The sequence below is a fragment of the Triturus cristatus genome, chromosome 6, assembly GCF_964204655.1.
Source record: "Triturus cristatus chromosome 6, aTriCri1.1, whole genome shotgun sequence".
NCBI lineage: Eukaryota > Metazoa > Chordata > Amphibia > Caudata > Salamandridae > Triturus > Triturus cristatus.
In genome coordinates, this window is record NC_140589.1 from 1,703,467,107 (window position 1) to 1,703,611,285 (window position 144,179).

The following is a 144,179-nucleotide window of genomic DNA, read 5'->3' on the forward strand; positions in this document are numbered from 1 at the left end:
TGAGTAATGGCAAAAAGAGGGTCTGAGGAAATTCAAATTCGACCCCATCCCGTTTTTGTAACATCGTTGCGCTGTTGCCCTCACTCAGGCACCTTAAACCTCTATAGCGTTTCTTTCGTATTTTATGCTGTTGTTCATATTACACGACCTCTCCTCTTCCTCGAGCTAAACCCATCCTGAACCTCGTGAACCTCCGTTCGAAACAACCAATTCTCGAGATAAGCATCTATTGACCCTTGGTGACCGTTCTCCGGCCCCTACAGCTGTTTTACACATCACCATTATTTGTCTCCAGAATATTTGTAAATTTCAAAAAAATGAAAATAATGAAATGAGATATGATTATATATATTTTTTGATATAACGAAAAAATCTGTTTTTTGTTAAATAAAAAACAAAAGAAAAAAAGTAACATTTGTGTGTAGACATTGTATTTATGGGGAACACTGATGTGGTGCTAACTTAATTTTTTTTTGAGAGTATTCACCCGGAAAAAAGTAAGTAAGGTCGTTTAAGAGGCAGAAACTCTACATATTTACACATCACCATCTCCAGCATGCACACGCGCCCTGTCGTAAAGTAATTTAACTAAGGAATGGCTAAGCCACCTGACCTGGCGGGTCGGGTAGAGAACACGACCTTAGGGAAAGAATGTGTATTGCCCATTATCCAGCATCTTGTACGAAGAATGTGTCCTTGTGGATGATTTGTATTTTTATTGCACATGCAGGGGGGTTGTTGCTTTAGGGGATTCCAGCGCTACAAAAGATTGTGAGCCACAGATTGAAGTGGCAGTCTCCTAAGAACCTACTTACGATGTACTTCTGGGACAACTGTACCTAGCTGCAGCTAAATAAATTGAAGTTCCTATGCTAACAGAGTGTTCCGTGTCTCTGTAACTTGGAAGGCGAACTCAGAAGATTTCAGGCGTACCCTGCGCCGCTGGGCTTTAAAAGCCCGGTTCTTCAACGGGATCGCGAATCCACAAAAAAAAAAGAGTATGTATGTTTAAAAAAAAAAAGAAAAATACTGTTGGGTTATAGGGTGGCTCTAAAAAGAGCCCTTGTTTTCATTCTGACTTTGTTGAAGCTACATGTAAGTGCGGGCGCACAGCTTAAGGTTGTTGAGAAACACTCTTTTTCCTTTATCCGTGAAGTGAACTCCACTCTGTAGATGTCATCCATATCGAAAAGTAAATTGTTGTTATAGATAGAGCCCATCCTATTGTCTCAGAGGTAAGCAGAAACAGCTTTATTGACATTCTTCCTAGCTTTCTCAATCTGTGGACAGAATTGATTTAACCACTTCCTTTTTTGACTTTGGCATATATTATAGTATACAAAGACAGTTTGAGGCAAAAGCAACATCAATTGTGCAAAGGTATCCTTCATTAGCATTGCCAGCCCAATCCCAGTTAATGTGCCTAGGCCACAGTGCACAATCATGAGGTCAGGGAGTTGGAGATGCAAAAAGGATTTAACCAAAGGCATCAATTTGTGCCACTTTTATCCTCTCTGTGCAATCCATTTGATATTCACATTTTGCAAACCTAGGTCTTTGTCAATACCTCTGTGTTAAGCATACCTTTTGCACCAGAAAACATATCTGTGCCCTACAATACACACTGTAAGCGAAAGTTTTGTTTTTTTAGAAAGGCAATAAGTGAGTGGCTGTTCATCAACATTGTGCACTCAAAAATATGATGCATGTTACTTTGCTGAGGAATCATGTTTCTGATTGGTTATTAAAACATGTTTGCAAGGTACTGTTGATAGGATAAGGAAAGATTTTGCAAAAGTCAACCACACATGCTGTTTGCATTTGTAAGCTTGTGTGCTGAACTTGAATATATGGTGAACCTGTGACCTGCCAGTACAGTTGAATGTTGCAGAAAGTGTAACTATGGAAACTGGGATTCAGCAGAATGGGGGAACGGTTGAACCTTTACAGTGGATTTAAAATGTGAAATTGAAACTTTTTATATAAGTGATATGTTTCTCAATTAAGGTTTTCTAAGTTATTTGTATATGTAGAAGTATTTTGTTGTTAAAAAAGTATACTAGTATTATTAGGAATAGCGTTTTGAACACTCTTAAGGGTTCGCAGCACCATCGCGATGCTAAACTGCAGTACCAAGGTGGAGTCGCGACTCCAGAAAATTTCAGAACCAGTTTGAGCACAATTTGAAGACAGTTAGAAAGGGTTATTATACCTAACCAATTGAAATGTGTTTCACAATTTGAAGTAATGTAGGAAGCAATCTGATTTGTTACTTACATTTATTTGTGTGCAGAAAGAGAGGGAAAGTTTGCCATTACTGGTTTCACCTTGCTGAGAGTGCTGCATGACATTTATTGTGTGGAAAAGACAGTATTTAATGAGTTTCTGATATTTGATATTCTGCAAAACGATTTCAAAGGTGAGTAAGTAATTTATAAGGTGTGTTATGTATTATGGAGCAGTGGTTTACTGTTTGCATTGTAATGTTTGAAATATGTTATCAAAAGTACAGATGTCTATTGTAGTTTGTTTTATTGTAATGAAATGATATTTGAAATAGTTTGTGCAAAGTAACGTGTACATTGGCAGATAGATTAGTGATTATGGTATTTTGCATGAGTGTGTGGAAAGGTGCAGATGTAGTATGCAGCATCATTCAAAGTCCATTATGGTGTAATGACTGAGATATATTTCTACTTGCACTTGTATTCTGACATGTGTTATGCCCATGAAGATGGTAGAGTTATAACAAACAAGTATAGTTCTATTTGTGGGTTTCTTTTACATATAATACCCCTAGTAAAAGGTACAGATAGTGAGACTTTTAACAGACACTTGCTGCTTTGCATTTGGCTAGGTCCAACACTAGGTCCAACACTCTCAGTAGCTGCTGAATAGTGAAGCTGTAGCACAAAAATGATGTTTAAGACTTGTTGGTTGAAGGATTAGTGATTAGGTTAGCTCGTATTAGTCTATGGAAATGTACACTTCAAATATGCCGTATAACTTTAGGTGTCACTTTGGAATGGAAAGTGCAGTCTGTCATGTTTAAGGGTCTTTGTAGTTTTATGACTCAAGTATGTGTCTGCTTGCACATGTATTCTCACATGTGTTATACCTTTAATGATGGTAGAGGTATAAAACACTGGTATACGTGAATTTGTATGTTTCTTTTACATATGATGGCACTAGTAAAAGGTACAGACACATGCATGCATGGTTTTAGGAGTATAGTGGAACTTTTAACAGACACTTTGAAAACGTTGCTGCTTTGCATTTGGCTAGGCCCAACACTCTCAGTAGTTGCTGAATAGTGAAGCTGCAGCACAAAAGTGAGGTTTAAGAATTGTTGGTTGAAGTATTAGTGATTAGGTTAGCTCGTATTAGTCTATGGAAATGTACACTTCAAATACACCGCATAATTTTAGGCGTCTCTTTGAAACAGAAAATGCAGTCTGTCAAGTTTAAGGGACTTTGTAGTCTTATTACTCAAATATGTGCCTGCTTGCACAATTATTCTCACATGTGTTATACGTATAAAGATGGTAGAGGTGTAAAACACTAGTATACATGTATTTGTATGTTTCTTTTACATATGATGCCACTAGTAAATGGTACAGACACATGCATGCATGGATTAGGAGTATAGTGAGACGTTTAACAGACACTTTGAAAATGTTGCTGCTTTATATTTCGCTAGGCCCAACCCTCTCAGTAGTTGCTGAATAGTGAAGCTGCAGCACAAAATTGAGGTTTAAGACTTGTTGGTTGAAGGATTAGTGATTGGGTTAGCTCACACTGGTCTATGGAAATGTACACTTCAAATACGATGCATAATTGTAGGTGTTCCTTTGAAATGGAAAGTGCAGTCTGTCAAGTTTAAGGGACTTTGAAGTCTTATGACTTAAGTATGAGTCTGCTTGCACATTTATTCTCACATGTGTTATACCGATAAAAATGGTAGAGGTGAATATATCTCTTTCCATCGTGGATTTTACTCCGCGATTCAAACACAACGCGGTCGCTACAACGACCGCGTTTTCACAATGCACTACCTTTACAACACAAGTTGTTATGACTTGCGCTAGATGGTATGCTGGACTTAGGAATAGTATGATTTACTATTCCAACTCCAGTGTGTGCCACACTAGGGAAAGTGTTGGAATAGTAAATCATACTATATCTTTTCTTAGAACGCCATCTAGCGCAAGTTGTTGTGACGACTTGCGCTGTAAAGGTAGTGCATTGTGACAACGCGGTCGTTGTAACTACCGCGTTGTGTTTGAATCGCGGAGTAAAATCCGCAATGTTAATGTTGTTTCCCGGTAAGGGTATAAAACACTGGTATACATGTATTTGTATGTTTTTTTTACTTATGATGCCACTAGGCAAAGCTACAGACACATGCATGCTTGCTTTCAGGAATATAGTGACAATTACATATCTATACTCAAGCACTAGGTATGCACTGATGTAAAGAGGCACATATCACTCTTGGACTCATGTATTTACTAAGGCAGTTATGCATCAAGGAAGAATTACCTATACACACTTCTAATCACTCAGACATTAACCATACATTCATATAATCACCCAGACACTACTATTCCACACAAACATTCACTCTGACAGTACCTATGCACTCATGTATTCGCTCAGACACTATTGATGCACTCATGCAATGGCCGAAGCATTTCCTAACATTCATACTTTCTCTCAGGTATTTCCCATACACTCATACAATCATCCAGTTACTACCTCTGCAGTGATAGAATCACTCAGACAGTATCCATGCACTCATCCATTATCTCAAGCTCTACCCATATACTCATGCAATAAACCATGTATTAGCCTTGCACTCATAGTTTCTCTCAGGTATTTTCCATGCACTGATCCAATCACCCAGTCAGTACCCTTATACTCATTCAATCATGCAGGCACTACTCTAGCACTGTACTATTGACTTAGGCAGTACCCATCCAGTTATCCATTCTCTCAGGCACCACATATGCACTCATCCAATGACCTTACCATTACTCTTAAAGTCATCCTTTTACTCGGGCACTACCCATGCAGTCATACAGTTAAGGAGGAACTACCTATACACACATTCAATAAATCAGGAATTACCTATGCAATTTTGCAATCACCCAGGCACTACTTTTGCACTCAAAGATTTACTCAGACAATATCCATGCACTCGTTCATTTTCCCAGGTACTACTGTTGCACTCATACAATGAACTAAAGATTACTTTTCTTAGTCATCTTTGTACTAACTATGGAATGATCTAAGGAGGCAGATATTACTCTTGCACTCATGAATTCGCACATGCACTACCAATACACCTACGCACTCATCCAGTTAGTACCCGTGCATTCATTCTACTCCTATATTCATGAAATCACCGACATACTACCCATATACTTATACAATAACTCAAGCACTACTGTTGTAGTAAACCATTCTCTCAGGCAGTACCTACGCAGTCATCCAATTACCCAAGCATTATTCTTATAGTGATGGTTTTACTCAGGTACTATCCATGCACTTATGTAATCAACCAGACATTATTCTTCATGTCATAAACTCAGCCAGACTGTACTCATGCACTCATCTTATCACCTAAATAGTACTACTCCACTGATACATTCACTGTGGCACTACCCATTTATTCATGTAATCACTCAGACAGTATTCTTAAACTCAACCATTCACTCAGACACTCGCTATGCACTCTTTAAATGACCCAGGCATTTGCCTTGCGCACATGCAATCTTTAAAACACAGTCTTGCATCTTTCTGCAGTTCTCTTATGTCTTTCTGCACCTCTGTTACTCTTTACTGTACTTCTGTTGCCTCTTTCTACATTTCTTTTGCTTCTTTCTGTAAATCTGTTGCTTCTTTCTGCACCTCTCTTCCTTCTTTCTATACCCTCATTTATTTTTCCACTCCTCTTGCTACACCCCTTTTATCCTATTTTGTACCTTACTTTCTACACGTTTCTTCCTCTTTCTGCACTTCTTTTGCCTCTATCTGCTCCTCTCTTGCCTTTTTCTGCACTCCTGTTCTCTGTTTTTTCACCACTCTTGGATGATTCTGCACCTCTCTTGCCTCTTTCTGCGCATCTGCTACTTCTTTCTGCATTTTTTTAATTTTTCATTAGCTATGTCATTTGAGTTTTTTATTATGCTGTTCGAAACCTTTCTTTTTTTCCTGTCTCTTTCTTTTTGTGCGACCACCGTTTCTTCTGTTTTTGTAGTTATTTTGGTTGTTTTTACACTTTTCTCTTTTTATTTGTTATGCAGGCAATAGGAGTTTAATTGTAATGGTGTACTTATTTTTTTTCAATATTGAGATGTTATTAAATTTACATTTATAATTGATGTAACAAACTAATCAAACTATTATTTGTTTTTTAGAAAGAGATTTTGATTGGATTATAAATAGAAGATGGCAAGAAAACATGAGAAGATAACAGAGGAAGCAGAAGTACTTAATGAAAACTAAAAAAAAGTGGACTAGAAAAACACCAAAAGGTTGCTGAGGATAAAGTCTCTTCTGGTAAGAGAACTAAACAATTTATTAAAAAAGTTGTAGAGAGATTAATTGAACAAAATACTAATCAATTGAGAAAATACATTTTTGCAACAAAGCACAAACAAATAAAGAGATACAATGGAAACGAAACATGTGTCACAATAAGACAGAAACAATTTAAAGACATACATGTGCGTATGTTTCGGATTGGAGTTATTCAAAATGTATTAAAAGATTGTAAAAATATTTAAAAAATCAACAGCATATAAGAAGAAGCAACAGATTGAAAATGTAGTAGATGCTGCTTTTTTTAATTGAAACGAAAATTATTTATACTGGTATTGAAGAGAATGAAAACATTGAATAAAACAATGCAGTTTATCAAGGAGAAAAGCAAAAGAAAAAGACTGGTTAATAGAAGCAACTTTTGCTAATTTTTTTCTGGTGAATGGAAGCAAACTTCCAGTACTGAGCCTTTCTTTAATGAAGAAAGCTATTTTCAACAAAATAATTTAGTTCATGCAGTTGATACCAGTGGCCGATGTTAGGAAATGAATGATGGTTGTAAAATTGAAAAAGAAAAGATGGTTCCTAAAAATGTGGAAGAAGTAATAGCTGAAGAAGTTCAAGGGAGACGTACACAAGCTCCAGTGTATAAGTGGGATTGTAGTACTATTTGTAGTATTCAACAGGAATCTATTGATATATTATGAGTTTTCCTATGAGAATATGCCAAAAAAGTGTTACACAGAAGATTAAGATGTTGCAAGGACTAGATTCATGCAAAGTAAGAAAGTATACTACGTTGCAGGGTGGAAGATATTAGTACTGAAGAGTTTGTAGAAGAAATTACAAAGTTTAAGATGATAATTGGCAGCAATCTGGTGCTTATTTGTTGGTGGAAGGTCGTTTTGAGTTGGGTACTGATCAATGTATTTGTAAATATTGTTACAACAAGTTAGAAGAGAACCAAATGCCAGCTAGAGCTCTACATACCAACTTTGAGTTGCTAGCTCTACCTCTGGAACTGTCAGATTTAAATGCTTATGAGTCCATTCTTATTCAATCTGTCCACCCATTTCAGACCATAGTTCCTATGGAGCCTGAAACAGGTGCGTTTCCTACAACAGATTTCCAAAGAGGTCTGCAAGCAGGAGTTGTGTACTTACCTTTATATTTTAAGAAAAATATTGAAACTGTTGGTATAGACAGTGAGTAAAGTGAGCCTGTAGTTATTCTAGTTAATGGTGTACCAACAAAGAGTAAAAAAACATGGCAAGAGTTAGTAGATGTTACCAAACTTCAAAGGCTACATTATATCTTGCACAGAACAATATTTATTATGAATCTGTAAATGTGGAAGAACAGGAAATATATTTAGAGAATGAAATAGAAATTCAAAGTGGACAAATAGAAAAGGTAGAGAGGTCTAGGACTGAAGAGATTTAGGAACATTACAGTATACATCCTCGACATTCAAAAGAAGTGATTGGAAACAGTGTTGAATTATTTCAAATGAAGAAAGCAAAGGGAACTCCCATGAGTGCATGGGAAAATAGTTTAGAAGCTTGTTGAAGGTGGACGATATGATGAACGAACCGTACAGATACCGCTCGACTACACTATACTTAGAAGATCCAAGATTTCGACAGTGCATTCCATGTATATTTTATCTTCTGTTTAAAAGTGACTTGTCTGCACTTCCATATGCAGTGAACTACATATTAAAAATAGGAGTTCATCTTTCAAATGTTTCTGCAAAGGAATTCATGGACAAAGTTCAACAAAGAGATGATAATTTAAAAACTCAGTTAATTAACTTGATGGTGTGTCAACATGGTACCAATGAGTATTGGTATCGTCGTCACGGAGAACTTAAATGTATGGAAAGAAACTTGGGTACCACTACGGGGTTTGTAACACTTAGCTGTGTTGAATATTCATGGGACAATTTACTTGAATTTCTATGAGAAGTACATTCAAATGTAAAACATATTGAATTGAAGACAGCTGGAGAACTCTGATCCTTGGATCCTGTAAATGTGTGCAGATATTTTAATAATGATTTTCAAGCTATGATGTCTTTTATCTGCAATAAAAATAATCCACCTCTTGGAGAAGTTACTGATTTCTTTTGGAGAATGGAGTACCAAGCCAGAAGTGCTCCTCATATACACATGCTGTTATGGATCAAGAATGCACCACAATTTGGAACTGATAGTGATAAAAGAGTTGTGTCTTTCATTGAAGAGTATGTTACCTGTACCATTCCGAAAGAAGAAGGAGAAAACAACTTGAGACAACAAGTTTTACGGTTTCAAAGTCATCAATGTGGAACATATGTCGACGAAAATACAAGTCAAAGGGAAAATTTTATACAAAATGTAGTTTTAGATTCCCACGTCCAATAATTTCTAAAGGAAGAGTAAACAGTTTTATGTCAGCAGTAAGGCATACAATAACTCGGAAATCTCCAAAGAATACATACAGCTTAAAAATAACTACAACTTAAAAAGAAGTGAAGAATCAAAATACATAAATGACTACAATCCAGTGATTTTGACAATGTGGAATGCAAACATTGATATTCAATATGTTGCAGATAATTCAATTGCTGTTACTTGCTATGTTACATCATATATAACCAAATCTGAAAAGACAGAGTTCAAAGAAATGTGGGAAGAAATTTCAGCAGAGAAGAGTCTTAGCAAGAAATTGCATAGCTTTAGCTTAAAAATACTTTCCCACCGAGAGGTTGGATCCTTTCTGTTCAAAGTCAAGAGGAATCATTTAGGTAAGTTTAGGTCTTGCTGACATACGAAATAGAGTATTGAAATCTCTACAAGAAATTGAATACTTAGCATTGAATGAACCAGAAAATACAGATATTGTTAAAACTAATATGTTGGATACGTACTATGCCAAAAGGATTCCACATCTGGAAAACCTATGTCTCTATGAAATTATTCAAGATTACAGCTGTAAAAGAAATGTTACAGAAAATATAAATGAAGAAAAATATGCAGTAATAGGATGTGACAGATGTTTGGTAAAACAAGCCAAAGAAAATCTTATGATCAACAGAAAACTCAGTTGTGAAAGTCCTGATAAGAGGGAATTTTTCTATTTAGCACTTCTGCAACCGGTCAAGCCTTGGTGTGGTTAAACAGACTTACTTGGAGATTATGACTGCTATGAAAATTTTCAATGCCTGTAAAGATATCATTGAATGCACAATTTCCCTAACTTATCTACAAATGTTAAATGATGAGATTGAACAAGAAACTGCTATTGCAGGTGAAATAGCCAGAGACAGTTCTCAAGATAGTTAAGCTTCAGATACACTAAGCCAAGATCCACTAGGACAACAAATTATCGAAAATGAAGCAGCAATTGCCATGAATGAAGTAGAAACTGCAATGCAACAAGCACAACCTGATATTATTCAGTTAGAAAATTTAGAACAACAGCTAAACATCGAACAAAAAGAAATATATCAACAAGTGACACAACAGATACAACGTGGTTTGAGGCATGAAAAAAAAGAATGCCAATGTTCATCATTTAAACCTATCTAAATGTATATCAGTGGCCAAGCTGGGAAAGGAAAAAGTTTCTTAATTAAAAGTTTGACCAGTTATCTCCACAAAAACTACAGAATCACATTTATCTTGTGTTGTAACAGCTCCAACTGGACTAGCAGCACACAGCATTGAAGGGATTACTTTACATTGATTACTTATGCTACCAGTTGAACATGATAACAAATTCTGGAGAAGCTTCTTATGAAGTTTCAAGAGTACTGAAGAAAATGAAACTTCTAATCATTGATGAGTTGAGCATGGTTTCAAACTTAATGCTTGCGTTTGTACACTTGAGGATGCAACAGATTTTAAAAACAAATTACGATGGTCTCTTTGGAGGTATACATGTAATTGTATTCTATTACAACTTACTCATGTAAAAGGACAACCTGTTTTTAAAACACATGTTCATGAAGACACTAGGACATCTTTGGGAAGTATTGAAAATGTTAACATTTGGTCAAATCTTTTATATAAAGAACTTATGAAGAATATGCGACAAGCAAATGATGAACATTATGGAAGTATTCTTCAAGCTATAAGAATTGGTGTCTTGACGAAACATGGTAAAGAAGCTTTGGAAAGTTGGCTACTAAGGAACTTGTTTACAACTGGAAACACAGTGTCTGAAATAATGTACAATAAGCTTGAAGAAAAGTGTATAGTTTGCCTAATGCCTACACTACAAGAGTGTTCTACATTTAATCAAGAGCTTTTGAAACTGGAAAAACAGGAAATAGTTTAATTGAAAGCTATTGATAACATTGAACACCAGGGAGTGACTATTCTTCTGACAAACTACAGTCTAAATGTCATTCAATCAATGATGTCTGTTGAATATGAAATGCCCATTGATGTTGAGAGTATCATAAATGAATTGGAAATCATGGAGGATGTGTCTGTGGACAGCGGCCTGAAACCTAAGTCGAAATTCATCCCTTTTGGTACACATCCCAACATTGACATATTTAGAGACAGGGTCACACAAGGTTTCCATCAGATGTTAGAACACCCTATGCCACCCAACCTGAGAAACCTTACGGCAGCTGAGAACACAGCCTTGAAAAACCTCAAGTCTGATCCCTCAATTGTTATACGCGAGGCGGACAAGGGGGCAATGTGGTCATAATGGAAAAGAAGAGTTATATGAGGGAAATAGACCACCAAGTAGCGGATAGTTCCTGTTACACAAAACTTCCAGGGAATCCCATCAAGACCCTAAGCACCCATATAATATGAGACTTGTAGAATGGCAAGAGGTTGGTCTTATAAGTGAGGAGGAGTGTAGATACCTAACAGTCCTGGAACCAGTTTTCCCTTGTATCTACATTTTGCCCAAGATCCACAAGGGTTGCCCCTTTCCACCGGGCCGCCCCATCATTTCTGGTGTTAATTCACCTACGGAGAAACTCTCCGAATGTGTGGATCATTATATACAGCCCCTAGTGCAAAACCTACCAGCTTACATTAAGGACACAAAAGATATCTTGGGAAAATTTGAATACTGTAATTGGTCTGAAACCTTGATTTTTGTGACTCTGGACGTAACCAGTTTGTACATGTGTATCAAAAAAGAATTTGGGGTGAAAGCCCCACAATTCTTTTTGGGACAAAGGACGGCAGACCAGTATACACATAATGAGGTCTTGCTGGAAATGACAGACATTATTCTGTCAAAGAATTTTTTTCTTCATGATTCTGAATGGTTTCACCAAATTCAGGGCACAGCAATGAGCTCCAGATTTGCTCCCGCTTACGCCGGGCTCTTTATGGGCTGGTTTGAGCGGGAGCATGCCTGGGGCCGTCATGCAGCAAGGTGGATGGAACATGTGATATTCTGGGGCAGGTACATCAATGATGTTTACAAAACAAAAGCAACAAGAATGACCGACCTAGGTCCAGCTCAACCAATACACAAGTATTGAAGACAATCTGTCAAATAGGTGCAAAAACACTTCCTACGTCATCCAGAGATGTGAAATGAATCAAAACATAAGACCAAAAGTGGAAGGTGCACTCATTGTGTCTGGACACATTAAATCAAATAGTCCAAACGGTATAATATTTCTCTTCTTTTTATTCTTGAGATTCTTTTCATTACGATCATTCAGACACGAGCAATGTACAGCCAACGCGTTTCGTTCCGTACAGGAACTTCATCAGGGCTGCAATAATTACAAACATAAAAAGCAACACTTAGAAAAACATCTATATATAACAAATATAAAAACAAACATGTAATGGATGACTACTCAAATTTTAGAGAAAATGGCACAAAAGAAGAGGAAGGGACATACATATAAAAAACCCCTAGACATATGGATGTATACAAGTACATAATATACACAAAAAAAACAGAGCATTCATTGCAACAACACATAATAAAAAACATATAATTCAGACAACTGGACAATATTCAATATTGAAGAACAAAATAGGTACAAATGATACAGGTATCGTATATGACTAGCAAAGAATATATAACGAAGAAAAAAAAAAAGCAGAAAGAGTGGGAGAAAAGTAAAGAAAAGAAAAAGTTTATATGAATTAGAGTATACATATAAAACTATATAGGTGAAAAATAGAATCTAAATAATCAAAAGTCACAGTGTGCAAAACTATATTAGAAGGAATATATCTAAATGAATAAGAACTGTACCCAAGTCTTAAATATCATTTGGTATTGTGACCCTCATTCACAAGCTATGAGTAATGCAATATCTCGGGTACCAAAACAGTGATTAGTATAAGGCCCAATCTACAGCAAATCGACTAGCATCTCACCTCTTTCAAAGAGAGTAGAATATAGATAAGGTACTCCTAGGGCAGTATGTGCTCCTTTATGGCTCGTTGCGTCACAAACAGAATTAATAGACCATAGGAAAGTTATTTCATTCCTATATAAGAGTAAAACACATTATCAAAAATGAATAAAAGATATCAAGGCGAAAATTATCCCTAGATAAAAACATATTTTCAGACGCACAGATGAACCAGTAAGCTCACCTTGCGTATTATCATCCCATATGTGAATTGATACAGATTGGACCCTCATACGATCCAAATGATGAGAAGCATTCAGAGTGGTAAAATTCCTATAGGACGTGCAGTATAAACCTGTGTCAACACAATAAATGATATCAATATGAAAAAATATTCATGATCACAGCATTAAAAGTACAGGTCATTCGTTACCCCCAGCAAAGCTCATCAAATCACAAATAATCACAGTCCCCATCGAGTGGTGATTTTACAGACAAAATGCCCAAAAGTTAATATGCGAGTCATGTCTATAATACCTAAGACATGGCAAGTAGCACAGAGGGGTGGGGACGCTACGTTAACCTCATCCGTAACGTAAATCTCAATGACATTGACCCCATAACCAAAGAACTCCAAGGACCCACACGCAGCAACAGTAGTATTTAAAAAACGGCATGTCAAGAAAAAAGGTGTCAAGAGGCCCTCAAATGAATGGGGCAAATTGTGGGCCATGTCCGTAACATTATTCTTGGTTACATAGAACCCATATATAAAAAATCAAGGGCCTACATTCAATGTGGCACAGGCAAGTAAAACGAGATAACCGACTTTAAAAACGCACTCCAAGGACACACGCCCGTATATGTATAGCTTCACGCACAATCAATCCCCATATAAATAACCACAATAGTGCGTAAGCGTGAATAAAAAGAGAGACCTTCTACCTTGTATCCGGCATTCGATCCAAGCAGGGTAGCTGTCGAGTATCAACTGGCCAGGCAGAAAGACTCCCTATTTAAAGTCTTCATCTGGCATCCCGCGTCCCGACATTGAATATAGTCACGTGGGATTCATGTCACGTGAATCAGCGCTATGCGCTCAAAATCAAAAACGGACATGCAATACATGGATGGCGTCCATATTATAGTGGCTAGTCATAGATTGAAAGAAACAGGGCATTCATTTTAGTACTAAGACCGTGCAACCAACCGTACCACAATGCGCGAGTGGGAAGGATTTCTTTAAAAAAACATTTTTAATAATTAAATTAGTACTACGATGGATGGTTTCACAGACTGCCACATGTCGCAGATGATTTCAATCTGAGAATTGGAGAAGGGGCATATGACTTATCGGTGGCGGCCATATTCTAGTATTCATGCGTGAATTGGAAAGGCAAGGTAGTGATGTCATAATCTCCACAGGTAGTAGTAGCCATTATAACCAGTATTAATTTCAGTTTTAAAATTAGCGCACCAGATCTTACCGAAAAGCGCATGTTTGAGGAAATTAAATAAGTAGTTGAACGGAGGCTATCGCAAATCATAAGGCACCACCATATAGTAGATGGTTTCCATATGGGAATTTCAGGACAACAACACTCGCCTGGAATTATGCCATGTTGAGATCTTTAGATCAGTTTCAGTACAGGGCAATGATATGAAGCCAAATATTAATAGTCACAGTAAGCTTAAAAATGAAACAAAACTACAAAGTACCCTCGTATCACTACGTTATGTAAAGCCCATTGGTGACCCTTAAACAAAGTACACCACATACATCCTAATGGTGAAGTCTAGTATGCACTCAGGGCAATCATGTGATGTATACACGTGTATTTCAGTATAGAAATCACATGTACATGAGTCGTATAATATTTTGTTTCATAATTTTATATAAAATATCGGAAAAAAGAGGGCGGAAACAGACAACAGGATAAAGAGGAAACAAGAAGAGAAAAGAAGGTGTGATGATGTCAGGGAATATGTATGAAAGCACAAATATGTTAACAAATAACATTTATAGCATTTCCTTATTCAGGAACAGCATAATATATTAAAACGGCAAGCAACTTAATAGGATAGGGAAACCTCTCATGGATGGTTACAGAAAATAGTGTAGTTCCCTATCCGTATTGTGTCCCCCTCAGAGTAGCCTGGAGGCGACAGATACATTTAGCCTCACGTTGTCTTACCATAAGCTCCCGATTCCCACCCCTGTCTCCACAGGGAACATGGTCAATCCCATGAAACCAAAAATCGTTGTTCTTGGGATGTGTTTCCCTATAGTGATCAGTAAGGGGGTATCGACTGTCATTGTTAATGATGGCTCTCCTATGTTCCTGCAACCGAACCTTTAAAGGACGGACAGTACTGCCCACATAGATTAAACCACAATCACATCCCAAGACGTATATCACATGGGTTGTGTTGCAGTTTATAAAGTGGTCAATCTTGAAAGATTTAGGGTTATTGTAAGAGAAAGTACGTGTTTTGTTGCGTCCAAAAGGGCACATGTTACATGAGCCACATGTATCGAAGCCCATAGGTCTTGATGGCAGCCAGGTTGTGGTTCCCTGTTTGTTCTTTACATAACTGGGACATAGTGTTTCCCGTAATGTTCTTCCTTTGCGATATGTAAGCATGGGAATGTCAGTAATGCTTTTTCTTAAACCGGGTACCTCCAAGAGTAGATCCCAATTCTTTTTTAGGATGTTTCTAACTTTACCACTATTCATGTTATACTTAGTGATAAGACTTACTGGCCTTTCCCGGATATTCTCCTTCCTTTTTTCAAGTCTCTCTTTTAGGGTCTCTTCCCTCGTAAGGCGATTAGCCTTACTGAGGGCTTTGGAGAGAATTCCCTGTGTATATCCCCTTTTAAGGAACCTTTGTTCGCATTCATCAAGGTTCCTGTGATATGTGTCATCTTGACTACAATTTCTACGGATTCTAGTCATTTCCCCAAAGGGGATGTTATTAATGACAGATCGAGAATGGGCACTCGTGGCATGAAGAACCCCATTGCAGGCCGTCTCTTTCCTGTATAGGGTACTTTCTACCACTTGGTCATGAACATAAAAATGAATGTCCAAAAAATGTATCTTCTCCTTGTTACATTCCATGGTGAATCTAACATTGAAGCTATTGGAATTTAGATAGAGAAGGTATTGCTGCAACTGTTCCCTGGTTCCAGACCAAAGGCATATGATGTCATCTATGTACCTCCCCCAATACACGATGTAGTTTGTCCAGGGGGAGGCACATTTGCCCCAGACGAACTCCCTCTCGAACCAGCCCATAAAAAGGCAGGCATAAGAGGGAGCGAACCTGGAGCCCATCGCGGTACCAAGTATTTGTTGGTACCAGCATCTGTCATGCAAGAAGAAATTGTTGTTAAGGATCATGTTAATCATCTCAATGATCATTTCATTGAACTGATAAAGGCTGGCACTCTCCTTGTCGAGAAAGGTCCTCACAGCACGTACTCCAAATTCATTGGCAATACAAGTGTATAAACCTACAACATCCAGGGTCACAAACATCAGGTCTTCAGACCATTGGAAATCCTTAAGTTTAACAAGTATGTCCTTACTGTCCCTAATAAAGGACGGAAGGTTCCTAACAAATCTTTGGAGCCTGATGTCTACAAATTCCGCAATCTTTTCGGTAGGGGACCCCACCCCTACAGGCCCCCCTTGTGTACTTTAGGCAATACATAGATACATGGATATGTGGGACAAAATACATGGAGATATTTAAGTTCTTCCTCTGTTAAGAGTCCCATTTCCTTCCACTCACTCAGTTTGAAATTTATTAGTTGCTGTAGTCCTGGAATAGGGTTTGACAGTAGCTTACGATAACATGATGTATCATTCAATTGACGATCTATTTCCAACATGTAATCCCAAGCATTCATCACCACAACATTTCCGCCCTTATCCGCCTCCCTTATTACGATGTCATTATCCTCCCTCAGCCTGGTTAGGGCTCTTCTCTCTTTGGCAGTAATGTTGTGGTTAGCAGGGTTCAAATATCTCCTAGTGGATTCCATCTTATGAAGATCTTTGGTGACACTTTCATAGAATATGTCAATGTTCCTATGATAGTTGGTAGTTGGAACAAATTTAGACTTAACCATTAAGCCACTGTCAACTGTCGAAATTTGATCTATGTTCAGTTCATTCAGAAGTACAGGCATTTCAAAGTTAACATCTTCCTCAATACTTAACAACATTTGGACATTACGTATCTCCCCAATCGTTTGTGGTGTGTCGCATTCTATCTTTTGGCGTTCACATGTCACACTCAAACGTTGAGAAAAAAAGTCACGTAATTTAAGTAATCTTACAAATTTGTACAGATCGATGTGTACATCTGTCGGGTCCCCACTCTGCGATGGACAAAAATTCAACCCTTTACTCAAGACTGATATTTCCTCTTTGTCAAGTATTTTATTAGATAGGTTTACAATTTTTAAATCACTTTCCACAATTTTGTTGTCAATTGTTAACATATAGTTCGTAGGGTCAGAGATCATCACTTGTTCATCTTGCTCCCTAGTCCTCTTCCTTTGCTTGTACCTGCCCTTGCTCCTCCTACCTCCCCAGCGAGTTTTGGCTGTTCTCTTTTCTGTTGGAGTCTGCTGCTTATCCTCAGTTTTGCGAGCTCCTTCTGAAAAGAAGAAGCTCCCTCTACTAAAGGGGTATCTGATGTAACATTAGATGCAATACTGCTAAGGGAGGAGGTGGAAACACTATCTGTAGATCCGGTTTCATCATGACTTTCTCTTTCTTCTCTTGGTCTCTTTTTTAAATCACTATTCTGAATATTATCGAATTTCTTCGCGAATGTATATACTCGCCCATCCCGATAGTCTTGGTCATCCCTTCTCACTTTCTTAAGTTTTTTGTCTTTAAGGTATATCTGATATTCATCCATAACCTTCTTTAGAATTGCAAAGTTTTTAATTATTAAATCCTTGCAATCCATTGAATTGATCTCCTTTTCAAGATTTTCTATCTCTTCCTGCAGTTTTTCTCCCTTATCTCTAGCATGACGAATTAGAATTTGCATCATTATTTGAGAGGCATTTTCAAGATTATATTCCCATTCATTGAGGAGATAGTCCTGTAAATCCTCAAAAGTGGGAAAGATTAAAATACTCAGTCCGCGCGGGACTTTCTTATTGCTAAGATATTGCTGTAGTGTTATCCCGTCCCACCAACGGGATAATTCTTGCTTCTTAAGCCTCTCTAGTCTCAGAAATAACGTTGTTAGGCTAGTAACGGTGGGTGGTGTTTCAGTAGTTGTAATATGACTTGAATCAATGTTGAAAAGATTTAGGGCCATTTCCTCTCTACCATCCTGAAATTTGGACATCTTTCTTATTGGCATAACAAGTAACAATTTGTGATGGGTGCTGGACAGTCAAAAGTGAAAATTTACAAAACAAAAGCAACAAGAATGACCGACCTAGGTCCAGCTCAACCAATACACAAGTATTGAAGACAATCTGTCAAATAGGTGCAAAAACACTTCCTACATCCGTCATCCAGAGATGTGAAATGAATCAAAACATAAGACCAAAAGTGGAAGGTGCACTCATTGTGTCTGGACACATTAAATCAAATAGTCCAAACGGTATAATATTTCTCTTCTTTTTATTCTTGAGATTCTTTTAATTACAATCATTCAGACACGAGCAATGTACAGCCAACGCGTTTCGTTCCATACAGGAACTTCATCAGGGCTGCAATAATTACAAACATAAAAAGCAACACTTAGAAAAACATCTATATATGACAAATATAAAAACAAACATGTAATGTATGACTACTCAAATTTTAGAGAAAATGGCACAAAAGAAGAGGAAGGGACATACATATAAAAAAACCCTAGACATATGGATGTATACAAGTACATAATATACACAAAAAAAACAGAGCATTCATTGCAACAACACATAATAAAAAACATATAATTCAGACAACTGGACAATATTCAATATTGAAGAACAAAATAGGTACAAATGATACAGGTATCGTATATGACTAGCAAAGAGTATATAACGAAGAAAAAAAAAAAGAAGCAGAAAGAGTGGGAGAAAAGTAAAGAAAAGAAAAAGTTTATATGAATTAGAGTATACATATAAAACCCCACATTTGCCCCAGTCGAACTCCCTCTCGAACCAGCCCATAAAAAGGCAGGCATAAGATGGAGCGAACCTGGAGCCCATCGCGGTACCAAGTATTTGTTGGTACCAGCATCTGTCATGCAAGAAGAAATTGTTGTTTAGGATCATGTTAATCATCTCAATGATCATTTCATTGAACTGATAAAGGCTGGCACTCTCCTTGTCGAGAAAGGTCATCACAGCACGTACTCCAAATTCATTGGCAATACAAGTGTATAAACTCTTATATAGGAATGAAATAACTTTCCTATGGTCTATTAATTCTGTTTGTGACGCAACGAGCCATAAAGGAGCACATACTGCCCTAGGAGTACCTTATCTATATTCTACTCTCTTTGAAAGAGGTGAGATGCTAGTTGATTTGCTGTAGATTGGGCCTTATACTAATCACTGTTTTGGTACCCGAGATATTGCATTACTCACAGCTTGTGAATGAGGGTCACAATACTTGGGTACAGTTCTTATTCATTTAGATATATTCCTTCTAATATAGTTTTGCACACTGTGACTTTTGATTATTTAGATTCTATTTTTCACCTATATAGTTTTATATGTATACTCTAGTTCATATAAACTTTTTCTTTTCTTTACTTTTCTCCCACTCTATCTGCTTTTTTTTTTTTTTCTTCGTTATATACTCTTTGCTAGTCATATACGATACCTGTATCATTTGTACCTATTTTGTTCTTCAATATTGAATATTGTCCAGTTGTCTGAATTATATGTTTTTTATTATGTGTTGTTGCAATGAATACTCTGTTTTTTTTGTGTATATTATGTACTTGTATACATCCATATGTCTAGGGGTTTTTTATATGTATGTCCCTTCCTCTTCTTTTGTGCCATTTTCTCTAAAATTTGAGTAGTCATACATTACATGTTTGTTTTTATATTTGTCATATATAGATGTTTTTCTAAGTGTTGCTTTTTATGTTTGTAATTATTGCAGCCCTGATGAAGTTCCTGTACGGAACGAAACGCGTTGGCTGTACATTGCTCGTGTCTGAATGATCGTAATGAAAAGAATCTCAAGAATAAAAAGAAGAGAAATATTATACCGTTTGGACTATTTGATTTAATGTGTCCAGACACAATGAGTGCACCTTCCACTTTTGGTCTGATGTTATCATGCTTTGGGATGGACCTGCCCCAGAACTCATGGATTACCATGCCTATGTAAATGACAATCCTTTTAACGTCAGATTTACTATCAATCACAGCAAGGAGGAAATTGACTTTGTGGATGTCACTTTCTTCATACAGGATAATCAGATTCACAGCTGCACACATAGACAAGGCACTGCCTGCAATAGCACATTACATTTTCAGAGCTCACATCCCCAACATGTGATTAACAACTTCCCCTATGGGGAGATGATTCACATGAGACAAAACTGTAGCACTGAGGAGACCTTCCTACTGAATTTAGGGGAGACAGAGAGGCGCTTCCTAGCTAGAGGGTATCCGGAGGACACTTTAAATAAAGCACACAGTAAAGTGATGAAAGTGCCTAGGGCAGTCACCCTGAAAGTCAACCAGAGGGACAGGGCCAAGAAAGCTCCAATCGCTTTCAATACACAATACAATGATCGCAGTAGCAGGGTATATAATGTACTTAGAAAACACTGGCACCTATTAGTGGATATACCCAGCTTATGCGACATTCTGACCATTAAACCAAAGGGGACATACAGGAAGGGACAAAATGTATGAAATATGCTGTGTCCCAGTTATAATATATATACTGGCGGAGCTGGACATCATTAAAGTGGGACGTGCTTTTATAGCTATTAATTGATTGTTACCTCTATATAGACGGCGCTACTCCTTGACACAATGTAAGTGAAGGATACATGGGATCTGCTATGTCAATTAAACTCTAGCTGATGCCACCATTGCCAAATTTGTAACTACCTCTGACTTTTGTTCTTCATATTGTAGATTCTACTGGATGGGGAACAGCTCTCCTTAGGGAATCCTAGAACCAATACATTTTATTGAGAGGGTTTCACTCCACCTAATTCTAGTGGTGGGTACTCTCTTGTCTGGTGTTTGTATCAGCCTTTCCTTTGATTTTTTTTTTTGTTGCCTCCTTTGCCGCCCCCTTAATATGGGGGGATGACTTTTGTGATTAAGCTGTGGAATTTATATCCCCCCTTTAGGCTTTCAATTTTGGTGTTCTCTATTTTTACTATGACATTTTCTCTTCTCCAAATCCTTGGTTGCTTTGCCCCTTCTTTTCCTATTCTTTTTTCTTTTAAGCCCCTATGGGTAATTTTACTTCGTCCCTCTCTTCTTTCCCGCACCCATTGACAATGGATTATAATGTATCGACATAACGAAGTATATTAATATAATGATAATGTAGACATGTAAAAATGAGGGTGTTTTGGTTAAATTTGGTCCTTGCTGGGACATGTTTGACCTACATTCTTTGGTACTCATTAAGTATTAATGTATCGTTTGTCCGATGTAAATAGGAATTTTTATAGTTGTCCAATACTCTGTTGGTCTGTCTTTTGTCATGTATATGGGCAGGAAGTTAGCCCACATGTTTCTATGTACAAATTGTTTTATATTTGTTGAAAGTCATGTTTTAATATTTGTATATTTATTTGTTTGTATCTAACAGCCCTGAAGATGTCCTGCATTGGTGCGAAACGCGTCGGCTGTTCTGTGTGTTGAACGCTGTGTTTTATCTACATGAAATGAAAAAGAAACAATAAAAGAGAAATAAAAAATAAAAAATTCAAGAACTCTCTTTACTGGATATGGATGTTAAAATTTTCCTTTTGATAAAGTTTCTTTTGAGTGGTGCACCTGTGCTTTTGACTTGTACAGTCTAAATTGCATTCTTTGGAGAAGGCTTAGAAAATACTTTACATGTATGTATTAACTGTCGGGTAATTTCACGGATGTAGAAAAAGGTTCACCAAATGCAGCAATGGGGAAAGTTGTTGAGTTTGTAAAATTTCAGAACAGAGATGGAATAGAATTTTTGAAAGATGAAATTTGATCAGATTAAAGAGTAACACAGATTGAGCGTTGTGTTGTACGTTTTTTGCTTGGAAACGGCTTGTACGTTCGCAGAAAACTGTTTCCTCTGTCTTTAGCATATGCAGTAAATATTCATAAATCTCAAGGATTAAGTATAGACAGTGCTTTTGTAAATATCGGAAGTACAGTGTTCAAAGAGGGAATGGCATATGTTGCATTATCTCGAGTAAGAACATTGTCTAGTTTGTATTTGATAGATTTTGATGAGAAAAAGAATAGTACTGATGCAAATTGTGTAAGAGAGTATAATCATTTAAGAAGACTTTATGCTCCTGATTTAGGTGAATATCCCACATATGAGAAATATGTAGTGTTGAAGTCTGGGCCAGATCTCCACTCTGCCAGTGGAGTGTGTGGAGATTTGCCAACTCCGCGTAGAACACGGAGTATAGGGCAAAATTCCTACTCCGCAGCAGAGCGGAGTTGGCCAGCCCCCCACCTCCACCCCGCCTATTATAAATGAATACTAGTTTATTAAAAATGAAAGAATAAACACTTACCTGTACTGCCAGCGTCCATGGGCTGCCCTCCTCCTCTTCCTTGCCGTCTCTCTCCTACTTGGGTCAATCATCTTGCGAAAACTGCCCATGCGCAGTTTTTGCAAGATGATCGACCCAAGTAGGAGAGAGACGACGAGGAAGAGGAGGAGGGCAGTCCGGGGATGCCGGCAGTACAGGTAAGTGTTTATTTTTAAACTATTATTCATTTTTAATAGGCGGCGTTGAGACGGGTGGCAGAGTGGAGGTCCACAGAGCTTGTTCCCTACTCCGTGGACCTCCGCGTAATCCCGCTACGCCAGCTCCACCCGGGGTTAGTAGTGTGTCCAAACGGAAATATGCCAAAGATGGAATTGATGATGTAAAAAGAAAAGAAATTAACAGAAACTTGAAGGTGTAAAGAAAAAGAAAAGGGAAAACGTTGATGACATTGTAGGATATCAGTTGGAAAATAGTTCAGGTATCAACTGCTATTCTAATGTGATTCTGAATGTTGTGTTTTATCTAGAAGAGCTTCATTGTGAAATCATGGGAAATCATGTTGTTCCTTATTACATCATGTATTTCAATGGTTGGTAACTGACAGTAGTAAAATCCATACTGCTTCTGGAGTTCGTCATCTTTTGGATATATGTAGTGGTTCACTGACATTTACTCTTAATATACAACTAGATGCACAATAATTTTTAATGGTTATGCTTGGAGTGTTAGAACATGAATGAATTCAGATTGAAAACTTATTTGTGCTAAGTTACAGATGGGATAAATGTGAAGAGTGTTCTTTTACTACCATCACTGAAATACAAACAGAAACAATTCATATACTTGGCAATACCAGACTGTTAATCAGTACCTTTTAACAAATTGATTAAAACAGCCAATCAGGAGATGAAATGTTCACATTGTTGATCAGAGATGTCGTCTACATTGCATATAGAAAGATATGGAAAATATCTAATTTTAATGCTACAATGTTGTAGAGCAAATTAAAGAACATTGGAAACAAAAATTAAAAACTTAAAAAGTCAAATATCTATTTCAGGAAGAACTTTTGTAGCAGTGTCTATTATTTTCCATGCTGGATCTACTACCACATCTGGACACTACACGGAGTATTTAAATTGTAATAAAGGATGGACATATTGCAATGATGCCCACTTGGAATTCAAATCTAAGTTGCCTTCTGAATTAACAAATTCATATTTAACCCCTCCAGTGCCCATGACGAGCTGGACTCGTCATGGAGCACAGTTGCGCTGTGCCCATGACGAGTCCAGCTCGTCATGAGGCATTCCCTGGGGAATCCCTCTGGTGCGGGTCTAGGGAGCTGGGGAAGAGCTTCCCCAGCTCCCGAGGCCCTCCCCCCTTTCACTGTAATGACGATCGGCGCGCACGTCGTGCCGACGTCATTACAGTGAAAGTGAAACTGAAATGAGCCAAGAGGCTCATTTCAGTTTCACTTTCTACGTGCTCAGGGGGCATGTAGAAAGACGGGAGAGGTATCGTTGGGAGAGGTATCGTTGGAAAGGGGAGAATCTTCCCTTTCCAATGGTATCCCTCCCCAGTGGATCCCTGCTTGGGGATCGCCACAGGAGGGCGATCCCCAAGCAGGGATCCACCTACTAGACACCAGGGAGGGGGGAGCGGCCCCTTGGGCAAGGGCCTTTGCTCCCCCCTGGTTATTTTGGCACAATTTAGTCTTTTTGCCCCCCCTGGGTAAGGAAACGTTGGGGGATCCATGCAAGCCATACCTCCCTGGAATCCCCAGGGTGTCTAGTTTTCAGAAATGTGTGGATTTAGTAGGTTTCCCTAGGTGCCGGCAGAGCTAGGGTTCAAAAACTACAGCTAGGCACTTTGCCAAAAAAAGTTCATTTTTCACTGCGAAATTGAGGTGTGTCCACGATGCGTTTTGCACCGTTACCTGTCGCGTGCACTAGGCCGACCCACACAAGTGAGGTAACATTTTTCTCGGAAGACTTTGGGGAACACGGGGCGGGTGGAAATTTGGGGATCCACGCAGATTCCATAACTTTCCACCACAGAAATGTGGGGAAAATGTGTATTTTTTGGCAATTTTTTAGGTTTCCTAGGGATTCTGGGTAACAGAACCTGGTGGGAGGCAGTCAAGTCACCCCATATTAGATTCCCCTGGGTGTCTAGTTTTCAAAAATGTATAGGCTTGCTAGGTTTCCCTAGGTGCCAGCAGAGCTATCGTTCAACAACTACAGCTAGGCACTTTGCCAAAAAAGGGTCATTTTTCACAGCGAAATTGAGGTGTGTCCATGTTGCGTTTTGCGCCGTTTCCTGTCGCGGGCACTAGGCCGACCCACACAAGTGAGGTACCATTTTTCTCGGAAGACTTTGGGGAACGCGGGGTGGGTGGAAATTTGTGGATCCACGCAGATTACAGAACTTTCCACCAGAGAAATGTGGGGAAAATGTGTTTTTTTTGGCAATTTTTTAGGTTTGCAAGGGATTCTGGGTAACAGAACCTGGTGGGAGGCAGTCAAGTCACCCCATCCTGGATTCCCCTGGGTGTCTAGTTTTCAAAAATGTATAGGTTTTCTAGGTTTCCCTAGGTGCCGGCAGAGCTATGGTTCAAAAACTACAGCTAGGCACTTTGCCAAAAAAGGGTCATATTTTGCTATGAAATTGAGGTGTGTCCATGTTAGGTTTTGCGCCGTTTCCTGTTGCGGGCACTAGGCTGACCCACACAAGTGAGGTACCATTTTTCACGGAAGACTTTAGGGAACGCGGGGTGGGTGGAAATTTGTGGATCCACGCAGATTCCAGAACCTTCCACCAGATAAATGTAGGGAAAAAGTGTTTTTTTGGCAATTGTTTAGGTTTGCAAGGGATTCTGGGTAACAAAACCTGGTGGGAGGCAGTCAAGTCACCCCATCCTGGATTCCCCTTGGTGTCTAGTTTTCAAAAATGTATAGGTTTGTTAGGTTTCGCTAGGTGCCGGGAGAGCTAGGGTTAAAAAACTACAGCTAGGCACTTTGCTAAAAAAGGGTAATTTTGCATTGTGAAAATGTGGTGTGTTCACGTTGGGTTTTGAGCCATTTTCTGTTGTGGGCACTATGCCTACCCCTACAATTGAGGTACCGGGAGACTTAGGGTAATTCAGATTTGTAAAGGAACTGTTATTACCTATTGACTTTCGATGCATTTCTGCCTTCCAAATGAAAGATTTTGTGTAAAAAAGAAGTCATTCTAAAAATTGACTGATAATTCTCATGCTAGTATGAGTATTCCCAATTTCGGAAATGTGCAAATATCTACTGTTTCTAAACTACATATTTTGTTCCCATTTCAGAAATACATAGGTGTCTTTCATACCGATTTTTCCATGTACATAATAAAAAAAGATTGCAAGTTGCTGCTCAGTTTTTGGCTCTGGGTTTGTCGGGTTCTTGGTGAACCTACAAGTCCTATATATCCCCACAACCAGTAATGTCCAGCAGATGTAACGGTATATTGCTTTCAAAGAGCTGTCATAATTAGAAGAAGTTACAGGTGAAAAAGTTGACACAAAAGGCTTTTTTATTCAACAAATTTTCAATTTATCCTATATTTAACTGTTAGTTTCTATAAAAAAACCTTGATGGATCTACACAAATGACCCCTTGCTGAATTCAGAATTTTGTCTACTTCTCTAAAATGTATAGCTTTCCAGGACCCATTATTGCTTTTGTACCCATTTCTACCATTAACTGGAAGGAGGTCGAAAGCACAAAAAATAGCAAAAATAGGCTATGTCCCAGAAAAATGCCAAAACTGTGTAAAAAATGTTGGGTTTCTGACAAAAGTCTGGTATCCCCTAAAAGCTGGGAAAATGGTGATTTCAGCCCCACAAACCCTTTTTTGATAACACTTGCAGAGAAAAACCCAGAAGCTTTCATTTGCAGCCCGTTTTTCCCATTTTCCCCCCCAAAAACTAAATGTTGCTGTATTTTGGCTCATTTCTGTGACCCCTCCAGGGGAATCCACAAACCATGAGTACCTTCAGAATCCCCATGATGTTGGAAGAAAAGGACGCAAATTTGGTGTGGATACCTTATGTGGTCAAAAGGTTACAGGGGCCTCAGCGCGCACTACCCCAAATAGCCAAAAAAGGGCGTGGCACCGGAGGGGGAAAAGGCCTGGCAGCAAAGGGGTTAAGATTTTTGTAGCCAAAGGTTTGAATACATTTTTTGGCCTATTGGGAAGATGTGAACACAAAATAACTAATTGGTATTAGATTTTTTTAAGCAAAAGTTTTAAATACATAATTCGGCCTATTGGGGAGATGTGAACAGAAAATGGACAACATTGAAACAATTACTATTTATAATTAGACTTTGGATTATTATTTGTGCTAATTGATATTGCATTTGGAAAACTGTGTTTAAAAGTAAACAGTTTATATATTTATTGTCTATATTGTATCAGATATAAATGAGAGTGTACATTTCAGCAAATATACTTGAGAGAAATAATAGAGTAAATGTACAAGAAGGACCTATTAAACAAAGTATAGAGTATAGATAGATAAACACATAGCTAGACATATTGCCAATAACTCTCTGCACTGATTTGTTTTTTTTTGTTACAATCCCGTTGAATGTTTTTTTCCCTGCTGTTCATTGATGATACTACATTGAAATCACTGAGTATGGTGATATTCAGTAGAATCTGAGAACAGCAAAAAGGGGAAATTGAAAATGTTATATAATTCTAAAATTATTTTCTGTTCTTAAAAAAATAATATTATATTTTGTATAATATGTTACATTACATAACAGTTTTTCTTCTTCTTGTTTACAGTATGTAATGGTGAAGTTTGAAAAGAGTGTTAATGCTGTTCATCACAATACTACTCTTAAACAGTTCGATAGAGTTACGTATCTAAATTACTAAAAAAGGTAAGAACACATAACATAATATGCATGATAACATGAAACAATGTTTAAAGTTCATTTTAAAGTTATTTATTTCTAATAAAAATAATGTTGATCCTATACACTGTATAAAAACTTTCATATAACATCAGCCACTTAGTGATCCTTTCGCACAAACAATGTTCATGCTGTAATGTAATCTCTGTAGCTAAATTTTTGCACTAATAGGATATCTCAAGCATTATCTTTGCATTTTTACTTTCACAGAGTCAAAACCCATGCATTCATACAATAACCCAGACACAATCCCTGCAGTCATCCAATCACCAAAGCAGTACCCATGTAGTCATACATTCACCCAGGCAGTAAAGATATTTACTCAGGCACTACCCATGCACTTCTCCATCACCCAGGCAGTACCCATGTAGTCATAGAATCAGCCAAGCACTTGAGGAAAATAAAATATCATGAAGCCTATGTGTCCCCGTGCGTTCCCCCACACTCATGTGCACATACATGTCACCTACGTATTTCCCCTCCATGGCCTGTCTATCATGATGCTCATGCTATAACGTGGCCTGCCATAATCCAGTCTCCCATGAGAGAAACGACAAATCTGCTCTGAGGCCTACACGTTTTGCATCATGTTTTCCTGCATTTCCATTATTGTGGCCCAGCCAGAGCCGAAAAAAGGCTTCAGGCCTCAGAACGCTCTGAAAGCTGTAGCTGTGTATCCTTGGCCTTGCACACTTGGGCCTCAGCCAAAGGGGCCCTGTCCGAGACAGTATTGAGCACGGTTATTATCTGCTTACTCCTACCGAAACCACATTCCTGCCTGGAGAAGGAGGGATAAACATGACATCTGCAAAGGAGAAGCCTAGCCTTTCTGTCTCTTTTTGTGTGATTACAAAGCTCACGTCAGTGAAAAGCCCATAGCCCCCGTGCAAGACTTCAGCAGTAAACGAAGAAATAAATGCCACATTGGCCCTTGGTGATGGGCAACCTATGTCAAGAATCAGTCCCTGCTCCAAACTTTAGATATCAGACAATACGAGATGTGCTGGTCACCCTGACACTGAAGGTCTCACTTCTAGACTACAGACTCCCCGGTTGCATAGCAACCCTTTACACGTCATGCTCGAGTTGAGCACAAGTAAGGCAAAGTTCCAGTAAAGTTCCAGCTGATCACGCAACCCCCTCTAGGCATCCACCCACCTATGACACTTACCTGTTATCATCAAGTGGACGCCCACCTTCACGCCTACTTACACGCCCACATGCTCTTATCTCATTCTCTCTTGCTCCGCCTGAAGCGCTCTTGCTTACGTATATTATTACAAACATATATATACTGTACTCTGTGAATAAAGTTTGAGAATACCTTTTTGAGAACCCTGGTCCTGATCCCTTGTGGTGATGGAACTATTCTCCCTATAACTCGAGTTATTTGAATAAAGCCCTTTTGAACCTGATACCACGGACTCAGCCTTTTGCTTCATGTATAATTGTATTGATATCTTGAAATTCTGAAACTCGTAATAATTTATTTACGACATAATGGAGCCCGAACAGGGACTGATCTCCTTCCCCATGCGCCGGAGATGAAGGTCCAGTTTTGCCCCCTTCCACAGCCGTGACGGACTTCGAGTGTACACGACGCGGGTTTTCCCGCCAACTCCCTCAGGCCAACGAAGGAGACGGACTGCGACCAGGCATCCATACGAGGCGGTGAGGATTGCGGATCATCCCGACCCAGAGCCCACCTAGGCGACTAACACCAGAACGTATTCAATTGATTCAATTGAACGTATTCAATTGATTTCTGGTCTTTCACAGCCCAAGACACAAAAGGAGGTACGTGCATTCATTGGCCTCACTTCATATTGCAGGCAGTGGATTCCCCAGTATGCTCACATAGCCAAGCCCCTAATACAATTGACGACACAGGAGGTAGCTTCTACTAAAGTCCTCCCTTGGACACAAGAACACACTGTGGCATTTGAAGAATTAAAAAGAGCTTTATGTCAAGCACCAGTTTTAGCAATCCCTGATTACAACAAATCTTTTATGCTTTTTGTGACAGAGCGGGATGGAACAGCACTATCTGTCCTCACACAAGATCATGCAGGAAAACACAAGCCCTGCGCTTATTTTTCTAGTACATTGGACCCAGTAGCACAGGCTTTGCCTGCGTGCCTAAAATCTGTTGCAGCAACAGCCCTAGCCATAAGACAAAGTGACTCGATAGTGCTGGGCCACCCCCTGACAGTACAAGTACCACACGCAGTAGAGGTTCTCTTGAACCGAACACAAACACAACACCTGACTGTAGCGAGACTGACGGGTTATGAGCTGACGTTATTTCAACCACACATAGAGATCAGACGATGCAACATACTGAATCCTGCTACTCTTTTGCCCTCCAGTACAGAAAACGTTTCCCCACATGACTTTGTTGAAGTAATACATACCGTGACGAAACCAAGACAAGACTTGACAGATGTTGCACTCCCAGACCCTGACCTAACACTCTATGTTGACGGCTCATGCATGAGGACGGGGGCGGGAGAATTAGTGGCAGCATATGCAGTGACCACTGCTACTGAAATCATAGAGACTAAAAGAATAGACATACTGTCAGCACAAGCAGCAGAGCTCATCGCTCTGACTCAAGCGTGCATAAGAGCTAAGCACCTGAGAGTAAATATTTACACTGATTCACAATACGCATATGGGGTAGTTCATGACTTCGGCGTCCTATGGAGGGAAAGAGGGTTCTTGACTTCTCACGGGGCCAAGATACAGCATGGCCCCCTTATTCATGCCCTTCTGGAAGCGATACATTTACCAACAGCCATAGCTATCCTGAAATGCAAAGCACATACTAAAGCCACAGATACCATTTCTCAAGGCAATGATCTGGCAGACCGAACAGCTAAACAGACAGCTCAGACCCCACTAGACATGACGAAATCACAGGTACCATTAAGGTCCAAAGCCATGACAGTTAGGGATCCTTCCAAGGATGTACAAGACATACAGACACATGCTACTCTAGACGAATTAAAGAAATGGTCGGAACAAGGAGGGGTACTGACTGATCAGGGTTGGATGACTAAGGGCAAAGAAACATGGTTTCTTCCTGATTCAATGGTACAAGTGATTATAAATACCGCACATAGCCCTGCACACTTAGGAGAGAGAGCAATGCTAGACAGCTTACAGAACATATGGTTCAACAAGCACCTGCGTGCAGCAGCGAAACAAAAAGTCAGAACATGTATGATCTGTTGCCAGTTCAATCCAGGTAAAGGCATTCCGATGGAACAAGGTGGTTTCCATCCACCTGACCATCCTTTCGAAGTCCTTCAAATGGATTATATCCAAATGGACAGATGTAGAGGTTACAAATATGTCCTAGTAGTAGTATGTTCCCTATCAAGATGGACAGAGGCCTATCCAGTCCCTGATTATACAGCTGTGACTACCGCCAGACAACTGGTGCGAGAGTTTTTCCCACGTTATGGATTACCGCGTGTCGTATATTCCGACAACGGTCAGCCTTTCTCTTCTGAACTCATGAAACAAGTGTCCCTTCTGTTAGGGTATACCTGGAAGTTCCATTGTGTACGACATCCTGAGGCAGCAGGCCTTGTAGAAAGACATAATCAGACCTTAAAAATAAAACTAGCAAAAATTTGCGCAGACAAAGGTGTGGATTGGATGGTAGCCCTGCCGGTTGCCCTCTTTTACATGCGAATGGTAGCCCATTCTAGAACAGGCTTATCTCCCTATGAAGTGGTCTTTGGTAGACCACCGAATATGTGGGGCACTCCAATGCCTAAAAAGATCACTGATGTTGATAGTAACATGCTGACAGATTACCTGGCTTCCTTGATGTCTGCACTACTCTCTTGTCGTTCGCAGGTTGCTGCCGCCTTCCCTGACAACACCCAGGTCAAGGAACATTCCCTCGCTCCTGGGGACTTTGTTCTTATAAGGAACTTTGACAGAACGAGCCCTCTTGAGCCAAGGTGGAAGACGCCTAAACTAATACTATTGACTACGAGGACCGCTGTTAAAGTCGAAGGACGAAAAGGATGGGTTCATCTACATCATTGCAAACGCTACTTTGGGAATAACGATTCGTTTAAAAAAGACATAAAGACTTCAGACTTTGAGCCCCCTTTATTAGAGGAGACTCCTCAGCAGACTTACAAAACCAAACTTAGATCTAACAAGTCAGAACCCGTTTGATCAATTAAGTCCACTAGGTGGTGAAGCGGTTGAACATGTATTCTGGCTCGCATAAGATCTTGGATACCGGAGATGAGAAAAAGAGCAAGATGAAAACAAAATACTGTAAAATATTACGTGGTAGATGTATAGTGACTCTGATATTTTTATTTCTTCTGTGCATCACGATGATATGTATCAGCCTAATACTACATGCTATTTTTCCTCCTATTGCCTCACTCTTACACTCTACCAATGATACCATAAAACACACATTCAGTGATCTGCCATCCCATGAGCTATCATATCGACTTGCCTTACGCAACAATACTTTTATCCAGATGCTGCACCATTCACATCAGACTAGCAATGCTACAGACTGCTGTGTCTGTGGCCGACTTCCCCCGTATCAGAAGGTGAAGGGAGTGTTGCCTCTTTTCCCTTTTCCATTCTCCCATAATGGTTCTTGCGGAGCATGGTTTGCCTTAATGACATCCATCAATGCTGATGCCAAAGAATGTCAAGACAAGGAATGTAGGGGCGACTGGGTATGGGGTAACTTGAACAAAGTCATGAATAAAGCATGTTTCCCAGATGAAGAAGGTCTTCTCCAAAGGAAAGGTACCGATCTAGAAAATGAAGAGTATCTGCAAGGAAATGTGACCCTTGACTTTATAGTGTTGAATGTCAAGCCCATACACAATTTAGGTCCATCCTCAATCACAGTCCTGCCAGTAAAAGGGAACTTGTGTGTCAGAAAAGAAGGCTCTGTACAATTGGGGCACAGCGAGTGTAACACTATACTAGTGTTCAAAGACAAAGGAAAGTCTTACTTCAGAGCATCACGACACACCTACTTTATTTGTGGCCAGACAGCCTATGTACAACTGCCCTTAGACTGGGGTGGGACGTGCTATGTCATTTCTCCTACCACCCGTTTTCTTGGCCCCATCGAACTATCATCAAAATCTTCAACTAGCACTTATCAGGCACAGACGAGGGCTCGATGCCTCTGGCATTGACCAGACTGAAACAGCTTGGGAACAATATACAGATTTCAACAAAGGATTCTTTTTCTTCATAGGTCCCGTCCAGAATAGTAAACTTATCCGCAGACTAACAAGGATTCTAGAAACAGTTGCTAATGAGACTGCATCAGCCCTGGGGAACTTGACCCAGGAACAGTCTGCTATGAGAATGGTCGTTCTTCAGAATCGTCTTGTTCTTGACGTCATCCTAGCAGATAGGGGCGGGGCCTGTAGGGTCATCGGTTCCAGCTGCTGTGTTTTCATACCTAATAACGCACCGTCTGTATACAAAGCAGTAACAAGACTCCACAAGATTGCCCAAAGCATACACCAAGACCCAGGCACGTGGACTTGGTCCAGTTGGCTCTGGGAAATAATATCAGCATGCAGATGGAAAGTGTTGACGGTCTGTGGACTAATACTACTGATGATATTCAGTTGTTGCCTATGTCTGCAGTGTGGCCCGGCCATTTGCGGCCTGTGTGCTACTGCATGTGTCCCACATCCCCATTTACAAAGCATTGAAAATGGAAAAATAATGCTGCAAGAACAGATTGACTGTCTAATGAGAATAGATATGACGTAAGGGTCCACTAGGGGACAAGGAGGGAATGAGGAAAATAAAATATCATGAGGCCTATGTGTCCCCGTGCATTCCCCCACACTCATGTGCACATACATGTCACCTACGTATTTCCCCTCCATGGCCTGTCTATCATGATGCTCATGCTATAACGTGGCCTGCCATAATCCAGTCTCCCATGAGAGAAACGACAAATCTGCTCTGAGGCCTACACGTTTTGCATCATGTTTTCCTGCATTTCCATTATTGTGGCCCAGCCAGAGCCGAAAAAAGGCTTCAGGCCTCAGAACGCTCTGAAAGCTGTAGCTGCGTATCCTTGGCCTTGCACACTTGGGCCTCAGCCAAAGGGGCCATGTCCGAGACAGTATTGAGCACGGTTATCTGCTTACTCCTACCGAAACCACATTCCTGCCTGGAGAAGGAGGGATAAACATGACATCTGCAAAGGAGAAGCCTAGCCTTTCTGTCTCTTTTTGTGTGATTACAAAGCTCACGTCAGTGAAAAGCCCATAGCCCCCGTGCAAGACTTCAGCAGTAAACGAAGAAATAAATGCCACATTGGCCCTTGGTGATGGGCAACCTATGTCACGAATCAGTCCCTGCTCCAAACTTTAGATATCAGACAATACGAGATGTGCTGGTCACCCTGACACTGAAGGTCTCACTTCTAGACTACAGACTCCCCGGTTGCATAGCAACCCTTTACACGTCATGCTCGAGTTGAGCACAAGTAAGGCAAAGTTCCAGTAAAGTTCCAGCTGATCACGCAACCCCCTCTAGGCATCCACCCACCTATGACACTTACCTGTTATCATCAAGTGGACGCCCACCTTCACGCCTACTTACACGCCCACATGCTCTTATCTCATTCTCTCTTGCTCCGCCTGAAGCGCTCTTGCTTACGTATATTATTACAAACATATATATACTGTACTCTGTGAATAAAGTTTGAGAATACCTTTTTGAGAACCCTGGTCCTGATCCCTTGTGGTGATGGAACTATTCTCCCTATAACTCGAGTTATTTGAATAAAGCCCTTTTGAACCTGATACCACGGACTCAGCCTTTTGCTTCATGTATAATTGTATTGATATCTTGAAATTCTGAAACTCGTAATAATTTATTTACGACACACTACCCATGCACTCGTACAATCACTCACACACTACTGTTGTACTCATCCTTTCCCTCAAACAGTACCTATGCACTCATCCATGCACTCATGCACTACCCATGCACTCCTCCAATCTCCTAGGCACTACCCCTGCACTCATGCAATAACTCATGCACCACTGTTGCACTCATACATTCCCCCAACACTAGCCATGCACTCAAGCATTCACTCAGGCACTACCCATGCACTCATCCATTCCCTCAAACAGTACCCATGCACTCATCCATGCACTCTGGTACTACCTATGCACTCATCCAATCACCCAGGCATAACCTCTGCAGTCATGCAATCATCCAAGAACTTCCCATGCACTCATCCATTCACTCAGACATTATCCTTACATTCATCCATTCACTCAGGAACTACCCATGCACTCCTCCAATCACCCATGCAGTACCCTGCACTCATACAATCACCCAAGCAGTACCATAAACTCATGCATGTACTCTCCAACTAACCATGCACTCCTCCAATCACTCATGCAGTAACCTTTGCACTCATCCAATCACTCAGGCACTACCTATGCACACATCCAATCATCCAGGCACTACCTTTGCACTCATCCAGTCATCCAGGTACGAAGTATGCATGCCTCAATTCTCTCAGGCTTTATCTATGCAATCACTCAGGCACTACTCTTGCACTCAACCATTAACTCAAACTCTACTCACTTAATATTCCATTCACTCACACACTACATACACACTAATGCAATCATACACATACACAATCCATTGACTTATGTATTCATACAACATATAGCTTTTCTTTTTTAAACCAGAATAGGTGGTTCCGTAAGAATCATTTTTTTCTTCTTTTAAAAAAAACATTTTATATATGTTTTGTTAAACAGGTTTTTTTTTTGAGTTCTTAAGATTTTATCAATAAAAATGCGAACAAAAAAAAAGCACATAACAGCGTGCATAAATGAAGGAACAAAAAATTTAAATTTGTGATTGTTAATCGTGTCCAACATTATCTGGACAACTTGTTCTCCAATGCTCAGCACAGTCATGTACTTTGGACAAAAAAGTCCTGCCTTCGCAAAATCAGGAAGAGTCGGTGGTACAGACTGCAACCGGTCACCAACTTGCGAAGTTGAAGATTGAGGATTTTGGCTGTCTACACTTGGGCTGAGACGAAATATAGCCAATTTTAAGCTGCTCCACTGCCCACGGGAGTTTTAGTGATAAAGACGAGTGAAACCCTGCCATGGACATGAATTGTTTAATCAGACGCTATGCAGGCACTGTAAAGAAATGTATGAACATTAACACAGAGACAGACGAGTAAAGGACAGATGCACAATGTTTCACTCATGGAGAATCGCTATCCGTGGAGGTCTGTTTTCACGTTCTATGATTGTGCCCCAGCATACGCGTGTGTGTCAAAAATGTATTGTTTGTTTCAATTGTTAACAACTGACACATAGATATGTTGCTCTTTGTAAAAGGTAAAATTATCATTATGAAAGTAACATACAATCACAGTTTGTCGAGGAAGGAGTGAGTTAACTCCTCGTCTCATGTAAGTCTGTTTTCACGCTCTATGATGATTATAGTCATATGTTTATTTAAATGTAATGGAGGCTAAGCCACAGCACTCTTGAACAAGGGACTTGGCCCCTAAACATGTAGAGTTGTTCATTTCCGCTGAATAAACAACTACGTTAAAAGCCTTCTGGTGTCCGCGGCTGCTGTGATTCTACGAGGTAACAGCGTGTGTGTGGTGTTACGAGGCTTGCCCCCTAGCAGCGGACCGCCGTTGTGAGAGGAAGGGCAAAGGCGTTTTCAGAGCTGTGATTATATATATATATATATATATATATATATATATATATATATATATATTCACTGAAAAAACCATAGGTTTCAGGGGTGTTATAGTTAGCTGGACATTTCCCTCATACAAAACCCTAGAAATTCCCCTGTTATAGTTAGTTCAGCTAACTATAACTCGCGCCCCCGCAATGCACTGCTGATGATGTCACATATTACATCACTCATGACATGATCAGTGACATCACTGATGACATCACTGATGACATCTCAAATGACATCACTGATGACATCATCCATTGAGTATGTGTTTCTGAACAGTTTTATTATGTTTAATATATATAGGGAAAGGCCTGTTGAAAAATAAGTGGGTGTACAAGTGTGTGAATGGATGATTTTCTAGGTGCGTAACTGAGTCTATAAGTGAGTCATTAAATGTATCTTACTGCAGACTAGTGACTAAACTGTGTGAATGTCTGTATTTGTCTGTGTGTTGGTGTATAAGTGGCTGCATGGTTTTGTGAATAGCTATATGAGTGTCTATATGGGTTATTGATTGGTTGTCTGAGTATCTGTATGGGTGCCTGAGTGTTTGTGTGGGTAGGGTGTGTGTGACTCTGTGACTAGATGTGTGAGTGGGTGATTCAGTTGGTGCATGTTTTTAAGAGTGCATCTGTGATGGACTGTATGGTTGGGTGAGTGTATGTATGGGTGTGTTAGTGATTGAATGTATATCTCAGTTGTACATGTGTCAGTAACTTCATATGTGAAACACAGTGTATATGTGTATAAGAGTATATAACTATCTATATGTGAGAGTGTGTGATTTTGGGAGTGGCTGTATGCGCCATAGTGCAAGGATATCTGTGTCATGTGCTGTTTGTTTTTCTGCAGGAAGATACAGAATTTGTTAGTATTTTTATGGGTAAGTGAACTTGAGTGTTTTTAACTGTATAGGTGTGTAAATTTTACTGTGATTAATTATTTGCATGACTGACTAGATGTGTTAGTACCTCAATGGATGATTGGCAGTTTGTGAGTGTCTATATAGGTGAATAAATGCACAGAGTGACTGTAAGTATGAGTGACTGTACAGGTGAGGGAGTGGAGATGTATGTAGACCTAAAAGTCAATGAGTGGGTGAGTAGTTATTGGTATTGGAGTATCTATGGTTGTCAAAATGGCCGTCTGAAATTTTGAGTCGGTGTATCAAAGGTTATATTAGGGTGTGAGAAGATGCACTAATTTATCACATGGATGACCTCATCAGTGATGTCATTTGAGATGTCATCAGTGATGTCATCAGTGATGTCACTGACCATGTCGTGAGTGATGTAATATGTGACGTCATCAGCAGTGCATTGCGGGGGCGCGAGTTATAGTTAGCTGAACTAACTATAACAGGGGAATTTCTAGGGTTTTGTACAAGGGAAATGTCCAGCTAACTATAACACCCCTGAAACCTATGGTTTTTTCAGTGAATTTCTAAGGTTTTTTAAATGCCAATTCCTAACTATAACGCCCCTGAAACCTTTGGTTTTTTCAGTGAATTTCAAAGGTTTTTTAAATGCCAATTCCTAACTGTAACGTGCATGGAACCTATGGTTTTTTCAGTGAATTTCAAAGGTTTTTTAAATGCTAATTCCTATCTATAACTTATCTCTGAAGATATCATGAAAAGCATTCTTTTTTAAAAGTAGGGTGCACATTAGTTTTGTGGAAAAGCATCTTTGTGACTGGTTAAGAAAAAGCAGTTTCAAAGTGGAGTACATATCATAGGATAAAATTTGCTCAGCTCAACCACACCTGCTACTTGCATTTGGAAGGCACTGTTCGAACTTAAAACAATCGTCAACATTTAACCTGCACGTGTCGTTAAATGTTCAAGAAAAAGTTACAAAAAATATTGTAAAGTTTTAAAAAATTGATGAACTTTTAACCTGCACGTATTGTAGAATGTTCTAGAAAGTGTGTTGATAGAATACGTTGCACTTCTGACTTCTATGTGTTGTTGAATATTTAAAAAAACGGTTCATATGGAAAAGTAAAAAAAAAACAATAGAGAAGTTTTGAAACCTAAAAGAATCAAGGAACTATTCTAATTTATTCTTTACATGTATTGATGTGTGCAGCAACAAAATTATAGACACAACAGCACTAGGAAGAGGAAGAAGCAGGGAGTGGGGGAAGGGGAGGAGATGGGCAGAATGGCACACATGCACAATTAAGTACAACACACATATAGACTAACAATGGCCAAAATGAAACACACCAACAAGGAGCACAAGTCACACAACCTGCCAACATCACACCACTGAATGAGCATAGAAGTGAAAACCAGGCTGCATTCATACAGGATGTGTACAAAGGCCAGTCGTTGGTGTTGTGGGATGTCTGCGACCGTGGTCATCATGGATGAGATGCCTAGCATCTGGCACATGGTCGAGTTCACTGTGTGTTATGTTGCCAAACGGCTGCTCCTCCCTCCCACGAGCCCCCACACTTTTGTGTGGTGAGCTGTTGTATCTCGTGCACTCGTACGGCACTCCATTGTAATGCCTATTTGCGCATATTCTGCTACATTCCAACTACAACATCACAGTGCAGTTTGGAGGTGGTGCATGCCACTTTACAACATCGACTGCTGCAGCTCTTGTAACAGGCCACACCAGAACACAAAGACACACTTACCGCACTTTCTGTACACGGACATGTCCGAGACACCCTGATCCCCTTGACGGATAGGCACACCCCTGCACTGACCTGTGAACGACAGACCAGCACACACCAGTTGTGCATGCAGGAGGATGCGTACGTAGCTACACATCCAGGCTCACTGCCAACGCTGAGGTGACAGCACACTGTGATGTTGCAGGGCTCGTGCCTATCATGCTAAGACAATGACCACAGGGACACACTTACTAAGATGTGGGTTTGGGGGGCATTGGCGGTTCTGGAGTTGTTGTGATGAGTCTTCTGGCCCTCATGGGTATCCCTGTATCATGCTCATTGACTCTATGGCACCTGTGGGTGTTCTGGTGTGGCTCTTGGCTGTGTTCCCTTTCATGGTGCAGGTAGTTTTCCTGCTTAACACCAGCAGAAAGCAGGTGTAAAATCCCTGGTGCTAACGTGTCTTATCGCCGGAATTTGTTTCGCATTGCAATTGGTGTGAAAGTTGTGATGTGATTTTTTTCGTGTGCACAACAATATATACGAACTGAACAGTGTATCTCGTCAAGATCCAGCACCTGACGCACTTTTCCCAATCAATATAAATACAATGAGATTTCTTAATAGATTTTGTGTGTACACTGTAAGTGCAGCCAATACCTCAGTGCAATACAGGATTTTAGTATTTAGAATAAATCGCAAAGGTGCACCTAGTGTCTTTTTGCACGGGAATGGCTACTCTCCATTTCATTATCAGCACTTTAACGGAAGTAAAGTTGAGATAAATCTAACACACTATTCAGAAGTTGGTGCAAACTGCAGATATCACCAGTATTCCAGCGATAAGTGCCCCAAAATTTAACACCATGGTGGACTCCATCAAATAACAGTAATAAGAACAAGAAAGAGTCACACAGCAGTTAAGAGAACAACCAAAAACATTATTAATTTTTATTTCAAACTTTATTTTTTATAATAATTGTATTGTATTGTATTTATTGCTTATTGAGCGCAGCTGTCACCCAAAGGGTATCCTGGCGCTGAGACCTAACCGTGCATCTATTAAACAGCTACATTACTCTGGGGAACAAGTAAGTTTTAAGGCTCTTTTTAAAAGTGAGCAGATCAGGACAGCTCCTTAATGCTAAGGGGAGAGTGTTCCACAGCGTGGCAGCCGCAAAACTAAAAGCGCGACCACCCATTCTCGTTCTATTAATTTTAGGGACTTTTACCAAGAACGCCGAAGATGATCTTAAAGGTCTGGCTGCCTGATACCAGAGGAAGAGAGTCTGAAGAGGTATTGGTCCCAGTCCATGCAGGGCCCTAAAAACAAGGCAGAGAGCCTTAAACGCAATTCTCTGCTGGACTGGGAGCCAGTGTAAATCGGCCAAAGCTGCCGATGAAGAGGCGGACCGTGGTCGAGACAAGGCCAGTTTAGCGGCCATATTCTGTATCCTTTGTAGCTTTAGGACCAGAGTCTTCGGGGCACCCAGAAGTAGTGCGTTGCAGTAGTCAATCCTGCTAAGAATGGAACTACGCACTACCTCAGCTCTGGAGCCCCGTGGGAGAAGTGGCAAGATTTTCTGTAGAGCACGGAGCAAACCCATACATGTTGCTGCCGTTTTGTTTACGGAGGCATCGAGCTGCAAATTGGGTTCGAATAGAACTCCCAGGTTGCGAGCTGAATCTTCCGCCTCCACCGAGCCCGGGATGGACACTGGCCAAAAATCGGCCGGTAGTGTACGGGGAGTTCGGTCCAAGGAGCAGTAGAGTACCTCCGTTTTTGACCCGTTGAATTGCAACGCATTAGCTCGCAGCCATGCTGCTGTGGCTGCCATACAACGGTGAAAGGCATCCCTTGAAATGGACTCAGAACCCTCAAATGAAAAGATCAACTGAGTGTCATCGGCATAGTTGACAACAGATATGCCGAATGACTTTATCAGTGCTATCAAGGGACGGAGATATATATTAAATAGGATCGGGCTAATTGCCGATCCTTGAGGGACTCCCTGTTTCACCCGCCTAGTGGCTGATCGAAAAGGTGGTAGTGCCACGGCTTGTTGTCGGTTGTCCAAATAGGACGTGAGCCAGTCTAGGGCCAGACCGCACACTCCCGCACTCCGAAGACGGCCAAGTAGTACTTCATGGTCCACCGTGTCGAACGCGGCCGACATGTCAAGTAGCACCAAAAATGCAGACTTGCCCTTGTCGACTCGCGTTCGCAGATCGTCCAACACGGTGACCAAGGCCGTCTCGGTGCCGTGCGCTGGCCTGAAGCCAAATTGTGCAGCATCCAGACACAGAATTGTTTCTAGGAAGTTGGATAAGGCTCTTGTGACCCATCTCTCGAGGATTTTTATCGCAAATGGTAATAGCGAAATTGGCCTGTAATTAGCCGCGCAGAGAGGGTCCAGAGAAGCCTTTTTCAACAGAGGTGTTACAATAGCCAACTTCCAGCTGTCTGGGACTGACGCTGTGGTCAATGATTGACAGCAGATGGAGTGCAACGGCGGTAAAAGCTCCTCTTGAAAAGCCTTCCAGATCTTATGAGGCATTGGATCCAGCGGTGATCCTGACGATACACTGCTTGCCAGGATAACAAATTCCTCTAACGAGGGAACGGGAAAGCTGGACAACTGAGGCATACCTTCCTTGTTAGGTGCCCAATTGGAGTCCAGGTTGTCAGACGGGTCCAAAGGAGAGACTGCGGGTGTTGCAGATTGTTCAGAATTTTTGAGTCCAGTCAGAATAGTCCTGATTTTCTCCTCAAATGCAAGGGCCAGCGAGTCGCACAGTGCCTGAGAGGCCGGGATAGTAGACGCCATGCAAGGCGGGTCAGACAGAGTCTTGACCAATCTAAACAGGGTCTGAGATTTGTTAGAGGCCTTCGCCAAAGTGTCTTCCAAAAACTTGGCTTTTGCGGTTCTTAACTGGGCCTTGTATTCGTGCAAGGCCGCTTTATAAGCCGCCTTATCCTGCTCCCTGTATCCTCTCCTCCATGTACGCTCCGCCTGTTTACAGCGAAGTTTGGAGTGCCCCAATTCTTCGCTGAACCAGGCATTTAGGCCCCTGGGCCTGTCTCTTACCTTACGTAAGGGGACCAGGTCATCAAGAGATGATACAATATGCCGGCAGAGAGAAGCATAGCTCTTATCCACATTCTCCTCCACCTGAAAGGTTCCCGGTAGGAGTGTGGGTCGAATCGGTTCCCTAAGGAGACGACTCCATTGCCGATTCAACTTCCTACTGGTCGGTTTATTGGGTCTCCATGGGGCAGGCATAAGAAGGGACAAAACAATCAAAGAATGATCGGTCCAACCCTGGGCCTCGACCTTATCTACCACAACCAAGTTTTTATCTGCAAATACCAAGTCTAGTATATGTCCCCTATCATGGGTGGGTACCTGTACCAGTTGAGCAAGTTGGATATTGCTACAGGCTTGACACAGTTCTCGGAAGGCCAAGTCATGGGGGCCAGAAGGCCAGAGGTTAAAATCACCCAGTACTAGAAAATTGGTATGCGAATTCGAGAGGTCGTAGATCAGATCAATCAGAGATTGAAGGGCTGTCGTGGGCAGAGAGGGCGGTCTATAGCATAAAAGTCCTGCTACTAAAGTACCTCCTTGAGCCACGATGGAAAAGCCCATAAGCTCAAACCCTGCTATCTTGGTAGTCATCGATTCGGTCAAGGAGATAGAATCTCTGAAGATATAGCCTACCCCACCACCCCTGCCTGAGGTGCGGGGGGTGTGTCTTATCAAGTAGCCTGGCGGGCAAGCCCAGCCCAATTCCATGCCACAGTCCTTCGTAGCCCACGTTTCAGTCACGAACAGTATATCTAGCTGTGACGATTCAATTAATAAAGCAGTCTCAGCGTGGTGCTTTATCAAAGAGCGTGCGTTCAACAAGCCGCAAGACAATGTCTTATGCGGGGTGATGATGGGCTCGGGCTCTAAGTCCTCAGTGGAAGCAGGGTATGGAGGGGCAGGAGCGCCAGAGGCGCCCGGGACGCGAACGGGCGCAAACGGGCTTACCTCTGGCGCACCTCCGGCGCATCTACGGCGCCTCCGCTGCACGCATCCGCTGCGCGTCTGCTTACACATCCTAGTTATAGTATTACGCCGAGCGGGCTTCCGGCTGCTCGAGCCTCTAACCCCAACCAATATGGCGCCTGAGAATCTCCCAGAGCGTCACTACCTACCCAAGATGGCGGACGAATCACCAGGACCAGGGACCCCACTAACTCAGTCTCGCAAACGCGGCTTGTGGGGGCACAATTTAAATATATAAATGATAAACTATTATCAAACTTTATTTTTTCATTAACCCCTTCGCTGCCAGGCCTTTTCCCCTCCTGTGCCACGCCCTTTTTTGGCTATTTGGGGTAGTGCGCGCTGAGGCCCCTGTAACTTTTTGACCACATAAGGTATCCACGCCAAATTTGCATCCTTTTCTTCCAACATCATGGGGATTCTAAAGGTACTCAGGGTTTGTGGATTCTCCTAGAGGGGTCACAGAAATGAGCCAAAATACAGCAAAGTTTTTTTTTTTTTGGGAAAAATTGGAAAAACGGGCTGCAAATGAAAGCATCTGGGTTTTTCCCTGCAAATGTTATCAAAAAAGGGTTTGTGGGGTTGAAATCACCATTTTCCCAGCTTTTCGCGGATACCAGACTTTTGTCAGAAACCCAACATTTTTTACACAGTTTTGGCATTTTTCTGGGACATAGCCTAATTTTGCTATTTTTTGTGCTTTTGACCTCCTTCCAGTTAATGGCAGAAATGGGTACAAAAGCAATAATGGATCCTGGAAAGCTATTTTCGAGAAGAAGACAAAATTCTGAATTCAGCAAGGGGTCATTTGTGTAGATCCATCAAGGTTTTTTTATAGAAACTAACAGTTAAATATAGGATAAATTGAAAATTTGTTGAAAAAAAAAGCCTTTTGTGTCAACGTTTTCACCTGTAACTTCTTCTAATTATGACAGCTCTTTGAAAGCAATATACCATTACATCCGCTGGACATTACTGGTTGTGGTTATATATAGGACTTGTTGGTTCACCAAGAACCCGACGAAGCCAGAGCCAAAAACTGAGCAGCAACGTGCAATGGTTTTTTATTATGTACCGGGTATATAGTAATTATTCTGTAAAAATGTGTACATGGAAAAATCGGTATGAAAGACACCTACGTATTTCTGAAAGGGGAACAAAATATAGAGTTTAGAAACAGTAGATATTTGCACATTTCTAGAATTGGGAATACTCATACTAGCATGAGAATTATCAGTCATTTTTTAGAATGACTTCTTTTTTACACAATATCTTTCATTTGGAAGGCAGAAATGCATCGAAAGTCAATAGATAATAACAGTTCCTTTACAAAACTGAATTACCCTAAGTCTCCCGATAAAAATGGTACCTCACTTGTGTGGGTAGGCATAGTGCCCGCGACAGGAAACGGCGCAAAACGCAACGTGGTCACAACTCAATATCGCAGTGAAAATTTACCCTTTTTTGGCAAAGTGTCTAGCTCTAGTTTTTGAACCCTAGCTCTACGGGCACCTTGGGAAACCTAGCAAACCTATACATTTTTGAAAACTAGACACCCAGGAGAATCCAGGATGGGGTGACTTGACTGCCTCCCACCAGGGTCTGGTACCCAGAATCCCTTGCAAACTTCAAAAATTGACAAAAAAACACATTTTCGCCACATTTCTGTGGTGGAAAGTTCCGAAATCTGCGTGGATCCACAAATTTCCACACACCCCGCATTCCCCAAAGTCTTACGAGAAAAACGGTACCTCACTTGTGTGGGTCGGCCTAGTGCCCGCGACAGGAAACGGCGCAAAACACAATGTGGTCACACCTCAATTTTGCAGTGAAAAATTACCCTTTTTTGGCAAAATCTCTAGCTGTAGTTTTTGAACACTAGCTCTGCGGGCACCTTGGGAAACCTAGCAAACCTATACATTTTTTAAAACTAGACACCCAGGGGAATCCAGGATGGGGTGACTTGACTGCCTCCCACCAGGGTCTGTTACCCAGAATCCCTTGCAAACCCAAAAAATTGACAAAAAAATACATTTTTCACACATTTCTGTGGTGGAAAGTTCTGGAATCTGCGTGGATCTACAAATTTCCACCCACCCCGTGTTCCCCAAAGTCTTACGAGAAAAACGGCACCTCACTTGTGTGGGTCGGCCTAGTGCCCGTGACAGGAAACGGTGCAAAACGCAACGTGGTCACACCTCAATTTCGCAGTGAAAAATGACCCTTTTTTGGCAAAATGTCTAGCTGTAGTTTTGAACCCTAGCTCTGCGTGCACCTTGGGAAACCTAGCAAACCTATACAGTTTTGAAACCTAGACACCCAGGGGAATCCAGGATGGGGTGACTTGACTGCCTCCCACCAGGGTCTGTTACCCGGAATCCCTTGCAAACCTAAAAAATTTACAAAAAAAACACATTTTCCCCACATTTCTGTGGTGGAAAGTTCCGGAATCTGCGTGGATTCTGGGTAAGGAAACGTTGGGGGATCCACGCAAGCCATACCTCCCTGGAATCCCCCGGGTGTCTAGTTTTCAGAAATGTGTGGGTTTGGTAGGTTCCCCTAGGTGGCCGCTGAGCACCGGGCCAAAAACCCAGGTGACCCCCCTTGCAAAACCAGGTCGTTTTGAGGTAGGCAATTTTCATGTCGCCTCAATACGTTTTGGGGCCTTGCCTGTCGCGGGTACTTGGGCCTCCCACACAAGTGAGGCACCGTTTTTATCGGAAGACCCGGGGGAACGCTGGGTGGTAGGAAATTTGTGTCAGCCCGGTGATGCCTCAACTTTCCCACACAAAAATGTGTGAAAAGGGTGATTTTTTCAGCTAAATTTGAGGTTTGCAGGGCATTCTGGGTAAGGAAAGGTTAGTGGAACCACGCAAGCCATACCTCCCTGGAATCCCCCGCGTGTCTAGTTTTCAGAAATGTGTGGGTTTGGTAGGTTCCCCTAGGTGGCCGCCAAGCACCGGGCCAAAAACCCAGGGGACCCCCCCTTGCAAAACCAGGTCGTTTTGAGGTAGGCAATTTTCATGTCGCCTCAATATGTTTTGGGGCCTTGCCTGTCGCGGGTACTTGGGCCTCCCACACGAGTGAGGCACCGTTTTTATCGGGAGACCCGGGGGAACGCTGGGTGGTAGGAAATTTGTGTCAGCCCGGTGATGCCACAACTTTCCCACACAAAAATGTGTGAAAAAGGTGATTTTTTCAGCTACATTTGAGGTTTGCAGGGCATTCTGGGTAAGGAAACGTTGGGGGATCTACGCAAGCCATACCTCCCTGGAATCCCCCGGGTGTCTAGTTTTCAGAAATGTGTGGGTTTGGTAGGTTTCCCTAGGTGGCCGCCAAGCCCGGGGCCAAAAACTCATAGGACCCCCTTTGCAAAACCAGGTTGTTTTGTGATAGGTAATTTTGATGTCTCCTCAATAGGTTTTGGGCCCTTGCCTGATGCGGGCACTATGCCTACCCACGCAAGTGAGGTACCATTTTTCTCTGAAGACTTTGAGGAACGCAGGGTGGGTGGAATTTTGTGGACCCACGCAGATTCCAGAACTTTCCGACAAAGAAATGTGAGGAAAATTTGTTATTTTGAACACATTTTTAGGTTTGCAATGGATTCTGGGTAACAGAACCTGGTGAAAGCCAGTGAAGTCACTCCATCCAGGATTCCCCTTGGTGTCTAGTTTTAAAGAATGTACAGTTTTGCTAGGTTTGCCTACGTGCCAACTGCGCTAGGGCCCAAAATCCACAGGTATGCACATTGCTAAAAATAAATCGGAGCCCAGTTGGCTTTCTGCCGCCCTGGGGGGGAATCGGGGAAGGGGGTTTCATCCTGGTATGCCCCTAAAGGGGCAGAAAGACTGTGGCTATTTTTTGTGGGGGTGGGGGCATTGGTATGACCATTTTGGGCAACCCCCACCCCCACGCATAAAAAAAGACTGCATACTCGCTGGCGCCTACTGGCCTTTCTGCCCCCCCTATGGGGCAGATCAGGGGCCACTGCCACCATCTGCCCTCCCGGGGGGGGGCAGAAAGACTGGAATTTCTCTGGGGGTGGGGTATTGTCATGCCCATTTTTGGGAGCCCCTACCCCTACACTAATAAAATAGATTGGGGGCTACAGCTCCCATCTGCCTCCTGGGGGGCAGAAAGACTGACATTTTTGTGGGGGGGAGAGTGGGGGCATTGGCGTGCCCGTTTCGGGCAGCCCACACCCTAAAAACAATTGCGCAAAAAAAATCCCTGGTGTTTAGTGGGCTTTCTGCCCCCCCGAAGGGGCAGATTAGGGGCCAATGCCCCATCTGCCCCCCGGGGGGGCAGAAAGACTGTAATAATTGGGGGTGGGGTGGGGTGGGGGTATGGGCCTGCCTGTTTTGGGCAGCCCCTACCCCTATTTTTTTTTTTTTACAATTCCCTGGTGTCTAGTGGGCTTTTTGGGGGGGCAGATTGGGGGCCGATGCCCCATCAGAAAGGCTGTAATGGTGGTGGGTGGGGGCATTGGCATGCCCGTTGCGGGCAGCCCCCATCCTAAAAATAAAACTAAAAACTAATCCTTGGTGTTTAGTGGGCTTTCTGCCCCTCCCGAGGGGCAGATTAGGGGCCAATGCCCCATCTGCCCCCCGGGGGGGGGGCAGAAAGACTGATGGGGGGGCATGGGCCTGCCCGTTTTGGGCAGCCCCCACCCCTATTTTTTTTTTATACAGAACTTCCCTGGTGTCTAGTGGGCTAATGCCCCCATCTGCCCCCCGGGGGGGCAAAAAGACTAAATTTCCCAAAAATAAACAGGGGGGAGCAAAGGCCCTTGCCCAAGGGGCCGCTCCCCCCTCCCTGGTGTCTAGTGGGTGGATCCCTGCTTGGGGATCGCCCTCCTGTGGCGATCCCCCAGCAGGGATCCACTGGGGAGGGGTACCATTGTAAAGGGGAGATTCTCCCCTTTCCAACGATACCTCTCCCGTCTTTCTACGTGCTCAGGGGGCTGAGATAGCCCACTGAGCACGTACAAAGTGAAACCTGAAATGGCTCATTTCAGTTTCACTTTCACTGTAATGACGTCGGCGGGACGTGCGCACCGATCGTCATTACAGTGAAAGGGGGGGGGCCTCGGGTGCTGGGGAAGCTCATCCCCAGCTCCCGAGGCTGTTCTTGCAGAAAGGGAATCCCTCTGGTGCCCGCACCAGAGGGATTCCCTAGGGTATGCCTCATGACGAGCTGGACTCGTCATGGGCACAGCGCGACTGTGCTCCATGACGAGTCCAGCTCGTCATGGGCATACAAGGGGTTAACATAAAAATAAACAACAAACTAATAAACAAAATGTAACAACAATAATACAAAACAACAAGGCGGAACACTCCTGTGGGAACCACAGATGTCCACGACAGACCTGGAAAATCAGAAAGATTGTTAAAAAAAAAACAACATGGTATTCTCAATAAAATACCACAAGAAACAAATCACAGATATATAAAATGTATACAGCTAACAAAATTTTATAAGTTTAACTTACAAAAAATGTAAATGTTGCCGTTTTAAAATATTTACCGAATCTGAGGAATTTTTTTTTGCAGAAGGCACCACGGCCACAACGCTTTTCTTCAGTTGTGAAGACATATTAAACTTTTTCCAAGGGGCAAACAAAGACCAATGCCACCTTCTTCATTTGCAAGATTTGCCAAAGAGTTCTGTTACGAGTGGATCCTAACAAAAAATACTCGTGCGGCACAGCAAGTATGATGAAACACCTAATGACCCTTCATCCAAACAATCTTGCACGAGAAGAGTGCAAACAGATGAGAAACACTCCTGTTCTGTATCTGTAAAATAGAATCGCAAATAAATGTATATTAATAACTTTCAAATTTATACTATTCCATTACTGTACAAACACATTTTATATAAAAACTGACTAAGAAACTATAGCCCTGAACCACAAGTGTGACGATCGTTAAAACACTACATGCATAGTGCATACTACAGTTCATGCCCTAAAGCCTACCTCACTAAAAGACTACATGCTAACTGACTAAATGATTACAGTACTATAAGGAGACACACTGGGTGAGTGACAGGGTGTTTGCTAGAAGAGTATGAATACTAACTAGGGAACTGAAGGTGTGAAACACAACTGTGTAGGTGATTAGAGGACTGCATCCACACTGCATAGGCATTTAAAGCAGTCCATGTGCTAAGGCCTGGCTCACTGCATGACTACTTGGGTACTGACTGAATGATTAGAGTACAGCAAGGAGAGTGCCTAGGTGAATTTATAAGTGGTAGGCTTTTCACACAGGTAATGGATTAGTACTTGGTGCTGAATGGGTCACTAGAGGAGTGCAAAGGCAGTCACAAGTGCTGGACTGTATAGATACTGACTAGGAAATTGAAAGTGTGAAAGAGAAGTGTCTAGGTGGTTAGAAGACTGCATGCATAGTGCATAGGGGTTTGAAGCAGTCCATGTGCTAAGGCCTAGCTCAGTGTATGAATACTTAGGCACTGACTGAATGATTAGAGTACTGCAAAGATAGTATCTTGGTGAATTTATAAGTGTTTGGGTTTTAGCACAGTGAATGGATTAGTACATGGTGCTGAATGGGTCACTAGAGGACTGCAAAGGGAGTGACAGGGTATTTCCTGGAAGTGTATGGATACTGACTAGGGAATTGAAGGTGAGAAAGACAATTGTGTAGGTGGTTAGAGGACTGCACGCATAGTGGATAAGGGTTTGAAGCAGTCCATATACTAAGGCCTGGGTCACTGGATGAGTACTTGGGTACTGACTGAATGATTAGAGTACTGCAAGGAGAGTGCCTGGGTGAATTTATTAGGGTTTGGCGCAGTGAATGGATTAGTACACGATGCTGAATGGGTCACTAGAGGAGTGCAAATGGAGTGACAGGGTGTTTGCTGGAAGTGAACGGATACTGACTGGGGAATTGAAGGTATGAAAGACAAGTGTGTAGGTGCTTAGAGGACTGCATGCATAGTGGATAGGGGTTTGAAGAAGTCCATGTGCTAAGACCTGGCTCAGTGCACGAATACTTAGGCAGTGACTGAATCATTAGAGTACTGGAAAGAGAGTGTCATGGTGAATTTATAAGTGTTTGGGTTTTGGCACAGTGAATGGATTAGTACATGCTGTTGAATGGGTCTCTAGAGGACTGCAAAGGAAGTGACAGGATGTTTCCTGGAAGTGTATGGATACTGACTAGGGAATTGAAGGTGTAAAAGACAAGTGTATAGTATGTTAGAACACTACATGCATACTGCATAGACATTTGAAGCAGTCTATTTGGTACTTAGAAACTGACTAAATAATCAGACTACTTCTAGGACAGTGCTTAGGTAAAACTTTTACATTTTCAGTTCTGCCACAGTGAACAGAATAGTACATGGTACTGCACCTTAGTGTCAAACCCTGACTCATTTTATCAATGCATAAGCAAAGACTAGCTTCTAATGCTACTAAAACTTGACAACATGAGAGGTTTTAAATTAGTTATCTGTCAGCAAATACACGATGTTACCAAATGCTTCTCTCACAGTGGTTCTCAAATGCACACAGACTCACAGTGTAATTCTAGACAACAACCACTATACCTAGGAGTTTACCAAAAATCATTCACTACAGTGGAAGTGGTAAAGGAACTGCACACAATCTACATATTTCAGGACTGCACTTTTATGTCAAAGCATGACTCATATAATCAAAGCATAAGCAAAGACTGGCTTCTAATGCTACTAAAACTTCACAACATGACCGGTTTTAAAACAGGTATATGTCAGCAAATACACGATGTTACCAAATGCTTCTCTCACAATCCTTACCCAAATGCACACAGACTCACAGTGTGATTTTAGACAAGCAACACTATCCTAGGAGTTTACCAAAACTCATTCACTACTCTGGAAGAGTTAATGGTACTGCACACAATCTACATATTTAAGTACACCACATCAGAGTCAAAGCATGACTCATTTAATCAACGCATAAGCAAAGACTGGATTCTAATCCTACTAAAACTTCACAATTTATATATATATATAATGAAAACATAAGCCATAACTGTCTTCTAATGCTACTAAAACTTGACAACATGACATGTTATACAACACTTATCTGTCAGCAAATACACTATGTTACCAAACACTTCTCTCACAGTGGTTCCCAAATGCACACAGGCTCACAGTGTGATTCTAGACAAACAACACTATCCCTAGGAGTTTACCAAAACTCATTCACTACAGTGGAAGTGGTAAAGGAACTGCACACAATCTACATATTTCACGACTACACTTTAATGTCAATTCCTGACTAATTTAATCAACGCATAAGCAGAGACTGGCTTCTAATGCTACTAAAACTTGACAACATGACAGGTTTTAAAACAGTTATCTGTCACTAAATACACGATGTTACCAAATGCTTCTCTCACAATCCTTACCCAAATGCACACAGACTCACAGTGTGATTTTAGACAATCAACACTATCCTAGGACTTTACCAAAACTCATTCACTACTGTGGAAGGGGTAAGGGGACAGCGCACAATCTACATATTTAAGTACAGCACATCAGTGTCAAAGCATGACTCATTTAATCAACATATAAGCAAAGACTGGATTCTAATGCTACTAAAACTTCACAACATGACAGATTTTAAAACAGTTATCTGTCAGCAAATACATGATGTTACCAAATGATTCTCTCACACTGATCCCAAATACACACTAACTCACAGTGTGATTCTAGACAAGCACCACTATCCCTATCAGTTTACCAAAACTCATTCACTACAGTGCAAGTGGTAAGGGAACTGCACATAATCTACATATTTCACGACTGCAATTTACTGTCATTGCCTGACTCATTTAATGAAAGCATAAGCCATAACTGTCGTTTAATGCTACTAAAACTTGACAACCTGACTGGTTTTAAAACAGTTATCTGTCAGCAAATACACAATGTTACCAAATGCTTCTCTCACAATCCTTACCCAAATGCACACAGACTCACAGTGTGATTTTAGACAATCAACACTATCCTAGGAGTTTACCAAAACTCATTCACTAGTCTGGAAGAGCTAATGGTACTGAACACAATCTACATATTTAAGTATAGCACATCAGTGTCAAAGCATGACTCATTTCATCAACGCATAAGCAAAGACTGGATTCTAATGCTACTAAAACTTCACAACATGACAGGTTTAAAAAAAGTTATCTGTAAGCAAATACATGATATCACCAAATGCTTCTCTCACACTGATCCCAAATACACACTAACACTGTGATTCTAGACATGCACCACTATCCCTAGGAGTTTACCAAAACTCATTCACTACAGTGCAACTGGTAAGGGAACTGCACACAATCTACATATTTCAGCACTGCACTTTTCTGTCAAAGCCTGACTCATTTAATCAAATCATAAGCCATAACTGTCTTCTAATGCTACTAAAACTTCACAACATGACAAGTTAAAACAGTTATCTGTCAGCAAATACACGATGTTACCAAATGCTTCTCTCACAGTGGTTCCCAAATGCACACTGACTCACTGTGTGATTCTAGACAAACAACACTATCCCTTGCACTATACCAAAACACATTTCTTCATCTAGAAGTAGTACTACATTTTAGTATAGAAACATAACATAACTCATTTCACAAATTCATAAACAATGACTGGTTTCTAATTCTACCAAAATATAAAAACTGCACAGTTATCAGTTACAAACACATGAAAAACACAAATGCTTATCACAGAATGGTTTCGACATGCACACACATTGTAGAGAAAAAACGTGCTCCCTACACTTTAGCAGGAAAAATACATTAGTCTGATTAAAATCAAAATAGTCTACATACATCCCCTCACAATTAAATAACTAATCTTTCAAGTTCTTTTGTAGATTAAGGAGTATATCAATCACTCACCATATTTTCTTTTACAGAATCTCTGCACTGTGCACCTCCCAGCAAAGTATGAAAAAATGTCCCTTTCATTTTCCACACATATACATGTAAACATCAAATCACAATCCTTCGCACATAAACTCAAAAGCAAACACACATTTCTATTGGTTAAACATTTCAACCCTTTCCAACTGAAATACATTTCAACCCTTCCCCCAATCTGCCTTCTGCCTGTTACCATAGAAACAGGTCATGGAACACTGAACTGAGCTCACAGGTAACAAGTTCAGCACACAATGTTCCTGCACAAGACAGGAAGTGTGCTTGACTTTTCAACATATCAGCTTATCATATATAATGTTCCTTACAATCGGTTTTTGTTAACCAATAACAATCATACCTTTAAAAAACAGAAATATACACCCTACCTTTCAGTGTAGAAAGTTGTCATACAACCAATGATTTCTTGTCTTTTTTCGAAAGACGTTGCCGTGGATCTGCGCACCCACCGCGAGAGAATCCGTGCATCCAACGCGATAGGATGCGCGCACCATGCGCGCATTTCACCGTGTTTTTTTTTTAAAAACGGGGCCCCAGGGGGTCCTTCTGGGAACCCCTAAGCACCTCTAGAGGGTCAGAGTATTTCCACTCTGCCCCCTTTCTACGTTTTACACACTTATTCCCCTTGCATCTTCAGCCTTGCTTCTACCGAGGCAGAAAATGGCCGCCAACAGTTCCTGGTTTCGAATGTAGAGATACACTCGACAGCCAATTAGCATTCAGCGCGCAATCGGGAAGGTGCACGCTCGGTTCGGGGAGGGTGCGCTTACGGCGCGGGTACGGTCCGCGGATCCTCCGCGGCCATAGATATCACTAACTTTTTTACCCTAATTTTCTCAGGAACTACTGAACAGATTCACACCATATATGCAAAAGGCACGAGTCCGAACTGAGGACTACCTCTTTGCTAAATTTGGTGTCATTCCGTTCAGCGGTTCGGGCTGTAGCTGCGAGAACAGATCCTATGGGAAATTGCATGGGGAAAAGGCATTTTGGGACCCCCCTTTTTTTTCGGCCCCTGCTTGACGGATCACGGCAATCTTGCAGGGTAGGAGCAGAGCCGAGCTGGCCAAAAGTTTGAAAAATTTCGCGAGGATTCGTCAACCGGCGCCAATGTTATTCCAAATAGAATGTTGCGGATTTCCTATGGAAAATAGGTCCTGAATATAACTATCTACTGGCGACCACCAGTAGATAATATATTTATATATATATATTACCTACTGGCGGTCGCCAGTAGGTAGTTATAGTTAGGACCTATTTTCCATAGGAAATTTACAACATTCTATTTCCAATAACTTTGGCGCCAGTTGATGAATCTTCGCGAAATTTTCAACACTAGTGGGGCGCTCCCGTCCACTCCTATCCTGAAAGTTTTGGGGTGGTTCGGTAAGCGGGGGCCGAGAAAAAAGGTGGGTCCTAAAACGTGTTTCTTTAGACATGGCTACAGCCCGAACTGCTGAACGGAATTACACCAAATTTGGCTAAGAGGTAGTTCTTGGTTCAGAAAGAACCCTTTTTGTTAAATGGTGTAAATCCGTTCAGTAGTCGCTGAGAAAATCAAAAGTAAAAACACATATATATCTATGGCCGCGCAGGATCCACGCACCCTCCCGATCACGAGCTTTATGCTAATTGGCTGTCAACACTCCAAACCAGGAAGCGTTGGCAGCCATCTTGTGCCTCGAGGCACAAAAAATAAGTCAAACAAGTGCGCAAAACGCAAAAAGGGGGCAGGGTAGAAACACCCTGACCCCCTAGGCCTGCTTAGGGGGTCCCACAGAGAAAAAAAAAAACGATGCGTGTCCTCCCACGCTTTGTTAATATTTAGCCCCCGGATGGGCCAAATCCCGGGGGCAATATTTTAATTGAAATGGGGGCCCAAAGGGGCCCCCCATCCCCGGCGCCCACCACCCCCCAGGGCTTTAAAACAATATGCGCGGGGGCTCACAGCCCCCCAGCCCCGGGGACCGCCACCCCAGGGTCTTAAAAAATATATGGGTGGGGGCTCAAAGGCCCCCCAAACCTCAGGGACCACCACCCCGGGGCTTTTAAGAAAATATTTGCGGGGGGCTCACTGCCCCCCCCACAGCCCCGGGGACCTCCACCCCGAGGCTTGTGTTGCATTTTTTTAAACCTATGTGGGGGTCTTAAGCCCTCCCCACACGCCCTGGGGACCGCCACCTCCCTGGGGCTCTAAATATTAAAATGTGGGGGTCCGTGACAGACCACCACCCCCTGGGGCTTTGTAAGTGGTGGGAGGGGGCCACCACCCCCCAGAGCCGGCTCCTGCAGTGTCCCGGGGTGCCCACCCCCGGGACACTGTAGTTGCTATGGCAGGGTTGTGGCGGGTTGTTGTAAAAAGGGGCTTGGCCTCTGAACACTTTTCTGCAATGCAGCTCTCTTGCACATACTGGAGGTTCCTGGTGGGCTAGTTGGCCCCAGGGACCCTCAGGATTGAGGAGGAATTAATTCTTCAACTTAAAACACGCCACAGGGCGTGCTTGCAGACATGTCACCTCAGGCCATGCCCCCTTCCTTCACAATTGTGCAAACGCGCCCCGTGGCGAGTTGTAAGTTGGGGAATTAATTCTCTTTCAATACTGAGGGTCCCTGAGGGCCAACTAGACCAACAGGTATCTCCAGTATGCGCCAGGGAGCTGCGTTGCAGACAGGTGTTCAGAGGCCATGCCCCTTTTTACACCTCTCTGCAACGCAGCTCTGTGGCCCTTACTGGAGGTACCTAGTGGGCTAGTTTGACCCAATGGACCCCTAGGATTAAAGGGGACTTAATCTCTCAACTTAGAACACAGTGTTGAAGGGAGGGGACGGGGCCTGAGCTGACGTGTGCAAACACGCCCTGAGGCACGTTTTAAGTTGGGGAAATAATTCCCCTTCAATCCTGAGGGACCCTGGGGGCTAACTAACCCACCAGGTGCTTCCAGTAAGCGCCACTGTGCTGCGTTGCGGAGAGGTGGTCCAGGCTGTGCCACTTTTTATACCTCTCTGCAACGCAGCTCTGTGGCGCTTACTGGAGGTACCTAGTGGGCTAGTTGGACCCTAGGGACCCTCAGGATTCAAATGAAATTAATCTTCCAACTTAAAACGGCCATAGGGCGTGTTTATACAGTGGTAAAGGGAGGGGATGGGGCCTAAGGTGTTGTGTACAAACACACCCTGTGGCGCGTTTTAAGTTGGGGAAATAATTCACCTTCAATCCTGAGGGACCCTGGGGGCCAACTAGCCCACCAGGTGCTTCCAGTAAGCGCCACAGGGCTGCGTTGCAGAGAGGTGGTCCAGGCCGTGCCCCTTTTTACACCTCTCTGCAACGCAGCTATGTGGCACTTACTGGAGGTACCTAGTGGGCTAGTTGGATCCTAGGGACCCTCAGGATTCAAGGGGACTTAATCTTCCAACTTAAAACAGCCACAGGGCACGTTTACACAGTGGTGAAGGGAGGAAACGGGGCCTGAGGTGAAGTTTGCAAACACGCCCTGTGGCGCGTTTTAAGTTGAGGAAATAATTCCCCTTCAATTCTGAGGGACCCTGGGGGCCAACTAGCCCACCAGATGATTCCAGTAAGTGCCACTGCGTTGCAGAGAGGTGGTCCAGGCCGTACCCCTTTTTACACCTCTCTGTAACGGCGCTTACTGGAGGTACCTAGTGGGCTAGTTCGACCCTAGGAGCCCTCAGGATTCAAGAGGACTTAATCTCCCAAATTAAAACGGCCACAGGGCGCGTTTACACAGTGGTGAAAAGAGGGGAGGGGGCCTGAGGTGACGTGTGCAAACACTCCCTGGGACGCATTTTAAGTTGGGAAAATAATTCCCCTTCAATCCAGAGGGCCCCTGGGGGCCAACTAGCCCACCAGGGGCTTCCAGTAGGCCCCACTGCACTGCATTTCAGAGAGGTGGTCCGAGGCCGTGCCCCTTTTTACACCTCTCTGCAATGCAGCTCTGTGGCGCTTAGTGGACATACCTGGTGGGTTAGTTGGCCCCCAGGGACCCTCAGGATTCAAGGGGACTTTATCCACCAACTTAAAACACCCACAGGGCATGTTTGCACACATATTGTCTTTTAGCATAGCACTGGCTCAAGGACTGGTTAGTCAGAGTCAGTTACCACTAGTACCCGTCTGAAGAAGTTGATGGTACAGGATGATTTTGCAACAACCCTTCTTTCTGCTCCTCTGTTCTTTCTGCACGTCTTCCTTCTTCCTGCACTTTTCTTCATCTTTGAGGACTTCTGTTGCTTTTTTCTGCATTTCTTTATTTTCTTTCTGTGCGTTTTTTCTTCTTTCTTCACTCTGTAGGCATAGTTAGAAACTAGCATTTAAAACACCTTAGAAATTAACTGAAAAAAAAGTTTCAGGCACGCTAAAGTTAGAAATTAGCATTTAAAAATCAATTGAAATTCACTGAAAAAACCATAGGTTTCAGGGACGTTATAGTTAGGAATTAGCATTTAAAAAACCACAGAAATTCACTGAAAAAAACATAGGTTTCAGGGGCGTTATAGTTAGCTGGACATTTCGCTCATACAAATCCATTGAAACTCCCCTGTTATAGTTAGTTCAGCTAACTATAACTTGCGTGCCCACAATGCACTGCTGATGACGTCACATATTACATCACTCATGACATGGTCAGTGACATCACTCATGACATCACTGATGACATCACTGATGACATCATCCTTGTGATAGAGTGGCAGACCTCCTCTCACCCTAATATAACCTTTGATTTACACATACAAAAATAGAAACTAAAATTTTCAAAACAATGGACATACCAAAACCACTCATTCACCAACAGTCCATCCTATATAGTCACTCATACATGTACTCACTCATCATATGTACTCATACACCTATACATCCTGTCACACACCGCCACTCATCCATAGAGTTATTCACACAGGTAGTCACTCATGCTAATAAAGAATCAAACATCCATTTACTTGCATATACAGTTATACACACACCACCACACTTACTTCTACAGAAACTTACACATACTTACTCTTTTAAACAATCACTTATAGAAACACATACTTTTTCATACAGGAACTCTTGCAATCTCTCACTCTCACATATTCTCACTTATATACACCAATACTCACATATACTAGTTTAAAATATATGTAGTTACTTATAAAGACACTATTGAGACAGTCATTCACTCACTAACACACCCATACACACACTCATCCACCCATATAGTCCTGCACACATACTGTCTTCAACACATACAAATAGTGACACACTCATTCATGCATGTATGCACTAAGTAGTACCCCCACTGAACCATGCAGACACTCAGACACTCATACTGATACTCGAAAAACCAAGTAATAACCCATATAGACACTCATGTAGCTACTCACCAACCCGTGGGCCACTTATACACAAAGTGAGAGACTGATACAGATATTTATATATTTAAACATTACTCACTAACCCATGTATTCACTAAGGTACACTTAATCAGTCAGTTATACAATCAGTTTTTCATTAAAAAAATCATCCATTTAGACACCTATATACCCATTTATTCTTCCATCGACCTTGAGATATACATATATAAAACTTACTTAATTTTCAGAAAAACACACATTCACTGGATGATGTCATCAGTGATGTCATTTGAGATGTCATCAGTGATGTCATGAGTGATGTCACTGATAATGTCATGAGTGATGCACTATGTGACATCATCAACAGTGCATTGTGGGCGCGCGAGTTATAGTTAGCTGAACTAACTATAACGGGGGAATTTCAATGGTTTTGTACGAGCGAAATGTCCAGCTAACTATAACGCCCCTGAAACTTATGTTTTTTCTGTGAATTTCCACGTTTTTTTAAATGCTAATTCCTAACTATAACGTGCCTGAAACCTATGATTTTTTCAGTGAATAAATATACATATATATGTGAAAAAAATATATATGAAAAATTACACAGGAGCCGCATCCCATGTGTGAGTCCGGAAGTTGCAATGTACGCGCACGTACCGCGACTCCTGAAATTACTAATAAAAAAACATTTTAATATGTTTTATTTATTGATATACAAGTTTATTAACTATCTTAACAAATCGCTTACCTTAAACTTCCTATTACTATTGAGTACATATGTGAAAAATATATAGAAAATATTCATGCTGAAACCGCGTTTCGTATGCGAATCCAGAGTTATCACTTGGCAATGTACAGGGATTTGCGTTCGGTATACGATGCAATGTTTTTAAAAAACAATTTTTAAATATATATAAATTTATATATTACAGACATGTATGTATATATATTTATATAAAAATGTTACATAATTTACAATTGTTAAAAAATGTAATTGAAAATGCATATTTTGACTATGTATGTATATTTATATATATTCACTAAACAATACATAGGTTTCAGTGACATTATTGTTAGTAATTAGCATTTGAAAAACCTTTGAAATTCACCGAAAAAAACAGGTTTCAGGGACGCTATAGTTAGAAATGACCATCTAAAAAACCTTAGAAATTCACTGAAAAAAACCACAGGTTTCAAGGACGTTATAGTTAGACTGACATTTCACTCATACAAAACCAGAGAAATTCGCCCATGAACTAACTATAACTCGCGCCCCCGCAATGTACTGCTGATGGCATCACATATTTCATCACTAATGACATGGTAAGTGACATCACTGATGACATCACTGATGACATCCTTAATGACATCACTGATGACATCATCCACTTAGTTTCTGATGCATTTCCTTACACTTAAATATAACCTTTCATACACCCACTCTAAAATACAGACTACCATTCTTGAAACCATAGACACATCAATACCAGTTAATACATATACACTCACTCATAGGTCTACACACTCATCCACTCACTCACCCATACAGTCACTCATTAACATAGTCACTCATCAATACAGCCACTGATATATGCACTCATATACCCATACAGGCACTCACATACCGCCTCTCACCCTTAGAGTTACTCACACACCTAGTCAGTCACCCAAAGAATCAATCACAATGCCATTTACTCACTTAAACAGTTATACACACACCACCTCACTTATTCAAACAGATACTAACACATACTTACTCTCTTATACAATTACTGACACAAGCACACATTCATCCATACAGCCACTCTCACAATCACTCACTCTCACAAATAGTCACCTTTATACTCCAACACTCACATATACTGCCTTTCACATATGTAGTTACTCACACATATACCACTGAGACATCTACTCACTCATCAACACAGCCATACGCACACTCACTCACCCATACAGCCCCTCGCGAGATGCACTCATGAACCCATACACCCAGTGAATCACACACTCACACATCCATGCAGGGAGTCACATCCTCCCACCCACCCACACAGACCCTTGGGCACCCATACAGGTACTCAGACAACCAATAATTACCCATATAGATACTCATGTAGCTACTCACCAACCCATGCAGCCACTTACACACCAACTGACAGACTGATACAGAAATTCACACAGATTAGTCATTCACTCATGCATTCACTAAGACACGTTTAATCACTCAAGTATACAGTCAATCATGCACCCACTAAATCATCCATTCAGATACTCATACATCCCCTCATTCTTTGAATACACCTTGGCGTATATATATATAACATTCTTAAACATTTTAGAAACACTCACACTCACAGGATGATGTCAGCAGTGATGTCACTGACCATGCCATGAGTGATGTAATATGTGACATAATCAGCATTGCATTGTGGGGGCATGAGTTATAGTTAGCTCAGCTTACTATAAAGGCCGAATTTCTCTGGTTTTGTATGAGTGAAATGTCAGCCTAACTATAATGTCCCTGTTTTTTTTTGTGAATTTCCAAGGTTTTTTAAATGCTAATTTCTTACTATAACGTCCCTGAAACCTATGTTTTTTCCAGTGAATATATATATATATATATATATATATATATATATATATATATATATTCACTGAAAAAACCATTGGTTTCAGGGGTGTTATAGTTAGCTGGACATTTCCCTTGTACAAAACCCTAGAAATTCCCCTGTTATAGTTAGTTCAGCTAACTATAACTCGCGCCCCCGCAATGCACTGCTGATGACGTCACATATTACATCACTCATCACTCATGACATGGTCAGTGATATCACTGATGACATCACTGATGACATCTCAAATGTCAGATGTCGATGACAGACCTGGAAAATCAAAAAGACTGTTAAAAAAACAACAACATGGTATTCTCAGCAAAATACCACAAGAAACAAATCACAGATATATAAAATGTATACAGATAACAACATTTTATAAGTTTAACTTACAAAAACTGTAAATGTTGCCGCTTTAAAATATTTACCGAATCTGAGGACATTTTTTTGCAGAAGGCACCACGCCCACAACGTTTTTCTTCAGTGGTGAAGAAATTTTTAACTTTTTCCAAGGGGCAAACAAAGACCAATGCCACCTTCTTCATTCGCAAGATTTGCCAAAGAGTTCTGTTACGAAGGGATACTAACAAAAAATACTCGTGCGGCACAGCAATATGATGAAACACCTAAGGACCCTTCATCCAAACAATCTTGCACGAGAAGAGTGCAAACAGATGAGAAACACTCCTGTTCTGTATCTGTAAAAAAGAATCACAAATAAATGTATATTAATAACTTTCAAATTTATACTATTCCATTACTGTACAAACACATTTTATATAAAAACTGACTAAGAAACTATAGCCCTGAACCACAACTGTGACGATCGTTAAAACACTACATGCATAGTGCATACTACTTTGAAGCAGTTCATGCCCTACCTCACTAAAAGACTACATGCTAACTGACTAAATGATTACAGTACTATAAGGAGACACACTGGGTGAGTGACAGGGTGTTTGCTAGAAGAGTATGAATACTAACTAGGGAATTGAAGGTGTGAAACACAACTGTGAAGGTGATTAGAGGACTGCATCCATACTGCATAGGCATTTAAAGCAGTCCATGTGCTAAGGCCTGGCTCACTGCATGACTACTTGGGTACTGACTGAATGATTAGAGTACAGCAAGGAGAGTGCCTAGGTGAATTTATAAGTGATAGGCTTTTCGCACAGGGAATGGATTAGTACTTGGTACTGAATGGATCACTAGAGGAGTGCAAAGGCAGTCACAAGTGCTGGACTGTATGGATACGGACTAGGAATTTGAAAGTGTGAAAGACAAGTGTCTAGGTGGTTAGAAGACTGCATGCATAGTGCATAGGGGTTTGAAGCGGTCCATGTGCTAAGGCCTGGCTCAGTGTATGAATACTTAGGCAGTGACTGAATCATTAAAGTACTGGAAAGAGAGTGTCTTGGTGAATTTATAAGTGTTTGGGTTTTGGCACAGTGAATGGATTAGTACATGCTGTTGAATGGGTCTCTAGAGGACTGCAAAGGAAGTGACAGGATATTTCCTGGAAGTGTATGGATACTGACTAGGAAATTGAAGGTGTAAAAGACAAGTGTATAGTATGTTTGAACACTACATGCATACTGCATAGACATTTGAAGCAGTCTATTTGGTACTTAGAAACTGACTAAATAATCAGACTACTTCTAGGACAGTGCTTAGGTAAAACTTTTACATTTTCAGTTCTGCCACAGTGAACAGAATAGTACTGCACCTTAGTGTCAAACCCTGACTCATTTTATCAATGCATAAGCAAAGACTAGCTTCTAATGCTACTAAAACTTGACAACATGAGAGGTTTTAAATTAGTTATCTGTCAGCAAATACACAATGTTACCAAATGCTTCTCTCACATTGGTTCTCAAATGCACACAGACTCACAGTGTGATTCTAGACAACAACCACTATACCTAGGACTTTACTAAAAATCTTTCACTACTGTGGAAGTGGTAAGCGAACTGCACACAATCTTCATATTTCAGGACTGCACTTTTATGTCATAGCCTGACTCATATAATCAAAGCATAAGCAAAGACTGGCTTCTAATGCTACTAAAACTTCACAACATGACCGGTTTTAAAACAGGTATATGTCAGCAAATACACAATGTTACCAAATGCTTCTCTCACAATCCTTACCCAAATGCACACAGACTCACAGTGTGATTTTAGACAATCAACACTATCCTAGGACTTTACCAAAACTCATTCACTACTGTGGAAGGGGTAAGGGGACTGCACACAATCTCCATATTTAAGTACACCACATCAGTGTCAAAGCATGACTCATTTAATCAACGTATAAGCAAAGACTGGATTCTAATCCTACTAAAACTTTACAACATGACAGGTTTTAAAACAGTTATCTGTCAGCAAATACATGATGTTACCAAATGCTTCTCTCACAGTGATCCCAAATACACACTAACTCACAGTGTGATTCTAGACAAGCACCACTATCCCTATGAGTTTACTAAAACTCATTCACTACAGTGCAAGTGGTAAGGGAACTGCACACAATCTACATATTTCACGACTACACTTTAATGTCAATGCCTGACTAATTTAATCAACGCATAAGCAAAGACTGGCTTCTAATGCTACTAAAACTTGACAACATTACAGGTTTTAAAACAGTTATCTGTCAGTAAATACACGATGTTACCAAATGCTTCTCTCACAATCCTTACCCAAATGCACACAGACTCACAGTGTGATTTTAGACAATCAACACTATCCTAGGACTTTACCAAAACTCATTCACTACTGTGGAAGGGGTAAGGGGACTGCACACAATCTACATATATAAGTACAGCACATCAGTGTCAAAGCATGACTCATTTAATCAACGCATAACCAAAGACTGGATTCTAATGCTACTAAAACTTCACAACATGACAGATTTTAAAACAGTTATCTGTCAGCAAATACATGATGTTACCAAATGATTCCCTCACACTGATCCCAAATACACACTAACTCACAGTGTGATTCTAGACAAGCACCACTATCCCTATGAGTTTACCAAAACTCATTCACTACAGTGCAACTGGTAAGGGAACTGCACACAATCTACATATTTCAGGACTGCACTTTTGTGTCAAAGCCTGACTCATTTAATCAAAGCATAAACAAAGACTGGCTTCTAATGCTACTAAAACTTGACAACATGACCGGTTTTAAAACAGTTATCTGTCAGCAAATACATGATATTACCAAATGCTTCTCTCACAATCCTTACCCAAATGCACACAGACTCACAGTGTGATTTTAGACAATCAACACTATCCTAGGAGTTTACCAAAACTCATTCACTAGTCTAGAAGAGTTAATGGTACTGAACACAATCTACATATTTAAGTATAGCACATCAGTGTCAAAGCATGACTCATTTAATCAACGCATAACCAAAGACTGGATTCTAATGCTACTAAAACATCACAACATGACAGGTTTTAAAAAAGTTATCTGTAAGCAAATACATGATATCAACAAATGCTTCTCTCACACTGATCCCAAATAAACACTAACTCACAGTGTGATTCTAGACATGCACCACTATCCCTAGGAGTTTACCAAAACTCATTCACTACAGTGCAACTGGTAAGGGAACTGCACACAATCTACATATTTCAGGACTGCACTTTTCTGTCAAAGCCTGACTCATTTAATCAAATCATAAGCCGTAACTGTCTTCTAATGCTACTAAAACTTCACAACATGACAAGTTAAAACAGTTATCTGTCAGCAAATACACTATGGGCCACATGCATCAACGAGAAACCTGCTTGCAAACGGGCAGATTAGCAGAATCTCCCCCTTTGCGACCAGTATTTTTGAATTTGGGATGCATCATCCCAAATGCAAAAATCGCTATTTAAGGAATCTCTAAATATCGATTCCTTAAATTGCTATTGCATTTAAGGAATCCCAAATTGAGATTCCTTAAATGCAATGCATGAAAGTTTAAAAATTAGCGATTTCGCTAATAGGGGGAGCAAATTACCATGAAGTTGAACTTGAATGGTAATTTGCAAAAACTTTGAAAAATGCACTAAAGTGCATTTTTCAAAGTTCCATTTTACACACACACATGCCCTTGGGGCATGTGTGTGTGCAAGATGTATTCATATGCAGATTTCAGGGGTGCAACAGGGTGTCTTTTTGACGCCCTGGCACCCTTGAAATAGCATGAGCAATTTGCGATTCTCTAATTGAGATTAGAAAATTGAGAAAGTCCTCCCATTCATTCCTATTGGCCTCTAGGCCCATAGGAATCAATGGGGAGGTATTCCTTAATTGCGACTCGCAATTTGCGAGTATTAAATAAGGAATGTTTAGAAATCGCTATTTTGTAAGCGATTTCTACATGCATAGCCTTTTGCTATTCCTTATTAGCGAATCCTTATTTTTCGCTATTAAGGAATCGCAAATGGCATTGTTGATGCATGTGCCAGAATGTTACCAAATGCTTCTCTCACAGTGGTTCCCAAATGCACCCAGACTCACTGAGTGATTCTAGACAAACAACACTATTCCTTGCACTATAACAAAACACATTTCTTCATCTAGAAGCAGTACTACATTTTAGTATAGAAACATAACATAACTCATTTCACAAATTCATAAACAATGACTGGTTTCTAATTCTACCAAAATATAAAAACTGCACAGTTATCTGTTTACAAACACATGAAAAACACAAATGCTTATCACAGAATGGTTTCTACATGCACACACATTGTGGAGAAAAAAAGTACTCCTTACACTTTAGCAGGAAAAATACATGATTAAAATCAAAATAGTCTACATACATCCCCTCACAATTAAATAACTCATCTTTCAAGTTCTTTTGTAGATTAAGAAGTATATCAATCACTCACCATATTTTCTTTTACAGAATCTCTGCACTGTGCACCTCTCAGCAAAAGCAAAGAATGAAAATGTTTCCCTTTCATTTTCCACACATATACATGTAAACATCAAATCACAATCCTTTGCACATAAACTCAAAAGCAAACACACATTTCTATTGGTTAAACCCTTCCCTCAATCTGCCCTCTGCCTGTTACCATAGAAACAGGTAATGGAACACTGCACTGAGCTCACAGGTCACAAGTTCAGCACACAATGTTCCTACACATGACAGGAAGTGTGCTTGACTTCTCAACATATCAGCTTATCATATATAATGTTCCTTACAATTTGTTTTTGTTAACCACTAACAATCATACCTTTAAAAAACAGAAATATACACCCTACCTTTCAGTGTAGAAAGTTGTCATACAACCAATGATTTCTTGTCGTTTTTCAAAAAACGTTGCCATGGATCCGCGCACCCACCGCGAGAGAATCCGTGCATCCAACACGATAGGATGCGCGCACCATGCGCGCATTTCCCCGTGTTTTTTTTTAAAAAGGGGGCCCCAGGGGGTCCTTCTGGGACCCCCTAAGCTCCTCTAGAGGGTCAAAGTATTTCCACTCTGCCCCCTTTATATCTTTTACACACTTATTCCCCTTGCATCCTCAGCCTCGCTTCTACCGAGGCAGAAAATGGCCGCCAACAGTTCCTGGTTTCGAATGTAGAGAGACACTCGACAGCCAATCAGCATTCAGCACGTGATCGGGAAGGTGCGCGCTCGATTCGGGGAGGGTGCGCGCTCGGTTCAGGGAGGGTGCGCTTACGGTGCAGGTACGGTCCGCGGATCCTCTGCGGCCATATATATCACTAACTTTTTTACCCTCATTTTCTCAGGAACTACTGAACAGATTCACACCATATATGCAAAAGGCACGAGTCCGAACTGAGGACTACCTCTTTGCCAAATTTGGTGTCATTCCGTTCAGCGGTTCGGGCTGTAGCTGCGACAACAGATCCTATGGGAAATTGCATGAGGAAACTGTGTTTTGGGACCCCCATTTTTTTTCGGCCCCCGCTTGACGGATCACCGCAAAACTTTTAGGGTAGGAGCGGAGCGGAGCTGGCCAAAAGTTCGGAAAATTTTGCGAGGATTCGTCAACCGACGCTAACGTTATTCCAAATAGAATGTTGCGGATTTCCTATGGAAAATAGGTCCTAACTATAACTATCTACTGGCGACCGCCAGTAGATAATATATATATATATATATATATATATCCACAGAAAAGAACTCCCGTTGGAGATTGTAGCCCGTTGAGGGGGGGTGGCATGATGCCGGTGGAGTGTACCGGTAATTTAATATCCAAAGAAGAAACGGAATCCCGTTTGTGCACTCAGATCAGGAAATAAATCCACCAACTCCCAAGGTCATTCAAAAGGGTTTATTATTTTCATAAACCCAACGTGACGCGTTTCACCCGCTTAGGGCTTGTTCACATACCGTGTTAGTAAATGACAAAGGCTTACATACCATATCAGTATCAGAAACATAGGCATAGAGAGGGGACTGGGCCAAATCATCATAACGCCATCTTGGAATGGTGCGTTTTTGGTAAACATTGCAAAAACAGTAACGTTACATAGATTTTGCAGCCATATGAGTAACCCTTCTTGATACTTTTTCGTTAACATTTATGTCATTTATATAAATATACAGGATGCTGTTCTTTGAAAATATTAAGAATTGTATTGATGTCCCTTGAGCTCGAGGAGACTCGAATGTAAGTATGCCCCACTTCACGGCTTTGTGCCCATACTGTGGTGTGATGAATGTTAAGGCTGTGAACAGTCCATTCATGCTCAATTGTTGATATAATGTCTCTTTCCCAACAACATTTTTAGTAATTGTATGTATTTGTTTATGTTCGTTATCTCCCTATCCCTGTAAAGGACTTAGTCTATCGGAACAAAATACGTAGCTATTCACAAAACCATGCAGCCACTTATACACCAACATACAGACACATACAGACATTTACACAGTTTAGTCACTAGTCTGCAGTAAGATACATTTAATGACTCACTTATAGAGTCAGTTACGCACCACTGAAAATCATCCATTTACACACTTGTACACCCACCCATTCTTCAACAGGCCTTTCCCTATATATATATTAAACATATTAAAATTGTTCAGAAACACATACTCAATGGATGATGTCATCAGTGATGTCATCAGTGATGTCATTTGAGATGTCATCAGTGATGTCATGAGTGATGTCACTGACCATGTCATGAGTGATGTAATATGTGACTTCATCAGTAGTGGATTGCGGGCGCGCGAGTTCGGGTTAGCTGAACTAACTATAACGGGGGAATTTCATTGTTTTTTTACGAGTAAAATGTCCAGCTAACTATAACATGTGTGAAACCTATGGTTTTTTCAGTGAATTTGCAGGGTTTTTTAAATGCTAATTCCTAACTATAACGTGTGTGAAACCTATGGTTTTTTCAGTGAATTTGCAAGGTTTTTTAAATGCTAATTCCTAACTATAACGTGTGTGAAACCTATGGTTTTTTTAGTGAATTTGCAAGGTTTTTTAAATGCTAATTTATGAATGTATTATTATATTTTTTAAATATTTATTTTACAATAAGCTACCTATGTATATAGTTATACAATGACTTTATCCTGTAATATGGAATGGCTCAGCTCTTTTTTTTTTTAATTTGGATAAAGTTGAACAGCATAGTTAATATCTTCTATAAACGTATAAACACTTTAAAAAAAAAAAATGTATTTAAGGGGTTTTGACCGTGCGCGCACCGTGCGCTCATGGTGCACGCATGCGTATGTGCTCCGTGTGCGCATGCGTATGTGCTCCGTGTGCGCATGCGTACGTGCTCCACATGCGCATGCGTACATCGTGCGTGCTCCGTACGCGCATGCTCCGTACGCGCATCGTGCGCACACCGTGCTCGCACGGCAAGTCATGTGATTTAGAAACCACACTTTTCTTTGGTTTATAGTAGTTTCAGTTCATGTGATTAAGAAACAACACTTTTCATTGGTTTATAGTAGTTTCAGTTCCAGAAACTTCCAACACCACACCCACTCCCCTCATTATTTCTTCTGATTCCCTGGGAGAAGGAGCTGAGCAGCTTTTCTAGTACTCCTGTACTTGAGAATGGCAGAGCAGCAGTCATCTTCTGGGAGTGAGCAGGAGACCCTTGTGAGACAGAGACAGAGGAAACAGAAAGACTCTTTTATCTGGCAATTTTTTAGATTTCCAGAGGGGCAGAAGAAGGCGAATGCTCCAAAAGTCACCTGCACTATTTGTGGTGTTGTCTTATCAAGGGGAGATCCTAAAAAGAAATACTGTTTTAGTATTTTCACTATGATCAGGCACGTTAAAGGAGTACATCCTGTGGCTTTTAATCGAGCTGCTAGAGACAACCCTCCAGCAGCTCAGCCAAGCACATCCGCAGCAGCTCAGCCGAGCACATCATCGGCAGCTCAGCCGAGCACTTCATCTGCGGCGGCAGCTTCACCTGCTTCTGTTCCACTGGATATAAACCCTCTGTTCAAGAGGGTGCATATACGGTGCAATGCATGCAATGCTCTTCTCTCTTATGGGGACACCAACATTCCCCTAATAGAGAGCAAGATACAGCAGCACACATGCGGCACCCTATAATTTTTTTCATTTTTTTGTTCCTCTGTTCCTCAATTAACACAACAGCTCTTTTTAGAGCCACCTAACATCTAAACACTTAAATTTGTTTTTTAATTCTATTTTTTTATGACTTTTTTTCTGCCGTGCGCGCACCGTGCGCACACCCCGTGATTTAAAAAAAAATAATGTTTTTTTCACCCTTCAGGGTCCTTCAGGGTCCCCCTGACAAAAGCTAGGGGGTCAGGAACTCTGTACCCTGCCCCCTTTTCACGTTCTCCACCTTTCTTTTTCACTGTCACACACAAAATGGCGGCCGACACTTCCTGATTTCGACCGATTCGAATGTTGACTGACATGAATCCACCAATCAGATTAACGCTCGCGCAAGGCACCGTGCGCGCACGGTGCACGCTCGGTGCACGGCTATAGATATTTATGTACTTTTAACTGCAATTTTGTCAGGAACTACTGAACAGATTGACACCATATATGCAAAAGGCACATCCCTGACCTGAGGACTACCTCTTTGCCAAATTTAAAGTAATTCTGTTCAGCCGTTCTGGCTGTACCTTCGACTAAAGGTCCTATGGGAAAATGCATGGGGAAAACGCGTTTTGGGACCCCCTTTTTTCTCAGCCCCCGCTTGACGAATCACCCTGAGACTTCCAGGGTAGGAGCTGAGCGGAGTGCCCCATTAGTTTGGAAATTTTGCGAGGATCCGTCAACCAACGCCAAAGTTATTCAAAATAGAATTTTCAGATTTCCTATGGAAACACGGTCCTAACTATAACTATCTACTGGCGACCGCCAGTAGATAATATATATATATTTTTCTTCTTACAGAGTGTGATTACAATGTCCACTCCCTTGGCCGATCCCAGGTGGCAACTAGCTACCGTTGCTAAAGTCAGTATCCATTCTTACCATTTTTAATAATAGCACGTCTTTCTAAATACAAGGAACAGATGAAAGTGTAGCTCTCACACTATACACACCTAGTTTTATCATCTCCAACAAATTGGTGAATAAGCGCAGTTGACCGAACTTTAGAGACATATGGCGACACATGTATTGATGGCATCTATCTCTCTGTACTACTATATGTGTACCACATATAAGCTAAGAGGCTAACACATTTTTTAGCTGAAATTGCAAAACCCCAATGTCAACAAGCATTGGCATAGCCAATAGGTCTCGTCTTTGGGACCTTATAAGTGTTTTGCCGTGCAACAGTTGTTGTTGTACCAAGGATATTGTGCTACATAACTAAATACTTATAAGGTCCCAAAAGCGAGACCTATTGGCTATGCCAATGCTTGTTTTGCCTTTTGATTTGAGGCAGAGTTTTTTTGTGTTGCTAGTTTTCCTACCGTCTTGTATGAATGAATATTGGATACACTTGCGTGCTGGGTCATGGACAGACGAGGGAATGGAATGGACGAAGTGGGGCATGGGAAGTAACATGGAGAGTGCGAGGAAAGGAGATGCAACACACAGGAGAGTGGGAGGGCAAGAATACACATGCTGTCCCATTCACTGCTAAAAGCAAAATAGAAAAAAAGCAGCGCTGAGAATGTAAGCAGTGGAATGAAGTCATCTATTCAAATAGATGGTAAATAAGTTATGCTGCGGGGGCGGGCCAAACACAAGAGGATGGAAAACCATGAAATCAGAAGCAGGCAAAAGACACCGACAAGAAAGCAATTTTTATGCGAGGGTACAGATGACCTAAAGCTCACTCAAAGTACTGGTGTTGTCCAGAAAAAGTATTTCGCCAACGAACAGCTAAAAGCTGCAAAAGGGTACCAGAGGAGAGAGTGGGGGGATGGCCTGACAAAGAAGCACGTGGCAGAGAGAAGAACGCTGAAACAAAGCAGAGAGTGGGCAGCACATAAGGGAAAGCAACATGGGTGGGTTCCGTTAGCTTGGGGGAAAACACATAACAGTGAGAAGCACACTAAGGACAGAGTAACATGAAGCAAGTGGGCAGGTATTTGACAGGGGCTGGGAGGAGTACACATGGGAAGGAGCTGGAAAACATCCACCCTCTTGGTAGCGCTTAATTGAAAAAGAAACAAGCATTGGCCGCGCGCACGATCAAAGTTGAAAGTGATCGCGAGGACGGGCGCGCTGTGTGGTAATCACGTGAGTGGTGCACGCGCAGCCGTGATTGGCAGCTGCGCGCTTGCACCCTCATGTGAACGCAAGCGTTAGGCTAGCGCTGGTAGCACTTTGAAATCCCGTATACAAAATGTCTCGCCTGAGACAGCGCATGCGCTGGCTCAGGCGAGACCTAAAAACAAGGGGCACAATTAGAGAACTATGAGCATCAATCATTCTGAACTTCCATGTCTGTATGTGTTGAATGTGAAAAACGAGGCCAGTACACATTTTTGTAGATCACTATATGACCCAAATGAATTCCAACATATACAGAATCCAGCTCAGTGCATGCCTACAAAACTAACCAAATGCAAATAGAGCTTCATGTTTACATGTGTGTATGTTTTGTATAGCAAAACACACAATATGATGGATGGAATGTTGCATATTGGCAAAAATTCACCCCCAGTCACAGATCTGGGTTTAATCCATCGTTATTTTGCTCACCACGCCACCCCAGTTCAGATATGGCCATATGCAAATCAGTCTTGACCCTGTGCCTCATGGGAACAGTCCAGCCCGAACTGCCAAGCCATGTCTTCCCTGCACCAGAATCAAGCATCCTAGGACCGGTTTCAGGGTTTCACCCTTCTTCAGCCAGGATAGCTTGACTCCAGTGGCGTAGTGAGCACGGGACCCACGTCTGGGCATACCCTTCCCACATAGGGTGAATAGCAAAACACACAAGATGATGGACAGAATGTTGCACATTGGCAAAACATTCACCCCAGTCACAGCTCTGGGTTTAATCCATCGTTATTTTGCTCACCACACCACCCCAGTTCGGATATGGCCATATGCAAATCAGTCTTGACCCTGTGCCTCATGGGTACAGTCCAGCCCGAACTGTCAAGCCATGTCTTCCCTGGACCAGAATCAAGCATCCTAGGACCGGTTTCGGGGTCAAGACTGATTTGCATATGACTGGGTTCAAACTGGAATGGCATGGTGAGCAAAAAAACGATGGATTTAGGCCCAGATCTCTGTTCTGGGGTGAATGTATGACATTGTTCTGCATTCTGTCCATAAACTGTTGTTTTTGCATTTGTCACCCCGAGTGGGAAGGGTATGCCCAGACGTGGGTCCTATGCTCACCATGCCACTGGAATCAAGCTATCCTGGCTGAAGAGGGGTGAAACCCCGAAACCGGTCCTAGGATGCTTGTTTCCAGTCCAGGGAGGACCTGGCTTGGCAGTTCGGGCTGGACTGTTCCCATGAGGCACAGGGTCAAGACTGATTTGCATATGGCTGGGTTCAAACTGGAACGGCATGGTGAGCAAAAAAACGATGGATTTAGGCCCATATCTCTGTACTAGGGCGAATGTATGACATTGTTCTGCATTCTGTCCATCAACTCTTGTTTTTGCATGTGTATGTTTTGTATGTCTCATATGTTTGGGAACTAAATGACAGTGCATGTGGACTGCAGTTGAAAAACAATGATTCCTATATGTGTACAAAGTAAAGAATTGGCAACAATTAAAAAACCTTCATTACATAAATTATGGATTGTTACAGCACCGAATTTAGGACCAGGTGGGATTTGTCCCACCACCTGAGTCCAGTAATAATTTTACCACTGCCTATATGTGTGTATGTCAACAAGGTAATTGTACCTACACATTTCTTCACAGAAATGAAAGCAACACTGTGATTTTCCAGTGGGTTGTAAGTACAATTCAAACAATAGCTGCATGCCTTAGAGTGAATTTCAGCTTCAATTGGTCCTGACGACAGCCATTTGACCCTGAGAGGCACATTACAACATGACTGAAACATGTAGGCCTCTCACAGGATAGGAAGGGTCAAATGTATATCCTTCACATATCCATCACTCTTTGAACATAGACCAATACACTCACTAATAAACTTTAGGTCAAAAAGACTGAGAGTATCTGAGCCAATTTTAAAATGCACCGTACCTCAGCACTTTTTACTAACTACCACCGCTTCACCCTCAAAAACATCCGGCTCTGCTGTAATCAGGCGTCATCACACCCTGGAAACATTTGGTGACGAGGGTTGGAACCCTATGATGAAGCATGTCAACTACTAGGTAGGTGAGTGGGGGTTCTTTTATAAAACCCAAGGGTTTCCTAGGCAGTACAGACACCTGGTACATTCACTCAAAATTTAGGGATAGGTGTATGTCTTATACTTATAAAAGACCCGTTTTTTTTGTTTTCCTACTATTACTTGGGAAGAGGAAGAGGAAAAGGCTTGTCTTTGGACTTCTCACTCTCATATTGTTGTTGAGACTTTGTAGGCTGTAACCTCCCCATCAAAAGGAATTAGGACAGTCATTCAAATCTTGGCTGGCGGACAACCAAGAGAGCCTACCTCTGCCAGTCTTAAGATGACAAGAGATACCTGCTACCTATGTGCTACTGACTTCAAAGAGTCTGCAAAGTCGTCAATAAATGCTATTGCACATGAGGAGTGCTCTCCTTCAGAACATAGGCAGGCATTGGGCAATGTTCGTCACACCAAATTGATTGCTCTCAAATATGTAACCCACACAATAACTTGAACACAACACATTATGTAGGTTGTGTCAACCAACCAATCGCTGGGTCTACAGCAGGGACTGGAAAAATGAATAGCCCTCTCATTACTTTACTAAGAAGAAAATGCTCAGGAAAGAAGAATTGAAAACTGCATATCCTATAATTAATTGTAACGATAGTATGTTTATCTAGTAATGTGATTATTTTGGGATAGGTTGGTAAAGATGGAAAGAAAATCTGAAAGGAAAGCTGACTGGCAGCTACAACCCAATGGCAATTCCATGTTGTAGGTCTCCCACCTTGTATTGCCTCACTGGTTAGAGCTGACATAGTACGTACACCATCTCAACTATAAACAAAAAATGTGGCAGTGTTGCCCAACCTTGGCCAGGGCTTCTTGACTGTTGGCGAACTCCAGAATAACATACATTGATCTGACCAAACAACAAAACTGAACACCTGCAAGAGCCCATCTTTGCAACCTGAGAAACCATATAACAGCAGTAATAGCAGTCAATGGTACCTGGATATCCTTCCTTTCACCCACAGCAAACATTCCACACTGTATAAACACCAGCATAACATAGGCTTAAATGTTATGGAAATAATTAACACCCGTAGACATTCACTGAAAAAAACATAGGTTTCAGGGGCGTTATAGTTAGCTGGACATTTCACTCGTACAAAACCATTGAAATTCCCCCGTTATAGTTAGTTCAGCTAACTATAACTCGCGCGCCCGCAATGCACTGCTGATGGCGTCACATGTTACATCACTCATGACATGGTCAATGACATCACTGATGACATCACTGATGACATCTCAAATGACATCACTGATGACATCACTGATGACATCATCCTGTGAATGTGTGTTTTTCTGAAAATTAAATATGTTTTATATATGTATATCTCAAGGTCAATGGAAGAATAATGGGTATATAGGTGTCTAAATGGATGAATTTTGAATGAAAAATTGATTGTATAACTGACTGATTAAGTGTATCTTAGTGAATACCTGGGTTAGTGAGTAATGTTTAAATATATAAATATCTGTATCAGTCTCTAAATTGGTGTATAAGTGGCTGCATGGGTTGATGAGTAGCTACATGAGTGTCTATATGGGTTATTACTTGGTTTTTGAGTATCAGTATGAGTGTCTGAGTGTCTGTATGGTTCAGTGGGGGTATTAATTAGTGCATACATGCATGAATGAGTGAGTCACTATTTGTATGTGTTGAAGACAGTATGTGTGCAGGACTGTATGGGTGGATGAGTGTGTGTATGGGTGTGTTAGTGAGTGAATGACCGTCTCAATAGTGTCTTTATAATTAACTACATATATTTTAAACTAGTATATGTGCTATTGGTGTATATAAGTGAGTATAGTGAGAGTGAAAGATTGGAAGAGTTCCTGTATGTATAAGTATGTGTTTCTATAAGTGACTGTTCAAAAGAGTAAGTATGTGTAAGTTTCTGTAGAAGTAAGTGTGGTGGTGTGTGTATAACTGTATATGCAAGTAAATGATATTTGATTCTTTATTAGCATGAGTGACTATGTGTGTGAGTAACACTATGGATGAGTGGCGGTGTGTAGCAGGATGTATAGGTGTATGAGTACATATGATGAGTGAGTACATGTATGAGTGACTATATAGGACTGTTGGTGAATGAGTGGATGTGTATCTAGATCTTAGAATTACTGAATTGGTTGTTGTAACTGGTTTTGGTATGTCCATTGTTTTGAAAATGTTAGTTTCTATTTTTGTATGTGTGTATCAAAGGTTATATTAGGGTGAGAGGAGGTCTGCCACTCTATCACAAGGATGATGTCATCAGTGATGTCATTTGAAATGTCATCAGTGATGTCATGAGTGATGTCACTGACCATATCGTGAGTGATGTAATATGTGACGTCATCAACAGTGCATTGCGAGCGTGCGAGTTATAGTTAGCTGAACTAACTATAACGGGGGAATTTCAATGGTTTTATACGAGCAAAATGTCCAGCTAACTATAACGCCCCTGAAACCAATGTATTTTTCAGTGAATTTCTAAGTTTTAAAAAAATGCTAATTCCTAACTTTAGCGTGCCTGAAACCTATGTTTTTTTCAGTTAATTTCTAAGGTGTTTTAAATGCTAGTTTCTAACTATGCCTACAGCGTTAGAACATGTGAAGAAAGAAGAAGAAATGCACAGAAAGAAAAAAGATAAACGCAGAAAGAAGCAACAGAATTCCTCAAAGACGAAGAAAAGTTCAGGAAGAAGAAAGACGTGCAGAAAGAACAAACAGAGGAGCAGAAAGAAGCCTTATTGCTAAATCATCCTGTACCCTCAACTTTTTTAGACGGGAACTGATGGTAACTGACTCTGACTAACCAGTCCTAGAGGCAGTGCTATGCTAAAAGACACTTAGAATACAGTGAAAACACTTACATACACTAGAAGGCACTATGCGTTGGGGTATCCTTGTGATTAGCATGACCTCCTCTGTAAGCCCCTAGTATATATTAGGGGAGGGGGATTAAAACTGCCTTTTAAAACGCTCCACGGGGTGCGTTTGCACATTGTTGAAGGGAGGGGGCCTGAGGTAATATGTGTGCAAACACCCCCTGTGGGCGTTTTAAGTTGGTGAATAAAGTCCCCTTGAATCCTGAGGGTCCCTGGGGGCCAACTAACCCACCAGGTATGTCCACTAAGCGCCACAGAGCTGTGTTGCAGAGAGGTGTAAAAAGTGGCACGGTCTCGGACCACTTATCTGCAACACAGCGCAGTGGCGCTTACTGGAAGCACCTGGTGGGCTAGTTAGCCCACAGGGGCCCTCAGAATTGAAGGGGAGTTATTTTCCCAACTTAAAACGTGCCACAGGGCGTGTTTTCACACGTCACCTCCGGACCCGTCCCCTCCCTTCCCCACTGTGTAAACACGCCCTGTGTCTGTTTTAAATTGGGAGATTAAGTCCCCTCGAATCCTGAATTTGTTCCCCATCTGCAAACGCGCCAGGGGGCGCGTTTGCAGAGTGCTGCAAGGAGGGGGCGTGGCCTCTGGTGCGATGCCGGTCTTTTATTTTTTTTTATTTTTTAAGAAGGGGGCTGTGTGGCCCCCCTTCTTTCCTAATATTATTGGCCCTGGGGACCCATCCCCCAGGGCCTGCCCCCTATTTTCTTTTTTGAATGAAAAGAATTTGGAAGGGGGCCGTGTGGCCCCCTTCCCAGGGCCATAATTGTCCCCGGGGATCCCATTCCCCGGGGCATGGCCATTGTTTTTTTCTTTATTGAATTGGAGGGGGGCTGTGTGAGGTTTCCTGTTCCCTCTTCCAAAAACCAAAGCAGTTTGGTATGGCAGGGTGGGAGCCGTGAGGCTCCCACCCTGCTATAGCAAACTACAGTGTCCTGGGGTGGGTGCCCCGGGACACTGCAGGAGCCGGCCCTGGGGGGTGGCAGTCCCCAGGGCCATCGCAGGCTCCAGGAGGGGGGCCGCGCAGCCCCCCTCCCACCACTTACAAAGCCCCGGGGGTGGTGGTCCCCGGGGCTTGGGGGTCTGTCACGGACCTCCACATTTAATATTTAGAGCCCCGGGGGTGGCGGTCCCCAGGGCTGCGGGGGGCTTGAGCCCCCCACAAATATATTCTTAAAGCCCCGTGTGGCAGTCCCCGGGGCTTGGGGGGGGCCTTTGAGCCCCCACCCATATATTTTTTAAGCCCCGGGGGTGGCGGTCCCCGGGGCTGGGAGGCTGGGAGCCGCCCCGCACATATTCTTATAAAGCCCCAGGGGTGGCAGTCCCTGGGGCTGGTGGGCCCCTTTGGGCTCCCATTACAATTAAAATATTGCCCCTGGGATTTGGCCCACCCGGGGGCTAATTATTAACGAAGCGGGGGCCCGTTTTGTTTCTCGGCAGGTTCCGTGCACCCTGCGTGAATTTTGCCGATTTAAAAAAAAAAAATACAAAATAGATTTGGGTCCTGGGGGTCCTTGTGGGACCCCCTAATCAGGCCTAGGGGGTCAGGGTGTTTCTACCCTGCCCCCTTATTGCGTTTTGCGCACTTGTTTGACTGATTTCTTGTGCCTCGGTTCTACCGAGGCACAAGATGGCTGCCAACTTTTCTTGGTTTGGAAGTGTTGACTGCCAATCAGCATAAAGCTCGTGATCGGGAGGGTGCGCGGATCCTGCGTGACCATAGATATATATGTGTTTTTACTTTTGATTTTCTCAGCAACTACTGAACGGATTTACACCATTGCCAAATTTGGTGTAATTCCGTTCAGCAGTTCGGGCTGTAGCTGTGTCTAAAGTTTCCTACGGGAAATTGCATGGGGAAAACATGTTTTGGGACATCCCTTTTTTCTCGGCCCCTGCTTGCCGAATCACCCCGAGTTTTAAAAATTTCGCGTAGATCCATCAACCGGCGCCAAAGTTATTGGAAATAGAATGTTGTGAATTTCCTATGGAAGATAGGTCCTAACTATAACTACCTACTGGCGACCGCCAGTAGGTAATATATAATGTCATCTTAATAACAAAGACTCAGCACTCTCAGCAGTTTAATGCAATATTCTAAATATCTTTGGCGTGTGAGAAAAATCAGCGCGTTTTGGTTTCACTGCATCCTTGTTCATGGCAAAGTGTCATTTTGGATTCCTCCTTTTTTATACATTACATTTAATTTCCATGTGTTAACATAAACAAAGCATATATCGTATCGTACAGTTTCTTACTTGCACTTGGTGGTCATATTGGAATGGTCATACATATAAAGACAAGCTTTGATGAGACCTTATGAAAACTTGCAAATTAATCTCATTTGCTTATTTATCCACATTATCTTACACCTTACAAAATAATTACATTATGATTATATTCCTCTTAATTAGAATTCATAAATAATTTACAAGGACTTAATGTGCCTGTCATCATTATGTAATCAGGGTTCTTTTTAGGGGTGGGCGGAATTTGCGTGACTGCGTTACGCAAATCTCCGCGAAACGGTAAAAAATCTCCGCGAACACGCAGAAATTCCGCGAACACGCGGAATTGCTTGTTCGCAATACTTTTTTCCTGTTCGCGATCGCTGTTTGCGTGCTCGGGGTGAAATATCTCGCGAACACGCATATTGAGAACGCGAACAAGCCAAAAATTTCGCGAAGTCGCGGAACGCAGATTTTTGGGCAATTTCGCGTTCTCCGCGGAACGCGAAATTACCTAAATTCCGCAAATGCCGCGACCGGAACGGAATTTACCGCCCAGGCCTAGTTCTTTTTCCTAATTTACCTGAATGTATACCTTCTGTAAAACAGTCAAGGTATATTAACAAAGAAGTGTGTCAGTTCTCTCATCTTGCCCTAGTGGGCTTTAAATAATTTTATAACAAAGAAGTCTCGATGCAAAACATCATCATTGCACCCAAGTGGGCTAAATAAACATATCATATAAATTCAAAACATTAATCTAGCAGCAATTACGTGCACAAAATCATATCACATGTTCGAATATGTGAGTCTCATCCACATTTTTGATCATCATAAAAAGTCTTAGTGTGGTGGAATATCCTTGAAACAGGTAGTGGGTATCTATATCCTAATGGGAGAATCTGATGGTTTCATTAAAGATGGACATATAATTCTGCATCAATATTATGTCCCACTGGAGTCTCAGAACCCATAGACTTAATCAATTTAGATTCCTCTCTATATTATCTTTTCTATGGTTTATGTTGTACTGTCACGTGATGTCTTGTTTCACGAGTGTTATTTTATGAGTGCTGTCACCTATTACAGTGTGTGGCAAGTTTGTGATACACTATATGAACACCCTCAATATACGGGTGCGATATTTTGATAGTTGCACGCACAATCATGCTAATGCGACCTGCCAGCATGGCTGACAGGTCATTGTTTTTAAGATATCTTTTTGGTTTCTAATTACAGACAAGGATTAATCACTAGAACCGTATGTATACAGTGTGCATTAGGTTTGTGTCCTTATTACAGGATTCACTAGGAGTGGTACACACTAGGGGTGGGCGGAATTTGCGAAATCCACTTTCGCAAATGATCGCGAAAATGTTAAAAATTATCGCAAAAACACGCGGAAATATCGCGAAGATGCGGAAGTTTTTTTCCCGCATGTTGGCGAGATTTTCTGCAGGGTTGCGGCTCGCCAACTTACCCATGTGGTTGCTCGCGGGCGCGGCCATCTTGTTTTCAGTTGTCTTGCGGTGCATGATCGCGAGAAGAAAGACGTGATCGCGCGACGCATGACGTCACTGCGGGTGCGAACTGTCGCGAGACAGCGCAAATGGCTAAAAACAATACAACATCTCATGGAGAACGCGACCGGATCAAGAAAACTTGTCGGCGAACGCAGGGATTCAGGTAAGGCGATTGCGCCGCGCGCGCGAGAATGTATTATTTTACAGCGCGAGCAAGAAACAAATTATCGCCAAGCTGCGGAATGCGGAAATTTTGACATTTTCGCGCTCTCCGCGGAACGCGATAATGTCAAATTATCGCAATTTCCGCGAACGGAACGACATTTTCGGCCAGGCCTAGTACACACGGGGCTGGACCCCGTGGGGTCCTGATGAAGAGCTATTAGGGGAACAGCTCGAAATGAGTTGACAAAAACACATTACTGAGACAACCGGACTCATTAAGGTCAGGTTTCTTCTCAGTATATGAACCCTGATTTTTAACCATACCAACTAGTGGCGGGAATAAAAGAGTGGCGAAATAGTTAGGTATTTTTAGATTTTCTTTCCCTTTCCACTCCACATCTCTGCACTACACATAGTCTACAATAAAAAGTTCTCCTAAATAATTTGCAAGTTGCAGGACGCCTCAATCCATAGCAGATTGAGAGAAACTCCAATAATGAAGCATGCCACCTAGGGGCAAACCTGGTGGATGGGGGGTCTATAGAAAAAAAGTATTTTTTCTAGACAAGGGATTAAAACGAATTCTTGCTGTATCCTATCTAATTCACTAAGGGCAGGTTTCCTTCGATATACTCGATTTTTGTCAAACTATGTAACTGTCAGGAGGATAAACCTAGCCTCTACCTCTGCCTCCCTCTCTACTTTGGTAACTAGGCAGAAATTTGACTTCAACTTACTCGAGATTGAATTTTCCGTAATGATATCAATCAATCTATCTATCTATCTATCTATCTATCTATCTATCTATCTATCTATCTATCTATCTATCTATCTATCTATCTATCTATCTATCTATCTATCTATCTATCTATCTATCTATCTATCTATTCATATTTATGTATGCACATATATATATAGATAGATAGATATATATATGTATATATAATATATATATATATGTGTGTATATATATATATATGACTGAGTACTATGTCAGCTTGAATTATTGGCCAATGTTTATTTATGATAGTCCAAATTTTCTTGTGTTGGCTGCTATATGTTGTTATAAATCTCATTGAATTAATTTCAGTATCCTCAAAGGCGGTATTCCCCTTTCTCTCTTTATATATATAGATTTATAGATATATACATCTTACAGAGCCACACTCTATTTATAGTTAGGGTTACCAGAGATAGCAATTTCTAGGACTTTTGTCCCTTAATACCTTTGCACCCATTTGTGAATCTCTGCAAAACTTTTTAGACCTGTTGCACCTTTTAAATTCGCAGACAATTGAATTGGTCAAGTGGGTAGAAAAAAAAGGGGGTCCCAAAAAAAGCTTGAAATCAAATGCATTTTACATAGACTTTTGCATTTCACGTAGCAAAAAAAACGCTGGACGTATTGTAATGAAATTTCACAGCAATTTACATTACACTATGTAGATGATTCTTTTTGCTATTGCAAGTGATGTTATGAAGTAGCTTTGAAGTTATATGGTCCAACATCTTAGTGATATCTCATAGCACAATACTACTAAAAGTAGCAAGGAAGCCCAAAAAATACACTAGACTGCATATATAAAGTTTCACCACCAGTGACCCTGCATGTTAGGAGGAAGGATGGCACAAACAGCTGGCATTCTGCCAGTGCATTGTTGGATGCCTGTGCCAGTCACTGGACAAGGCTTGTGAGTAGAGCTATCATGACTTTGAACAGCAGGTTATTTTGCACATTTTGAATATCGGAAAACAGGAAGAGAGAGGAAAGTACTTACTTATGGAACTTGCCCAGTCCTCTCTCCATGCTGATTTCAACAAGCCAATGAGAGCCCTCCAACCAGCATGTAGGAACTCCAGCGAAATTGTATTTGAACTTTCTAAGCAACAATACTGGCACAGAAGGAGGCACCCGCCGAAACACGTCTGCCAGTTGCTGCAATCAGAGGACTCCTTTTCAATGTGCCTGCTGGTGGTAAATAAAGCCTCGCCTTGAGCAAACACGCACTGTGTCAGACCCGTTCTGCGACCCAGGGAATGGGATTGGCGGTTCATGTTTGACAGAGGTTGGCTCTGTATTCTGGCACACCTCTCTATCAGGTGCACCACGGTCGTGCCGGCAAATGGTGGTAAAAGTGCACGGACTGCACAACGTGGTGCCCCCCCCCCGACCGTGAGCAATTGCGGTATTGGGGATAGAGAAGCAGATTGCTGCTGTTCGAGTTTGACTTCGGAGAGGCAAACCACCAGTGACCCTGCATGTTCGGAGGAAGGATGGCACAAACGACTGGTGTTCTGCCAGTGCATTATCAGATGCAAGAGCCAGTCACTGGACAAGGATTGCGAGTAGAGCTATCGTGACTTTGAATGGCAGGTTCTTTTGCACATTTTGAATATTGGAAAACAGTTAGAGAGAGGAAAGTACTTACTTATGGAACTTTCCCAGTCCCCTCTCTATGCTGATTTCAGCAAGCCAAAGAGAGCCCTCCAACCAGCACGTAAGAACTCCCACGAAATGTTATTTGAATTTTCTAAGCAACAATACTGGCACAGAAGAAGGCACCTGCCGAACGAGTCTGTCAGTTGCTGCAATCAGAGGACTCCTTTTCAATGTGCTTGCTGGTGGTAAATAAAGCCTCGCCTTGAGCAAACTCGCACTATGTCAGACCCGTTCTGTGACCCAGGGAACGAGATTGGTGGTTCATATATATATATATTCAGTGAAAAAAACATGGGTTTCAGGTCTGATATAGTTAGGAATTAGCATTTAAAAAACCTTAGAAATTCACTGAAAAAGCAATAGGTTTTAGGGGTGTTATAGTTAGCTGGACATTTCACTCGAACAAAACCATTGAAATTCCGCCAATATACTTAGTTGTACTAACTACATCTCGCGTGCCCGCAATCCACTGCTGATGATGCCACATATTACATCATTCATGACATGGTCAGTGACATCACTGATGACATCTCCAATGGCATCACTGATGACATCACTGATGACATCATCCAGTGAATGGGGTTTGGTTCGCTATTTAAATATGTATTATATATATAGCAATTTGCATTGAAGAATGAGTGGATATATAAATATAAATATCTGGATGGAGGATTTAGTAGCAGTGTGATTGACTGTTTACTTGACTAATTTATAGTGTCTCACTAAATATATTGGATAGTGACTAAACTGTGTGAATATCTGTATCACTTTGTCAGTTGTTATGTAAACTGCTGCACCAGTTGGTTACTAGCTACGTGAAAGTCTATATTATTTATTGATTAGTCAACTGAGTATTTGTATGGGAGAGTGAATGTGTGTGTGGTTCGGTGGGGGGTGTGTGACTGCCCATAGATGTGTGATTAGTTGATTCAGTAGGTATATGAAGTTAAAACTACATATTATAACAGTTGTTTGGGTGAGTGAATTTCTTTATGGGTGTGGCAATGAGCGAATATATGTCTCAATGGTACATGTCCAACAAACTAGGAAAATAAAAGCCAGTGTATGTGTCAGTTGTTGTATATAAATAAACATAAGACTCAGTGATTGTATGAGTGACTGTATGGATAACTGTATACTTGTAATAGTGTTTTTATAACACACTAAGTATGAGTTATAATCTATATGAATAGATGAAGTGGTGTTTTTATAAGTGTATAGCTAAGTAAAAGTAAGTATGATCCATTGATTGCATAAGTGAGTAGGATGACTTCATAAGTGATTAGGATGTGTGCTGGTGTGTAATGTCGATATAGGTGTATAAGTATATTTGATAGTGTTCTATTGATCATTGACAGCATGTATGAGTGAATCTATAGGTAAGTGATTAGATGTGTGTATAGATCTAGGAATCACTCAGTGGGTGTTTAGAAACTTGTATTGGTGTGTCAATGGTTTTAAATCTGGCATTTTACAGTGGGTGATGAAAGGTTATACTAGTGTATGATGAGGTGTATCTGATTGTCATGTGGATGATGCCATCAGTGATGTCACTGACCATGTCATGAATGATGTAATATGTGACCTCTGGATTGAAGAGGAATGAATTCCCCAACTTACAACATGCCACAGGGCGTGTTTGCACACATATCACCTCAGGCCCGTCCCCGACCTTCACCAATGTGCAAACGTGCCCCGTGGGGTGTTTTAAGTTGGGAGATTAAGTCCCCTTGAATCCTGAGGTCCCCTGGCGGCCAACTAGCCCACCAGGTACCTCCAGTAAGCGCCACGGAGCTGCGTTGCAGAGAGGTGTAAAAAGGGGCGTGGCCTCATTACACCTCTCAGCAACGCAGTCCCCTGGTGCATACTGGAGGTTCCTGGTGGGCTAGTTGGCCCCCAGGGACCCCCAGTATTCAAGGGGAATTAGATCCCCCTCTGCAAACGCGCCAGGGGGCGCGTTTGCAGAGTGGTGCAAGGAGGGGGCGTGACCTCCGGCCCGATCCCTTCTTTTTTTTTCTGTTTTTTAGAAGGGGGATGTGGAGCCCCCCTTCTTTTTCTAATTTATTGGCCCTTGGGACCCTATCCCCCAGGGCCTGCCCCTAATTATTATTATTTTTTTAAAACAAAAATCGGGAACGGGGCCATGCGGCCCCCCTCCAGAGGCCTTAATTTTCCCCGGGGACCCCATCCCCCAGGGCATGGCCCTTTTTTGTTTCTTGGAGGGGGGCTGCCTTGCCCCCTCCTGTGGACCCTTTTGGCCCCGTGGACCCCATCCCCGGGGCCGTTTTAAACATTTTTTTTTTAATTTCCTAGGAGGGGGGTTGTGTGGCCCCCCTCCCGGGCCACTACTGGCCTCGGGGACCCCATCCCCCAGGGCCTGGCTACCTCGTTGGGGACCATGGGGGGTCCCCAATCCTCCCACGGTCCCAGCCGGCTCCCCGCCTCCTGCGGGATCCGGCATTGCTTTTCCACACGGGGAGCTGCTGACACTGCTGCTGGTTTTATATGAGTCAAATGTCCAACTAACTATAACGTCCCTGAAACCTATGTTTTTTTAGTAAATTTCAAGGGTTTTTTGAATGCTTATTCCTAACTATAATGTCTGTAAAACCTATGTTTTTTTCTGTGAATTTCGAAGGTTTTTTAAATGTTAATTTCATATTTTAATATTTATAAAACCTATATTTTTTCTATTTTTTTCTATTTTGGAACGCTATTATCCCTTTTTTTTAACTTTAAAAACTATGTAATGTTTTATATCTTCCCTAAAAAATGTGTATGGTTTTTTTGGGAGAGAAAACTGGAGTCCCATACCGGTAGTGTACCAAGCTCTATCAGCAGCACGCGAATACTATCCGCCATATTGCTAAACTAGTAAATGATGCGCATTTCGTATCCGACAGGTTCGTGGCTCCGCGTCCCGCATAACATCATATATGTATGAGGTCGCGCAAGCTGCTACTTTGGTATTGTTCTTTTGCCGGTTACCATGCCGTCGGATATCTTCTGAATACTAAGATTATTGGGTCCAACAATGGATTTCTTATCACTATGAGTGAACAGTGTTTGCAATACGCGACTTAATATTATCAAGTGATATTGCCTTCATTTTTAAGTTTGAAGACGTGTTATTATACACCAAATGTGCGATACGTCATTATGATCTGGGTATTCCCTGACTCAACGAATATGGAATGAGTTTATTTTTGTGTAACCTACTCCATGCCCTGAAGAAGTTCCTGTGTTATAGGAACGAAACGCGTTGGCTGTCTATTCTCTTTAATAAATAAGAAGATCAAGAAACATTCTTTGGAATATATATCAATTTGAACTTTGTCATTTGAGTGCACCTTCCTTTGTGTAAAAATTCTGGTTTTGCTTAGCATCTAACAACGACGGATGTTGGAAGTTGTTGCACCACGTACACAAACACAGTGTACTCTATTAAGAAGGAAAACAGTTGGAATTCAAGTGCTTGACCTTGGTCCGTCGTTGGGTTTGCTTTGTTTATGTATAAACTTATATTATGGTAAATATATTTTCTCAAAATCGCGTCGGGTGCGGCTTCCTTGCGCTCTCGGTGCGCGATTGCCACGTGACCTTAAAAAAAAGCATTTGATAGATTCATAACATTTCCCATTGTAACAGTTGGAGGGCCTCACCCATTTTCGTCATTCTCTCTACAGCGTTTGATGAGAGACACCTCTTCTGCTTAGGGAGATTTTTGAAAAGTCTTTTGCTGTGTACACATATCTTATACTACACACAACATGCAACGATCATCTTGATCAATATTCATGGTCTGTACAGTTGCATTCCACGTGTGATGGCCATGCATCTGAAACGTTACATCAAAAAACAAATGTGTGTTACAAGATGCCCCTGGTGTGTGCGTGTGTGCATTATTGTGCTGCCTTTCGGCCTGGGTATTGGTGGCTCAAAGGGGTATCATCAGCCACGGGCAGAGTGCACATCCTAGATCACATGTGACAAACAGTAAAGAGTAATGTGTAGATTTGTGTTGCACTATGCTCTGTTGTCAGGCTTTACCAGTATAGTAGTGTGTCATATGTGAGACTTTCAGATTCACGTTTAACATGCATTGCTTGACTGTAATGAGCGTTATCACTGTATATGACGTAGCGTCACTGCTGATCCTCCCTCCATCCGAGCACATTCACATGTGTGCGCTTCGCGATAGCAACACTTTCAATAATACCGCACACCATTGACATGCTTGTCTGCTTATATCCACAAGCTTGACAACGACATGTGATGTTGGCCATTCAATGTTTCGGACAGCATCTCATTAGCAATAGTTGCCGCCCTCCCGGTACAAGCTACATTAATGTAAATTGCGGATTGTGCGACGTCAAAACTGCAACAGGGACACACACATAAGTACACTTCCTGTCCAGGCAGGAAGTGAACAACGCCCAGGTCTCCGGAATAATTATTCGCACCCCTACGCTGGGCTGGCCTGGCGTACGCAAGCCCAACCCACTTTGCATACGTATAAATAGGATAACGACGACGCCACATGTCCCAGTTCTTCCACACTGCCTCAGGTGATATGGCCGTATCCACGTCGCATATCACAATGCGCAATAAAAAACAGGGATCCATGAGGTGTACACCATCCTCCCAATCAAAACTCGATTTGAATTGTGAACCCTGCTGGCCCTCGTGTATGGACACACAAAAATGACAGCAGGTGAGCAGTGGGGCCTGGGTGCACAGGGGCTGCAATTGAGTGTGGTGCTGCGGGAGGGGTGGGTTGCATCAGCCTGGGTTCGCAGGTGCGAACAAGCGATGTTGCTGTGCGTAATGATGTGATCTCTGACCTCATTCAGTCACATCTCTGTCTCATTTTAAGGACTTGCTTTACCGTACTGTAAGCCTGAGCCATCGGGCAGCGCTGGCCTACAGACACATGGCGTTGGCTTTTGGGGCACTGTAGTGAGCTGATTACTAAGTGAACATGCACACAGGCTTGCGCCACTGCATTACACGTGCACATTATGCTTCTAGCATGCGCTCTGTTTCTTTGTATGTGAACGTTGGCATAACATATTATTATTTAACCTTGTGTATTCTCGTACACTCCAACTCCTCTTTGAACCACGATTACCACTAACAGTTGGTAGATCGTACTTCAAGAAGGAAGGATGCACTCAATTGGTGTTCTCTATTAAGCTTGAAATAAACCTTCATTTACCTCAAGACGATTCCAGCATTATATTATTTCTGCCTTTTCAGACACTGAGTTAGTTGCACCAAAATCGGTGGAGCAGGTGCTGAGTCCTTGATGATGCCCTGAGCATTCTGACGCCTTCCATCGTGGTATCAAGACACTGTCCCCGACCGGAGACCTGCTGTGCCACCCTGAGAGAGGCACCCGAAGTCGGAGCTCGCACCGGCACGTTGTTGGACACACCGGTGGTGGCAGGTGAGCAGTGAAGCCTCAATGTGCAGGAGCTGCAATTGAGCACAGTGCGGAGGAAGGGGCTGGGGTGCAGCAGCCTGGGTGCACAGGTGCAGGCAAGTGATGTTGCCGTAGATAATAATGTGATCTCTGGCCTCATTCATAACTCTGTTTCATTTTAAGGACTTGCTGGACTGCACTCTTTCTCATGGACCCCAGCGTCCCACACACACGGGTGATGGGAGGATAACAGTGAGGGCTGGGTGCAGTAGGCCGTTGCTCTGTCTCCTCCTCCCTCTGTTCTTTTGACTCTCCCTCCCCTTCCCCCTTTCACCCACTCGCTCTCTGTCCCATTTTCACTTTCTTCCTTTCATTCTGACTACCTTTCTTTTTCTCTTGGACATGGCACACATACTTATGTATCTTTTTTGTCTTGCAGGTTTTGTACGCTGCTTCCGGAGGAGTCCCACCCACTTATTTCATGTTATACTGTTGTTTCTTCGAATAAAGTTGCATTTCCATTTACTTGTGTTGTTTTAATAAAGGTTATTTTTTTTACCAATAAATAAGTGAGTGTATGGGTCTTCTTTTTCTGACAACACTTGTCTGTAGTTGATTGGGAAAATCGGCGGTTGATAGGAGGTTATGAGCGAACTGCGTAGTACCCTGTTCGCACTGTGCAAGATGCCGTTTTCAATGATTGCACAGTGCGGAAAAGCATCCGGCACTGTGCAATCATTGAAAACGGCATCTTGCACAGTGCGAGCTGTAGTTTTCTGCCGCCCGAGTAGATTTTTACTCGAGCAGCAGCTTTCTCAACGCGGACTGGTAGTTTCTCATCGCGAGCATACGCGACCACTCGCAATGAGAAACCTGACCTCCCCGTGTTGAGAATCTCGCCGGGTGGTTTATTTTCCACGCTCGCGATCGGCAACTTGATGTTGCTGATTGCAAACGAGGAAAAAGTCTCACCGGGATGTAATTTTGCTTGCTCGCGTTCGCCAACTTGACGTTGAGGACTGCGAGCAAGCAAAAAATTACCGCTGCACTACGCTATGCTATGTTACGCGTGTTTGCACTGTGCTACGTGCAATTAGAGTAGCGCAAACTTCGCAAACTACGGGAGCGTAGCGTAGTGCTTTGCCCAGACTTACTGCCGAGGCCCAACCTGCATATTTAAGTAAAGCCCCAGAGGGTGGCGATCCCCAGACTTGAGTTGACCTCAAAGCCCCCCGAACAGTTAGTAAACAATACCCGGGGAGGTGGCGATCCCCTAGGCTGCGAAACGTCTCTGTGCCCTCCTGCGCCTAATTTACATGTGAGATTAAGGTCCCCAGTGCTGCAGAGACCCCGCAATATACTAATAGGATTGGCCCCTGAACATTACCCACCAGGGGGCTCATTTAAATGAACGGGTGAGACCCCGCTTCATTTTTTTTTCTCCATTTTTACCATCGGGATCCGCTTTATTGAAGCGATACGAGGTTTTCCTACTCTCGCTGCAACAAGGCAAACAACGATTTGCTATCACAGGGTGGAGGCCATGCTCCCGCCCTGTAATAGCAAACATAAATGTCCCGCGGATGCACACCCCGGGGCATTGTATGAGGTGCACCTGGGAGGTGGCACTCCATAGGGCCATGATGCATTGGTTACTGCATAACTACAGAATTTGTATAAACGCATACTAACACTACTTGCACACGTGTAGGACAGCGACCAGAGTGTAGTGAAGAGGCAGAGGAAGCCCAAAATCAAAAAATATAAATACTACCAGAGGTCGGATGACATAGTTCGATGAGACGACGTCCCTGGGATGAATAGAAACAGCTTCACGAAGAAAACGGGTCCTCAGCAGAACGCAAGGAAGCTCAAAATATTTGTGAGTGCTGCCTTCCTTTTACCTTCTCCCGCTCTTCGCCAAATTTATGTAGTGAAGAGGCAGACAGCAGTGGATCCGATAAGTAGATTTATTGCAGGAAAAGAAGACAGCTTAAACAGCCACAAACAGGAGCAGACAGCAAGGCAACCGTCTTCTCCAAAACTATGTACAAACTCCCCAACATTCCCCTCATGACAGCCCTATATTCTAACATTACATACTTACATTCTAGTAGCATTACATACTAACATTCTACTATGACTTACATTGGAATACTACACAGAGCATATGACTTTACACCAATGAGCTCATGGTTTCATCCACGAGTCTTGAGACCGGTAGGGGTGAGTAGTTCGCTTCCCACTCCTTCTATTGTATATACACAAACTAACACTACTTCCACAGATATGCTACAGCACCCAGAGCACATCACTTTACAGCAATGAGCTCACGGTTTAGGCTCACGGTTTAATCCCCGAGTCTTCAGACCAGTAGGGGTGAGTAGTTCGCTTCCCACTCCCTGTATAGTATAAACGCATACTAACACTACTTACACAGTTATACTACAGCGGCCAGTATGCTACAGCGCCCAGAGCCCATCACTTTACAGCAATCAGCTCAGTTTGATCCCTGAGTCTTCACACCAGTAGGCGTGAGTACTTCGCTTCCCACTTCTGGTATAGTATAAATGCACGGTAGGGGTCAGTAGTTCGCTTCCCACTCCCTGTATGGTATAATAAACGCCTACTAACACTACTTGCACAGGTATGCTACATAGACTAGATCACATCACTTTACAGCAATGAGCTCACGGTTTAGGCTCTCAGTTTCATACCCGAGTGTAGCAGCATCTCATCTCAGCACCATGTCACTCTGAGCAACACCACACTTTCAGACCGGTAGGAGTGAGTACTTCACTTCGCACTCCCCCACAGAAGTTACAGTGCTCCTATCCTCCTGTTTCCTACACTTTTTGCCCTTTTTTCCCCTTACTCATTTCAACAGAATCACAAAATGGCTGCCAACACTTGCTAGTTGCAACAGCTCGCAGCCAATAAGCAGCAAGCTCATGCTCGTAACACCTCAGCCAATCAGATGGCAGAATTCCCAAATATCAATATCTGTAAATTTCGATACTTCTCCAAAACTACTGAATGGATTTACACCAAAAGCATGCTTCCTAGACCAAGACCCTTCTCCCTGCCAAATTTAGGGTAATTCCATTCACCCGTTCGACCTGTAGCCTTGTCTAAAGTTTCCTATGGAAATTGCATGGAGAAAACACGTTTTGGGACCCCCGTTTTTCTCGGCCCCCCTTGATGAATCACCCTCAAACTTTTAACATAGGAGCTGATAAGAACAAAGAATTAGTTTGGAAAATTTCATGAACATTCATCAAAGGACGCCAAAGTTATAAGCAAAACAAAAAATGCTCTTCCTATGGAAACTTTGTCCTAACTATAACTACCTACTGGCGACTGCCAGTAGGTAATATATATATATATCTATATATCTATATCTATATATCTATATCTATATATCTATTCCACGTTATAGTTAGTGCAGGCAACTATAACTCACGCGACCGCAATCCTCTGCTGATGACATATGTGTCTTTATGAAAAAAAAGTATTTGTAATATATGTATAGCTAAAATTTAATGGAAGAAGACATGGGCAAATAAGTGTCTAAATACAGTATTAGCATCAGCAGAGGATTGCAGTTGCGTGAGTTATAGTTGCCTGCACTAACTATAACGTGGAATTTCATTGTTTTTTTACGAGTGAAATGTACAGCTAACTATAACTTGTGTGAAACCTATGGTTTTTTCAGTGAATTTGCAAGGTTTTTTAAATGCTAATTCCTAACTATAACGTGTGTGAAACCTATGGTTTTTTCAGTGAATTTGTACGGTTTTTTAAATGCTAAGTTACTTTACGCAGTTCGTTCCGTGCACGCACCATGTCATGAGTGATGTAATATGTGACGTCATCAGCAGTGCATTGTGGGGGCGTGAGTTATAGTTAGCTGAACTAACTATAACAGGGGAATTTCTAGGGTTTTGTACGAGGGAAATGTCCAGCTAACTATAACCCCCCTGAAACCTATGGTTTTTTCAGTGAATTTCAAAGGTTTTTTAAATGCCAATTCCTAACTATAACGTGCATGAAACCTATGGTTTTTTCAGTGAATTTCAAAGGTTTTTTAAATTCTAATTCCTATCTATAACTTATCTCTGAAGATATCATGTTTAATGATTTTGATTGGATTTGTATATTTTTCAAATTCAGTGTGTCAATTTCATTAATTACGTTTTTTTAAAATACTTTTTTATCACCATTTTTTAAACTTATTTTTTCAATTAATTCTTTTAAAAATTAAAAAATATTATTTGAACTTAATGGGTTTTTCAAACATATTTTGTTAACTATATGTTCAAAACTTTATTTTATATATATTTTTTCAATGTTTTTGGATCCGCGCACACTAAGCGCACCGTTCTCGATCCCTACGCTATAGCATCCGCGCATGGTAAGCGTTGGGTACGTGTTTAGTGCGCGATCGCAATGCGACCGGTACGTGACTCCCAGCCTATACGCAACACGTTCGGTGTACGTAATGCGACGTTTATGCGCTTCCGCGATGCGTCATCTGCGTCTATGACGCGGTAGGTGCGCGGATCCCGTGAAATATTTATCATTTAAAAAAACATATATATATGTATTTCATGTGAATATTAATTAAAGACAAACTCTAAACTAGTCTTAAAACTAATATATTTTTACATCTAATCCTATAATTTTTTTTAATTCAATTTCGCGGATGCGCGCTGGGTGCGTGCTGCGTAAGCGCAGGGTGCGTGGATCCCATGTGACCTGCAAAAAAAGAGATTTGATTGGTTCATTACACTTCCTCTTCTAACTATTAAAAGACCCCACCCATTTCAATCATTCTTCTTTGACCTTCTTTAGAGCACCATCTCTTTGGAGAGAAGAAGATTTTTTAGACTAAGTTTACACTTAGCTCTAACTTTTTTCAACCAAAAATGGCTTCAGGGCAGCAGGCATCAACTGCATCTCCTCATACTTCTGAGGATGAATTTTTGGAGGAGGCACCACCCAAAGAACGTTTTTCTTCAGTGGTGTGGAAATTTTTTACTTTTCCCGAGGGGCAGAATAAGACGAATGCCACCTTGGTCACATGCAAGATTTGCAAAAGAGTGCTGTCACGAGGGGATCCTAACAAGTAATACTCGTGCGGCACGGCAAGTATGATGAAGCACCTGAGGAGCCTTCATCCAAACAATCTTGCACGAGAAGAGTGCAAACGGATGAGAAACACTCCTGCGCCTTCCACCTCATCGCAGCCGAGCACATCAAGAGTGCATCCATGAGCCCAAACCTTGGACATCCGTCCTCAATTTAAATTTTTAAAAGTGATCTGCACTAAGTGCAATAAGACTTTTTGCTGTGGTGAGCAGTCGATCGATCTGATCTGCCGCCAGCAAGAAAGTCATATTTGCTAGTTTTTTTTGTTTTTTTTATTGTTCCCTGAAGTTCATTGTTTGGTTTCTCCTGTTTTGTTTTTTGGGATTTTTTGCAGAAAAACCCAAAAAAATTAAAAATTGTTCAGAAAACCCCAACAAAATTTAAAAAGAAGAAAGAAGAAAAAAAAAGTTCTTGTAAGAACTAACTTTCCTGGTTAAAAAAAAAGAGCTACATTTCTTTGTTAGTGTTAGTTTAGATGAATGTATGTGTAGTACGTAATTGACTGAATGAATGCATTAGTAGCGTATGGTGAATGGATACGTGCAGAACTATGAGGAAGTGCTGCAGCATCACACAGTAACCTCTTTAACTGCAGTGTGCTGTAGTACTTCCGAAGCACAGGGATGCAAAATATGTACATAAATATGTTGCAAATCTATGCTTCTGTCTGCACGGCTGCTTAAACTGCAGCCATGTGGTGACACAGGCACCCTTGCATCATAGTGCAAGGATATCTGTGTCATGTGCTGTTTGTTTTTCTACAGGAAGACACACCTTCCTACACAAAAACAATGAGAAAATGCATTTTTCTCCTTCAATGTATGCTGAACATTTCAGCATGCATTGAAGATTTAAAAATGTGGAGAAATTAAAACAATTCTCCTTGTTGTGCTTTCCTACACCAATTTTAGAATGGTGCACCATTCACACACATATCGAGATTTCTGATTTCTGATAAATCTAGACATGTGTCTTGTTCTATGAGTATTAAGTGCAATCATGCACAACAACACTTATAGAACACCCTTTCAACACAAAGTGGTCTGCATGATGAGGTTGTGTTTACATGGAGTATAAAAAGTGCACAGAGTGCCTTTTCCTCTCTTTGTAAATATGAAAGAGTATCTTACACAATAACTATGTTACAAAAAGTGACATATTTCCATTTTTAAAATTCCTTGCGAATGATGAAAGGTAAGCACAGAGTTTTGTCTGCAAAGATGTTCAAAGAAGAATGATTGAAATAATTGTGGTCCTTCAATAGCTAAAATAGGAAATATTATGAGGCCCTCAAATCTCTTTTTTTGCAGGTCACATGATATCTGATTATGGTCAGATTTCAAAACTACATAGGTATAAACAGAGTGTTTTTAGAAACGTGTTTCAACTTTGTAGCTTCTTGCAGACCTCCTCATTCTGCATATTGAGACTTAGTTAAACTTACCTTCACAGTAATAGGAATAAAAAATGGTACACATTTTTTTCACATTTTCATTCCAATCTAAATTCATAAACATTTCTTATTTTAAAATTTGGATTTGTGAAAGAAAAGGAAACACAGCATAATTTCCACAAAGTAATTTTTTTGCCTTTTTTGCTGTTCTCAGAATATATTAAATGTCACTAAAAATAGTGATTTCAATTGTACTCATCACTTAACAGCGGGCAAAAAAAAAAGCAATCTCAAAGATTGTTAAAAAAAAACAACATGCTATTCTCAAAACAAACAACCAAGATACAAATCACAGATATATAAAATGCATACAGCTAACAACATTTTATACGTTTAACTTACCAAAACTGAAAATGTTGTTGCTTTAAGATATTCACCGAATCTAAGGATGAATTTTTGGAGGATGCACCACGCTCACAACGTTTTCCTTCAGTGGTGTGGAAATTTTCTACTTTTCTCGAAGGGCAAACAAAGACCAATGCCACCTTCATCACGCGCAAGATTTGTAAAAAAGTTCTGTTACGAGGGGATCCTAACAAGAAATACTCGTGCGGCACAGCAAGTATGATGAAACACCGAAAGACCCTTCATCCAAACAATCTTGCACGAGAAGAGTGCAAACAGATGAGAAACACTCCTGTTCTGTATCTGTAAAAAAGAATCACAAATAAATGTATATTAATAACTTTCAAATTTATACTATTCCATTACTCTACAAACACATTTTATATAAAAACTGACTAAGAAACTATAGCCCTGAACCACAAGTGTGATGATGGTTAAAACACTACATGCATAGTGCATACTACTTCGAAGCAGTTCATGCCCTAAAGCCTACCTCACTAAAAGACTACGTGCTAACTGACTAAATGATTACAGTACTATAAGGAGACACACTGGGTGAGTGACAGGGTGTTTGCTAGAAGAGTATGAATACTAACTAGGGAATTGAAGGTGTGAAACACAACTGTGTAGGTGATTAGAGGACTGCATCCACACTGCATAGGCATTTAAAGCAGTCCATGTGCTAAGGCCTGGCTTACTCCATGACTACTGGGGTACTGACTGAATGATTAGAGTACAGCAAGGAGAGTGCCTAGGTGAATTTATAAGTGGTAGGCTTTTCACACAGGGAATGGATTAGTACTTGGTACTGAATGGGTCACTAGAGGAGTGCAAAGGGAGTGACAGGATGTTTGCTGGACTGTATGGATACTGACTAGGGAATTGAAAGTGTGAAAGACAAGTGTCTAGGTGTTTAGAAGACTGCATACATAGTGGATAGGGGTTTGAAGCAGTCCATGTGCTAAGGCCTGGCTCAGTGCATGAATACTTAGGCACTGACTGAATGATTAGAGTACTCCAAAGATAGTATCTTGGTGAATTTATAAGTGTTTGGGTTTTGGCACAGTGAATGGATTAGTACATGATGCTGAATGGGTCACTAGAGGTCTGCAAAGGGAGTTACAGGGTGTTTCCTGGAAGTGTATGGATACTGACTAGCGAATTGAAAATGTGAAACACAAGTGTATAGTATGTTAGAAGACTGCATGCATACGGCATAGACATTTGAAACAATCTATGTGGTAATGTATGGTTCACAACATGAGTACTTGGAAACTGACTAAATCATCAGAATACTGCTAGGTTAGTGCCTGGGTAAAACTTTAAAATTTTCAGTTCTGGCACAGTGAAGAGAATAGTAGATGGTACTGCACTTTAGTGTCAAACCCGGACTCATTTTATCAATGCATAAGCAAAGAATAGCTTCTAAAGCTACTAAAACTTGACAACATGACCGATTTTAAAACAGTTATCTGTCATCAAATACACTTTGTTACCAAATGCTTCTCTCACAATCCTTACCCAAATGTACACAATCTCACAGTGTGATTTTAGACAAGCAACACTTTCCCTAGCAGTTTACCAAAACTCATTCACTAGTCTAGAAGAGGTAATGGTACTGCACACAATCTACATATTTAAGTACAGCACATTAGTGTCAAAGCATGACTCATTTAATCAACGCATAAGCAAAGACTGGCTTCTAATGCTACTAAAACTTGACAACATGACAGGTTTTAAAAGAGTTATCTGCTAAAAAATGCACGATGTTACCAAATGCTTCTCTCACAGTGGTTCCCAAATGCACACAGACTCACAGTGTGATTCTAGACAAGAACCGGTATCCCTAGGAGTTTACCAAAACTCATTCACTACAGTGCAAGTGGTAAGGGAACTGCACACAATCTACATATTTCAGGACTGGACTTTTGTTGTCAAAGCCTGACTCATTTAATCAAAGCATAAGCAAAAACTGCCTTCTAATGCTATTAAAACTTGACAACAAGACAGGTTTTAAAACAGTTATCTGTCAGCAAATACACGATATTACCACATACTTCTCTCAGCACAAGCCCTAAAGCCTACCTCACTAAAAGACTACATGCTAACTGACTAAATGATTTCAGTACTATAAGGAGACACACTGGGTGAGTGACAGGGTGTTTGCTAGAAGTGTGTGAATACTAACTAGGGAATTGAAGGTGTGAAAGACAACTGTGTAGGTGATTAGAGGACTGCATCCATACTGCATAGGCATTTAAAGCAGTCCATTTGCTAAGGCCTGGCTCACTGCATGACTACTTGGGTACTGACTGAATGATTACAGTACAGCAAGGAGAGTGCCTAAGTGAATTTATAAGTGGTAGGCTTTTCGCACAGGGAGTGGATTAGTACTTGGTACTAAATGGGTCACTAGAGGAGTGCAAAGGGAGTGACAGGATGTTTGCTGGACTGTATGGATACTGACTAGGAAATTGAAAGTGTGAAAGACAAGTGTCTAGGTGGTTAGAAGACTGCATACATAGTGGATAGGGGTTTGAAGCAGTCCATGAGCTAAGGCCTGGCTCAGTGCATGAATACTTAGGCACTGACTGAATGATTAGAGTACTCCAAAGATAGTATCTTGGTGAATTTATAAGTGTTTGGGTTTTGGCACAGTGAATGGATTAGTACATGATGCTGAATGGGTCACTAGAGGACTGCAAAGGGAGTTACAGGGTGTTTCCTGGAAGTGTATGGATACTGACTAGCGAATTGAAAATGTGAAAGACAAGTGTATAGTATGTTAGAAGACTGCATGCATACTGGATAGACATTTGAAACAATCTATGTGGTAATGTATGGTTCACAACATGAGCACTTGGAAACTGACTAAATCATCAGACTACTGCTAGGTTAGTGCCTGGGTAAAACTTTTAAATTTTCAGTTCTGGCACAGTGAAGAGAATAGTAGATGGTACTGCACTTTAGTGTCAAACCCTGACTCATTTTATCAATGCATAAGCAAAGAATAGCTTCTAAAGCTACTAAAACTTGATAACATGACCGATTTTAAAACAGTTATCTGTCATCAAATACACTATGTTACCAAATGCTTCTCTCACAATCCTTACCCAAATGTACACAGACTCACAGTGTGATTTTAGACAAACAACACTATCCCTTGCAGTTTACCAAAACTCATTCACTAGTCTAGAAGAGGTAATGGTACTGCACACAATCTACATACTTAAGTACAGCACATTAGTGTCAAAGCATGACTCATTTAATCAACGCATAAGCAAATACTGGCTTCCAATGCTCCTAAAATTTGACAACATGATAGGTTTTAAAAGAGTTCTCTGCTAAAAATACATGATGTTACCAAATGCTTCTCTCACAGTGGTTCCCAAATGCACACAGACTCACAGTGTGATTCTAGACAACAACCACTATACCTAGGACTTTACCAAAAATAATTCACTACTATGGAACTGATAAGGGAACTGCACACAATCTACATGTTTCAGGACTGCACTTTTCTGTCAAAGCCTGACTCATTTAATAAAAGCATAATCAAAGACTGGCTTCTAATTCTAATAAAACTTAACAACATGACAGGTTTTAAAAATGTTATCTGTCAGAAAATACACGATGTTACTAAATGCTTCTCTCACAGTGGTTCCCAAATACACACTAACTCACAGTGTGATTCTAGACAAGCACCACTATCCCTAGGAGTTTACCAAAACTCATTCACTACAGTGCAAGTGGTAAGGGAACTGCACACAAACTACCTATTTCAGGACTGCACTTGTGTGTCAAAGCCTGACTCATTTAATCAAGCATAAGCAAAAACTGCCTTCTAATGCTACTAAAACTTGACAATAAGACAGGTTTTAAAACAGTTATCTGTCAGCAAATACACAATATTACCACATACTTCTCTCACAGTGGTTCCCAAATGCCCACAGACTCACAGTGTGATTCTAGACAAGCAACACTATCCCTAGCAGCTTACCAAAACTAATTCACTACTGTACAAGGGGTAAGGAGACTACACACAATATACATATTAAAGTACAGCACATTAGTCTCAAAGCATGACTTATTTTATCAATGCATAAGCAAAGACTGGCTTCTAATGCTACTAAAACTTGACAACATGACAGGTTTTAAAAGAGTTATCTGCTAAAAAATGCACGATGTTACCAAATGCTTCTCTCACAGTGGTTCCCAAATGCACACAGACTCACAGTGTGATTCTAGACAAGCACCGGTATCCCTAGGAGTTTACCAAAACTCATTCACTACAGTGCAAGTGGTAAGGGAACTGCACACAATCTACATATTTCAGGACTGGACTTTTGTGTCAAAGCCTGACTCATTTAATCAAAGCATAAGCAAAAACTGCCTTCTAATGCTACTAAAACTTGACAACAAGACAGGTTTTAAAACAGTTATCTATCAGCAAATACACGATATTACCACATACTTCTCTCAGCACAAGCCCTAAAGCCTACCTCACTAAAAGACTACATGCTAACTGACTAAATGATTTCAGTACTATAAGGAGACACACTGGGTGAGTGACAGGGTGTTTGCTAGAAGTGTGTGAATACTAACTAGGGAATTGAAGGTGTGAAAGACAACTGTGTAGGTGATTAGAGGACTGCATCCATACTGCATAGGCATTTAAAGCAGTCCATTTGCTAAGGCCTGGCTCACTGCATGACTACTTGGGTACTGACTGAATGATTACAGTACAGCAAGGAGAGTGCCTAAGTGAATTTATAAGTGGTAGGCTTTTCGCACAGGGAGTGGATTAGTACTTGGTACTAAATGGGTCACTAGAGGAGTGCAAAGGGAGTGACAGGATGTTTGCTGGACTGTATGGATACTGACTAGGAAATTGAAAGTGTGAAAGACAAGTGTCTAGGTGGTTAGAAGACTGCATACATAGTGGATAGGGGTTTGAAGCAGTCCATGAGCTAAGGCCTGGCTCAGTGCATGAATACTTAGGCACTGACTGAATGATTAGAGTACTCCAAAGATAGTATCTTGGTGAATTTATAAGTGTTTGGGTTTTGGCACAGTGAATGGATTAGTACATGATGCTGAATGGGTCACTAGAGGACTGCAAAGGGAGTTACAGGGTGTTTCCTGGAAGTGTATGGATACTGACTAGCGAATTGAAAATGTGAAAGACAAGTGTATAGTATGTTAGAAGACTGCATGCATACTGGATAGACATTTGAAACAATCTATGTGGTAATGTATGGTTCACAACATGAGCACTTGGAAACTGACTAAATCATCAGACTACTGCTAGGTTAGTGCCTGGGTAAAACTTTTAAATTTTCAGTTCTGGCACAGTGAAGAGAATAGTAGATGGTACTGCACTTTAGTGTCAAACCCTGACTCATTTTATCAATGCATAAGCAAAGAATAGCTTCTAAAGCTACTAAAACTTGATAACATGACCGATTTTAAAACAGTTATCTGTCATCAAATACACTATGTTACCAAATGCTTCTCTCACAATCCTTACCCAAATGTACACAGACTCACAGTGTGATTTTAGACAAACAACACTATCCCTTGCAGTTTACCAAAACTCATTCACTAGTCTAGAAGAGGTAATGGTACTGCACACAATCTACATACTTAAGTACAGCACATTAGTGTCAAAGCATGACTCATTTAATCAACGCATAAGCAAATACTGGCTTCCAATGCTCCTAAAATTTGACAACATGATAGGTTTTAAAAGAGTTCTCTGCTAAAAATACATGATGTTACCAAATGCTTCTCTCACAGTGGTTCCCAAATGCACACAGACTCACAGTGTGATTCTAGACAACAACCACTATACCTAGGACTTTACCAAAAATAATTCACTACTATGGAACTGATAAGGGAACTGCACACAATCTACATATTTCAGGACTGCACTTTTCTGTCAAAGCCTGACTCATTTAATAAAAGCATAATCAAAGACTGGCTTCTAATTCTAATAAAACCTAACAACATGACAGGTTTTAAAAATGTTATCTGTCAGAAAATACACGATGTTACTAAATGCTTCTCTCACAGTGGTTCCCAAATACACACTAACTCACAGTGTGATTCTAGACAAGCACCACTATCCCTAGGAGTTTACCAAAACTCATTCACTACAGTGCAAGTGGTAAGGGAACTGCACACAAACTACCTATTTCAGGACTGCACTTGTGTGTCAAAGCCTGACTCATTTAATCAAGCATAAGCAAAAACTGCCTTCTAATGCTGCTAAAACTTGACAATAAGACAGGTTTTAAAACAGTTATCTGTCAGCAAATACACAATATTACCACATACTTCTCTCACAGTGGTTCCCAAATGCCCACAGACTCACAGTGTGATTCTAGACAAGCAACACTATCCCTAGCAGCTTACCAAAACTCATTCACTACTGTACAAGGGGTAAGGAGACTACACACAATATACATATTAAAGTACAGCACATTAGTCTCAAAGCATGACTTATTTTATCAATGCATAAGCAAAGACTGGCTTCTAATGCTACTAAAACTTGACAACATGACAGGTTTTAAAAGAGTTATCTGCTAAAAAATGCACGATGTTACCAAATGCTTCTCTCACAGTGGTTCCCAAATGCACACAGACTCACAGTGTGATTCTAGACAAGCACCGGTATCCCTAGGAGTTTACCAAAACTCATTCACTACAGTGCAAGTGGTAAGGGAACTGCACACAATCTACATATTTCAGGACTGGACTTTTGTGTCAAAGCCTGACTCATTTAATCAAAGCATAAGCAAAAACTGCCTTCTAATGCTACTAAAACTTGACAACAAGACAGGTTTTAAAACAGTTATCTATCAGCAAATACACGATATTACCACATACTTCTCTCAGCACAAGCCCTAAAGCCTACCTCACTAAAAGACTACATGCTAACTGACTAAATGATTTCAGTACTATAAGGAGACACACTGGGTGAGTGACAGGGTGTTTGCTAGAAGTGTGTGAATACTAACTAGGGAATTGAAGGTGTGAAAGACAACTGTGTAGGTGATTAGAGGACTGCATCCATACTGCATAGGCATTTAAAGCAGTCCATTTGCTAAGGCCTGGCTCACTGCATGACTACTTGGGTACTGACTGAATGATTACAGTACAGCAAGGAGAGTGCCTAAGTGAATTTATAAGTGGTAGGCTTTTCGCACAGGGAGTGGATTAGTACTTGGTACTAAATGGGTCACTAGAGGAGTGCAAAGGGAGAGACAGGATGTTTGCTGGACTGTATGGATACTGACTAGGAAATTGAAAGTGTGAAAGACAAGTGTCTAGGTGGTTAGAAGACTGCATACATAGTGGATAGGGGTTTGAAGCAGTCCATGAGCTAAGGCCTGGCTCAGTGCATGAATACTTAGGCACTGACTGAATGATTAGAGTACTCCAAAGATAGCATCTTGGTGAATTTATAAGTGTTTGGGTTTTGGCACAGTGAATGGATTAGTACATGATGCTGAATGGGTCACTAGAGGACTGCAAGGGGAGTTACAGGGTGTTTCCTGGAAGTGTATGGATACTGACTAGCGAATTGAAAATGTGAAAGACAAGTGTATAGTATGTTAGAAGACTGCATGCATACTGGATAGACATTTGAAACAATCTATGTGGTAATGTATGGTTCACAACATGAGCACTTGGAAACTGACTAAATCATCAGACTACTGCTAGGTTAGTGCCTGGGTAAAACTTTTAAATTTTCAGTTCTGGCACAGTGAAGAGAATAGTAGATGGTACTGCACTTTAGTGTCAAACCCTGACTCATTTTATCAATGCATAAGCAAAGAATAGCTTCTAAAGCTACTAAAACTTGATAACATGACCGATTTTAAAACAGTTATCTGTCATCAAATACACTATGTTACCAAATGCTTCTCTCACAATCCTTACCCAAATGTACACAGACTCACAGTGTGATTTTAGACAAACAACACTATCCCTTGCAGTTTACCAAAACTCATTCACTAGTCTAGAAGAGGTAATGGTACTGCACACAATCTACATACTTAAGTACAGCACATTAGTGTCAAAGCATGACTCATTTAATCAACGCATAAGCAAAGACTGGCTTCCAATGCTCCTAAAATTTGACAACATGATAGGTTTTAAAAGAGTTATCTGCTAAAAATACATGATGTTACCAAATGCTTCTCTCACAGTGGTTCCCAAATGCACACAGACTCACAGTGTGATTCTAGACAACAACCACTATACCTAGGACTTTACCAAAAATAATTCACTACTATGGAACTGATAAGGGAACTGCACACAATCTACATATTTCAGGACTGCACTTTTCTGTCAAAGCCTGACTCATTTAATAAAAGCATAATCAAAGACTGGCTTCTAATTCTAATAAAACTTGACAACATGACAGGTTTTAAAAATGTTATCTGTCAGAAAATACACGATGTTACTAAATGCTTCTCTCACAGTGGTTCCCAAATACACACTAACTCACAGTGTGATTCTAGACAAGCACCACTATCCCTAGGAGTTTACCAAAACTCATTCACTACAGTGCAAGTGGTAAGGGAACTGCACACAAACTACCTATTTCAGGACTGCACTTGTGTGTCAAAGCCTGACTCATTTAATCAAGCATAAGCAAAAACTGCCTTCTAATGCTACTAAAACTTGACAACAAGACAGGTTTTAAAACAGTTATCTGTCAGCAAATACACAATATTACCACATACTTCTCTCACAGTGGTTCCCAAATGCCCACAGACTCACAGTGTGATTCTAGACAAGCAACACTATCCCTAGCAGCTTACCAAAACTCATTCACTACTGTACAAGGGGTAAGGAGACTACACACAATATACATATTAAAGTACAGCACATTAGTCTCAAAGCATGACTTATTTTATCAATGCATAAGCAAAGACTGGCTTCTAATGCTACTAAAACTTGACAACATGACAGGTTTTAAAACAGTTATCTGTCAGCAAATACACGATGTTACCAAATGCTTCTCTCACAGTGGTTCCCAAATGCACACATACTCACTGTGTGATTCTAGACAAACAACACTATCCCTTGCACTATACCAAAACACATTTCTTCATCTACAAGAAGTACTACATTTTAGTATAGAAACATAACATAACTCATTTCACACAATGACTGGTTTCTAATTCTACCAAAATATAAAACAGCACAGTTATCTGTCTGCAAACACAGGAAAAACACAAATGCTTATCACAGAATGGTTTCTACATGCACACACACTGTCAATAAGATTGTAGAGAAAAAAAGTACTCCCTACTCTTTAGCAGGAGAAATATATTAGTCTGATTAAAATCAAAATAGTCTACATACATCCCCTCACAATTAAATAACTCACCTTTCAAGCTGTTTTGTAGATTAAGAAGTATATCAGTCACTCACCATATTTTCTTTTACAGAATCTCTGCACTGTGCACCTCTCAGCAAAAACAAAGAATGGAAAAGATTCCCTTTCATTTTCCACACATATACATGTAAACATCAAATCACAATCCTTCACACATAAACTCAAAAGCAAACACACATTTCTATTGGTAAAACATTTCAACCCTTTCCAAATGAAATACATTTCAACCCTTCCCCCAATCTGCCTTCTACCTGTTACCATAGAAACAGCTCATGGAACACTGCACTGAGCACACAAGTCACAAGTCCAGCACACAATGTTGCTAAACAAGACAGGAAGTGTGCTTGACTTTTCAACATATCAGCTTATCATATATAATGTTCCTTACAATCTGTTTTTGTCAACCAATAAGAATCATACCTTTAAAAAACATAAATATACACCCTACATTTCAGTATAGAAAGTAGTCATACAACCAATGATTTCTTGTCTTTTTTCCAAAACATTTCCGTGGATCCGCGCACCCAGCGCGAGAGAATCCGTGCACCCAACGCGATAGGATGCGCGCACCATGCGCGCATTTCGCCGTATTATTTTTTAAAAAGGGGACCCCAGGGGGTCCTTCTAGGAACCCCTAAGCACCTCTAGAGGGTCAAAGTATTTCCACTCTGCCCCCTTTATATGTTTTACACACTTATTCCCCTTGCTTTTTCAGTCTCGCTTCTACCGAGGCAGAAAATGGCCACCAACAGTTCCTGGTTTCGAATGTAGACAGACACTCGACAGCCAATTAGCATTCAGCGCGCTATCGGGAGGGTGCGCGCTTTGTTCGGGGAGGGTGTGCTTACGGTGCGGGTAGGGTCCGCGGATCCTCCCCGGCCATATATATTTATGTACTTTTAACTCTTATTTTCTCAGGAACTACTGAACTGATTCACACCATTTATGCAAAAGGCACGAGTCTGAACTGTGTACTACCTCTTTGCCAAATTTGGTGTAATTCCGTTCAGCGGTTCGGGCTGTAGCTGCGACAACAGATCCTACAAAGCCGAAGTCAAAGCTGCCCAATCTGTATACTTCTCTGATAGAATTATACTAGCCAAATCCAAACCCAAAGAAATTTTTCAAATACTGAAAAAACTTACAAAACTTCCATCTTCTAGCCTGCACGAGGTAAAAACAACAGCCCACTGCAATGACTTGGCAGAATTTTTCCACCAAAAATTCAATAAAATCTACTCATCCTTCCCCTCTATAGCCACTGCCCCCTTAGCTCAGGCCAAAACAAATCTGGCAGACACTCCATCAGAGCCTCCACCTATACTGGATCACTTCCCCCTTTTAGATCTGGAAACCTTGGAATTCATGGCTCGTAAGGTAAAATCTGGATCCCCTGGCGATCCGGCACCTCCAGAGGTCATGATGTCAGCATCCCAGGTCACCTTACCAACCATTATGGACCTCCTGAACGCATCCATTACCTCTGGCACTGTCCCCCACGCTTGGAAGCGGGCCATGGTCCGAGCCCTGCTAAAAAAAAAACAATCTGGATCCCTCGGATTTTAGCAACTACCGGCCTATTTCCCTGCTCCCCTGGGTGAGTAAAATCCTGGAGAGATACATTAACCTCCAACTGGTAAATTTCCTGGAAAACAACCTGCTGTTAGATACCACCCAGACGGGTTTTAGACCCAAACATGGATCTGAGTCCGCCCTCCTAGTAGTCACCGAGGAATCCAGAAAAATCCTAGATCAGGGAGGATCAGTGGCAGTGATCCTCCTTGACCTTAGCGCGGCATTCGATATGGTCAGCCATGACACCCTGCTGAGCCGCCTTTCGAGTGTCGGAATAATGGATAAAGCCTGGCTTTGGTTCAAGTCCTTCTTGAGGGATAGATCTTTTCAAGTATTTGATGGAGAGACAGTGTCCATAAGTAGACCATTGAGGTGTGGAGTCCCACAAGGCTCCTCCTTAAGCCCTGCGCTTTTCAACATCTATATGAGACCACTGGCTGAGGTTGTTCGTCCATTTGGGGTTAAGATTATTTCTTACGCGGACGACACCCAGCTGGTGGTCTCATTGGTGCAGGAGGCCGACATGCCACGGTCAGGTGGGCTAAGAAAGTGCTTAGAGGAGGTAAAGGGCTGGATGTCTTCATCATCCCTTAAGCTCAATGGGGATAAAACGGAGCTGATGCTCCTGGGCCCCTCAAACCCCATCTTTTTCAACTCCTTGTGGCCCCCCTGTCTAGGCACCCCTCCATCACCCAAGGACAATATTAAGAGCCTCGGGGTGTGGCTGGACAAGACGCTTTCTTTTAACATCCAGGCTACAAAACTTTCGGCTACCTGCTTTGGCCTTCTTAGGATGCTAAAGAAAATCCTCCCTCTTCTACCTATGGAGGCAAAGCAGGTGGCCATCCAGGGTTTGATACAGTCCCGCTTAGACTTCAACAATGTCCTCTACCTTGGTGCTCCGGAGTACACCTTGCGTAGACTTCAGACAGTGCAGAACTGTGCGGCCCGCACACTGTTACAGCTCCCACGCAGACTATCAGCCAAAGCTGGACTGATTAGCCTGCATTGGCTACCAGTGCGTCAGAGAATCCTCTTCAAAGCCATGTGTATTGCCCACCAGGCTTTCTGGGACACAGGTCCTATGATCACCCGTGACCTAGTAAAACAGTATCAACCCAGCAGAAGCCTCCGATCTAGACAAGCCTTCATGGCTATAGCTCCGAGAATAAAAAAGGCAAGGTCTGGCGGCAGGACGTTCACCCATAATGCCGCCAAGTCCTGGAATTCACTCCCCCTTCATCTTAGATCTAACCCCAACCTTTCTTTATTCCGAAAACAGCTAAAAACATTTCTGTTTAACCTTCTTCAGTAAATTTAGCTAGCTAATCTGTCACGCCTTCTCTGTTGGTTCCTAGCGCTTGGACGCCCCCGGGCAGCAATCGCGCTTTTATAAATTTACTTTTCATTTCATTTCATTTCATTTCTATGGGAAATTGGAGGGGGAAAACGCGTTTTGGGACCCCCTTTTTTCTCAGCCCCCGCTTGACGAATCACCACGAAACTTTCAGGGTAGGAGTGGAGCGGAGCTGGACAAAAGTTTGGAGAATTTCTCAAGGATTCGTCAACCGGCGCCAGAGTTATTGGGAATAGAATGTTGCAGATTTCCTATGGAAAATAGGTCCTAACTATAACTATCTACTGGCGACCGCCAGTAGATAATATATTACCTACTGGCGGTCGCCAGTAGGTAGTTATAGTTAGGACCCTGTTTCCATAGGAAATCCGCAACATTCTATTTGGAATAACTTTGGCGCCGGTCGACGAATCCTCGCGAAATTTTCAAAATAGGTGGGGCGCTACGCTCCGCTCCTACCCTGAAAGTCTCGGGGGGATTCGTCAAACAGGGGCCGAAAAAAAAGGGGGGTCCCAAAACACGTTTTCCCCATGCATTTTTCCATAGGACCTTTAGACACAGCTACAGCCCGAACGGCTGAACAGAATTACTTGAAATTTGGCAGAGAGGTAGCCATAAGGTCAAGGAAGTGCCTTTTGCAGGTCTGGTGTAAATCTGTTCAGTATTTCCTGAGAAAATAGCATTTAAAAGCATATATATATGTGGGCGGAGCCTAACCACACATCTCATCCTGAGATCTGATTGGCTGTCAGCACTTCATCCAAGAAGTGTTGGCAGCCATCTTGGGACCAATATACATGATAGCACCTCATTAAAAAGCATTGCAGTTAATAGAAGGTTTTAAGACTTTAGTTACATTATAAATCATTTGTTGATGGTACCATACTCATTTTAGGAACTGTGGTATGTTCTAAGGTGATTTCACCATGTGAAAAAGCCTTCTGCTGGGATATCATGATTGAGAGAAAAATATTTTCTCATGCTTTTACCACAGAGGTTTGGAAGGTGATCTATAGGCTAAACTGAGAGCTTATTTTCTGTAAATTCACATTATCTTTCTCAGTCATGTGAGAATGAAGTCTGACATTCTCAGTAAAACATGTACATCCAACAAGGGCAGAGACTGTCAGTTGATTCCTTTGTGTTCTACTGAAGCTTCCCAGAGTGTTCCAAAGAACTACTAGAGCGCTAACAGTCCTACTTATGATAAACGTATGGCACACCTGAAGCCATCTTGCTTGGATTAAAGTGGTAACTCTTAAAACATTTAATTTAAAAAGGAACAAAATGAGGGGGTTCATTTTTCCATAAAAAGTATGATTAGTGCTGCAGAAAGAAAAATTAGGGCACATTTTGAGTGACTTCTCAAATCCTCTTCTATTTCATTAAAAAATTCTGACATGCAGACTGAAACATGCACTTTCAATACCAGCAGCAGTTTTCCCTGGTGAGCAGTAGCTTTACTACAGTGATCTAATGAGCAAAAAGAGTGCTAACATTCTGAATTTATGGCAAATGTGTGACACATCTGAATGCCTTCTTGATGGAATCAAAGTAAAAAACTGAAAGTATTTCCTACTGAGGAGACTGCAGTAAATGAGGAAATTAGGAAACTTCATAACAAATAAGTCTCCCAAGATGGCCACCAGAGACAAAAGAGCCCAAATGTAGCCCAAATATCACCCAGATGTAGCCCAAGTATAGCCCAATGACAGAATGTCCCAGAATGTTCTTAAAAACAACTAGAGCGCTTACTGTCTTCATTATGACAAAAGTATGGCACACCTGAAGCCATCTTGATTGGAATAAACTGGTAACACTTAAAACATTTAATTTAAAAAGGAACACAATGAGGAGGTTCATTTTGCCATAGAAATTATGATTAATGCTGAAGAAAGAAAATGAGGGCACATTTTGAGTGACTTCTCAAATCCTCTTCTATTTCATTAAGAAATTCTGACATGCAGACTGAAACATGCACTTTTAATACCAGGAGCAGACTTCCATGGTGCAGTAGTTTTACTACAGTGATCTAATGAGCAACTAGAGTGCTAACATTCAGAATTTATGGCAAATGTGTGACATATCTGAATACCTTCATGATGGAATCAAAGTAAAAAACTGAAAGCATTTCCTACTGAGGAGACTGCAGTACATGAGGAAATTAGGAAACTTCATAACAAATAAATCTCCCAAGATGGCCACCGGAGACAAAAGAGCCCAAATGTAGCCCAAAATCACCCAGATGTAGCCCAAATATAGCCCAATGACAGAAGTGTGCAAAACACTTATTATTTTGTGTTTTTGCAGTGTTATATAGTGCAGACTTGTCAGGTATTGGAGTGCTTTACATGAGCATTGGTTACATCACACAAGAACAAATTCATTTTGGTTGTAGACATGGGGAGATTAAGTGATTTGACCAGAATCACAGAATGTCGAGCTGAAGCAGAAACTTCAACCTGGTTCCCCAGTTGCAAAGTCTGCAGTTCTGGAAGTAACACCACATCCTCTCCCCTAAGTGCAACATTTAATCAAGTGGTCAACTGGATAAAAAAACATAAAGATAACAAATAATTTAAAAGTGCTTTGTCGCTATTTGAAAACTCAGAAAATATGTCCTTATTTTAGTCTTTTAGAGCACTAACCATAATTTTGATGCCAATAAGACCCTCTCATATATGTAATTTCTAAAGGAAATGCTCTAGGTATTACAGTTTTGATTACATCAAGATGATGTCAGGCGTTCCACACTTTTGTAATAAATATAGAATGTTAGCAATCTAGTTGTTCATTAGGATACTGTTGAGAGGCAGAGGCCAGGGGCACGGACTCTGAAAATTGAAGGCAGGTAGGAGGGTGCAAAGGCAACAATTTAACCACACTGAGCAGGCAGGAAGGGCCGTGGAAGCACAACAGACTATGGAGGGCAGTGGAAAGGGGGGCAGGGGCAACAAACCAACAATACAGGACTTGCAAGAGAGGCTGTTGGAGGGAAGATCTATTATGGGTCAAGGAAGCTAGGGGCGGTCCCCAGATCCCCGGGAGCCACCACAGAACTGAGCAGGAGAGTGAGTCAGGGACAAAAGGGGCACCTTAATTTGAGCCGGGGTGCCTAGGAACGCTTGCTCCAAAAATGAAGAAAACAGACATATGAGACATGGAATTGGAGGCAGAATACAATGGCAGTTTAATGAGAAGATGCAACTTCAAAGAAACCACAGAATAGAGACATAAAGTACAAAATACAGAATCCAGATAATCATACAGCTGTCATAATATTCTCTGTATCTCAATTAATGTACTGACAGAGAGAGAGAGAAAACACATCTATAAATGCATCATGAGAAACAAGTTACACCAAGGAAAATGTTACCTAGGAACACTCACGTTTACTCTTAGAGCAAGCATTCCTGCAATTACAATACAAAATCTTTTAAATGCAAAAGTAAAGAGAACAATGGTTAAACATAACATGACATTTCATATAGGTAAAATAGAATAAGATACTTCAAGCAAAGCAGAGCAAGACATTTTAAGCAAAGGAAGACAAGAGCTCCCAGCTCTTGGGGAAAACCTGCACTGCCTGTTAACCTACATACAGACGGCGAGGTAGTCCGTAGATATCTGTGGGTGCTCCCTTTTTATATCATTTTGTGGGCTCCTTTGCACGCTACATCTACCTACGTATGCTACCCAAAAGCTTCGTCTGCAGATTTTACCAGACATTTCGTAATTTACCCACTTAATGCTGACAATGGACTGGGTGAAAAGGTCAGTCTCTCAGGCCAATCGCTTATCGTAAGTTCCATAGAGCAAGCAGAAAATAATGGGTATTGTACGGGAATTCAATATATTCATGTATAAAATCTCCTCAGTTCTCCTAACTTGACGCTCTGCGGTTGCCACTTCCTTAAAAGCGGGAAACCTGCCCAGGAAGCAAGTACCAGTCCAGGATGCAGCCTACTGTATGTCGACAGCTTCAGGGGGATGTTGAAATTTGACACCGAGCACGGAGCACTCGGGTAGGGTGGGGGCTACTAGTTTGGATCAGAAGGCCTCGCAGACCTGCCTTCAGACTGCTATACACTAAAATTGCAGAGCTATGGTCAATTTAACAAAGAGGCCTACATATTGAACAGAAGGGCCTACACAGGGGTTTTATGCTGGCTGAGTGGTAAGGATGTCTCAGGATAATTATATAGCAACACAGGACCCGCTGGTCAATTTAATACGGCCTAAAATTCAGCTGGCAGGGCAAGGACAAGGGTCTCATACTTCAGGTGTGGACAGAACGGGCCAGGGGCCCCCTGTGATACAAAAACTACCCTCCTTCAAGGCTGTGGCAATGTAATAGACCATTGTGGGCAGAAGGAAGAGGCAATGGTAGTACAACCATACATGCCAACAGACCCGATTCAGCCAGGAAATGTCCAATGTTTTTAAGCTCAAATGGGCTTTATTTGATCTGTCTCCTGTCTACAATATCCTCTTTTTCAATGTAACTCAAAGGGGAAAATCAATACCCCAGTTTTTTTTCAAAATCTCCCTCTTACCAAGTTCAAAATGTTCGCAAGTATGGTACATTGGATCATGGAAGGAAATGGGATAGGGACATGGACTTGGATAACAGAGGACAGGAGGGACATGGAGAGGTGCACCAAACTGACCCTGCAGGGCAGGCATCAGGGTTTGCAGCAGCACAATACACCACACAGGGCATGCAGGACGGGAGTGCAGCACAACAATCCATAGAAAGAAAGAGGGAGGGGACAGGACCATGCACATGGACAACAGAGAACAGAGGGGCAAGAGGCAATGGTAGCTAGCTGACCATAATGGACAGACAGGAGAGAAAGCTGCAGTATAACAGACCATAAAGGGCAGGAGGGACGGATCAGGGGCATTACAATGGAACAGACAAGCCAGGAGGGAGGAAGTAGGGCTGGGGGCAAGGGGGCAGGACAGGAGCAGCAAGATAGCCATGGAGGTCAGGCAGGATGGGCACTAGAAGCAAGACACACCATGAAGAGCAACAGTGAGACTGTGATGGCATACACACAGACCATGGAGGGAAGGTGGGAGGGGGTCAGGGGCAGCTAACTGACCACACAGGGAAGGTGGGAGGGGCCATGGCAGCACAGAAGACCATGCATGGCAAGTGGGAGGGTTAGTGGCAGCACAATGGCTATGATGGGCAAGAAGGAGGGTGGAGGGGCATGCACAACGGACGATGGAGGATAGAAGGAAGGGTCAGGACCTGTGCACAGACAAGAAAGTTCAGGGGAAGGGACCTCACAACAGACCACACGGGGCAGGCAGGAGGAGCAGTTGCAGCACAACAGACCAGGGAGGGCAGAAGGGTGTGGCAGTACAATGGACCATGTAGGACAGGAGGAAGAGGATAGGGGCATGGCATGTGGACAGGCAGGGTGGAGGTGGCAGGGACAGGTTACAATCATCTGACAATGCTTGGCAGGTGGGAGGGGAGTGGCAGCTCAACAGAACACTCAGAGTAGATAGGAGTGGCAGGTCCATGGGACATGGTGGGCAAAAAGGATGGAGCAAGGGCATGCACAAAGACATCGGAGGGCAGGGGGAAGGAGAATAGGGGCAGCAAGCTAAGCACAGAGTTTAAGCAGGAGGTCAATGATGGGGCATAGAATTGGGCAATGGAGGGCAGGAGGAGTGGACTGGTACATCATACTAAATTGAGGGCAGTGGCAGCACATCAGACCATGCATGGCAGGAGGGAGGAGGCTAGTCCATGGATTCACACAACAGAGGATAGGGAGGAAGGGGATGGGGCAGCAAGCTAACTGTTCAGAGAAGGCGGGTATTAGGAACTTTATTGTTTTTAAAACATTGTGTCTGTGCGAACTACTTAAAATATGAACAAGTATGCAGCATAATCTCACTTTTATTCAGGAAGAAGAGGACGTTTGTGACTGTGACTCCGGGCTCACTTGGCAGAAACACCCCCTGACCCTCCACCCCCTATCGCAAAATGTAATGCCCGTGAAAAGGGTAGGTGAACACAGTGTTATATAGAACATAGTCCTGAGAGCACGATTGAAAATGAAAACTAGATATAGTGTATGGTATAAACTATGCACCAAAAAGTGTGATATAAGATGAACCGGGCGTGAAATATAATATGCAATACATTGTGCGCAATGACAGATTCATTGGAGAGCGCGAGATAGCACAGGCACTAGCGCGTGCTATGCGATATGCGCCTTGGAGTGTAATATGCACAGGGCAGTGTTGTGTAACCTAACTAGTCTCTAAAGTTGTAATATAAAATATGTGCTGGGGAGTGTAACGTTGCATATGCACTGTGACAAAGATATGGATCCCAGATTGTAATATGTATGGCATAGCACTGTGCGTTATAACATAGGCATCGAGAAAGGCACGTTAGATAGGGCAATATAACCCGTGCGAAGACAAGTGTGGCATGACATATTCACGGGGTGGTGTTACAGTGCACATGGGCTAGAGAGTGTCATAGCATATGCACTAGCTAGTGGAATACAACACAGAGGTGTGTGGCACTCGGCAGGCAATGGTGGGTGTAACACAGCATTGGGCTCTGTCAGGAGCACGCTGTGACTCTCAAGTGATGTTCGTCCCCTTTCCAGAGAGTAAAATAAAAAGTATTACACATCCGGCAGTGGATGTGTGTTTTATTAACCGTGAGGGGGGTTTCTTGCATAGTTTTGGTCGAATTTTTGTCGAATCCCCTTAGAATGGCTTGGTGTGCATGTGTATTAAATGTGCCCGTCAATAGCTACCCATGTTTGTATAAATAAACGACAAAGGTGTCTACCAGGATTAGGCATGGTAGGGCATCAGACATGTCAGAGCTTCACTAGTGGTGTAAATACATTCCACGTGGATTCATTGCATGCATAGTCGCCTTTTAATGAATATCACGCAAATCGTCATGGTGATAGGTACGTACGGTTTGTCCAGCATGTCCTAGGTGTGTCTATAAATATATATTTTTTAAAAATAATAAAAAACAGTGGCCGGCCCTGGGGATTGGGGTCAAAAAAATATAATTAGGAGACTGGCCCTGGGGGATGGGGTCATCAGGGCCAATAAATTAGAATAAGAAGGGGAACCAAACAGCCCCCCTTCTTAAAAAACTAAAATAAATAAAAGACTGGCATCGTGCCGGAGGCCATGCCCCCTCCGTGCAGCACTCTGCAAACGCGCCCCCAACAGGCATCTCCAGTATGCGCCAGGGAGCTGCGCTGCAGCCAGGTGTTCTGAGGCCAAGCCCCTTTTTACACCTCTCTGCAACGCAGCTCTGTGGCGCTTACTGGAGGTACCTAGTGGTCTAGTTTGACCCTAGGGACCCTTAGGATTCAGGGGGACTTAATCTCTCAACTTAGAACAGCCACAGGGCGCGTTTACACAGTGGTGAAGGGAGGGGACGGGGCCTGAGGTGACGTGTGCAAACACGCACTATGGCACGTTTTAAATTGGGGATATAATTTCTCTTCAATACTGAGGGCCCCTGGGGGCTAACTAGCCCACCAAGTGCTTCCAGTAAGCGCCACTGAGCTGCATTGCAGAGAGGTGGTCCAGGCCGTGCCACTTTTTACACCTCTCTGCAACGCAGCTCTGTGGCACTTACTGGAGGTACCTAGTGGGCTAGTTGGACCCTAGGGACCCTCAGGATTCAAATGAACTTAATCTCCCAACTAAAAATGGACACAGGGCGTGTTTACACAGTGGTGAAGGGAGGGGACGGGGCCTGAGTTAACGTGTGCAAAAACGCCCTGTGGCCTGTTTTAAGAGGTAGTTTTAATCCCCATGCCCTATTATACACTAGGGGCTTACAGAGGAGGTCATGCTAATCACAGGGGGACCCCAACGCATAATGTTCCCTAGTGTATGTAGGTGTTTTCACTGTATTCTAAGTGTCTTTTAACATAGCACTGGCTGTAGGACTGGTTAGTCAGACTCAGTTACCACCAGTATTCGTCTGAAAAAGTTGAGGGTACAGGATGATTTTGCAACAAGGCTTCTTTCTGCTCTTCTTTTTGTTCTTTCTGCACGTTATCCTTCTTCTTGCACTTATCTTCGTATTTGAGGACTTCTGTTGCTTCTTTCTGCACTTCTTTTGTTTCTTTCTGTGCATTTTTTCTTCTTTCTTCACATGTCCTATCTCTGTAGGCATAGTTAGAAATTAGCATTTAAAAAACCTTTGAAATTCACAGAAAAAACCATAGGTTTCAGGCACGTTATAGTTAGGAATTAGCATTTAAAAAACCTCCGAAATTCACTGAAAAAAACATAGGTTTCAGGGGTGTTATAGTTAGCTGGACTTTTCACTCGTAAAAAACCAATGAAATTCCCCCGTTATAGTTTGTTCAGCTAACTATAACTCGCGCGCCCGCAATGCACTGCTGATGACGTCACATATTACATCACTCATGACATGGTCAGTGACATCACTCATTACATCACTGATGACATCTCAAATGACATCACTGATGACATCACTGATGACATCATCCTTGTGATAGAGTGGCAGACCTCCTCTCACCCTAATATATCCTTTGATACACACATTCAAAAATAGAGACTAAAATGTTCAAAACAATGGACATACCAATACCAGTTACAACAACCTCTTCAGTAATTCTAAGATCCACATACACATCCACTCCTTCACCAACAGTCCTATACAGTCACTCATACATGCACTCACTCATCATATGTACTCATACACCTATACATCCTGTTACACAATGCCACTCATCCATAGAGCTACTCACACACATAGTCACTCATGCTAATAAAGAATCAAACATACATTTACTTGCATATACAGTTATACACACACCACCACACTTACTTCCACGGAAACTTACACATACTTAGTCTTTTAAACAATCACTTATAGAAACACATACGTATTCATACAGGAACTCTTTCAATCTCTCACTCTCACATATACTCACATATATACACCAATAGTCACATATACTAGTTTAAAACATATGTAGTTACTCATAAAGACACTATTGAGACAGTCATTCACTCACTAACACACCTATACACACACTCATCCGCCCATACAGTCCTGCACACATGCTGTGTTCAACACATACAAACAGTGAGTCACTCATTCATGCACCTATGCACTACGTAATACCCCCCACCGAACCATGCAGACACTCAGACTGATACTCAAAAAACCAACTAATAACCTATATAGACACCCATGTAGCTACTCACCAACCCATGCAGCCACTTATACACAAAGTGAGAAACTGATACAGATATTTACATATTTAAACATTACTCACTAAGCCATGTATTCACTAAGATACACTTAATCAGTCAGTTATACAATCAATTTTTCAAAAACAAATCATCCATTTAGACACTTATATAACCATTTATTCTTCCATCGACCTTGAGATATACATATATAAAACATATTTAATTTTCAGAAAAACACACATTCACTGGATGATGTCATCAGTGATGTCATCAGTGATGTCATTTGAGATGTCATCAGTGATGTCATCAGTGATGTCACTGACCATGTCATGAGTGATGTAATATGTGACGTCATCAGCAGTGCATTGCGGGCGCGCGAGTTATAGTTAGCTGAACTAACTATAACGGGGGAATTTCATTGGTTTTTTACGAGTGAAAAGTCCAGCTAACTATAACACCCCTGAAACCTATGTTTTTTTCAGTGAATATATATATATATGACAGACACCAGTTGGTACGTGATTTCTTTTATTCAGGTAAGCAGACGCTTCGGCATGGTGGCATGACGCGTTTCACCCAACAAGTGGGCTTGTTCACATGACGAGACTCTCGTCTCTCACAGTTTTTAAAGCACATTTTTTTACCACTCATTGCATCACGTGATTCAGTGAAAATAGAAAAAATACTGGTTTTTGGTGATTCATTTAGGGTAAGTCACGTTGTGGCAACTGTTCCTCAGGAAGAAGCAGGACTCAGAGACCAATTAGGTCGCTGAGAAGAGATAAAAAGGATAAAGTCTCTAAAGGAAATGTACCTTATCAGTGCTAGGTGGGGAATCTCTCCTTTTGATATTAGTGCCCTCACATACCCTTGCAAGTGTCATGCTTCATCATCGGGCGTTGCTCCTCGTGTGGTGGGCGCTGCAGTCCCCCACGGCCCCCATGAGAGGGCTCTTTGTCGGAGATCTTTTGTGGAGACGCCGCAGTTGTGCATGCGGGTGTGTGGGCCTAAAAAAAGGGGGGAGTGTAGTATCTTATAATTACCCTCCAGTGCCGTGGGGATAATTTTATTCGTTGGTCCGGGGGTAAGATAAAAAATATATATGTACAGAGGCAAGGAGCAATCCTCTATTAATAGATGGCGGGGTATTACTCCGCTGCTCCTAGTGCCCGTGTGTGAAGGAGTGTGTGCTGGCCATCGTTGGGTCCCTAGTGGATCCCCTCACGCTTTGTCAGGACCAAAAATTTGACAATTAAAGAAAGTGAAAGGAAAAGAGTGGGACATTCTTTGTTCCTAAAGTACCTCTTATTCAGGTGAGATTATGCGCATTGCGATATGGGGGACACTGTTCACGTGTCCCAGCCTAGTACCTGTGGAGATGAAAGGTAGACAAAAGACAAGGAACAAACATATAGAGACTTAAAAATTGCTCGACGTTCACAAAGCATCTGAAAGAAGTACCTCCTGATGCTGGTAAGTGCATGCTGGTTGATGGAGGGACCAACCTAAATGATTACAGACATTAGCATGCGCTCAAATGTGCCGGTGCTATTATGGCATTTCTGTTTATGGTACGTAGGTTTGGTAATGAAACAATGAAGTACATTCGTGCACAGAAGTTGGGAGATTGAAAAGAAATAAACAAAGTAAAAGTATACCCCTAGCGAGAAGGAGAAGTACCCCCTCATAAGTCCTACCGGCGGTGGGGGGCAATCACTGCGGATAAAGATAATAATAGGTTTTTGCCAGTGACATACCTTTTAAAAGATGTCTCTCGTGATAAAGCAGCAGAGTAATACTCACCTAGCTTTTTCTAACCCACTCCCAGTCCCCCCTCTCCTAGTTTCATTTGATTAAGTACGGCAGCAAGCCGTGGGACTACTATATCTATCTTTCCTCCTTTTTTTGAACTAGGGCCCCTTTGTTTTCTCCTCCCTTTCACCCGGGGCCACCACACTACCTTTTGCAGCTATCACTTTCTCCCCCTTCCGAGGGAAGCATCCACTCACTAACCATGGACAATCCCGGGCTTAGTTTCGATGATGATACAGTGGCCGAGATCCTTAGGGCACCATCACCATTAGACGCAGATGGTAACGCAGCATCTGATAGCCGCAATGATGACTAAACAGAAAGTTAGCAAACTCCAAAAAGATGTCAAGAGATTCTCCCAAGAAAAAGTATATCCATATACTAAAGAAGATTATATCTTCCTAACCAACAAGAGGTCTTCAGAAGAAATGAACAGCAACAGCTCTAGAAGGACCAGTTCCATGAGCAGCGATTCCAGCTATGAAAGTAATAACTAGACAACACCGACAAGAGGAGCATGGAGGCAACCTCCTCAACCACCATTGTTCCAGAATTTTCCTCCTCATCCATACCATCAACAACCATTTCCGGGTCCGTGGGTAGGAAACCCACCCGTATGGAATACACCCATGAGCTATCCCCCACAGATGCAACCATTTCACCAGTTTCCGAACCCCCCTTTTCACAACAGAGGAAGCGGCAGAGGATCCTGAGGAGCAACACAACAGGAATGAGACGCTAGTGGTGAATCTTTCGTCCACACCTCTATCTCAGGAGGAATCCAGTCTCTTGGAGAAGGGACTGGGTTTTGTCCCCACACCAGGAGAGGATATCTTCAGACTCCACCAAGAACTACATCTCTTCTTCAGGAAGATTAGACTCAAGTCAAGGCCTACTTCCATGACAAACCAGAGGTCCCTGCCTCGGGTACCAGGCTGAGGAACAAATCCAAGTTCACCCCCACTGCAGCTATGACCCCCAATGAGGTGCTCACTTTAGAGCAAGCCGTTTTGAAGGATATCACCAACCTACCATACCGACGCCCTTTCGACAACCTGATGAGAGCGAAGAGATGCATCCTGCTGAACATCACTAACGACACCTCCATTATCATCAAACCAGCCGATAAAGGCAGTGCCACTGTCATCCAGGACATTGGCACATATGAAGCAGAATGCCACCGACAACTTACGGACTCCAGATACTATCGCCGTAAAGAAGAGGACCCTCACCAAGACTTACTTCAAAGACCAGAAGCTTAGTCACTGAAGCCATTAGCGAGGATTGGATTACAACCCATGAGGCAGAGTTACTGTGCAACAACAATCCCAGAACTCCGTACTATTAAACTCTACCTAAGATCCACAAAGGAACCAACCCACCGCCTGGACGCCCAATAGTGTCAGGTATCGACTCCCTTCCACTGAGCAAATTCTGCGACTTTTTCTTACGTACGATTGTCACCAAGACACCGACCTATCTGAGGGACACCACAGAGGTATTGAACATGATTGAACACTATGATGACCCTGGCTCTATCACCCTCCTGGCCACATTGGATGTGGAAGCACTTTATACAAACATACCTCAAGATGCTACCCTTGAGGTCATGGAAAACATGCTGCGGGAGCAAGACCCATGGATCTACAAAACACCCATCATCTGCGAATGTGCTTCCCTGGCCCTAAAAGAGAACTTTTTTGCTTTTAAAAAACATCTTTACCACCAAATACAGGGTACCAGCATGGGGAGCACCTTTGCGCCGAGCCTGGCCTGCATGTACATGGCCAACTTTGAGGATAACTTTATCCTGGGTGACAACAATCCCTACAAAGAAAATATTATGACCTGGTGCCGGTACATCGATGATGTCCTCCTAATCTGGACAGGGAATGTGGACCTATGCAGCACCTTTTTCACATGGCTTAACACACTGGACCCCTTCCTCAAGTTCACCGGTACCAGTTCAGTAGAGAGCATTGCGTTCCAGGATCTCTGGATAACTTTACACAATGGCACACTACTTACAACTAACTATCGGAAGCCCACAGATAGAAATATTCTCCTGCTATACCAGAGTCATCATCCGAAAGCACTAAGGGATAATCTCCCAGTCGGTCAGTTCCTTCGACTACGTCAAAATTGCAATACCATTTGCGAATATGAAAAACAATCTGCCATTCTATCACGTAATCTCAGGGAATGTCACTACCCACCTAAAACCATAAGCAGAGCACAAAAACGAGCGAGGAACAACCACAGAGAAGCCCTGTTGGAAGTAAAAGAGAAGCAAGAGAACAATGTCCTCACCTGTGTCACAACGTTCACACCTAACCATCAAGAAACATCAGGCTATTTTATCAACAGGGTCATTCGAACCGGGACCAGCCCCCCTCTTTGCCTTTAAAAGGACCCAGAATTTCAAGGACTCACTTGTGCATTCACGACCCAACCCACACTATGGTCCCTACCACCGATCGTAGGACAATTCCCTTGCGGCACATGCTCTATTTGCCCACTAACAGTCCCATCCAAGAGTTTAGATCTAGGATTAATGAGACCCTGGGTACAAAAGCGCCACACAAACTGAATACCAAAAACTGTGTGTATTTAATCAGATGCTCATGCAATAAGAAGTACTTGGGCATGACAAATAGACCAATCAAAATACACATGGGGAACACAAAAGCACAGTACGATGTAAAAAGACCAACAAGAAACTTCAAAACCACTTCCTTGAAATTAACCATACCACCAATGATCTCAAATGGACCATCATAGAATCCAATACTAATTGGACTGCGACTACCCTATTCAGACAAGAACAACGCTGGATTTTCCGTCTAAAGAGCAATACTCGCGGGCTCAACGACGATATACCATGGTCTGAATTAGTCACCTAGGTCCCCCTAACTAGGCAATGATGGATCTAATCCTTTCCACCTTACTGACTCTCCCCACACAGTTTACAAAGATACATGAATCAATTGTTTCATAAATAAAAGGCATTCATTATAGCGGCACATTTCAACATCGCCCCCGGTCCTAGTGAAAAAATTGTGAGTCGCAACCTTCTGCATCCTCACGTCCTTCTCCATTACAGAAACAAGATGACCTTTCTATGTCACCATCTACCTGGCATACCACTTCCAGTGACACCTATGTGCTGTGCGAGGCTGCACGTACCTTAAGCTATTTGACTACACTCCTGTGACCACGATCAACCAACTTGCCACCACACACTACTCCAACAGCTCATTGCCACCTATCCAGGTAGTCATAAAGGAACTGAATTGCTAATTTATTTATAACTAATATGGGGCAGACTCAATCATACTACAGCTCTTGAGTGAATTAAACCCAGAGTCACCATCCCCTGCGTCCTCACGCACTTCCCCATCACCAAGACAAAATGGTCCCCTTCTCTGTCATATCCTTCCTGGGGAATCTGTTCAAGTCACACCTACAGGCAGTGTTAGCCTGCACTCACCTTGAGTAACCTGACTACATTGCTACGGACACAACCGTCCTTCATGCCACTCCATACTTGTCTCAATAGCCCCGTATTGCCGATCCAGGCAATCATTAAGTAATTGTTCTCTTTATTCACGTATTGCTATTACAGGACATACTCAATCATAGAACACATCCAACAGCGCTCTTCTTGTGTCACCTTGTCCTTGGTATTATAAACCCAAAAACCTTTCCAGTAGTTTTTATTTCTTTATGTCTCTCCGAGAGTTCAAAAGAGTGTGCTAATACCCAACACATTCCTTAATAAAGGGTTCCCACTCCAATATGGCGACCATCTTCAGCCGCCGAGCAGACTTCCGGGTTATGCCCCGCTCCCTGGAGAGACACACCCCTCTATGTTCCCAAACACTTCCGCCATTCACCGGCACAAATACCGGAGTAACTCCACCACCACTACTCCGGAGTCCCTTATACGGCAGGGCAGGTGAATAGGCTTGAACGAGGGGTAATGACGTGAGTATTACTCCGCTGCTTTATCACGAGAGACGTCTGTTAAAAGGTATGTCACTGGCAAAAACCTTTACCTATTATTATCTTTATCCGCAGTGATTACCCCCAACCACCAGTAGAACTTACGATGGGGCACTTCTCCTTCTCACTAGGGGTATACTTTTGCTTTGTTTATTTCTTTTCAACCTCCCGACCTCTGTGCACGAATGTACTTCATTACCAAACCTACGTACCATAAACAGAAATGCCATTACTTGGTTTATCCACTGCTGCATTACGGATCACTCCACAGGCATCATCTACCATCATGCAATCCTTGGAGACCTCCCAAGCTGTCCCAGTCTCCTCGGATCAGTTCTTTGGGGCCTAGGTACAGCCTATGCAAGGGTCAGCAGCAGGGGCTTGGCCCACCACCTGCCCAAAATGGCAGGGTCGCCACCTCTCGCAGGCCGCACTGTATAATCTTTGAGTCAATCAGCCAGGCTGGCGAGGGCAATGATGTCAACAGCCCTCGGCAGCACCCTGACCTGTGCGGCTACCAGGTCTCATGTGTGAGGAGCAGGCCTCCTCTGATCAGGCTACCAGCCTCACTTCTTGACCAACCCCCAGGTTGATCTGGCTCCCACTGCAGTCCAGTGTAGATCCACCTTCAACACTGCACTGACTCCAGCAGTGATTACATCTGTGTAGCTAGCCAACCATCAGCACCAACTAGCCATATTAACTGCCCGAGGTGGATACTGGGTGCATCTTCTTGTCCAGTGGAGGGGGCTCAAGCTCCACTTCCGGAGCTTGGGCCTCTGAGCCCAGCGCCAATCTCCACCAGGCCTCAGTGCCAGGACCAAAGGCCCAGTTCTAGATTTCCCTTATCCCCCACTCCCCAGCAGGAACGGTGAGTCCATCAGCCAGCAGAGAACAGCTGTTTTACGGGTGGCCTATAAGGCAGAGTAATTGAATCCTTAACACAGGGATGATGACCGGGTTGATTTCTGACCAAGCCCTAATCAGTGGCAGTTATCTTGCTGCCCACCTCACAGGTGCCCCCCAAATCCCAACCATTTTATTTTTTTTAAATTACAGGGATGTTCATTGATATCTAGACAAATCATTGATATCCATGAATGCTCAAATATGTAATAATTTCTTCATCCAGGAATGTGACTTGTGTACTGCTTCATCAGTGTACATGTGATTTTGCAGTTTATTTACATTTTAAAGCATGTTTCTTTTTTCTCCACAATGACATATATTTCTCATGGGAAATTTATTCCTCTGCACCCCTATAAATTATGTGGGTGTTCATCCCCACTTCAAACATGAAAAAGCATTGAGAGAGGTAAATTTGCAACATTGCCTCAGTAGAAAACTACTGTAGTGCTATAGGCATTCCTATGGTTTGAAACTACGTGATGACCTTTGACTACCATGATTCTAAATTATAACAATAAAACATCAAAAGTCAATTATAATTTATAATTGACTTTTTATGTTTTATTTTACCCTATCCTGAATGTATGACATGTTTTCCTGCATGTGCCTTTTTCCTTGAAGATTTCATTTGTATCTCTTGTAGTTTTAACGTGGGAGCTGTCACAGAGTAGAACAGCCTTGCCAGAAATAGACAGTGTGAGATGTGTGGGATGTGTGAGAGAGAGAGAGAGAGATGTGGAATGTACTTTTTGGTCTCGAAGTGAAGTGTTATGAGCAGTGGTGCTCAAATGTGCATTATGTTGCACATTAGCAGATGAAGTGTGTGCTGCTATAGGCAGTGGTGCACAAATGTGCATGATATCGTACATTGGGAAATGAACTGTATGATGCTATAGGCAGTGCTGCACTCAGCAACAACGCGCACCACATCCAGGGGCTCAACAACAAAGTGACCGCTCACCAACAAATACTGTGCAACTCCTTCATTAAAATGTGCAAAACGGACAAACACCAGCCTAAAATACCCTTCGACGCGCGCCGCACGCCCAGGACGGGTTCAGCACACTCTGATACTGAACTGGAAGCGGAGCACGCCAAAGAATCAAACATGGAAGCAGCATTGCATGCCATACAACAAAGCATGCAAGCTATCGACGGCAAAATTGACAACTCACGATGTGAATGGACAATAAGGCCGCAAAATTAGATAAACAAGGCGAGCGCTTAGATGCAGTGGAGCTGCGCATATCAGCGGTTGAAGGCTAATCTGGCGCCATGGCCAAAAAATGCAATGCAATGGAAAAACTACTGGAAAGCATAAAAAACAAGAATGAAGATTTAGAAGCGAGATCCCGCTGGAACAACATATGAATAATGGGAATTCCGGAAAGCGCAACCACCGGGCACTTAGAAATCCTTGTTGAAGAAATGTTACGCGAGATCTTCGGAGCAGATAGTTTTTCCCCACTACTCATTGTTTAACATGCACATCGATCTTTAGCACCAAAATCACCACCAGGAGCACCACCACAACCAATAATATCCCGAATATTGAATTATAGGGATAGGAACACGATTCTGCGCCTTGTACGAGACAACAACAGATTACATGTCACAATTACAATGTCTCCTTTTACTCAGACTTCACGCTAACGGTACAAACAGCACACAAGGAATTTACATCAGTGAAGAAAAAACTCAAGGACATTGGTGCGGAATATGCAATGCTCTACCCGCGCGCCTGCGTGTCACCTACGCGGGGCAGTCAAGAATACTACCTACACCAAAAGCCGTTCACGATTTCATTAAACAAATGTCACCCAAAAGGAAGCCTACGGAACACACACCCTCATCCTCACAGTATATGGCTATCACAGTCAATGTAATCCTATATTATGTTTAGGTACCGCTGTGGTGTTGTGTTCATTCGCTACCCATGCATGTTGGGTTTGGTGTCAGCTGGATGATTGTCTAGTGTATTTCTTGCGACACCTCTTATATATCGGCATATCTGTCTTTATACAATTACGCAGTGAGTGGCAGTATACTGGGGCGATCTTTCTGCTATTGTACATTTTTGTATCAACAATATATGGTATTGCATAGTTCGCACATGAAGGCATATGTAATGTCCCATTGTCCATGCATTGTTTTTAGTGCAGTCCATACAGTGGGCAAGGTATCCATCCTACCTTAAGGCGCTCTGGCCCGGATGGCATTTGTTCATTATCAGCATCACACTTGGAAAGACTCCGCCTTACCGTGTGGTGCAGTTGGATAGACAGTTAACCAATTCCAAAAATAGCAAGAATCTATTAAAAAAATAAAACAAACAATACCCTTGCTAAATTTCACATTGAAAAGTAAATCAATACAATAAACAAATTATTCTTCTCAACAGACTGCAAGAACCAAAAACTGTGCCAAAAACACCCAAAACCAGACCTGCAAAGTGAAAATCGACAACTTAATCAAATCAAAGTATCAACAAAATCAAGAACATAAGTTAACACCCGAAGACCACTGTATGATAACATTACCATAACATGGACAGAGGGAGACTCCGGGAAAAGCCGGGGAAGTGTGTGCCAGCCTCTAAACCCTGTGTAATAGTATCTCCTTTGAAGCAGAATTATGTAACCATGACAAAGTTGTTTAATTTCAATAAACAGAAGTTTAAAAAAAAAAAGAACATAAGTTAAAATGTGCACCTACAATGTGAAAATGTTAAAAATGAATATAACATTACGTATTATATGTAATTTACTCTTTTTATTTTGAGTAACTTTAAACTTGGTTTTTTTGAATAGCCGAAGTAGTAAAGTTTCCAAAAAGTGCAGGGGTTCACTTCATGTGTAAATTACTCAGAAGTGTAAGCTATCTGTGTGACTAGTCCCTGCACTTTATATGTAGCCCCCAGGCCCTTCAATTTGGTGGAAATATGCAAGTTGCACTTTTGGAGAAAATAATGCAACAATAAACAATAGAAAGAAAAGAACATTGAATACTAGTCCAATACTCCACGAAATCCATTCAAAACCTGTAAATTTTGAAAAAAACAAAAAATTGTTCCAGGAAACAATAAAAACTTTGGTTAAAAAATCGCAAACTCTTTTTCCTTTAAAAAAAATAAAGCACATACAATTTGAAATAAAGTCTGACGTGTTAAATAAAGATCATAAATAAAAAAACATATAAACTCACCCAAAAACAATGACAACTTAAAGCACATTATAGAAATATTAAAATCAATGTTAAACACATAGAGTAAACATATTAACCATAAATAAACATTACATAGTGCATTTCACAATAAGGCTTACCGCATTGCCTTACATAACACATGTAAGACTAAAACAGAATAAATATCCAATATATATACAATTACAAAGATTAGCCTAACTTAGGACCTGATTTAGATTTCAGCGGATGGACTACTCCATCACAATGGTGACGTATATTCCATTTGCCGAAAACTAAATCCCATTATTTACTATGGGATTTAGATTTTGGCGGATGGGTCAATCAATCAATCAATCACAGCATTCATATAGCGCACTACTCATCCGGAGGGTCTCAAGGCGCTAGGGGAGGGGGGTCCGCTACTGCTCGAACAGCCAGGTCTTGAGCTGCTTCCTGAAGGCGAGGTGGTCCTGGGTCAGGCGGAGGTGGGTCGGGAGGGAGTTCCAAGTCTTGGCGGCCAGGTAGGAGAAGGACCTTCCTCCTGTGGTGGCTCTTCGGATCCGGGGATGGCGGTGAGGGCGTGGCCGGTCGATCTAAGTTGGCGTGTGGGAGCGTAGAAGTTGAGGCGGCTGTTGAGGTATCCTGGGCCTTGGTTGTGTAGGGCCTTGTGTGCGTGGGTGAGGAGACGGAAGGTGATTCTCTTGTTGACCGGGAGCCAGCGCAGATCTCTCAGGTGTCCGGAGATGTGGCTGCGACGGGGGATGTCCAGGATGAGTCGTGCTGAGGCGTTCTGGATACGCTGGAGTCTCTTCTGGAGTTTGGCGGTGGTTCCGGCGTAGAGGGAGTTGCCGTAGTCCAGACGGCTGGTGGCGAGGGCCTGGGTGACCGTCTTCCTGGTCTCGGTGGGGATCCACCGGAAGATCTTACGTAGCATGCGCAGGATGTTGAAGCATGACGAGGAGACGGCGTTGACTTGTCTGGTCATGGAGAGGGAGGAGTCCAGGATGAAGCCCAGGTTGCGTGCGTGGTCTGTTGGTTTGGGTGCGCTGCCCAGGGCGGGGGGCCACCAGGAGTCGTCCCAGGCGGAGGGTGAAGAACCCAGGATGAGGACTTCGGTCTTGTCCGAGTTCAGTTTCAGGCGGCTGTTCATCATCCACTTGGCTACGTCTGTCATCCCTTCGTGTAGATTGGCTCTGGCGGTGGCGGGGTCGTTGGTGAGGGAGAGGATCAGCTGGGTGTCGTCGGCGTAGGAGATGATGTTGAGGTTGTGTTGGCGTGCGATGGCTGCGAGGGGGCTCATGTAGACGTTGAAGAGGGTTGGGCTGAGCGAGGAGCCTTGAGGAATGCCGCAGATGACTTCGGTGGCTTCTGATCTGAACCGTCCATTGAAATCTAAATCAGGCCCTAAGTCTGAAAACCTTCACCAGAACTACACACTTAGCAAGAATTTTTCTTTTTTTAATTGACTGAACTGAACTGGAAACCAGCTACCGGAAACCGTGAGTGCAAACTCCACAAGCAGTTCAAAATGGCAAAAAAAGACTACAAAATCAAAGAAAAGTGAAAATAAAAAAAAGTTTTGATCATTAATTGTTTAAAAGTGCTAAAAAATGTCTATGTTTACGAAAAAAAAGTGTAAGTTATAAATGTATATTAAAAATATTGAGAACAATATTTGAACAAATATTATTATGTTTCCAAAATGTAAATAATAAAAAGTATACTTTTGTTAAAAATTAATGTACAACTTGTTATACAAAGTATAACTTCAAATAAATAAAGAACAATGTGGACTGACCCAATAAGGAATCCACATACAGGGATGACTCAATGTCACACACTGGAATGAAGAAAAAACCATTGGGATTTTAAAAAGAACCCTCACCCACCAACCTAGTTGGTGGCATGCTTCATCATTGGGTTCCCAGCTGGGCTGCCGAAGGCAACCCAGCAGTGGTACGATGCCTGAGGTACAGCAGAGCGGATTGGTTTTTGTTGTGTGAGTGTGGTGTTCAAAAGTGTAATTTAAAAAGCCTCTGGGATCCTTCAATGGTCATTTTTATTCCCAAGGTCCTAGGGCACGGTTAAAAACAAAGCATGGATATTGTGAAGATGAAATTGATCTTCGTTATCCCCATTAAATGGTTGACATATTACAGCCCCGACTAAGGTTAAGAGGCTTTCTTCATGACCAAAAAGAGGTGAAGTGTGGCAAGAAAGTATGTGGGTAAGTGAATTTTTCAGCACACTCGCTAATGTGTGCTGTGCGTGCAGTGGTGTAGCCCTACTTACGGTTCCCACCGTCTGGTTAAAATCTGGAAAAACAAAGTACAACATAAAGGACATACAAAACATATACATTAAAATGGAAATGACTGCAGCTGTGCAGTCACCTAATCCGATATGTGATGAAGTGCTTGCAACTATATTCGAGTGCAGACAGTGAGTCCGACTATGAATTCACTAAGAACAAAATTTCACACATGGACATGCAAAATGCACATAGTGTATGCAAATTCACGCATAGTGATTAGTGCAGGCATACATGTCTCATAGTGAAGGGAACACACGTGATGGCCTCTGACCCGTGAATGTGGGTGAAGCCCAAGTAGCAAGTAGCTGCCTGTTGTTAGAGTTAGACAAATTGTAGAAGTGGTTGGAAACCTACAAACGGCCTGCTAGACCTAGGAATACTGTTTGAGGCAAACGAAAGCCTAAGTTTGTGTGCATAAGTAAACAATGCATAAGTGGTAAATTCACACTACATATTGCTAGAGAAAATGGCAAGAGAAAAAGAGAGCTAATAAAACAGAAGAATCTGAAATTATCTGCTAATTCATTCAACTTTCCTATCAAGGATTCTACAGAAACAGCAGAGTGTGTGCTTCGGTGATTTGTTGCCAAGTTTACGGACTGTCTTACAGTACTGTATTTTGCACCTTACGTGGCTTGGTTCCACTGGAGAGGACTATCTTTTTTCACTTTGGATACTCAACTTTTTTGCTTACTACCCTATGTGATTGAATTGATGAGCAAGCGTTTAGCGTAGCCATCTTTGAGTCTTTTAGTCATACAAACAAAAACATTTTAGAAACAAATTGTGAGAAAGTGCCTCTTTTTACATGGTTAGCCCACACTTTTTTGCCTGGTTTTAATGTGGTTTTGATTGTAGTGCACCGGGTCCCTGCCAACCAGGCCTCCTGTGCCACTGTTTCTTCCCTAAAACATATGCACAATTGGTACTTCTGTCCCCCTGTAAGTCCCTAGTAAGTGGTACACTGGGTGCCTAGGGCCTGGGAGCTAAAGAGGGTCCCCTGGGACCCCCTCACAGAGATAATGCCACTGCAGCCTGCATGCATCTGTGAGGTGTAAAATGACAAAGTAGGCATGACAACCTGCCTGGGTGCCATGTTAGCCAGAACTGCCTGAAGGTATAGTTAAGTCACCCCTCTAGCAAGCCTTACAGCTTTAAGGAAGGGTGCACTATACCACAGGTGAGGCCATATCTGCATGAGCAGATGTGCCACTACAAAACTTAAGCCAATTCTTAAATAGTGCACGTGCCAGAGAAGCCATAAGGAGAACATGGGCTGAAAACTCAATAGCTCGAGTTCCCCAGCAACATGATGGCTTTATTCAAACCAGGAGTGTTTGGTACCAAACAACTCCTTGTAACAAATCTACACTGATGGCAGTGTGAGATGTATTACTCCATGTACCCAGAGGACACCTCAGAGGTTCCCCCTGAAACCCTATCGACAGTGTGGGCACTGACTGGCTTTAGGCAGCCTGCCACACACAGACACACAGACATGTTTTTGGACGCCTGGATGGAGAGCCTCTGCGCTATGGGACCAGAAACAATGCACATCCTGGGTGGAGGTATCACACCTCTGTGAGAAAGTGCCATCTTTCTTGCATGGTATGCCCCCACTTTTTGCTGAATTGCTGAATTTACTTTGACTGAGTGTGCCCTGGGCTTCTGCCAATCAGGTGCCCAGGGCCTATGGTCCTTCCCTAAAAACTATGCTGAAACCTAAAACCCCAATTGGCAAACCCTGGCCACATGTGAGCCCCTGGTAAATGGTACACTAGGTACCCAGGGCCTTGTGGCCAGAGAAGGCCCATAAGGGCTGCAGCACTTATTGTGCCACCCTTAGAGGCCCTGTACCCTGACACAAACACACTGCCCTTGCAGGCTGAGTGTCTGGGTATAGAACAAAACAGAGAGTCGACATGGCACACATCCCTGTGTGCCATGCCCACAACATACACTGCCCTGGCATACATCAGCCACCCCTCTAGCTGGGTGCCTTATGCCAGTGGTGTAGGTACAGGAGCATGAGCCCTGTGCCCCTACAGTACCCAGGTCCATTCCTGGGCACTGTAAGTGCAGTGCTGCCATTTAAGATTATATGGTGCTGGGAGATCGTCAACACAAACTCCACAGCACCATGATGGCTTCACTGAAGACTGAGACATTTGGTATCAAACTTCTCAGCACATTAAACCTGCACTGGTGCCAGTGCAGGATTTATTGTACAATGCACAACAGAGGGCATCTTAGAAATGACCTCTGAACCTAACCTACAATCCACATCTGGTCTGAGGGGCTGCCTAGGCTGCCACTCAGCAGACATGTTGCTGGACCACTGGGTAGAGAGCCATCCGCTTTCCTGGGCCTGCAACAATGCGCATCCTGGACAAGGTGCTAGGTCTCCTCCCCTAGGATGGGCAGGGGAAGCTTCAAAGGCATGCCGCCTTTGTGAGCTTCTCCAGGCCACTTGCTGTACCCAGCAACTGGCCCCTACCAGTTCTAAACCCCCTCTCTGGTGGGAAAACTGGCCGGAAACCCCAAGGAAGGACAGGGGGTGTGCCAGGCTCTGCCAACCCCACCCCTCATGTGGGGGGGGGCGAGGTGAAGCACATCCCCGGGCTTTCACCATCTTGAAGAGGAGGAGCCCTGCCCAATCAAGACTAGGCCACTGCCACCCTCCCACAGGAGAGTGGCAGGATAGGGGGTGTACCCACCCCAGGACAGGGACCCAGTGGTCCCTGCCCTTTACCTACCTGTAACGCCCCTAAATTTAGTATTTAGGGGCACCCTGAACCTTCCTTCCTTAGATTCCAGAATCCAAAACAGCAAAGAAGATCAAGAAGAAAGAAGACCTGCCGTGCAGCTGCTAACAAGAGGAAGACACCAACTACTTTGGCCCCAGCCCTACCGGCCTGTTGACCCTCATACCTGATCTTGCTAAATCCCGGCACCTCACAGGGCCAGCAACCTCACAAACCCCGGGCGACCTGGCTACCTTGTGACTCTGAGCATCTGGGACTCCCACGAGCAGTGGCACTGCTCAAAGCAAGTAACTGACCCCTGGCACTGATGGAGCGGGTAAAATAAAATATTTTTGGTATACCCAATCCATTTATATAAGTTTTTTTTATTAAAACGACTAAAGAACTTATTCTAATGAATAATAAAGTGTGGTAATTGAATTAATCAACCTTATTAACCAAGAGAATACACGTGGGAATGCATTTGCATGGCTAAAATAATAAGTGAACTAAGTTTGTGCGCATATTAAATTTATATGTTTAGCTTAAGCAGTGTTAATGTGATTTGCGCTTAAATAAACCAGCATTAACGACTTTAAATGTCGCATATGGCTAGATAAATGCATACACATAAGGGTATTAGTAAGGGAATAACACTGTTTTAGTCATTTCTATGTATTAATTGCGATTTTGTGTTTCCTTTACTTAAAGTTGACTATTTCGGCCCACTAAAAGATGGCTGCCGACTGAATCCTCACTAAAGTACATGATCTCATGCAATTAGCAATGGAGGAAGGCGCCTGCACTGACTACGTAGTATCCTCTCCTTGAACATCTGAACCAGGTCCATGAAGACTACTCTGGGCGAGATGCCAATGTCCCTGAACATGGAAGAAATGTGGCCATCTGGGAACGAAAAGCCACCTATTCATAATAGACTGATACTTTCTTGACGTGGGAACGACTTTCCCATGCGCCTAGTTTATACATCATCCGTATGTGAAATTTTGAAAATGTTGCTTAAAGTATTGGGACGGGGCTGAATTCAGCCAATCAATGACCTGGAAATAATGAAAATGCTACATGTATATGTAAATTTTGGTATAAATATTAGTAGTCTAGAGAGGGAAATTAGGTTACCACCCAAAGAGCTTGAGACGCACCCTGATCGATGCTACTCTATGCGGCACTCCACGCTGACAGCAGAGGACGGGACGGTAGAATCTCTGATGAATTTCTGAGGACCAGTTTCTGACTTGTTTCTGACTTAGAGAACGACAATTAGCCAGAATAGGTAATTATGACAAAAGATAATATTGCATTGTTGGGATTTAACCTGCAAATTTAATTAGATAAAGAAAAATCATTGTTTGAAGAACTGTGTCGGGTGGTTATTTCTTTGAAATGTTTATGGAGTAAATTAAGAGTTAAGTGTTTTCATCAAATTTCTAGAACAACTAAATGATCTAATCGACCTCCGGATGGAGGAATTGTTAGGGTAATTTAATAGATGTGTTTTTCCTCTATCCAAGTAATAGAATTGTAGTTCAGGATATTTGAAGATCCCTCTGTAGGCACGGATAGGATTGATGTGGAATGAATGTTGGTGTTATGGGCCCCACCAGCGTGTGATGTGTGTATGTGCGTGCGACTGAGGAATCATTGCGTCCGTGGAAGCAGGGGGAGATTTTGTGTTCTGAACTGCACCAGTATTTCTGGTAGCAAGATGATGGTTTTTATTGTTTTGGTTTGATGATTTTGGCATGTATATATAGCTTGTCGATTATTGATTGGTATTGATGTATGTATTAACACTATATGTTGAAGTCGTATTGAGTTCTATGTAGTTTGTATGGCTTCTGGGATGTAAGAAGTCGGTGACAGTTCCGTAGTAGGACAGAGGTAAGCGCTGTGCTCGGGAAAGACGGAATTGTGGTTGCCCGTAGGTACACGGGAAAACGCGTAAAAATTTAAGTTGCGCGTCGCATTGTCTGGGTTCGATTCGGTGACATCGCTGTGTGTTGCCATTAGAGACAATTTCTGTGTGAGAGAAGTGCATATGATAGCAAAGAGTTATCTGTGAAATTTTGGTCTAAAGTACCAGGAAACCAATTGGTAGGCCGATAACGCTTTTTACTGAAAAGGTAGCAGGTGTTCTCTGAGCTTGTTAGAAGGACAAAGTAGAGGTAAGCGCTACTTTGTTAACGTATGTTATAATTCTGTAGTAGGACAGACTGTTCGCTGTTCTCGGGAAAGCAGGATTCTGTGTAAATGAATGGTTTTTCTTTGTGTGAAAGTGCGTGAATGAAATAGCATTTGAATTAATTGCAGAACTCTGGTTTTACTTCTCAGGAGCATTGCGTTTCCACATATGTGTCTTAATACCGGAGACAACAGTTAATTGATGTTTGAAAGAAGGGTAAAGTAGAGGGATGTGCTATTTTGCCAACGGATGTAAAGATTCTGTAGTAGGGCAGAGGTAAGCACTGCTCTCGGGAAGACAGAATTCTCGTGGGAAAGATCTTTTTCTATTCTGTGGTTAGCGAAGCAGACAATGGAGATGTTTGTATGTTGTAACTAACAAGTATTGTAAAATCGAAACAAAGTCTACCGAATAGTCTTGTAAAGGAGGGGTAGACTGTAGACAGGAGACAGGAGCAGGAGCTGCTGCAGCGACTGTTGACGTCAGGTGGACCGCGCTGGCATTGGACAGTTAGCCAATGACGTAGACGCCCCAGGATTGGTGCGTTAGTGTGAGTCGCGCAAGGATTGGAAATTGTGACAGTGATGTAGACGCCCCAGGATTGGTGCGTTAGTGTGAGTCGCGCAAGGATTGGAAATTGTGACGGTGACGTAGATGCGCCAGGATTGGTGCAGGAGTAAGAGTCGTGTTACTATTGGACTAAAGATCGTACTGTAGCAGGGACGATTAAAAGGGGTTCACGAAAGGAAGGAAAATGTATTATTATTCACCCGAAAAGAAGAAAAAATCATTATTTAGTAAAATGCGGAATTGGTTTGTGAAAGACAAAGAGATTGTGACTAGGGAAGGACAGTTACTTCCCCCAGCGAAAACCCCCGCATCCTTCATGGTTGCGAAATATGGGTACCATACTTGCATTTGGTAAGACAATTGGGCAAAGTATACAAAGGAAGATGGAGTTCTTGCGTTTCCAGAGGATGGGTCCTTTAATTTGGCAATATTGAGGAACTTACGAGAGAGGATGATGAGCTTAGATCCGCGACCTAGGCCTACACAGTTTGAGGCATTAACAGAGTGGGAAGATGAGATGCATGAGCGAGAAAAACAGAGAAATGGCAGTAGGTATCGGTATATGTTTGGACGGCCAAACGATCGCGAAACTCATTGTGATCGGATGAGAAGGTGGCGAGAGGCGAGTATGACTGAAGGATTGTTTCCCGTTAGAACAGAAGGAGAAAGTGGAGGAAGGAAATGCCTAGAAAAGAAGAATCATGTAGAAACCCGGAGGTATGGGGCTAACGAAACAGATGACGATTTCCTAGATGATATGTTTTACAAAAGTCCACCTCCATACAGGCAGGAACCAGAAACGCCGACCGCAGGTACACCAGTGAGGGAAACTCTGAGAATTATTAAAACAGAAGTTGTGACCCCAGAAGTAAGAAGAAATTCTCTTAAGGAAAAGGGAAAGGAAAATACAGCTGAGAGTGAAAATTCTAAGGAATTAGCAAAAACCACATTAGAACTGACAGTGAAAATAAGAGAATTGACAAAAAACCTAGAAGCAGTTACAGTTCCTGTGACCATAGGTCCTGTTATGCCTAATTTTGAGAAGCAGAAAGACAGTGAGCATGGATTAACAGTCCCATATGTAAGCAGTAGACAGGAAGAACAGCCCCTGATGAGAGCAAAAGAAAATTCCTGGGAGTATTCTATGGGTAGAGGTGAATTGCATATGTCAAAGAACCCATTTTTCTGTTCAGATACTGCAGAGAGAAGCAGAATGGTAGGAGGATCAATATTACAACCGCAGAGACTGGCAGAACCAGGGAATGTAGAGAAATCAGTGAGCATAACTACTGAAGAATTGAATGTATGGCTGAAAAACTTACAGGATAAAGAAAAAGAATCTCATACTGTTGATGTGGCAAGATTACGGTGCTAGAAGAATTGATTGTAGGGGCTATCCCCACAGAAAAGCTGAAAAATTACGAAGATGAGGAACTACTGTTCCTTTGTAAAAGTGTCACTTGGAGAGCAAAGAATTTACATGACAGACTAGCAGAAATAGCGAGTGAAGTGGGAATTGACATGGACAAGGTAAAGGCTTTACAAAAGCCATACCGAGTGGATTTTACAGAAAAGGACATAGAGAATCTGAACGCTGCAGGGCGGATAGGGCAGATTAGGGACATAATCACGGTATTGAGGAAATGGGGAGATGTGGACAAATGGAAGAGCAGGTGGTATAGGAAGCGGGATGACACCTCAGACAGAACATTTCCAGCATTTCCTGTGAGAGAAAAGGAGAAGGTGGTGATGGGGTTCCCTATGAGAGAGATTCCAGGAGGGGGATATGTGCATGTCCCATGGACCAGACAGGACATTTTGTCATTTACAAATGATTTCCCTCGATTACGGGAAAAGCCGGTCGAGTGGTTCAGACAGGTAGACAGATTTGTGGAATTGTCAAAAGTGCTGTGGATTGATTTGAATAGTCTGTTTGATATAATAGTGCCAGCAGACTTGTGGGCAGAATGTAAGATAGTCATAGACTGGCCCACTAAAGAATACCCGAGAGATCCCAAAACAGGAGCCCCAGACCCGGAGATTATGAAGAAATACGAACAGGTCATGGCCTTCCTGAAGAACAAAGTGCCTCCATAAGAAACAGATTGGGTTAAAATAGATCAAACACATCAGGAAGCGAAAGAGTCAGTCCACGCATACTATGAGAGGCTAATTCTGGCTTTCAAACAGTTTAGTGGGGATGACAGTCTGGGAGAAAAGGACCTGAGTCATTTTGTGTACAGATTTGTGTATGGTCTACGTCCCGAGATTGGGGACATGATCAAGCAGCACACCGTGTATTGGCAGAGCAAGAAAATAGATGAGATCCTGAGGCATGCTAAATACTTTAGTGATGAAATTGAGGCAAAGCAGCTAAAACTAAAAGAGAAGGCAATGTGGGCTCAAGTAAAGGTTGCAGAGAGACAGGAAGCTCAGCTGATAGAACAAGCAAATAATACAGAGATAAATTCAAAGTTTGGTCAGGGAAAGGGTAATATAGAAGAAGCTAAGAAAAGGTTTCCCTGTCACAATTGCGGCAGATTAGGGCACTGGAAATCCGAGTGTAAAAATTCACCTCTTGCTAATGATGAAAATCCGTCATTAAATCCACAGGTGCAGTGTGAGGGGAGTGGCCCATCGCCGCAGCAGCAGAAGGCTGTTAATCTACAGAATCAGATGCCAAAACCACCCTTACCACAGAGCCGGAGTACACAAAGATATAGCAAAGAAACGGGATTCTACAATGAAGAACAGGTAAACAAACCGCAACGCGCGAGCGCTGTGTCACAGTATTGGATGCAAAATGACGAAAGTGAGCCAGAAGAAATTTATTGACGGTGCCGAAAAGAGGAAGCAGAGTGCGTACTTGGCGCATCTCTAGAAATAGATCAGACAGGACCATTTGTGGATGGGAAAGTTAATGATGAAAACATTACTTTTCTAGTAGACACTGGAGCTACACGATCCACTGTCAGATCAGCCGATGTTAGAAATCTTCCTCTTTCAGATGAAACAATCCAAGTAGTAGGTGTGTCTAACACCCAGATTAAAACGTATGTTACTGATCCTGTAAAGGTCAGAATAGGGAAATTTTCAGACATGCATAGATTTGTGGTGTGTGATACCAGTCCCGTGAATCTATTAGGAAGGGATTTGTTGTGCAAGATGAATTGCACCATATTCTGTGCACCAGATGGAATAGCCTTTGAAACACCAGATGAAGATGTTCTGTACAAAATGACCATAGCTAACCGAGAGTGTGAGGTCGCTGGAACCTATGCAGTATTCAATCCAGATGAATTACCCCCAGAATTGAAACAGACAGTGAAAGCCGCGGTCTGGGACTTCACTGGGGAAGATGTAGGCTGGATGAGAAATGTAGACCCAGTGAGAATTGCTGTAAAGGAGGGAGCTGTTTACCCAAACATTCCACAATACAGACTGACCCCAGAAATAATAGCAGGGGTAACCTCTTTGATTGAGAAGATGATCCAGCAAGGAGTGTTAAGGGAGATAATGAGCAGTCCATGGAATTCACCTATCATGGGACTGAAAAAGCCAAGTGGGAAATTCAGGATTGTGCAAGATTTGAGAAAGATTAACAAGATCGTTGTTTCATGTTGTCCAATTGTTCCAAATCCCTTAGTGATCTTGTATCAGATCCCACACGATGCAGAGTGGTACACAGTAATTGATTTGTGTCATGCTTTCTTTTCCATTCCGTTGCATCATGACAGCCAGCCACTTTTTGCATTTCGGTCTGGAAACCGTATTTTGGCATGGTGCCGAATCCCACAGGGGTACACAGAGAGCACCTCCATTTTCAACCAGTTGTTAAAGAAATCTCTGGAAAGTCTTACTATGCCTGAGAGTTCAGTTTTAGTCCAGTATATTGACGACCTACTGGTGGCGTCAAAGACACGTGAGGCTTGTGAAACAGACACCATAGCTTTGTTAAATCATTTGGCAGATGGAGGGCTTAAGGTATCACCAACAAAATTGCAATACTGTTAAGAAGGAAGTGACATATTTGGGTCATAATATTGAGAAAGGCCTGAGAAAAGTAACCATAGACAGAATCCGAATCATTAGAGGAATGAGAGCTCCAATGACCCAAAGAGAGGTGAGAATGTTGCTAGGAATGGTTGGTTACTGTCGTCAGTGGATAAGTAATTTTTCCCTGATTGCCAAACTGTTGTAAATGAGATACAGAGACCTTCAGTTCATGTAGGTTACTTCTTTAATGTTAGCTTGGTTCCAGTACAGAAGATCAGGATGGTAGCAGAGGTAAGATAGTAGAAAGACAGCCCCACCAGGAGCAAGCTCCTTTCAGCTCAGCCTGAGTACACCAACTGACAATCTGCCCAAGAGAGGCACCCAGGCATTCCATGATGTCATGCAACATTCCATCAGAGCAGTACAGTAAAGAAAAGCTTACAAGTAATTTACCACACATCCTCTCTCCTTAGGGAACAAAAGAAGTAAAGTAAGATACCCAATAAACCTTTGGCAAGAAGGTGCAGCAATAAGATGCACCTATCTTCAGGTGTAATGCATGAGGTATCACGAAAATGACTGGCATGAACAGAAATGTGTTAAAGATCACAAACAACATTACTACACGCCCCATCCCCCTCCCTTAGGGAAAACAATGCATGGCACAGATGAAAAACACAATGCAACAAGAAGGGCGAACCCCCACCCAACCTCCCCAAAAGCGGGTACACCCAGGGAAAACACCCTGTTAACCAGGTGGATGTAAATACAGATCCTTGGGAGAAAACAACATCCCCAATAAAAGATACAACAAGGATTAGAATCACTCTAGTTAGCCCAAAGAGAGTAACCACAACCGGAAAGACACTAGAGAGAAAACATGTTGGAAAGACACAAAAAATTCCCCTGATTAGGCTAGAAGGCATGCCGACGCTTAAGATCCACTAGGAGTAACAAAGAGATCTAAACACAAAACTGCACATTCAAAGTCCTCCAAACATGAAACCCTTGGCCACGAGTTCCATGGAGGGGGACTTCGACTGGAACACAGTGTCAACTAGAAAAGAAGACCCGTTGAAAGCGCTGGAAATTAATCAAGCATGCCAAAAAACACAGGGTACTAACCCTTGAAAATAGAACAACCTCCCCTAAATAGGGTACACCATAGGGTACACACCCCCAAGAAAACTACAAACTAAAATAGAGGCATTGCCTACCCCCACAACCTCCCCAAAGAAATGGATACACTCAATGTACAAAGACAACAACTTAAAGGCATTGACTACCTACAACCGCAACCTGAACCACATCCCCTAACTAGTTTACACCTAGAAGGGTACACAGGGTACTAACCCCGGAACACCGAATACTAGATTAGAGGCAAAGATTACCCCCACAACCTGCCCACAGAGACAGGAACACTAAAAATCAAACAGTTAAGAACACACAATATCCCCTAGGTAGGGTACACCACAGGGTGCTCGCTTTGTAAACAGATACAGGGCAAAGACTACCCACAAATGACAGAACCTCCCCAAACAAGGGTACACCCCAGTACACCAAAAGTGTACACAACATGAAAGACAGACAACTTCCCCTTAGTAGAGCAGAAGGTACATAGAATAAGGTTAAGCAACATCAACAGACCTCCCCATGACAGGGTAAAGCAAAAAATAACCATCAGCCTAAGAAACGTTAAGCTCCACTCACAACAGTGTTAAGACATGAATTGATGCATTGAGTTCCCCATGCCTCTCACAAGCCAATACAAGCAGTGCTACATGAGAGAAGGCAAGAAGAAATGCTAGGCACCTGTGATCGGTCTATCACCCGAGAACTCCATACAAGACCTCCCACAGCTGCCAACCTACAATGTAGAATACCCGAGTCCCTTCAGTGCACATTCCCTGAATTCCGCCGATGCGATTAAGTGCCACAACGTTCAAAGCTCAATGCTAGGTCACACGCTTGATCGTAAGCCAAAAGTTCCATTACCTCTTCGTGAATTGTGCAATGTCCTCCCCTTTCTGTGCCGCCCTGCCCGTTGACCACGTGCGAGTCATAATGTAAAGTCGACCGGGTTGTCCTCGAAACTTTACACCAAACACCAAAGCGTAACCGTGTCCGTTGTCCAAATGTCGCAGTCTATGGCGATTCTGAATAAAGTATTTCAAACCGCTCAAGCAAAAAAAACGTGGTTGGCAATGAGAACTTCACCATAGAATACTACGAGACCCTGTATGTGCTGTTACCAAGCACAAGATGGCGGCACGCTGCATCACGTTGAGCCGAGTGGCTCACAGCGCGCTACTGCAGACAGGCGTCACAAAGCAGTGAAGGAACGAAGAGAGAAAGACGTCACCATGAGCGATGAGGATCCGCGCTACGCTGGAGAAACGGTGAGGAGCGCGAGCACCAACTTAGAATTTAAACGATGTGCTGCCGATGCGATCCACTTTTTAAAAAAATGAATCCTGGAAAATAAAGTTCAGATTTCACCAGAAGATGCACAGTGTCCCACAAGGAGCCGCTACTCACACAACGAGTGACTTTGCCAATTCCTCCTTGGTTGCTGAAAGCCGTTTGACTGTCCCAAATAAAGCGCTGCCCCAAATTACACACACAAAGAGTGCTAGTCGTTGTTGTTCGGCTCCGCAATGTTCAAAATACAAGTTTCACTCCAGACACTGGGACACTCTCACTGTTGAGGCGCAGAGAGGCTTGTTGCTAGAGACTAGGAAGTCAACCAGGTGACAGCAGACAGATGGGTGACAGTAGACTAAACGCCCAGGCTGCAGGCTGTCCAGATGGAACAGGACACTGGTGGGGCTGGCCAGGGCGTTACCTCCGACTTTCAATTGACGTTTTGAAAGTCATAAAAGTCCTTAAAGTCTTTGGTTACTAGTTCTTAGGTTCCTTGAATGACTCTCTCCTCTTGTTGCACACGTAGGTTCAAAATCGTCGCCAAAATTGTTGTAAATGAGATACAGGGACCTTCAGTTCATGTAGGTTACTTCTTTAATGTTAGCTTGGTTCCAGTACAGAAGATCAGGATGGTAGCAGAGGTAAGATAGTAGAAAGACAGCCCCACCAGGAGCAAGCTCCTTTCAGCTCAGCCTGAGTACACCAACTGACAATCTGCCCAAGAGAGGCACCCAGGCATTCCATGATGTCATGCAACATTCCATCAGAGCAGTACAGTGAAGAAAAGCTTACAAGTAATTTACCACACAAACCTTTGGTGAAATTGACAAAAAGTGAGGTAAAAGACCCCCTTGAACTGAACAAAGAAGAATTGGCAGCCTTTAAACAGTTGAAGAACAGTCTTTGTGAAGCCCCTGCACTGGGTATGCCAGACTATGAAAAGGAGTTTGAGCTATACTGTAGTGAGCGAAATGGATGCGCACTTTCAGTGTTGATACAGAAACATGGAAGACAAAGGAGACCAGTGGCCTATTTCTCGTCAATGTTAGATCCAGTGGCGATAGGTCTGCCAGGATGTCTGAAAGCCGTTGCGGCTACATGTCGAAGTCTAGAGCAGAGTGAAGGAATCGTGATGGGGTATCCAGTAAGAGTGTTTGTACCCCATAGTGTGGCGATCCTTTTAACAAGGAGTCGAACACAGTTCATGTCACATAGTCGGCTGACTAAGTATGAGAAGGTCATTCTAGGTGCAAATAATGTGAGTCTGGAAAGATGTGTGAATGTGAATCCAGCTACACTTTTGCCTGATGCAGAGAGAGTGGAGATAAGAGAAGAGGTTGATCATGATTGTCTGGATGTGCTTGACTACTGCACGAAACCTCGTCCTGACATAAGAGATCTACCATTGCCAGAGAGTGATCATGTGTTTTTCGTGGATGGATCCTGTTTGAGAACGGATGAAGGAGTGTTGAGTGCAGCCTATGCAGTATGCACAGTTTCAGCAGTTATAGAGGCATCACCCTTGAAAGGAGTTAGATCCGCTCAAGTAGCAGAAATAATGGCATTAACCAAGGCATGCAAGATTGGGAGGAATGCGAGAGTGACTGTGATGACTGATAGCCAGTATGGCTTCGGAGTTGTCCACGATTTCGGCCAACTATGGCTGGCAAGAGGTTTCCTGGCCTCAAGTGGAACTCCCATAAGGAATGCAGAAGTGGGTGGAAAATTGCTTGAGTTAATACAAATGCCCAAAGAGTTGGCTGTGGTAAAATGTGCTGCTCATGGACAAGGTAGTGATTACATCACTACCGGAAACCGTTTTGCCAACCACATGGCTCAGTATTGTGCCCGAAACAAGTATTCAATTAATCGGTCAAAAGAAAAGGAAATGTCTTCTCGCTCCATAATGTTTACTAATGTTGTGGGAACATGGGATGAAGTGAGGCAATTGCAGGATGAGGCAGTGGATGAAGAAATGAGGCAGTGGGTAAAAGCAGGATGTGCACCCAGGGAAAAGGATCATATGTGGGTCTATCGGGATGGAAGACCAGAAATGCCTGATAGCATGATGTCAACCATGGCACGGATGTATCATGGCCAAGGACATCTGGGAAGGGATGCCATGATAAGGGCCTTTAAGCAGACCTGGTATAATCCAAAATTCAGGCTGATTGTAGAGAGTCTCTGTCAGAGATGTTTGACATGTCAGCAGTACAATCCTGGAAGAAAAACAGTGGTGAGTCTGGGTACCATAGGCCGGGAGGGAGGACCTTTCACCAGAATGCAAGTAGATTTCATTGAAATGCCTCCTTATAACAAACTGAGGTATGTTTTAGTGGTAGTTTGTCTGTTCTCTAGATAGGTGGAAGCATACCCAACCAGAAGAAATGATGGAATCACAGTGGCCAAGCTATTGTTGAGGGAATTCATCCCAAGGTACGGGTTACCAATAACCATAGAATCAGACAGAGGAGGACATTTCTACAATGAGATCATGAAACTAATTTGTGAAGCATTGGGTGTACAACAGAAACTGCATTGTGCCTACCGACCAGAGGCTTCTGGTGTGGTTGAGCAAATGAATGGTACTATCAAAAATAGAATAGGAAAAATGTGTTTAGCCACAGGTTTGAAATGGCCTGATGTCTTGCCTCTGGTTTTGATGACCATTAGGTCTACTCCAGATAGAACCACAGGTTTGAGTCCACACGAGATCATCATGGGACGCGCCATGAGACACGTTATTGTGCCAGTCAACAAGCTGATGACTATAACTGATGACATGATTTTGGATTACTGTAAAGGCCTGGCTGACGCAGTTCATTCTGTGTTTCACCAGGTTGGAGCGGATGCCACCACACTTGAAAAGAAACCAGCCCATGATTTGAGCCCAGGGGACTGGGTGAGGATAAAAGTCCACAGAAGAAGAAATTGCCTGGTTCCAAGGTGGGGAAGGCCAAGGCAGGTCATCTTGACCACAACAACTGCTGTGAAGTGTGCAGGACTGAAAAACTGGATACATGCCAGTCACACTCTGAGAGTTCCAA